We start from the raw sequence: 114441 nt of genomic DNA on the forward strand, positions 1-114441 counted from the left end.
CAGGTTTTTGTCATAAGACCAGTGTTTTAAGATGGGGAAAAACCAGAAAATTAATTATTTTCCACTGTTAAAGACCTGTCACATGACTGTAGAGGAAAACCAACCCAGAGTTGACTGAACTAGTTGGATTATTGTCAATATACTACATGCAAATTAGATTTTTTGGGGGGGAATCACAGAAATAATACGATGCATGTTTTTTTTTTTTGCTTTGATGGCTGGGATCAATAATGGCAGTTTGAATGGATTTCAGTGAGGTAACTTTTGACTTAACAGTTTGAATGTAACTATTTAGTTTCCACAGTGTATTTTTGACTTCAGACAAAATGTATGCCATATGCATGAACACTGCCCAAATTATCAGAAAATGAAGAATGAAAGTGCATAAAATGTGCCCAACAGTCCGTAAGGGTTAAACTGACTTTTTAGGACAGGCCTGTGGATCTTTGGCCCTACATGTTTCCATGTCTGTGTCCATTTCTGTTAAATATATCCATTTCTATGTTGTCTTTCAGAGAGAAGAGGCTCACTGAGGCACCTCGTCACATCTCACACGGTTCTTTTTGAATGTTTCCACATTTGATGAAAAGAGAACACTACAGAGATCCCAGTAGAAATGCAGAGCCTCTGATCCACACAAATCCTGTTTGGGGGCAAAGCTGACGGGGCAAAGAGACGTTGCACAGCAGAGAGTTAGGCATTGTTTATTCCAAAATAGAAAGCTCTAAGGCAAAACAGACAAGAGAAAAGTGAACAACGCTTCATAAAAAGCAAGACAGACGCAAGTGAGGAACCGAGAGCTCAGCGAGGGCCCACCCACAGTCACTACACCCTCAGGCTGCATTAGATTAACCATTTCAAGTCTCAACTTTACAAGAGGGATATGATCCAGATTACTGCAACTATTGACAGAAAATGGTTGTACAGTACAGTTTTAGATATACTCAAACAAGAGGCACCCCAATTTGTGAAGTAATATCAATATATTGATAAAAAGATCAAATCTTTCACTACGTGTGTGTAGTGGCAGGGGGACCACCAGAGGCTGCAGCACTTAGTCCCAGTCCTTCAGGCAGGCAATGAACAAGGAGCCCAACTTTCCACCGCTCTTTGTTTCCACCGCAGTAGCATGTACGTGTACATAAATAAAAGTTTAATGCGTGCAAAAAGTCCACTGCTTCTTGTTGATGATGGCGTTCATGTGTCTGTGGTGACTCAGACCCTTGTGATTGTGTGATTAGCATAGTGTTCTGGATTGTGCATTTAAGAAAGTACGCTACTACTGTAAAATGATTAAAAGATGTAATGTATGGTATACACAATGAGGGTAAAACTGGAGCTGTCTTTAAAAACATCTGAGCACTGCAGTCAAGTTACTGTGAAGGACAACTCTCCAGGGGTCTCATTTATAAACCAGTGCGTAGGATTCATACTCAAAGTCTATGTGCACACAGAAGCCCAAAATAACTTGCATTAAAAATATTCTAATATATAAAATAGTGCGTACGCCTTCAAGTCTGCAATTTCCTTTTATATATCCCAAATCAACATGGAATTGTCTGCAGGTGGAGCAGTCTCATATCCTCATTTCCCTCCACACAGCCACATTCAGAAATGTTGCACCTCATAAATGTTGATGGAAAGAAATGAGCCTGCTGATCAATGCATCTTTACGGTGTAACCGCAGTGATTATATGATTACGGCATCAGACTGATTGCTTCACATCTTGCCTAAATGATGGCAACAATCAGTGCTTTCCCTGGCCCTGGGATACCATCTGAAAATGAAAGTTTGATAGGTGAACACTGTTTATTTCAGTGTTAATGTTGATCTTGGTTATCATGATTAGGACTCATAATGAAGATATGGAGTGTAATCACTGTGCAAGAGCTATCACTGGCTCTTTTTCCAGACAGTCCATATGTTCAGGTGGTGAGGATGTATGCAAGCTGACTGGCAAAAGGCAGAGTGTGTGAGGCAGCCACCACGGTGCCCCCTGTGAGCTCTGTGTGTGTGTGTACAGTCGTGCTCACTGCAGCCATTTTACACACAAAAACTACATGAAAACTTGAGTCCTTTTCGCTGGTATATGAACAGTATTAGGAGATATTCAACGCTGCTGACATTCTGTTCTGCGATTTTTTAAAAAAAGTTTGATATTCACAATTCAGCAGCTGAATGCTGCTTAATAGTAAAATTTAATTAATGTGAGACAAACATCACCATACATATTATGATTCATCCCACATTTAGTTTCTTCAGTCTGGCTTCAGTTCATAACCTCACCATCTGCATCGCCAATTTCCTGTCTCCAAAATGTCCACAAGCATGGGTCACTATCCCTACAGGTGCACACGTTCTCTCATCCAGTTTGTTTTTTCAGAGGCGTACGCCTCTTTCAGGGCTCGTTTTGTGCATACGCTATAGTTATAAATGAGACCCCAGATAACTGGGAAGTTGCAGTACACCGTAAAATTATAATGATGCTTTATAGAAGCACACAAGTGTTCTGCAGTTTAGTGTCACTTTGACCCATTTCACCAACGGTCAGACTTTCTTTGTGCTTCTTAGCAAGAATTCTTGAGAAAAGAACACAGGTAAGGCCTTGTTAGTATTGTAAGTTTAAAACCAATTTAAATAGCAGTTTTCATCAGCATTCAATTCCTTTTTCTGTTTTTTAGAAAACTTCAAAGAACCCCGGAAAACAGGGTCGCTAGCTTTAATTATGAATCTGTACATAAATATTCCTTACAAAACAGGAGAACACAAAAATGAAACAAAAAACACTAATTTCGTATGTTTGTATATAAAAATAAGCATCTCTCCTTTTTTTTTTTTCTCCAATCTCTCCACTTGTGCTCTGCTCGGCCTGCAGGGGCCCGTGTGAGAGCCGTGGAGTCAGTCGCAAGAGTGCGCACATCTACTCAAAATACAAGCATGCAAAAAGTGAAGACAAACCCTTACAGATACAACTTTAAAACTGTTGGCATCCAAAATGAAAATTCAACTGGGGACGGGGAACAGAGGCCGAAAAAAAAATTAACAAATCAGTCAACATCTTTTTAACGGAGCATACAAACTTGCTTTGAGTGTTTTCAACACTTCTTTTCTTCTTCTGTTTGTTTGATTTAATCTTTTTGAGCTTAAATATACAAAAAAAAGTGCACTCGCATACATGAACTAAATCATTAAAAAACGGTTTCTGAAATGAAACTCCTGATGTACACACACGCAGCATAAACTGCCGTTCAGCAGGGTGGAGGGTTGGAAGAGTGCAGGACGGTTGTGTCCTGTAGTTTTGTGCTCTATGTAAACCTAATACGTGTGTGTGTGTGTGTGTGTGTGTGTGTGTGTGTGTGTGTGTGTGTTTGTACTGTGATTCAGTGTGTGTTGGACAACACACATTCCATCTGCAGACCTATTTACACGTCTCGTGTGTATGTGTAGATCAGAGTGTGAGGGAGTGTGTCCTCTACTGCAATGAGTCGCTGTTGTCCAGGCCCAGCCCAGCCATGTCTGCGTCATCGTCCTCATCTCCGCTGTCCCCCGATTCATCTTCACTGTGGCCTCCCAACATCACCTGCTGTACCGCCAGTGTGGCGCCGTCTGACGTCAGGCTCTGCAGACCCTCCATGTTCATGGTCACCATCGTACCTGGTGTTGAGGGGAAACAGTTACTGACTAAACATCAGAGAACTCCTTCCTGCCAGGTTAGGCCTGAGAGCTGTTCCTCAGTCACGGCTCAGGTCAAAGGCTGATGGAACCCAAACTTTGGAACAGTTAGTATTCAATTTTTCCTCAACTCCAGAAAATAAATTTGCGGTTATTTTACATTATGTGGAAGGTTATCCATGAGAGATTGCTGTAACAATTATATTATCACAACAAAAATGATTTTTACGAATTTCATGACTCACCAAAGGTGCTTTTACTTTGAAGCACCGGCTTGTCTCAGGACGGATGTGTTGATGTTTTTGCTGTAAACTTGAAACTTGTTGTAAACTAAATGTTCACGTTATAGTCATTTTATAGATCCCATGTGGAACAAGCTGCGATACATTAAGTATATTCGATATACTATCACCCACTGCTATTTTGAAATGGACGGAACTGACAGTTCACTTTAATCACATTTTGTGATTTCGTGTGACAACATGTAACAACACATGCTGAATTTTCCAGCTCTAAGCAAACAACTTTGTTCCCTCTCTGTTTCTCTTTAGATACATACATACACTCACACTGAAACGCAGGTCTTGTTTATACCACTTATTAGGATGTTGCTTCAGTGTAGCAGAAAAACAGGATATAGAGTATGTGATTATGATTTCTAGTTTAGTTTCTATTTCACTTGTATACAAACTGTACATAGAGAAGACTGCTGCGTACCATCTGGCATGGTAACTTGCTGCTGGCCGCCTCCCCCTCCAGCGATGGAGTCAGGCCAGAAGCGCTGCAGTGGCCGGTTCTGAGGTGTCTTCTTCTTGGCTTTTGGTGTCTCGGAGGAGCTAGCGTCCAACATGGGCTGCAGGATCCGCCTCCGTGCATTTATAAACCTAGAGACACAAACAATGCAGATCTGGAGTGTGCTTTTGTAGTTTCTTGCACTTTTACACCTCTAGTCCTGACAGTTTGAGATGAAAGCATCTCCCCCCAAAATTCAACAGGATGTCTGAGCCACTCTGTTATCCACTAAAGTCAGCCTTATTTTATGGGCAACATTATGAGGGTTGTTCAAAAGGTCAGGCATTTTTTTGAAACTTGTTAAAATTCAGTACACAAATTTCTTTTTCTTTTCTTTTTTTGATTATTTTTATGGGCTTTTTGCCTTTATTGATATGACAGATGGGGTGTGAAAGGGAGAGAGAGAGAGAGAATGACATACAGCAAAGGGCTGAGGCCAGAATCAAACCTGCAGCCACTACAGTGAGGATGTAGCCTCTGTACATGGAGCGCCAACTCTACCAACTGAGCTATCGGGTGCCCCGGTAGACACATTTCTGTATAGGTCCTCTTGAGATTAATATTAAAAAAATGCTGTTTTCAGGAATTTCAGATCCACAGCAAATTTCAACATGATCACTGCTCTTAAGGGTTCATCAGAAGCAAAGAGCTGTCATAGAATTTCCGGTTTCAGAGGGAAAACCCCTCTAAACATCCACTAAAGACTGGAAAATGTGTACAAGCATGATGCCATTGACCAGAGCATTGATACTCTAAGGTGTGTACCTGCTGGGTCCCCCGACAGCTGACGGAGGACCACAACAAGACTGCCAGGGTTAACTCCTGCACTCACCTCCCTGAACACCACCAGAGAGACCTTTCACCTTTCTGGGAAGAATCATCACTGTTTATCGATGTTGGAATTCAAGCCCCCCTTCATAGATAGACTACTACTCTCAAAAGAGGTGGAGACTATGTAGAGAAGTGGATTTGCAGTCCTTACATTTAGAGAATCGTTTTGATGAATGAGACATGTTGCTGCTTGTATTCATTTGGTTGTAATAAAGTTGGGAGCATTATGTTTTGAACATCCCTCGTACAGTACACCGAATCACTGTGATGTCACGCCAACAACAAATGTCACTTCTGGGTAAATAACAGGCCACTGTTTGGAATTGCAAAGATATGCAAATTTGGTAAACTTGTTTATTTCTGTTGTCATTTTACGCTGTAACTGGCTGTAACTGTAACATACAGAGATATGGAGTTAAACACAGTGGTCTGACATATCTGACATTTATGTTATGATTATTTGATGAATTGTGTTGCTCTGGTATTGTCTTTTATAAACCAAATTTACCACCACAGAAGCTCAGCACTGTCCTGCTGCGGATCAAGCCGCAGCAAAACACACGTTAGCCACCTAAAAAGAATTATATCAGTTTATGCGTACATTATATTTGAATACTGTCTCCTCTTAACCTTCCACAATAACTGATGGAGGCTGCAGTCCACCAGCAGCTCTGCTGTTCAGTGGAGTAAAATGACTGTTTTTCTCAGTGGAGTCTGGTGTTTTCGATGTAACGTGTTCAAATCCTCATTGGCAGGGGCTGTCTTATAGCAAGTTAAAAGGGTGAAAATATTATAAAAATAGCGTATATTACAGTGATATTGATTTTTTAAGTGGACATTAGGTGGCTTGAAACTAATCAATGAAGGCAGACTTTGCTCAGTGCCGCTTGACTTTATGTACATGACGTAGAGGTTTTCTACCCAGAAGACACTGTAAATAAACATTGTGATTCGGTCTATAAGATTGGGCAAACTACACAGAGATGTTTTTTTTGAGGATCTTCATGCAGAAGAAGCAGAAGCATAAATGGTTGATGGTTGACTTTAAAAGACAGCAGGTAAATTCTCATCTCTTGAGTCGTGTGGGCAGATAATCAGCTGACACATGGGCGAGAAAACAGACTGACATGACAAACGTCCATGGCTGGACATGAACGCGAATGGTGCATTTTAATAGTACTGGATTGTGTGTTTGTGGACCAGACTCACCAGTTGTTGACCTGCAGAAGTGTCAGGTTTGTCTGAGTGGCAATCTGTTTCTTTTCATCCTCTGTTGGATATGGGTGCTACAGGAGGGAACAGCAGAAGCAGTGCCTCAGTGTTTTTGCCGAGGATGGAAGGGTTACATAGGCAAAGGTCGGAAGCACACAGACTCACCCCGATGTGCTGGAAGAGCCATGAACGCATGACATTGGTGGCGTGCTTGGGTAGAACACCACGTTTGTTCTTAGTTGAGTTGTCGTCGTGATTGAAGAGGTTCAAGTCCTGGTGAAACTGCAGCTGGAGCTGAGCAGAAACAAATTCATTGAGCCAACTCACTGCTTGTTTGTCATCAGCAACACCACCATGATCTGGTCAAATTCAAAGCCTTTCCATACTATATGAAAACAATTAGCCACGTAAGGAGCCACTGACTTGCAATACACACCATTCTCACAGTCACATTGAGAGATGTACAACCTGATTGTTTTGGACGCGTATTGTCCCGGGAGACAGAGCCTGTGTTACCACTTGGCCCTGAGGAGTGACGACTGTAACAGGCTGGAACACTGTGCCTCCTGGAATTAACACACACACACACACACACACACACACACACACACACACACACACACACACACACACACACACACACACACACACAGACACACACACACACACACTATGTGAATATAACCTGCTGCGCTGTAGAGATCATGCTGCAGAGAAAGCTCTGATCAGGTTGTCCCACTGGTACATGACAACATCTCAGCAGCAGTCATGACAGTTCAGTACCTGAAGAAGGGGTTGTATGCCATGGTGACATACCTGCGACCACCTGGGTGGGGTTGACGGCTGTCACGGTAACATTCCCTTGCTGCAGGGCTGACGCTGGCACCACAATTTGACCCTGGGGACTGATGGTGCCAGAGATAGAGCTGGGGGTCTGCTGAACATAGAACAGGCAACACAGAAAGAGCAGAAGTCTGTCAATTTTCAATGTTGATGGCTCTCCATGGCTCTAATTTTAAGCTGCATTGATTTTGAGCTTTCCAAGTATAGCAGGGGGAATGAAATAGGGTGAAATGCATTAAAGGCAAAGAACCCAAAACAACACATCATTGTCTAGAATGAGACTTTTACTTCAAAGGCACCAGCAAATCCAGCTATTTGTGGTAGCAGATTCTCAAACCCAAAAGTATTTAGTGGTGATCCATCACAGTTAATTTTACTAATGAAAACAATGACGAAAAATGTTCTTCAACCTGTTTTTTCTTGACAAAGGCGAGATGCTGGCAAGTTAAAAATGGGTCTCTGATGATAAAAACTATGCCGAATTGTATGTTTTGTTTTTGTCAACAAGACAGGACTAAACTGTAAGTGGGGAGCAGAATTAGACGAGAGAACAGAATGATAAATGCCTTTATGAAACATATTATAAAATTGTTTTAAAGGTTGCAATTATTTAATAATGCCATATAACTGATACAAGATCGGAGGGTTGACAAGTTGGTAAACATTGTGAAATATTTGCCGCCAGAAGGTTTCCCTTGCCTGCAAAATACTCAGTAGAGCTCATGCACTGAGAGTGTAGCTGTGCTGTATGTAAAACAAGTGTGTGCTCGTGAATCATCCTTTAAATCTTGTCAATAACTGCTGGAGACATGCAAGTTTGTAAATGTGCAGAAATTATCTATAGTAGTAGAAAGAAAATTATATCTAAATGAAATTTTCAACATATGACACAAGCTGTCAACTTGGTTCCATTTTCTAATGTCATGTTTTAGCCTAATTCAACAGTATGCCCAAGGGATAATATTTTTTTGTGGGCCGATATGGAGACTAGCACCACTCTGATTCCCTCATCAGAAAGCCTATGGGATTTTTCCATTGGATTTTGGATTGTTGCAGAAAATACGCTCTGTGGTAAACAAATGTTTAATTCTTTCACGTTTTGTTCAGCAGGATAATCTCCAACAATGAATATCACTTTTTGGCTGGACAGCAGCATGCAAGGCCAGCCCTATAAACGCAAAACTCAACATCTGCAGCATCGGTTGCAGCTGTAAAACTGTGTTCGGCGCTGCTCAGCGTGATGACACTCTGTAGTCTCATTTAGCCATTTGATAGCATGCACCTTTTTTTGACACATAAAAGCTTCAGAGTTCACAGTGCGGTATTTACTGACATATTTCATGTCATAGAACAAAAAGTAAAAGTCTCTACAGCTTGTGTTAACCACAGACCTTATCAGAAATCTAAAAACCCATTCAAAAGCCCACTAACTTCCAGGCGAGGGGACCAGGAGTGCTAAAATGCTAACTTATTTCCAGGTTTTGGGACTCATTATTGAGGTACTCTATTAGTTTAAAGAGAAAAAACATCTTGACTAAAAATTTGTCAAAAAAATCAACTAAAATGTTGTTGTTGACTAAAACTTGATTATGTATAAAGGTCAATAGCAGCCACAGGTTTAATTCCAACCTGCGGCCCTTTGCTGTGTGTTGTACACTCTCTCTTCCACTTTCACACTAATGACTGTCCTCTCAAATAAAGGCAAAAGCCAAAACAATAATCTAACAGAAAAAAAGATTCTACTTTCAATCTATACTATAACTATTAAAACTAAAATAGAAGTAAAAATAGAATTAACAATGATGCATTCCAGTCCATACCGGAGTCTTTGTGGGTGAGAAGCCCTGGACCTGGCCTTGAACGGGGGAGTACGGGCTGCCCGGCTCTCCACTCAGCAGAGTCTCGCTGTTCATCTTGGTCTTAAGGCAAGCGATGTAGCGGCTGCAGAAGTCCTTACAAAGGTCACTCACCTTCTCCAGTTCCAGCAGGTGGATCCGCAACACCTGGATGGCTTTCACCATCTAAAGGACACAAACAGAGAGAAAAAGGTTTGTGGCAGTCTACAAAAGGAAAGCATCCTTTTAAAGCTGAATGTTTGTCTGTAATACCAATTTCCTACCAAAATTATTACGTTCACGTGGGTTTTTCAAACCCCGCTAAATATAGGTGATAGGCTTTATTTCCACTGCCAGTAAACACAATGCTCCAGCTGGCATATGGGTGTGTGTTCTTCTATTTATGTATCTCTTGCTTATTCAGTCTCTCTTTCAAACTTGGTGTAGACTAACTTGGAACAATGCTTAAGCTCAGCTTGGGATGAGACGGAGGGTAATAAGTGAAGGCATGTCATTGCATCTCGCCAGTTGAGGAGCTGAGATTACCACATTCATCGGAGTGCTGTGTTCCCATCAATGCCAATCGGAGCTGCAGGCAGTAAAAACCCGTGTCTACTGCAGTCATTTGACCCGGGTGTGAATGTTGATCGTACACATTTGCACTGCATTAAAGCCAGATGTTAGGAGGTTTTTTGTGCAGTGGGAATGAGGCTTAAGTATCTGGTGCCCACTTCTATCCCACAACAGTTCATCATTTTCACTCTTCTTAGATGTGCTGTTGCTTGCATGTGTTTCTGTATTTCACTTGTCTTTTTTCACACCTCCCTGTATAATGTATTATTGCAGGGTTTCTGCAAGGTTCACCATGTTACATTACAGACCTTTTAATAGAAATATATTTTAATTTCTTTCATGATCATACTGACCAAAGTATGTATATATAATATGATTGAACACAAATACTTCAAATTATTTGTCCTTTTACAAATTTAATGCAACCTAAATCTAAATAAGCAGTACAACAACTTGGTTTGAATCTGCACTTTCCCATAATTATCCACAATTGCCTCCTGGGGATCAATAAAGTTTTTCTCACTCTGATTAGACTATAAGCTTCCGAGCTGCTGTAGCTACCAGTAGTCAGAGTGCAGGTCTTATTATCCTGACTGACATGACTTCCTCCTGTTCTCTAAATCCACTGTCAAAACAAACAATGCCACTTTTGGTTTATAGGCATGTAACAAGGCAAGAATGATGTTTGTTCATCATCTGGGATGTGAAAACATCAAGCATCAGTCAGAGAAATATTAGTGTGCCTCCTGGTCACTGTTCAGTTACAAATGCAAGCACACCATCAAGCATCTCTCCTGATTGGCTGCTGTCAGCTGAAGAGTGGCTCACACTGGGCTGCAGCACAGGAGGTTGCACCAGCATATGCTTCCAAAGTAATTTAGCCAAATGTACAGCAGTCACCATCAGAGCAGCAAACACAAACAAGTCTTGCTGCCCTCCGTTTCCTTCGTCACTCTGTTTTTTTATTACAGTTGGTGGCATATGCATGTGTGTGTGGTTTGTAAAGGTTTATAGCCTGCCATGCTGCTATTCTGAGGTACTCAATGTGCAATGGTGCAGAAAAAACTTAAAGGTATAGATGACAAAAAGGAGCTGACTCACATTCTTTACCACTGACAATTCAAATCAATGTCTTGGGGCAGCCTTATTTAATACAAAACATTTTAATACAGATAAAGTCTTGGTGAGAAAATGAATTGATTTTTTTTTAAGACTTCAAGACCTGCAGGTGCACATTTAGGTAAGTATTATTACTTTCTTATTCATTACTCTGGATGCTCACTTGCCAACTGAAACAGATGTATAATCAGACAAAAGCTTTAACACAGACATATGACGTGGCCAGGGAGACAAAGTTTTCCAAAGTGGGCCCCTCATCTACACCCATCAGTCGGTGGGTTGGGGGTTCGTTATACTAACAAAAAAAAAAAAACAAACAGTACACAAAAATATTAAATACACTGTTTTGAAGGGACTGAACTATATTTATCAGAGTAGGGATGGCTGGGGAAAATGCTTGACCCTCCCTTCACCATAAATTACTACATTTCACAGTTTGGGGATATACTAAATGGTGTAATTTTGGCATTTTTTTTTAAAAGAAACCATGCCTTAAAAACCCAACCACTTTAAGCTAACTGTCCCTCCCCTGAGCCATATCAATTAACATTATTCACTCCCCAGTGTTTAAAAAAAATTGAAGTGCCTCACCTGTTTTGCACCACCCTATCCACTATCATGAGTAATGAACAGTTCCTAATGCCACTCTCTCCCTCGCCAAAATTTAGCGCAACTTTGGAGTGTTATTACACCTCCCTTCCTGACAACGTAGCATGGCGTGATCTGTACCAGCGTATGCTTTAGGCCTCACCTAGTTTCATATATCTGTGTCTTCACTGTAGCTTTAAAACTGAGCCTACTACAGCAGCTTTTATTTGTTAACGTTACTCTGCCTAACTCGTGTTCTCCCACTGTGCCTGTCACACTCTCAGCTGTGGAACACTGCATTTCTAAGTCAGAGGTCAAGGTCAGCTACAGCACAGTGCCCACGTTGTCTCTCAAGTCAGTTTCAGCAACTAAATGACAGTGATTCTGAGAAGGTACTGCGTTCTAATTAAAAGGTCAGAAGCAACAGCAGTGGACGGGGCTGCATCTCACCGTGCAGTCGAGGGTGAAGGTCAGTGACTAATGAGTGTGTGAGTGAGTTGGGAGGTTCCACTTTGGATTTATCTGCGAAATACCTCATATCCCTGTTTAAGTTTTGTCAAATACCTTAGAACTAAGTGTATCTATTTCAGTCATCTGCTTTTAATATTAGTCCAAAAAATTATCCTTCACTTGATATGAATAGAAGCTGAGGGGCCAAAAGTTACTGAAACTACAACAAGAAAATACCACCATTCATATCAAACTATGTTAAGAAGATTAAAAAATATATTTTACAACCTGCAAAACTTCACTGTTTACTGTGTCAAAACCTGTTTCTCTTTTTCAAATGTAGTACTGTGACTTCTTCTGTTGTTTAGGAAGCTGTTCTATTCCGTCTTTTTGAATCGCTTATGATGCCAACTACATTGAATGGGAATTTAAACCTACAATTTCGACTTTGCTCCCATTTTTCACAGAATTGAGTCGAAGACCCTATGCACAAAAAAGACGTACGTATCTCAAATTTTGGTCATAAATTAGGTAAAATCTGTGATAATGAGCACTTTTCCTGTTCCAAGATTATCCATCCACGTGACAGGTGTGGCATATCAAGGTGCTGATTAAACAGCATCATTACTACACAGGCGTGCTTTGGGATGGGCACAGCACAAGTGCACTGCGCTTCGTGCAGCTTGATCACACAACACAATGCCAGAGATGATCCAAGTTTTGAAGGAGCCTTCCATTTACATGTTGACTGCAGGAATGTCCACCAGAGCTGCTGCCTGTGAACTGAATGTTCATTTCACATGTAAGCCCTTTCCAAGGTTGTTTCTGGGAATCTGACAGTAGACACAAAACCACAGACCACATGTAACCACACCAGCTCATGGCCTGGGGTGGTGGTTGTGCGTCTGACAGCTAAACAACAGGTATGACACTAGTTTAAGGTTAAAAAACTCCAACATTACACAATATAATAATCTGTATTCAGAGTTCTAAATGAGTCCAATTGTTGTGCGTCTAAAATGATAGGTGTCCTCACTATGGAGGAGATTTAAATTCTTCTGCTTCTGCAGGAAAGGGCTCCACTAGGGGGATGAGCTGCAGGGTGGCTCAAGCATTTGCGGATCACACTGAAATGGCTCAGCTCAGTCAATCAGCCCAATAATTGATGCAATCACAACATGGTAAAATCCTGGAGGGACTGATTAAAGGTATTCCAAACTCCTGAGCTGTTTGGTTTAATGACCTTTCTTTGCATTTCTGTGACATCACACAGATTGTGACATGTTTTCATTGTCACACATAAATTATTACAGACATACAAACTACTCATAAAAACCTGACAAAGCCCTGTGAAACACCGGAGCATACTAACTCCAACAAATCTAACATTTAACGTGTATGTATTTACCTGTTCTCACAAACATTGAAATAACATTCACTATCTGCAAAAATAAATAAATAAATTTAATTAAATTTAAAAAAACAAATATCCGAATTCTGAAACCCTCTACATTTATAGGTCCTACTGAAAGAGACTCTCACTCCATCCTGTTTTTTTTTCTGATAATGTTTGTGTGCAGCCCTGTTCTGTGGACAATAAATGGGGATCAGACTTCACTCTGTATCTCTAGCGAACACGGAAATACAGCGAGTGCTGCTGGACGGAGCGGCGAGTGACAACAACCCCGCCCACATGTAAGAGTACTGTCTGTTGTGGAAATGCTAAACAGATCCAGGATCAAGGTTCATATTCATGGGTGTTACTTTTGGTTTCAAGGGTACAATACTGTAAGCCTTTGATGGAAATGCTGCTTTAGAGTGCTCTTGTACTGTGAGCATCCCAAGGCACACCTGTGTAGTAATACCGCTGTTTAGTCAGCATGCTGATATGCTACACCTGTCAGCTGGATGGATTATCTTGGAAAAAGAAACATTCAGTAAAGATAATTTTAACTAATTTGCAAACAAAATTTAAGAAAATAAGTCTTTGTGGGAATCTCGGATCTTTTACTAAAACCTGTGAAAAATGGGAGCAAAACCAAAATCTTCCTCCACCAAAATGCTTGATGGAAATCAAAAAAAAGAAAAAGAAAAAGAAAAGCAACAACTGGAAATCTGAGAATTTCTCCCCCCGACATGCAGATGTAGCTCACCAGGTTGTCAAGTTCAGGGTCCTCACTGAAGAAGGGTTTGCCCTCCTTCTCTTGATTGCGGACAAAGTTCTCAATGTCCACATCGAAGCTGGCTGAGGTGATGCAATCAGAGCTCAGCGTGGACTGCTCACACTTTTCAAACAGCAGGGCCAAGAGAGGGAACAGGGGATGCCTGTGAAAGGTGTGCCAACACACAACGGACAGAAAAAGATGCTAAAATGAACACTCACTCCCAAGATCATATCATAATTTCTCTACAGGAAAAGAACATGGATACAAAAATGAGAAAAAACTGGAACATGAAATTAAGGGTATATAAAAAAAATGCTGACAGATATAGCATGTCAAAACAAAATGAAGGTAAGCTGCTGAATTTTGCTCCATCTACTGTATATCTATTATGAACTAAGACTACAACAACAGGCCTCTACAGTCTTCACTGCAGTACAGTAATGGATTACTAATAAAACCAGCTTTTTGTGAGACCATGTGACTTGTTTGTAGACACTTTCAGTCTAGACCTGTTTGTCTAGACTGTAAATGGGTAATGTAAACAAGAACTTAAGAAAACACAAGAAAGAAAAAACACACAACTTTTCACCATTCAAAAGCCAGCAAGCAATATTAAAGTCACATGAACAAAGGGGAGGACTCCTCACAGACACCATGTGATGTTTCCTAGTGATAGTTAAGTTTCTGGCTGATTTGAAAGTCAATGAGTTAAGACGGAAAAAGAAGGTCACAGATTAAGGAATAGAAAGTTCTTGTACAGGTTCTCTCTCATTAACAAACACACGCAGAATTAGCTCTACCGATATATGGAGGCTTTGTCCGCGTCCATGGGTGTCTGTGGCTCTGTGGGTGCCGGGCTGGACGCCTCTGCCAACGTCCCCTCAATAAACTTCTGCTCGGAATCGATGTCTACTTTTACCACACCTTGCATCTGCAGAAAAAAAGGGAGCAAAGAAGTGAAGAAAGAGAAAGAATGACAAAAACATAGAAACTGACAGAAGAGGTGAAGAGCAAGGCGGAGAATGAGAGACATAAAGACATCATGTGAAGACTGAGAACAGCCAGAGGGCAAAGCTTAACACAGAGCCTTCTTCAATATGAACCTTTGGAAAGTCATGAGTACACCATCTGAAAACCACTTTCATAAGTTATGCATTTTCATACAAGACTGAATTTGTTTTTTTAAAGAGTGTGATAAGCATTTTGAAGTGTGATCACACACAAGGCAGAGTAAGATATAGATAGTGCCAGGAGTTTTTAGTTCTGTGTTATCCGCCAGTACTCTGATCCAGACGGTTAATTGGTGTTGCACATAAATACTTTTGACCTGCATCTCCTGTTGTACGATGCAATTCCATGTGTGTCTGCATTTTGCCCTCAGGTCTCTTTGCATTGCTTTGTAAGCACACTATGGCTAGACTACATCAAGACAGTGTTAGGTTTCAATTACAATGCAGACCTAACACCACTTATCTGGTGATCTGATTGCAACTGAGAATATAATCCAGAACCTGTGTGTACACGTCACTGAATTTTAATAAAAGGACACATTAAAATGTGACTGTAGCCTCTGTGACGCTCCTCTTCCATTCAATTGGAGGCCAAATCTCACCCGTTTTCACACCAAGCCTGCCTACCCTTCCAGGAGTGTAAATCCCATCCCCAACCATGTGACTGAGACCAACAATGAATGAGATTGAGCGCAAAGTAGCTAAAAATAATCACTTGCTTGGGGTGGAAAATTTCTCATTAGTCATAGATCGTTCACAGCTCTCGACACCCCCAAATTTGGCACTTAAATAATGATGTTTTGTAAGCAATTTACATAAGCACAGACACAGAAATAGTGGCCAGAAAAAGAGCTTTGTACTGCATCAGTGTCTCTCATACAGTGATTTACTTGTGGTGGCCTGCCACAGACAGACAAGCACACTGCCAACAGATTACTAAAACTGATGTAATAGCATTAACATTGCCTGTGTTCTACTGTTACATGCATAAAGTGTTTCCCTTTGTTTGGCAATCCAAGCTGACTTATCACCACTAAAAATAACTGAAGGAGCTATGAGCAATGATTGCAGAATACTGAATTGTAGTCAGAGACATTTAGGTGTTGCTATTACAAACACTGTAAATTGTCACTGTTGCAGCTGAATATCTTTGGCAAACAAGTTTTTTTTTTTTTTAAAAAAAGGTGCAATTCAGCCAGTTGGAGCAGGTTGTGTAGGCCTCGAGGTCCAAAGCAAATTTCCTCTCACCCACCTGCTGCTCTCCCTTTGGGTACTTGTCTATGGAAACCGACTGGGCTGCCATCACGTTCACTGCAGATGCTGCAAACACTGGGGCATTATAGAGAGCACGGACAGGTGGCCAACCTACACAACACATAGTTTCAGTTAGACCACCTGGAGATGCCTCAGGTGTACGCACAAAAGCTCTTAATAATGCAACCGTCACTGTATCATAATAAAAGACTATAACTAGCTTTATCATAGGGATGCACAATAGTATTGGTAGGTCATTGGTATCGGCAGCTATTAAAAAAAAATACTAGAATTGGCCATCATGCTGATTTTTGCCAATATCACAAACTTTTTTTTTGACAAACTAAAAATGTACAAATCACCAACCCTATCACTAACCCTTTTTTTTTTTTACTGACAAACTAAAAATGTACAAATCACCAACCCTATCACTAACCTTATTTATTTATTTTTTTACTGACAAACTAAAAATGTACAAAACACCAACCCAACATGTTTTTCTTATTTTGCACAATGAATAAATATTTCATACATTGAAAAGCATATTTCATGTCTCCATCTGCCGGTGGGCCACCACCATAAGAGTATGCATAATATGATGTTAATTCCACTACAGAGGAGGCTTGATGACCAATAAAATCACATGGGGAAAAAGTGGATATATTGAAATTGGTATCTGTTATCACACAAATTATTACAGTTGTTACATATCGGCATATCAGATATTGGCACAAAAAAAAAGAAAAAGAAAAAGAAAGAGCCAATATCGTGCATCCCTAATTTGAAAAGTGGGTTGGTTTGATTGAGTGAGAACAAACGAGCTCATTTTAATATTGCAAATAAGTGATGTTGAACATGAATGCTTATTAATGAAACATTAGGTTGGGTAAGCATCGATACTTATGATCAAATATGTCCTCCGAAATAACAATTAAAACTTTAGCTTTTGAGGGGCATGTAGGACAAAGGCATAAGTAACAGAAACATTACAGTATCATGTAAAAGTCACATTTGCAGTGTTCTGTGTCGACATGCACTCACGTCTGGGCAAAACATGGGAATGTAGGGGCACTTCTAGGGAGAGAAAAAAACAGGACTACGTGAACGTTGTATGAAAGGACTGCGTTTACTTATTTATTTTGATAAATCTCGAACTCATGAATCAGGATTTCTGTTCAGCCCACTCTTAAAACAAGAGGACATTGATAAACCGACACAGTGGTGTATTGTTTTAATAATAGTGAGCTTATGATAACGTTATCGTGCAACTGCCATAACACACCCACCACGATGAAGTTAGCTATTAGCCCCGTGCTAGCTGCCCACCGTTTGTGGCGGCAAGGAGAGATAAAAGTTTAAGAAAGCCTTCGGGCTAACATTAACCAACTATCCTCTAACTACAATAACGTTATAATGTTATTCGCAGACAAAGCAGCTCGGCGGTAGAAAGCCTGGTTTTTCCACAATTTTTAGCTAGTCTGGAACGTTAACGCCACATTGGCGTTAGCTCGGGGACTCAATCTAGGGTTAACCAAGAGAGCAAGCGTCCGGTCGGGTTACAGCTAACGTTACTAAGGTAGCTAACTGTTAACTTAAAAGTGTTTCTCGTGCTGGTACGGTGAGGCCAAATGTGACGCGCCATATTTAGCAAGGGGATCACTGCCAAAAAAACAAGCTAACTTGGCTAGCCAGGTACAAGAAAAGACCCCGCTGCGGATTGATACGAAACGAGTCATTTGCCCATATAACAAAACAGCTTGGAGAGCGTTAGCATTTTTGAATTATCATTTTAAATGAATATTCATTTCTTAACGGCTGTATACAGTAATTCGAATACAGTGATATTAAGAAGCATTGGCTGCACACCAGGCTAGCTCGGTTGATTCTCAAATCCTTCCCACATCAGTCAATCAATCAAGCGGGGACAGCTGCCCTCTCCTTCCCCTCCCCTCAGCGCTAACGTTACAACTGTCGGGCCTCGTTTCTAGCTCTCGCCCTTTGCATTTCCACAATCCTCCTCTGCCCCCAAAACGCCGACATATTTTTTTACCCCCCACCCCCCCTCCTCCCTTGTATACAGATTTTTTTTTTTTATTCTTCCCGGAGCTCTGCCGCTTCTGCTTCCCTTCCAAAAACACCCTCCGCTGCCCTGACTAGGTCCGCGCTCCTCGCCCCGGGGCATTTTTGCGTGCGGCCCAGATTGTTTGATTGATAGGGAACGGAAAAAGAGGGATTTTGAGTGACAGCTTACCTGAGTGCCAATCTTCGTCACACTGACAAGCGGCTGCAGCAATCGGGACCCGCAGTTGTCGCGTTGCGTCATCGCGTAAGGGCACGCAGGGGCGCTCTGCTCATGAATATTTATGAGATGGGCGGAGACATGACGTCCTGCTGCCTGTCCCTCTGTGCCCTCCTGGGTTTTTTGCTTGGCAAACGCTATTCACTGCCCCCGTTTACACAACACATTTCTATGTGTATCTCCGGCTTTACACTCCTTTATGCATATTCTCTCATCATATACACACTAATACAAAAACAGCACTGCAGATGCCGATTGTTTACTGCTAAAAGAACGCATATAGCTCGGATAATTAGGACATTATGTGCAAGCAGGCAGGCTGAGGGAGTGAAAATTGTAATAATTAAAATAGAAACAGATAAACCACATGCACACTCAGCTCTATTCAAATGACCCCCTAAGGCAGAAAAACAGCATAAAAGAAGCGTTTGATCTTTGCCTATTCCTTTTTTATGTCTATTCCTTTATATGAGACAAAACAGAATCACACCAGGCAAAAAAGACTTCATTTCTCACTTGTGTACTTTAATAATATAACATTTTAACAGCAGAATGTCATGCGGATCATACAGGTAAGGGGATGATCATCACAGAAGGGGAACACCATCACCATCATCTTGAAGCAGTAGAAAGGTTTGCAGGCAGGCCTGCTCCTCTAGTGTCTGAGGGAGGACGGCTGCGGGAGACGAAACTTGGCCATTTCTACATCCAGGTCTGCAAATGTGTAGGGATTGTAGCCGTGGTGCTGTAAGTTTTTATAAGTGCTGTTGTCAAAAGGCTCTTCAGGCTCTGGAGGTGCCACTGCTGCAGCCTCTGCAAGAGGAGGGGAAGAAACAAAAAGGCATGTGAGAGAGCTGAATCTGGTACAAAGGCATGTGTACAAATAATCCTACTGTTCATGCATTCACACTGAAATAGCACAAGGTTAGCCAAATGAGATACTGGCTCTGATCCTGTGTCTTTGTCACTGTTTTGGACTCAGGCAACAAAAGCCGTAATTAACCCTTTGCATCATGAGCAAATTGGTTTGATTCATTAAAAAAAAAAAAAAAAATACATACAGGAAGGAAGTAAAGAGCAACTTAACAAGATGTGGCCCAAATATTTGCCAAAAAAAAAAGTGAAAAAAGTTACAAAAAATTACCTGAAGATATGTTTGAAAAGACCTAAAGACAAACAAGGAAGTATATATAGATAGATGCATTTTATATATTTTATTATTATAACATCTATTAAGAGAAAAGATTTTTTTCACAACCTAAAGGATTTAGAGAGAAAAAATTCTAGCCCTCCCATTCGTCCATCCATCCCCTTCTCTCTGTGTGGGACATCTCTTACAAAGTTGGTCATTGCCTTTTTTTTCCATGTTTGAAACCAATTTGCTCAGGTTTCAACGATTCAAACAGTTTGTGAAGGTGACAGAAAACAGCACAAGAAAACTGATATTTCTCCAGGTTTCATAGGGTTAAGACTTGATCAAGGCATGTCTGATAAGCTCTCAAATGAGAACAAAAATGTGGCTTGCTTTGTAAATATTTTAAAAGATTTTTGAAGGGAGAGCACATTTACATCTTCACACGTGCTGACAAAGGTGGTTTATGGTGGGGCATTTCCTATGATGGTAGGCCACATGACCCCCTACAGTGTGGAGACACACTGGTGTGAAAAGCCTCAAGGATCATGTTTGTGAAGGGAAAGAATGTGAAAGTCAGCGTGCTTAGTGGCAGTGCAGACAGCCTGCACAAGGGGAAATAACGCTACTGGCAGAGGCACACATGAAATTTTTAAAAGGGCAAAAAGTCAAAATCAGTGTGCTGGAAACTAGGCTTTGATGCTTCTGGTTAATAAGTGCATAATGTTCTTTCATTTACATTTACATCTAAATCTGTCTGGAAACCCCGTGAGCAAGATGCGACAGCAAGGTTATTAACAACAGGAAGAAAAATCCTATACATCCACAATCACAAAGAAATACATTTAAGACATTTACATTTCATCATTAATTGACACCGTGCTAATTCCAAAAGCTTTTGGGTGAAGAACAGATTTAAGAAGTTTAAAAAAAGAAGGAAATGAAAAAGTGGTGAAACTAATGACCAAGGTGAGGGTGTTGTGTCATGGAGCAGAATTATACAGTTGGTCATGTAAAAAGTGTAAAAAAGGGTTGTAGTTCCAGCAATGTTTCAATGGTAAACTGCAAATCACTTGGATATACAGTCCTCATATCACGACTATGATCCAATGATTTCTCAAAAATATAGGCAACTGTGTCATCCTGCTTCCTGAAACCCTTCGGCTGACTCCACTCCCAGCTTATCCTCGTCCAGCTGCTGTCAGGGACACGTCTTCTCTGTAAATCAGTTTGTGCACTCTAACATTACTGTTAGCAATAACATTACCCGGCACAATGCATAGAAACAATGGCATTATTAGCTGTAACCTTAACATTAACTTAGAAAACCTGGAAGCCATATTTCATACAAACAGAGACATTATAAATGACAAGAAAAGAAAGAATATATCAAAAAGAGTCAAACATTAGAGGAATATTCTGAAGTGAATGGATTGGATTTGGCAACCGTGGAGAAGCTGAGTGAGGGGGTCTTTAAAATAAAGAGGGTGAGAAAACAGAAACATGAGCAGAATTAGTGTCTGTGTATGCAACACGCAACAGCTCCTGCATCGACAGCAATGACATAGTTGTGTGAATGGGTCAAAGACACGTGTGACTAAACATGAATAAGCAGAAGGCAAGCAAAGGAAATGGTCCAGAAAAAGGAAAATGCAGAAAGTGCAGAGAAAAAGAGATGCACCAATAAGCCCTACAAGCATGGTTTAAGTACTTCACCCCATGCAAAGAAGCAAACTGAAAACCAAGGCAGTGATGGGAGGTTAGATGTCACAGTGATGGAACAGACGCAAAACAACAGGCTGTTTCAAAGAATCTGGTGATGATATTTTAAAAGCTGTTAACAACTACTAAATGTGCGGGAGATAAAACCTGGTAAACATTTTAACAGTACACAGAATTCTCAAAGATCCACAGAGAGGAAAGGGAGAGGGAGAAATTGGAGATATAGGGTGGTGTGATGTGTACCCTCAGATGGTTCAACTGGGGCCTCCGCCTGCAGCTCCTCTCCTGCAGCTTCAGCTACCACTGGAGCAGGGTCCACCAGCTCCTCGCTGCTCTCCACAGGGGCAGAGACTTCAGCTGCGGCCTCGGCAGCCACTTCAGCGGAGAGAGCTTCAGCCTCTACAGGCTCTGCAGCCCGCTTCAGCTCTGTAGCCGGGAGAGCTTCAGCCTCTACAGGCTCTGTAGCCGCTTCAGATGGGAGAGCTTCAGCCTCTACAGGCTCTGCAGCCGCTTCAGAGGGGAGAGCTTCAGCCTCTACAGGCTCTGCAGCCGCTTCAGCGGGGAGAGCTTCAGCTTCTGCAGGCTCCACAACAGCTTCAGCTACCACTGGAGCAGTGTCCACCAGCTCCTCGGTGCTTTCCATTGGTGCAGAAACTTCAGCTGCAGTCTCAGCAGCCGCTTCAGCTTCTACAGGCTCGGCAGCAGCCTCAGTGGGAGCAGCTTCAACCTCTGGCTCTGTAGCAGCTTGTTCAGGCTCTGCAGCAGTTTCTACTGGGACAGCTTCAGCAGTGGCAGGGTCTGTGCTTTCTACAGGAGTGTCAGACTGAGCTTGTTCTGGAGTAGCAGCTTCGGTCACAGCTTCAGCTGCAGGTTCTACCTGGGCACTGGGGATGGCAGGAGGTGCAGCGTCTTCTATTACTTCTGGAGCGAGTTCCACTGCAGCTTCAGCTGAAATTTCTGGGCTGGTCACACTGGCTTTGCTGACAGCGCAGATCTCAGGAGCGGGGTCTACTAACTCCTCAGAGGTAACACTTGGTGCCTCCAAGGTGGCTGCTGCCGCTGCTGCTGGAGCAGCCATGTGTATGGCCTCAGCAGGAGAGGCAGCAGGAGAGGCAGCAAGAGCTTCAGATTCTGGCAGAACCTCCTTTTTAACTTCATTAGTGTCTTCCTTCACCTCTGATGTGACCTCCTGGACTTCTTCTTTCACAGAGGATTCTGACACTTCTTTCGAGGTCTTTGACTCATCCTCAGAGTCTGAGTCCGAGTCTGAGTCTGAGTCGCTGGACGATGAGGAGGATGATCCGTCAGCTGCCTGATCACTTGAGGAGGCTGCAGCAGGTGGAACCGCATTGTCTGTGGCAGAGGCTGCAACTGGAGGGTCTTCTAGTGCTGAGGTTTCAGCCAGGGGCTCAGCAGCTGGGGGAGCTACGTCAACTGCAGGTGGAGCTGTGTCGATGATAACCTGTGCAACACCTGGCTCAGCAGCTGGAGCCTTGGCTACCTCTGGCTTGGCTGCAGCTGCCTCGCTGGCAGCAGTGACGGCTGCTGCAGCTGCGAGTGTTTCTGCGGGGGCAGTGGGGCTGGCCACCGGCTCAGCTCCACATGGAGGCTGTGTTGAGAAAACTGCAGGCTCTGAAACTTTAACTGGGAAGATAATTGCTGTCTTGTAGGCTAGTAAAGCTGCTCTCTCATCTGGAACCTCTGCTGCTGAGGAGAACAGTAAATGGGACAAGAGTGGTTAAATAATGTCAAAGTTCCCAAAAACTTCATCTTGCACCCATTTTTGCTTTCCTGGAATTTTTCAAACAGAAAAATAGAATTCCCACAACACATTAATCATTTATCAAAACACATAAACTTACTGTTTACCTTAATAATGTACAGTATTTGTATTCACAAACAGCAACACAAATTAATTTTAACAGTGTATTATTCTGGATGGAATCAGTGACTGGAAGAGAAAATTTTATACTTTATGGCATTTCCTGCACGGTAAAAAAAAGTCTGTTGCATGTTGAGTTTTAAATCAGCAGAACTAAACCATTAACCATATAAATATATATATAGTGTCTGACGCTGCAGAAAAAAAAGAGAAAATTAAAAAACATTAATATACAGAAGCAATCAGCCAGAAAACTTTAAACCCTACATTTCAAACTTTACAAAGTGAACAGAGTAAAACAGCCTTACTCTTGCTCGCAGGCTTTGTCTTTTTGGCTGGCTTTGGGGGCTCTTCAGCCTGCGTGCAGAATGAAGCAGCTGAGCGACTCCTCAGGAGGCCCCAGCTGCCCGACTGGAGACACTGCACAAGAGGGGTGGGGTTCAGATTTATTAAGTGGAGGTGTGCCATATCATATGATTCACCATATTACAGGTACAACTAATATGATAACCAATTCATTTTCTGATAATGGCAATAATCCAATATGTTGACATAATGTCATCATACCATAAAGCACTGCAACAACAAGCAAAGCTGAGTGTATTTGTTACCAGTTTATGCTTTGAAACCTGAGCATATTGGTATGACTTCTTTCTAAAACATAGGTAGAAGGTATGAAAGAAGAAATTACATGAAAATTAAGAAAAAATAATTGACCTGAAAATTTGTAAAATGAAAAAAGGAAGAGAAAGAAAGAAAGAAACAAACAAACAAACAAACAAGAAAATAACAAAGAAAGAAAAATAAAGAAATAAAGAAACAAAAGCATAGGTAGGTATATATCAACAGTAGCTGTCATCAGTGTCATTGATCCAAATAAACACATATGGTAATGTATAAACTGATTCCCCTCCAGTCACTGTCAGTGTGCTAGACATAGTATGAGCTGAGAGCCACATCTAGAGTCTGTGCTTCATGAGTGAACAGTGTGCAGCGAAGCCTGGTTAGCTGCACCTGAAGGTTGAGCCCTTACAGTCTGGAATGCTTTTGGAAAAGGACCCAACTTTCCCTAGCTATTTAAAAATATTATCTTTAAATCAAAGTCAGCTTTGTTATCAATTCTGCCAAGTATGTTATACATACAGGAACTGAAAATATGTTCTCTTCCTGCCCACAGTGCAAAGAAGTATAAGAGAGAAAATAGAGCATGATTTTAAAAAAAAAAAAATACACAGAATTAAATTACAGAGCATTAGAAATTAAAAAATATAAGACTTGATGTATATCCCTACATATGCGATATATATATATACATTTACACGTGTGCAATGTGGTGGGTGCAAAAGGCAAGTTTTCATTGTACAAGCTTATACATTATTTACAGCACAGCAGGAGAAATGGAGTTTGTAGTACAGTAGTTTGAAATGAAATTTCAAGGAACAAAATTACGAAGTAGCATTATTCTTACATTATTTCTTACAATTTGCTGGACGTTTCTTACGAAGCTTCTCATTGCCTTTTTTGTTTCTGAAAGACATCGCACCAAATATAGAGGCTGAAATACTCGTGAAAGGCGTCTGAGTGCAGCACAAGAAAAGTGATGCGGCTCCAGGTTTCAAAGGGTTACCTTTGCTCTTATACGATTTCTGCACACTGCACAGTCCCGCAAATGATAATACACAAATATAGTGGGATACAAATTCAATAATCATTTCAAATAATGAATATACATTCGTTACATAAAGATAATTAAAAGCCTCCGGTTCTGGTCGCGCGCTCATGTGCGGTTGAAGGTTTGTTTTAGTGAAGTTAGCTCGCAGCTCACTCCGTGGTCAAGTGCGGAAGTGCTCTCTTCCAACCGGAAGGTTTGGCTTTATGAATTAAATTGGAAAGTGTTATGTTGGAAATCTGAATAAGATAGTTGTGGTTATTGGTAGTAGCTCAGAGCTTAGTCGGGTGACGCTCAGGTAAAAAAAAAAAAAAAAAAAAAACTAGCTCCCATCTGCCCTTTTTCCCCGCTGGCGGAATCCAGAGGAACCGTCCCGGGGTCAGTACGAAGGTGACACCCGCACGGAGCTAACTTTCCCCTCCACTGCCTCAGATAAACTGCACGCGGATCATTGTCTGTGTGTTTTATCCCAACAGACCACACGTCGGAGGTTTAGGAGGTAATTTAACAGTTTTTACCTTCAGGGAACCAAGTCGCCCTAACCGCAGCAAGGAGGTCGCCATTTCGTGTTTCCAGTATTATGCTCCGGCCGGAAACTGCGAGGGAGCCACAACGGTTCCAAAAAGATACTGTGAGCAAAACCGAAAATGTCTCTGTCAGTTCTATCTAACATTAATTTGATTTTCTACTTTAATTTTAGTTTTTTAATCTTGTAGCTGTTATTTTTTTAACCACCATCAGCTCTAATCATGAATATCAAATATTCATTCATATTAATTTTAAGAAATATTAATCCTATAAAAGCCATGTATTTGTCATGACGCCAACATGTTTTGGGGATGAAAAAAAATACATAGAGATATATATTCAATATTTTTTTATTACCATAGCCTGGGATATGTCAATGATTAACAGCAACATTGTCAAAGTGACAAATTCCAACATAAAAGCCAAGACTGACACCCAGAAATAATACAATGCATGTTTTTATGCTTTGACGTCTGTGGGATCAAAACTTGCAGTTTGAAAGTGTTTCAGTTATGTATTTTTTGCACTTAATTTAGTTTCCACAGTGTATTTTAGACTTATTGTAGGAGCTGAGCTGGAAATTCCAAGATTAAACCAAAATACACAATCTTGCCAAAGTGTATTCCATGTGCATGAACACAACCAAAATTATATAAAAACGGAGGAATGAAAAACGTGGACAATGCACCAAACAATCCCTAAGGGTTTTAATAAGATGTCATCGTAAACACTTAGTCAAACGATAAATAATATTTCAGGGGTCTCTGCAATAAACAATTACAAAATGCTTTTTTTTTTTTTTTTTAACAAATCTTTATTCAGAAACAACTTGTGGCCATTACATCATGTTCATTCATAAACAGAACAATTTGCAGACTAAACGTAGAACTCTTATAAAAAATAAATCAAAATAAATTAATTAACAATAAAATAAAATGAAAAAAATACATACAAAAGAGTCTGAGGTCTATTCGGAAAATAATATATGAGTGTTTTGTGAATATGTAAGGCTTGCTTGGTTTTTAAACATTTGAGTGCTTCCTTAAACGTATTCACAAAGACTAGGAAAGGTGGTCTGGCATTAATAAATACGTACCTGTGCATAAATTGTTTAGATGATAATAAAGCTACTGTACATCGAATACCTGTTTTTATCCACCATTAGAGCACCAAATTTAATATCATTTTATTCAAATTTGGGAGCTTAAGGGTCTTTTCTAAAATCCAATTTTGAAACAATTCCCAAATTACATAATTACATGCAAAAAATAAAGGTACGAAGGTTTCAGTCTCAGAGTCAAAAAACACAGCTGTCAAATCTTTTTCTTAGAAACTCATTGCACAGGTAAATATCATTTATCATCTTAAAATGACTTTCTTTTGCTTTTGGTGAAAAAGGGAGAGTGAGGTATCTGGTCTGATTCTAATTGTAATTTCTTTTGGATAATCTTTTTTTTTTTAAACAAGTTTTTATTTCTTTTTAATGCAAGTTGCAGGTATAAATCAACCAATGCTGTCAGTTTCACAACACATAAATATCAGGACAATGAAAGACAGCTTAAATAAACAATAACAACAACAAGCAGGACATAATAATAAATGAAATACATATCTGACATTCACTTAACAAATAAAATAAATAAATAAATGTATGCACCATGTGATACAGCACTACTATTATGACAAAGACATTAACAGATACAGAGAAGTAACAAAAAAATATACCTGCACCTTTTTAATGTTCTTTAACCCTAACTTGCCCCCTCCCCATTGGTCTTTGTCTAATTTCCATTCTACATGTAAAAAGTGTCTCACACGTGCATTATTGAGTTTTTTATGTAGTGTTGTTTGTGCATTTTTTCTCCTTAAAGTTCATCTAGACTAAGTGAAGGCGACTGTGGTGATAACCTAACGCCTCGTAAGGTACCATCTTAAATATATACTGTATATACACAGTATTTTACCAAACGGCATCGTAATGCGTACTATAAAGGCTTACATCCACTAGATGGCAAACTTCATCCACTTAAATTCCCGACGATGAGCACAAGAAATGTAAATCTGTAGGAGATCCACGTTAAGGGTTTACTTTACTCGAGGCTACACAGTGCAATATTAAAATACAACAGGATTGATATTAGCTACTTAAATTACAGTAGTATTTAACTGTAGGGAAAGTTTAACGTTAGTGAATTACCAATCGGGCCAACTAAGCAGAAACAGGCCTTCAGAGCTACACTTAGATTCATTTACTACAAAACAATAGTCAATCCGTCCTTTAACAGAGAACAATATGTTACTTTTACACTTTAACATATATAAACCCACACAAACACTTCTGTGAGCTACAGTTTATAAAGCATTATGTCTCATTGTACCACGACAGAGGTTTAGCTCAGTGGGTACAATTCATCTGATTTTTTTTTTTTTTTTTTTAAATAAATCCTACCCCCCCCCACCCACAGTCACCGTCTTACCTTCAGTAGTTTCAGTGGCAACTAAATCGCTCAGGCTATCTAATCAGCTAATCACAGTTTATCATGTAGGCATGTGGACATAGTGAAGACGAGTTCATTTCAAACCCGCCACCAGAGAGAGGGGAAACGGTGATTTAACCCTTTGAAACCTGAGTAAAATGCTTTGATTTCATTCAAAAACGTGGAAAGAGGGCAATGAGCTACTTAACAAGATTTTTTTCTGTAACCCTATTTTAAATACACAATTGTAATACTTACATAAATATAATTTTCTTGATATTTTCCCTTATTCGACAATCAAAACCCCAAACTCCCCCAAAACAACCCTCTAAGAAACCTCAGAAGAGCAGCTGAGGAGGGATCCCTCTTTCACAACGGACAGACGTGCAATAGATGTCGTAAATAACAATTAAATTACAATAATGACAAAAAAGAAAGGCAGAATGCAGACAACAATATGACCTGGAATATCTTTTATTCACATTCAGCTCAGCCATGGATCAACCTACATAAAAGCTTATTTCACAGCTCCAAGTTCACTGTCTGCCAAAGTGTAAATCTAATGCTTTAGCATCCACTCCCAGAAAATATCTAGCTACTGAAACAGCTTTATTCTCACATACAAAGCTAGAGGCAATGGTTTGTAACTTTTGACATAATAAGCAGACTGTCAACACAAAGATGTACAGGAAAAAGGCGACGTTAGAAAAGTTCAATTACAAAGTGCTGATGTTCACTTCTGGGAAACTTCATCAAACTTGGGCTCTGAAAAACACAAAGCAGAGATATTATCTCACTGTACATTTGATTATGCACTGACATATACATTTTCAGGCATCTTATGCTACTTCTGCTAACCTTAATGTCACACAATATTTCACTTTAACATTTTCTGGAATCTCATCAAAGTTTCTAGATAGTAAGACCTCACACAGTTGATTAACAGTAAAACACCACCAGAAGATTAAAATAAAAAATGGGTTTTCCCCTTGGGAGCATGAAGTCCTGGCAGTCTACCGTTTAGATAATATTTCTTGTGTACCAGAGGGAACTTTGGCCTGATGGCGTTTCAAGACAGTTCAGGCCATCATTGAAAACAAATCCATCTCTATATCCACAATAAATGACAGAAGCTATAAGCTATCCTAAACACAATTATCAGACAAATAAAGACATAGACCAAGCTGGCCATCAGGCTGTGAGACAGTAACAGTCCTGCTGTTGCATGTCATACTGCATGGCTAGACGCCACTTGCACAGGGCAAGTAACCTGCCAACTCAGGCTAGTATTTCTGGTTCCCCAGAGGCAACTTGCGACTGGCTTGAGTGCCGTAACAAAAGCAGTTTATTCTTTGTTTTCTTTATTTGCAATTATCAAATAACAGAAGTTCTACCCCCCCCATACAGCAGTATGGAGGCTACAACAATTTGACTTTGGACAGAAAGATTTCTGACTCACTTGCCTGACTGGGTAAATGGAACCAAACATTAAAGAGGCCCTATTATGCTCACCTTTGGGATCATATTTGTATTTTGGGGGTGTACTAGGATAGGTTTACATGCTTAAATGTTAAAAAAAAAAAAAAAAAAAACACACATCATGTGTCTCATTCTGCCCTCTGCTGCAGCACCTCTATCTGAAACCGTCTGTCTCAGCATGTCCTGCCACCCGGAACCCCAGTCTGCTCCGATTGGTCAGCTGACTCTCTCAATGCACATTCTGTTCCATTTGTTACACTGTGATATAACTAAGTTACAGAAGTAAACCATGAAACTTAAACAGCCTGTTTCAGGCAGCTTAGGAGCAGAGAGAGACTTTATTACTTAGGAGATGCTGATTATGCTGATCAAAAAACGGGTGAGGTTTCATAGTCTGCAACACACTGCTTGAGGTTTATGTTTTTCAAAACAACTTGGCACATCGGGGCCTCAGGACACTTGGATTACTTTGGACAAACAGTATGGAGACATTTTGTGGTTTTATTATTATTTTTTTTAACGTTTGAATTCTGGTCACTATTTGCATCTATTGTTTGGGAGATGAGTGCAGCTCCTTTTCCCATGTGAAACTCCAGCAGTGTGTTGTAAACTATAAAACCTCACCCAACTTTATTCAGCATGAGGGTGAGTAGGTAATGACTGAACTTTCATTTTTGAGTGAATTATCCCTTTAATGTGTGAGATGAGTCTATTTCAATGACGGTTGTCATTTGTGTCACACTGTGTGGTATGTTGGATTGTGTGATAAATGTGAGATGAATCCTAGCACAATGATGTGAATAGAAAAAAGTACGTGTGAACAGAGGCACATCCTCAGCATGTGGTTTCTATCTGTGTTACTCTCATGTTTCACAATGTAGCTACAGAATTAACAAACCATGGCCCTAGTGCTCACAAATGGCAAAAGGCAGCGCCAAGCATGTTGTTTTTTGTTTCAGAGCCCATGTTATTAAGCGTGTCAGCTGCAGCACATCTAGAGAAACAGTGGCCCGCCTTTTTTTTTAACGCAACATGCACATCTGTCAGCAGAAATAGGCCGTGAATACGGTGTTATGATGATTATATTGACTCCATACCATATTTTACTGCAGTTTAAAAGTCTCTCTCTGTCACAGAGATGAGGAAATACAAAGACGGCTGTTTTACTCCAACTTCCCTGCTTCCCTTAAAAACAAAATCCCTCAGACAGCGTCTCTGTGGACAGAATCCTATCAGTTGCTAATACAAGTCATTTTATTTTGAAACATTCACAGGACCATGTTGTCGGCAATGCAGAAGCTTGTATAACTTCATAAATGAGTGGAATTTGTGCTTATAAATGTGGAAATACAGTACTAATATCTGCGGACCGTGACATAGCAGCGACGTTTCAACAACGTTGCATGTGTGAACACCACAGGCATGAAACACGCAGCAGTTCACTGAGGCTGACGCATCGTGTCTCCTCACACATGCTGTGTGAAACGGGCCTTTTACTGTAAGATGTTTTGTTGGACTGCTAGATTTGAGGTTTGTTACTGTAACTAAGGGTAACTGTTTTGTTACTCCACCTAAAAGTGACTTGAATTGCTGTTGGGTTGCTAAATGTAGATTGCACTACATTCCTTTTACTTGAGTAGAACAAGTTCTTGCATTAATTTTATTTTGGAGAGACTTTATATCAGACTGTAAAAAAGACTATCAGTTACGACTTGGCTATTTTTTGTTGGGGAATAATGCCCTGCAGTATATACTCTGTCATGATTGAGAAAAATGATAAAATATTGAACATTTTACAATGTTATTTTTGGTAAATTTGTTGTTATATTTATCGAGCAATAAAAAAATAAGTTAGATCAATTTTTAAAAATTGATAGATTAATCAATAAAAAAAATAATCGTTAGGTGCGGCCCTATACTGCACACAACAATCCGAGTACTGCTGTTAACAGCATAGCTAAAAGTTGGTAGAGTTGGCCAACTGTCGATGAACTTGACTCACCTGTGAATTTGAACTCTGGGAAAGATGTGAGATCTCCACCACCATAGAGTCTCTGAAGCTTTGCTACCTCCTCGGCCAAAGCTTTTTCGTACTCTGAACCTGCATCAACTAGCCCCCCAGAGGCCCTGCAGGTGGAAGACAAAGATAATTGACATGCATCAGCAAAGCCTCATTTCATTTTCTCCCACACGGAATGCATTTTAAGGGCATGAAAATTTCCGATGAATCATCAGTACTGGGGATGATACAAAATATTTTTGCGCGGTTACATACACATGTGGACAAAATTGTTGGTACCCTTCGGTTAATGAAAGAAAAATTCACAACGGTCACAGAAATAACTTGAATCTGGCAAAAGTAATAATAAATAAAAATTCTATGAAATTTAACCAATGAATGTCAGACATTCCTTTTCAACCATGCTGCTTGGAGATGGTCTTATAGCCTTTACCTTTAACATGTTTGTCTATAATTTTCTTTCTAATCTCCTGAGACAACTCTTTCCTTTGCTTCCTCTGGTCCATGTTGAGTGTGGTACACACCATGTAACCAAACAGCACAGTGACTACCTGTAGCCCTATATATAGGCCCACTGACTGATTACAAGATTGTGGACACGTGTGATGCTAATTAGTGGACACACCTTGGATTAACGTGTCCCTTTGGTCACATTATTTTCAGTCTTTTCTAGGGGTACCATCATTTTTGTCCAGGCCTGTTTCATGAGTTTATTTTTTTAAATAATTCTGTTGAAGCATGGTTGAAAAGCAATGTCTGACATTCATTGGTCAAATTTCATTTTATTTATTATTACTTTTGCCAGATTCAATATATTTCTGTGACCATTGTGAGTTTTTCTTTCATTAACCGAAGGGTACTAACAATTTTGTCCACGTGTGTATGTTGGTGTAAAAGGTTAATTCTGCTACTCCTCGTTTTACTGCACAAGACATATTGCCCACTGCTTACCTTCAAATCTCCACTGGTTACCTAGCCTTGGTCGCTTGACACTGAGCACAAGCTGGGTTGTGTTGAAGCTAGCTAGCAGTGCTGCTTATCAGCAATTACCACTAATAACAGCCATCTTAACGCAGCAGCACTGGTGTGGAAACACTCTACTCACTATACTGTTGGCTCTGTTAGCATGACTACTGGTGCTAGCATAGCTAACAATAGAGTGGTGAAGGGATGATGTATTTTTGTAGGCCAAGGAAGTAAGCATCGCACGTGTTCCCTCAAAAACCTTATGGGATTTTTAAAATGGGATTTTCGGTTATCACCAAAAATAAGCTCTCTGACAAACGAGTTTATGAGACTTGCACATTTTGTTAAGCATGATAATCTTCACAGATGAACACCACTTGTGTGGTTTGAAGCGTAAATGACACGCCAGAAGCAAAAAGCTATTGTTAGGCTATACACCAACTACAACGTGTTCGCGCCACTTAAACATCACTACTACAAACACTGTAAAAAACACAATCAAAAAATATCACAGATAAATCTACAAGTTTGAGTGCAACTGTGTAAAGCTGTAAAGGCAGACAAGTGGGTTTACTGAGTTTCTATGTCCGGTGTGATGACGTTTAATGTCCCCGACAAACACTGTAGTCCCATTTAGTCGCTTGTTAGCAACTGCCTTTTTTAAGACGAGTAAAACCTCAAAAAGTTCAAAAATCCGATTTAAGCGGACTGTTGCAGAAAGCAATGTTTAAATATCTTTAGCCTGTAACTTCACTACTCTATAGCAAAGGAGTTCTGCAGCTCAAAACAAAACTGCTTTCTCACAAGGGTAACCTGGGAAGAGACCAGGGTGTGGCCACCATGTTTCCACTGCAACGTCATCCTGCCACCAGGAAGGCATTACACCAGTGGTCATCATGAATGAGCAGCACAGCTAGCTAATTTAGCTCCCTTCCAACAGGACTGGTGCACAGTGACGAGCAGACAAGGCTAACCTTAGCTTAACAGTGGACACTGTAGGGTGGGCAGTGGGCACTATGTTTCCACATGTAGATGCAGCTACCAGGCTGTCTGACAGCAAGGTCAGCTGAAAATAAAGATATTTTCTTTATTTTCAGCCACACAGTCAGACCTAAGGGCTATTTAGAGTCACCAATCAACCTGACCTGCATGTCTTGGAATGTGGGAGGAAGCCAGAGACCCCAGAAAGAACCCACGCAGGCACAGGGAGAACATGCAAACTCCACACAGAAGGGTCCCCGCCCATGGAACGAACCCCGTTCCAACCCGGTATTGAACCAGGGACCCCGTTGCTGTGAGGCACCAGTGCTAATTATTTTTAATAATCATTAATTATTTCTGATAGCATTACTTTAACAATTGGTGACCCTTACGTGAGACCTAACCACAAGGGTTGCCCCGTGTTAAAGCAAAAATCCCTACACTGGCTGGCTAGCAACAGCACAAGACTGAGAGCTGAAAGTTGACTTGGGGAAGCAACTGAAGTTCCCAAAAACTGTTGCCACAACACCCCTAAGGCCAGGCATGATTCTGTTTTCAGAAGCCTCCAAGTAAGTCACACTCTTGGAACTCATCATTCCCTGGGAGGACCGCATTACTGAGGCAAACAAGAGAAAGAGGGAAAAGTATGCTCAGCTGGTTGAAGATTGCCAAAGCAACAGTTGGCAAGCAATGTGTGAGGTCATTGAAGTGGGATGCAAAGGGTTCGCAGGTCAGTCCCTCTGCAGGGCCGACAACATACTGGGCATCACAAGGGCCAGTATCTGAAAGGTCATCAAGTTGACCACAGAGGCAGAAGAAGCTGCTTTATGGTGACTGGCTCAGGATAGGAGAGCATTGGTGGGATGGGGCTACCTGGACACAAGTTGGGGCTTGATCAACAGTGGGTGAGTGACCTTGGCAAGGGTGTGTGATCATTGAGACCCAAAAACACCCAATGACCCCAGATTACAAACACTGATCATGCACCTAGGTGCATCAAAAGATGATGCATGTTACAAATTTCTGTAGTATGTAGTATATCTCAGCAGTTTCCACTGGTTTGATACAATTAGTTGAACCGAAAATCTGACAGTTGTAACCCATTCCTTTAATCAGTTCAAATACAGAACATACAAGATTAACAACTTTCGTCTGAATCACCTGTGTGGGACAAACATTAACTGAACTTCAATTGCACATTTTAGAAACCATTTAGTTGCTGTCTAGCGGAACCCCTGCTTGTCCTAAACCTGAACTGAACCTGTTTTAAACCCAGTTAAGCCAATGGCAGAGTCAGAGCCCTGAGAAGCTGAAACCTGTTTTTTTGGGGTGGTGAGACTTACTTGCTTTTTGTGGAGTACTCGCGTATGGAGTCCAAGAAGAGCTTCTGAATTGGGTCCATTTGAGCTGAGAGTCACAGGGAGAAAAAAATTGAATGAATTTCTCCTCAGAAAAGTATTCATAAACCAGGATCATGCTTTGGGATATCATCTGTCCATTTGGCTTGGCTTAAACAAATAAAAAACAACCAATCCAGTTTTAACCATAACCCTCATGCACATAACACCACCTGGGAGTAGTGGACAGAGTAGCCATCTACAGAGGTCAGATAGGAAAGAATGTGTGAAAGGTCAGCTCAGTAGACAGGTTAAAAGGTTGCTGTGATAGGTCATGCTAGGCGATAAATAGACCTGCTGCAAAGTATAGGTTGCCGACAGTCTATTCAAACATACATTTAACAGTGTCCAAAGAACCAATTGAAAATTTTTAACTCTGACTCCACACACAGCAACCAGGGTGCAATCTCACCAAGTGCTTTTACCATGACAGAAAGTTTCCATTTACACATTATCCATTAACAAAACAGGACCACACATGTAGGGACTGATTACATATTACTTTTGCCATATGAACCACTAATAAGTGTGAGAAGTGTAAGGGACGGAGGAGGAAAAAAGAGGTTTGGCATAAGGAAAAAAAAGGTGACAGCTGCAACCTACTCCTTCACCAGTGGAAACAGTACCTTTAACATTATCTTTGAACAGCTCTATAAAACCACAACACAAAACTGGGAGATGATAAGTGCTGAGAGTTATATTTCTACCATGTTGGGACATCTTAGGAAAGAAAACTGGGGAAAAACCAAGGCTCTTAAAGCAAAGAAAAAAATGTTATTTTGATTAGAAAAAAAGCAGTGAATAAAAAGGTGGGAAGAACAGAACAATGACTAATGCAGGAAGGTGGAAAAAATCTAAAAAAAGAAATGAGTGCACTAAACAAGACAGCCTTTAGTACGTGGAAAACAACAACTTTGGGGGAAATAAATTAATAAAAAAAGGTGTTCAGAAATCAACCATGCCAAAACAAATGCTGTGCAGTTAAGACGTGCATCATATGCAAGATGGCTGGAGCAGCATACACACATTAGACAATGAGTTGAACTAGAGCTACATGAAAGACAATGACCCAGCAGGGGCAGGGCTGTAACATGGCTTGGTGGATGTGTCATGAAGAAGGGAAGGTATTGTTTGAGGGGCTAAAATCAGTCAAGTAACATAACTGACTATTAGGAACAACCTGTGCAAATGTGTAACAAAAAAGTGTGTTTGTGATGTCAGGTATCTTTACAGTTTATCCTTACACTTATCACAAACGAATACTGTATATTCATAAATAGTGATAAAAATGACTGCTGGTAGACTGCAGGGTCCACAGAGGAAAAGAGAAGGATTGTGGGGGAGGGGGAGGTTGTAGTGTGTACCCTCATAAGGTTCAACTGGCTCAGCTGGGGCGTCCGCCTGCAGCACCTCTCCTGCAGCTTCAGCTACGACTGGAGCAGGGTCCACCAGCTCCTCGGTACTCTCTATAGGGGCAGAAACTTCAGCTGCTGCTTCAGCAGGGGCAGCTTCAGCAGCTTCGACAGGGGCAGCTTCAGCAGCTGCAGGCTCTGGGGCATCCTCAACCAAGGGCTCTGCAGCAGCTTCTACAGGGGCAGCTTCCGCAGCTGCAGGCTCTGGAGCAGCTTCAGCCAAGGGCTCTGCAGCAACTTCTACAGGGGCTTCAGCAGGAGTGACTTCAGGGGCAGCTTCCACAGCTGGTGCAGCTTCTGCAGCAGGGGCTGCTTCCACAGGAACTTCAGGAGCAGGGGCATCAGGGGCTGCCTCCATGGGAACTTCAGCAGCAGGGGCTTCAGGGGCTGCTTCGGCAAGGGGTTCTGCTGGAGCAGCTTCAGTGGCTGGTACCACTTCAATAGCAGGGGCTTCAGCTGCAGCCTCTGGTGCTGCAGCAGTTTCAACAGGAGCTTCAGCTGCCGAAGCAGTAGCTTCAGCTATAGAAGCTGCAGCTTCAACAACAACTTCAGCTACTGGTACAGCTTCGGCAACCACTTCAGCCACAGCTTCAACCACTGGTGCAGCGTCAGCAACTACTTCAGCCACAGCTTCAACCACCGGTGCAGCGTCAGCAACTACTTCAGCAACAGCCTCAACGACAGATTCTGCAACAGCCTCAACAACAGGTGCAGCTTCTACGACGGCTTCAGCAGCGGCCTCAACAACAGGTGCAGCATCTGCAACATCTTCAACCACAGGTGTGGCTTCAATTGTCGGGGTAGGTTCCGTGACTGCTTCAACAGCTGGAGGTGCTTCAACCGCTGGGGCGGCAGCTTCTACCACAGGGGTGGCTGCCACAGCCTCTGGTGCAGCAGCAGTGGGTGTGGTCTCTGCAGCTGATTTGGCTGCAGCTTCTGCTGCTGCAGAGGCTGCTGCTGTAGAAACTCCTTTCTTGGGGAACTCATATGTCTTGTGCTGGACAAGTTTTTCTATATCGAAGTATGTTTTAGCCTGGTCTTTGTCTAGGACAAAGGAGGAGGGCAAGCAGACAAGATGCATTATTTCTTTAACATATTATGTATGATTGAATGTCCACTGTAAACCCACATTTTACACAGAAAATCCAAACTTATACTGGAAGATTGGGTTTTTTTGTACAGGAAAATAAAGAAATGTAAAAAGAAAGTTTTCACAAGCCTGTGGGTTAGCTCAAGGGATACAGCAAATGTATTATAGAAAAGCTTCAAGACCACTCAACAGAGCAGGGTGACAACTGTGGTCTGGACCATAACAGCTTCAGAGATGAATGTTGTATACTATAATCAAAAGGACCTACATGTATTTACATTGGTCAGCTGATGGGACAGTTAGTAAATGAAGCAATTTTCAAAACCTGTGGAAGGAGAGCCAGCAGTGCAAATGGTGAGACCTTGGTGCATCTCAGTTTCTTAAGATATGACAGAGACTGGATTCTATAGTTTAGGTTAGATAGCAAGAAAAGCGAAGTGATCTTGTAGTAACTACACTGTTAAAAGGACTGTTGGTCAATTCCACAGTATACTGTATTTTGCATGTGTATTATTTGCTCCCTTACACCAGTACCAATGAAATATAATCTTTTAGACAACTGAGAAAGTATATAATGTGTTTATTTAATTATTTAAAATAGAGATTGACCTGAAAGAACGATTTTGTTCATTAGTAATCCAACAGCAATTTTCTCCATCTCATACTACAAGGCAAGCAAAACCACAGACACAAATCTGCCACACAGGCCAAATCCTGGCAAAAGCTGCTGGTTCTAGCAGCAACAGGTTAAATAGGCTTTGACACAACTGTTCTTTGACCTTGCAGCCATGATCAAGCAGCTGCTGCATGTTATGTGTTTTTACCATGACATAAGTCATGAGGGTTGGAATCTGACCCCTGACCTTTCCTGTAACATTCTCTCCAGCAGTGCACCAAACAATATAACAACAAACACAAAAACTAAAACCCAAATTTACACTGGAAAATGTTGATTTCTGTTCCATGGTTTTCTGAATAATATAAGCAACTACCACTTGTTTGGCAACAGGTGCCGCTTTGTGAAGTAAACTTTATCTGGGTCTGACCTTGAAAACTGTTGTGAAATGCAGCCATACAGTCAGATGACAGGAGAGGAAGAACACATCACTGATTTCAAGTGTTGGATTTCTTAGGTCACAAAAGTGATAGGTATTTCCAGTTATTTCCATATGTCAGTACCTGCATTATATTATTATCATCAAGTACTTGAATACCTAACGCTAGTATGGGGTCAGAAGTAAAGCCCGGGTGAAAATGCAGGTAAAGTACCCTACCTTTCTGCACTGCATAGACTGTAAAACTGTAGAGATTAAATCAAATCAAATTTAACATTACATAGCTTTGACGGTCAGTATATTTTAACTTAATTCCAAACATCACACACTCAGCAATATGTGTAGTACATCTGTGTGTTCAGACTGGACTGAGTTATGACTCTGAGAAGAAAGCTGCAAGTTCTGATGCAAACAGAGTCAATCAGCTTCAGAAGCTTAAGCCGAGTTTAAGAAAGTATTAGATTGAGTGATATCAGGCAGGTAGAAAGATACATCAGACCTAAAGTGAAATGAAAACAACAGCAACAAATGTAGACCAGGTAGGATGTAAGCCTGCTTTATGTCTGTATAGCTGTGTTTCCAATCAAAGGCTTTCAGTATAGCACATTTAAAACTAAAAGTGCCACCTATAAACATGTATCTAGACCCTAGATCTGTGGAGCCTTCCCACTGCAGGCAGTACTCTGATATGAAGCTGGAGTTTTGTCCCTTGCTGTATTCCTTGTTTACCGGTGATACAGAGTGAAGTCTGCACCTCATTTATTGTCCAAAGAAACGGGGCTGCACGCTGACATCTTCAGAACAAAAAAGAGCAGGCTGCAGTTGCAGTCTTATCTATTGGATATTTATAAATAGTGGATTTGTGCATTGACTCCCTGACAGGCAAAAGAAGGGATTTAGTGAACACAGGAACATTTTCTCAGTCTACAGCTGCTGCAAGAGGCTGCAAACAGCATTTCATTTTATAGTTACTAATGAATGAAAAACTTGTGACAGTATAAACAGTGGTTAAAGCTCAGCCCTGAGCACAGAGCGGTGATTCTCTACTGACCAATCAACAGACTGCAGCGTTTCTAGCTCCACCTTTTAGTGCCACATATATGTGCTAGGTACCCCAGGGAATGGGGTGATCAAAATGGGAACAGTTCCAAAAAGGTACTAAAGGTACCATCAACAATTTTTCTTTATACATCTTTTTGTCTTTGGCTTATACATACTGTACACAGTTTTGGGGATGCACGATAATATCGGTGTGTGCGATTGTTGGCTTTAAAATGAAATATTGGAATCATTCAACATGCTGATTTCTGCTAACATCTCAAACTGATTTTTTTATTTTTGACAATGAGAACTTGTTCAGAACATCAACCCTAGACGGAAATATTTTTCTTATTTTGCACAATGAATGAATATTGCATCCATCCAAAATCACTGTATTTTTGTGCTACAGTACTAATTAACAGTAAGATTTGATAATCCTTTATTAGTCCCAAAGAGGGGAAATTTGCAGAAATGCAGATATTCCAAGTCTGTAAGGGTTTGGAAGAGTTCTGTTATGGTAAATAACTCACTTAACTACAGGTTTCACCTACACTGAAGCCTGTCTTCCTTGATGAGATCGATTATATTCAAGAGCTGATAAATGCTCAGCCACATGTTTTGACAGTCACTGGGACTCTCTGAAACCTACCTGAGTTATTCTTTTTCGACGACTTCTTAGAACCCCCGGATTTTGTGCTAAGGGCCACAGCTGCAGGTGCTCTACTCAGAGTACTCCAGCTCTCAGCCTGAAAACACTGACAACACATGCACACACAAAACATTACATTAAGCCATTTACTTACCTTAAAAGGGAGCAGCAACTGAGCTTTGAAAAAAATACACAAGTCTAAAGACTGATACAGTTACAGTTTATTTGGTGGTAATTGTATTAAATATTCACAGGAGCTAGGGCTTGGTGATATGGAAAAAAGTCTTATCACGATAATGTTTTTTATATCAGTCGATATATATCACAATATACATCAAATACACCAGGGGACTGTTGCTGTCTTACAGAGCAAACAACTATTTAAGCAAAGCTGCACCGGACGTCGAAATGCAACTGTGTAATAAGTCAAACTCAATTCCTGTTTCAAAACAAGCTAATTTTCAGCTACAAAGATGCTAAACCAGCTGAATGCTAAATTTACCTTATAAAGTCCTCTCACACAGGTGATTTTTTTAAACATTTGGAGCCTCCAGTAGAATTTAAAAACAAGTTCTCAGGCTTTGAACAGTGTCTGACTGCACAGCATGAGTTTGTTTTGACTGCCCCACTGGTATCAGAGGGGTTTAGGAGGTTAAAAAAAGCCTTAAATCCAGTCTTAACACAAAAGAAACTCTTTCAAGTAACATATCCTATACCCAGTGGGGGGAAAAGTACTGAGATCTTTTACTAAAGGTAAAAATAGCAATACCACAGTATAGAAATACTCTGATAAAAGTAAGAGTCCTGAATTCAAATTTTTATCTTTTGTACTTGAAGTTAAGTAAACACCAAAATATACTTAAAGTGTCACAGTGCTTCTCATGCAGGATTGGTCAGTTTTAAAAATAATAATTAAAATATAATTGGATTATATTTATTTATGCATTAATGTGTTCATCACAAATGTTGCAGCTGGTGAAGGTGGAGACAGTTTGATTGCTGGGTGGCAGTGGTGTAATGTAACAAAATAAAGATCATTACAGTGAAAGTGATTTATTACAGTGCTCAAGTATTTTGTAGGACTAACTGTACTTCTCTTGAGTCTTTATATTTCTGTCAACTTTCATTTTTCCTCCATTACATTTCCTAAGTAAAATGTATACTTTTACTCCAAAACATTTCCCCTTAGCATCTTAGTTACAACACTACAAAATAGGAAAGGAAGGGAGGAAGAAAGAAGGGAGGAAAGAATAGCGAGAAATAAAGGAATGGGAGGGAAGGAAAAACTGGATTTTCTTCTTTAAATCCTTTGAGTTGGGGAAAAAAACGCTTTTTGTGCAATGTATGCTCCACTTTTAAGATGGTGAAAGTTATGAAGAAATAAACTTCGCAACTCTCAAAATTTTGACTGCTTGCTTTTTTATTCCGAGTATTTACTTGTACTTTTACTTTCAAGACTTAGTAACATATTATAATACTATTATTTTTGCTATAAGTACAGTACAGTACATTCTTTTAAGACTTTCACTCAGTAATTCTTCTGGTAACATATCTGTACTTCCACCACTGCTGAGTGGCTTCATTTGTATCAATACACCATCATTTATGAGTTGATTCATTTTATTTTGAATTAATAATCCCAATCTATGAAGTAACTAAGCTATCAAATAAATGTAGTGGAGTGAAAGTACACTATTTGCCTCCACAATGGAGTGGAGTAGAAGTATAATGTAGAATAACATAGAAATAATCAAAAACAAATGATCAATGACCAAAATCTAACAAACTGATCTTACTTTAAATGATTTTGGAAAACAATTGCCTTGAAAAAGTAAAGCAAATATTACTATAAGTCTCAATTAATGTTTACTATTTCTGAGCAGTAAGTGTAAACTTCTTCCTACTCCTTTTCGGGCATGTCAGTGCTTGTAAATGGACTTTATGGAATATGTTTTTTTCCACTTTATTCTGCCTATCTGTTGGCACTGACTTAACTTTTTAATGTTTATTTTGTTTTCACATGTCATAAATACATTTTCATTCATAAGTATTAAGTTTACTTGATATTTAGCTGTATTTACTTATTTTGTGAAGTTGTTGCAACTTATAAATGACAAGTGGAGTGAGCTTATTCTCTTTTGAGTGTTAGCAACTTCAGTAAATCAAATTAATCTGACTTCACTTAATCATGACAACAATGATTTTGCCAATGATGAAGTTAGCAAATCTGCCACTTTTGTTTTATTAATGTTTTTAATAAAAATACAAACAAAACTGACTAGTTTGCAAAATACAAATATAAAGCACAGTGTACTTGGTAAACTGAAGTTGCTAAAACTTAGAAACAGATTTAATTAAACTTGTCATTTTTTAATCACAACTTCACAAACGTAAGTACATATAACTACATTTGAGTAAACTTAATTAGATATAACAAACAAAACATTCAGTGTAATAGTTGTGTTTACTTACATTTTTCAAGGCAATCAGTTTACAAGATTTTTTATTTTTTATTTTTTACATGTTTACAGTGTAAAGTACAAATACCTATACAAAAACTGTAAAGTACAAAAAAGTACAAAAACTGTACTTATGTACAATAATTGAGTAAATGTACTTAGTTACATTCCACCACTGCCAATACGGTTTAAATGCAAGGACAGTTTTCAGTGAATGGTATACTGGTGAGTGCTCTCTAACCTTGTCCTGCCCAGTTTCACATGTCAACTCTCATTGCTCGCAAAAAGTCAAATTCCTGAGCGAGGATGTTCAGCTGCTACCAGGCCTGACCGTGTGTCTGCCTGCGGCACCGAGCCGTATTTTGAGCTAACCGACAGTCAGATACAACTGCCTCCAGTTTGTGCTTCAAGTTTTAGAATTCACAAGTTCATTAGTTAGTGTTTTCATACTGCAGGAACACGAGTTTAAAGCCCTTAGGCATGTAGCGGTGTACAGGTTATCTTTGGGAATTGTCGCTCTGGCTAAGCTTAATGTAACCACGAAGACGACACAGACAAACTAATAAGAAACTCAGTCCAAAATTAATAATTTACTGACCGACTTATTTCAATAGTAACACAAAAATAGGCCATACATTGATGCTATTAACGCTAAACATGTATTACCTTGAGACAGCCCAGTCGTCCTATCCTCAGCAAGGAAGCCGCCATCTTTCCGTACAGCCTGCCTGTGCTAACGAAAAACATCACAACCAAACATCAAGACAATAAGAACGACATCAAAATATCTGCAACATGAAGTTAATTACACTGCATTAGCGTCGTGCAAGCAAACACAACTGCTATTAAAACAACAGCAAAGCTATAACAAACTTCTCAATTTTGTCTAAACGAAACAAAAAGCAGCATGTAGTAAACGTAACTGTCATTGAGCAAAGGTTGGTGTTGGCTGTTACCTTTTGATAACTGGTAGTGTAGGTTATGAGATTCTCGTGTGGCGGTCAGAGCTCCTGCAGCAGCTCACAGCAGCGTGGACATGCAGTTCTCTATCACCTTTTATGTAAGGCATGGACGTGACAGTGAACGCCCCCTTCCTGACAAAAGCCCTGCAAGTGTTGTCCCTTAGAAATGTGTTTATTTTTTACAGTTAGTGATTATTTTGCATGTGGTTACTAATGGGCATATCTGTGTGAATATGTGGAAGCTGCACTGTAAAGATATGAGGGCTCTGCAATTGTGTGACCAACTTTTCGTTATAAATTTGGTTTATTTCAGTGGTTTTAGCGTTATGCGTGGCAGCTACAGTAAAACAAACTTACTCTACTCAGGTACTTTTTCTGTCAATATCATATGGAGAGCTGAATGTGTATATTTTGTGTGGTACAGCCTTTGTTCGGCAGCAGCACGCACAGCAGCAGCTCTTGTGTACATTCTGTACTTTTTCCAGGGGGCGTGTGTTGTGAGGCTGGTGACGTAATATGTGCGCGACAAAATACAGCTCTCCGCGTGGGCTACCGTTGCATGATACACAGACGCCAGCCATGGCCGCTGTGGGCTCCTGTGGAGAGTGGTTTATTTCCACCTGCGGTAAGAAGCTCGTTGCCATCCACAGCAAACAGGACAGGTAGGAGCCACGGTGCCATTATGTATTCGCTGTTATTTGTCTGTGGGTAAAATTAGCTCTTCTGGCTAGCCCTGTTAGTTAGTCGCCAGACAGCATCGGGAAAAATGTCTAGGTTTATTTACAGGATTTTTGTAAATTATACTTGAAAACGTGTGTGGATGTACTATAGTATTTTCGTCTTCTCTCTCTTTTTTTACGAAGGGAAGATAGTCCCAATTAAACGGCCAGTCCCTTTTACTCGCCCAGTGTAGTTACATATTTGGACAAATAAAGGCCTGTCTCTATTAGATGCCTGCTCATTCATCTTTATAGAAGTTCTTTAGATGTATACAACTGGGATGTTGGCTATCTGCCGTGGCTAACTTTAGTAAGCTGCTTAGATCACACATCCAGAATGTATTAATGTTTAAACTTTTGTCAATATGAACATGCTACACACAATGTTAGCTTAGTAAGATTCTCGACGATTCAATCCATCAGTTCATTTTTGCTTACTGAAGCTGTGAGCACCAAAGAAGATGGTATTATTGGCACAGTAAACAAGAAAGATGTGAAAAAAGAAATAAGTAGATGTAGAGGAATATATGAAAATTACTTTTCAAAAACTATTTACAGAATGACTTTATTTTTTAAACATTTTTTTCCTAGGTTTTTTTGCTTTGCATGTTTTTTGTTTTAACTTTTTTTTGACATTTCAAGTAATTTTGTTGTACTTTTTCACAGATTTCTTGCTAAACTTTGTGTCATTTCTTCTTTTGTTGCTCATTACCTTCTTCTCATTGCCCAGGTCTAGTTGTCAATTGTTTTTAGATATTCTGTGCTACAGACACATTATAGTCAGTACTGAAAAGAATTGGAGGTTCACATCTTTTTTCTCTACCAAAAAGCTTTCAGATTTCTATTGAGGCGAAATGGTGAAATTTTAATTTTTATCGTGTGTATAAAAGATTAGTTAAATAACTTGTTCTCACAGTGTTAAAAAAATTTAAAAAATCACCTTTCAGGATTTTTGGGGCTCCATAGATTTCCTTATGAGTTGGGCTGCAATTTTTTTCGTCAACTGATTTATCATTTAGTCCATAAAATCTCAAAAGACAACAACAAATCATCACAATTTTCCTGAGCTCATGATGATGTCTTCAGATTTCTGTTTGTCTCTTTGTTCCCTGACAGCAGTTCAAAACCCAAAGATAATCAGTTAACCTTGATAAAACCAAGAAATACAGAAAATCCTCCTGTTTGAGAAAAGGAATCAGAGAATACTTGACAGTTGTTCTCAATAAGTGGTGACTTCAAAATATCAAAATGCTTACTGATCAGTTTTGTGTGTTGAGTAATCAGTCCATTGAAATGCTTCAGCTGTACCTCTGAGAGAAAAGAAATTCATAGCATGCTGAATTACCTAATCACCATGACAGGACCATAACACCAAAACTGTGAGACTGTTTCTAACTTTTGACTTTTTTAAAAGAAGTTAAATACAGTCAGCTCTGTGATATGTCATTTACCACAGAGCTGTGTCAGAATGGTAAAAACTACTCATTTTCAAATGGTTCCCAGAGGAGGAGCTAATTTATAGCCTTACTTCTCAAAGGTGGGAAGGAAACTGTTTAAACGGTATAAAATCTATTTCAAATTATCACAAATTGCCCGAAATGAACACACTTATTGTTATTTACAGTACTGAGGGGGAATACAGCCCAGTCTGGTAGCACTGAGTACATGTGAAAACATAATTTCAGATTGAATTGGTGCATGAAAAAGCCTCACAGTCAGAGTAATTATAACAGTAACTGTAGTTGGTTATGTGACACTTATGGTGGGTGAAGTGAAGATTATATGTCTCAAGTCAAACCAGGAACTTAAATCTACAGCAGCAGGGGCCTTAGGTGGAAGAAATGATTCATTCTCATGTTACCGATGCTGCAGGAAAACTAAACAGAGCTCAAACTGGACGAATGGTGCAAAATAAAATCTCATAAGGAAACCGGAACTCCCCAAAATTGAAAACATAAACTCTTTTGCGTTTCATTGCAGAGAACCATTTGTGTTTGACTGCAGCAGTGCTGAGAAGAAGCCAAAGAATCCAAAGGAAGAAAACAACAGGTAAGAACAGGCACAAGGCTCCTGAATGGAAAGTTAGTGGTGAGGTGTGTTTTGCAACCTTATGGATTTTGATGGGGCTACCTCTGATGAATGAAGTCATTGTTATAGCCAAGGCAGCACAAAAGCTCATTTTTTCTATCTTCAGCTGTCAATTTGTCCAATAAACACATGCTGAAAGACTGTGACATTGCACTCTGGGAACAGTTGAGTCAGTTAAAAGAGAGCTTCAGAAGAACATTGCACTTACAATGTGACTTTCATTATTTTTTTATTGCTGCCTTTTGTGTTCAGGTCAATGTTCAGTTTGTTCAATAAAAGAATGTTGGAAATGATTTCCTGTAATTCTTTAATTCAACAAGCAATTATTTTTATTTTATCAGTACACTGGAAGCAGCAGAAACCTGAGTACACTATAATATCTGTTCAGTTATGTCAGTACTAACAATGTTATCACATATTTTTCATGCAGCCTAACATTTATTTTGTATCATTTATGTCATCTTACAACATGAATTTAAATTTTTAACTGTAGCTTATGTCCTCTGTCATTAGTGATGGCGGTGGCTCAGAGGAAACAGGAAGCGACAAAGTCCTCGCCTTCACCGTGTCTTCATCTGGAACGCTGGTGGCGCTGACTGATGACTCCAAGAGACTGGTCCTGTTTCGCTGTGAGCCTTCCTGGCAGTGTGTCAGCATCAGGTATAAGTCAAGCTCTGAGCTCCACACACAATAGCACCATGATGCAAGCTGTGCACTGGCAGATGTGCTAATAGAAGCTGTGTGTGTGTGTGTGTGTGTGTGTGTGTGTGTGTGTGTGTGTGTGTGAGACACAGGTGGGTGGTGAGGAGGTGCACTGCCCTGATGTTCAGCCAGGCAGAGGAGGAGCTGATAGCGACTGACAAATCAGGAGATGTGTACTCTTTCTCAGTGGTGGAGCCTCAGAGAGAGGGCGAGCTAAAGATGGGTCACCTGTCCATGCTGCTAGCTTTGGTAAGGAATACCAGACCACATTATCACATCTGTAGTCTGAGAACTGATGACAACTGTCACGGCAAGTGCGCCACTTCAACATGTTCTCATCCCTAATCACCACAATGCCATTTTTATCCACGTCTACTCCTGACATTTTAGGTATCCTATTGCATCAGCTGTTTTTGCTCCAGAATTGTGCTACCTTGATATAAACAAATGCACATGGTTGGATGACGCAGCAGTGGTTTTGTATACACAAAATGAGCACATGACTACCAGTGCGGACCATCAACAAACGCACATGCTAGTATGGATGGTTAGGATTAGGCAACAAAGTAACAGATGGTTTAGGTTTAGGCATAAGAAGCACATGGGAAGATGTAGAAACAAACATCACTTTCAGATGGGCAGCGAATACCGGACTCCTGCATCAAAGTCAATAGTTTGTAGGTGCTGTCCGGTTGTTTTCTCAAGTGACGCCGCTCATGCACGTATCATGTGGACATGCCTGGTGCTGTCCAGCCATTCGCAGGTGTAAACGTATAATAACACCGCAATCAGTTCTGTCTCACTGTGTTCTCAGCTGGCGCTGTCATTAAATCATTTGGCACAAACCTCCACTTGCAGTCAGGTATGAACTGCATTAGAATTTGGGGCAGAGGTCAGTGTGGCCTCACAAAACATGTTTTTTGGCCATAACTCAAGAATTCATGCAGTAATTATGACAGAGTTTCACATGAATGTCTAATAGGATATGACATGACGAAGATGTGATGACAGTTTTATCCAAAAGGTCAAAGGTCAACTTCACTGTGACATCATAACATTTCCTGGCCATTATTCATCATCATATTAGGAACAGAAGGGGAGACATTTGGTCAGATACTGAATTGGTGACACTAATCTGTAAACTGCGGTTGTGTAGATCTTCTATGCATTAACGTCATGCACATTACGATGGCAGAAGAAACAGCGCTCGTTTTATTTCGGGCTGGGATTCCTTAGAGCAGACGATCCACTGATGGCTAACAAGCTGTCACTGTACCGAGGATGACATCGGGAAGTGCAGAGTCAGTGAAAATTGGCTATTTAACCAAGATTTGGCAGCATGGCTGAAAGAAAATGGATACAAGGTTTGATGTATTTAGAAGTAATAAGGACATTTTTCAAACTCTGCATGATGAGAATCAAGTGAGTGCAATCCCGAAAGCAAATGGCCTCATTGTGGGCACTTATTAGTGCACCACTGTCTCAGAATAGGGTGGCATGGAGGTGCAGTGGTTAGAAAAGTCGCATCACAGCAAGAGGGCCCCATGTTTGGAACCTCGAGTGGGGTTGCCTTCTGTGTGGAGTTTGCATATTCTGTTCATGTCGGCGTGGGTTTTTTCGGGGTCTCCAGTTTCTTCCCACAGTCCAAAGACATGCAGGTTAATTGGTGACTCTAAACTGCCTGTAGGTGTGAATGTGAGTGTGAATGGTCGTCTGTCTCCGTGTGTTGGCCCTGTGATAGTCTGTCTAGGGTGTAGCTGCCTCTTGCCCAAACACAGCTGGGATAGGCTGCCCCACCACGACCGCTAACAAGATATGCGGTTATGACTAATGAATGACTGATGGCCCCCATCTGCTGTCTTTCAGAGCATGTCCACCGACGACAAGTACATCATCACAGCCGACCGTGATGAGAAGATCAGAGTGAGCCACCTCAGGTCTCCGTACAACATCCAGTCCTTCTGCCTGGGACATCAACAGTGAGTCTCTGAGCCTAAAGGGGAGCAACGAGTGTATGTTAACACTAAAGTGAGGAACAGTGTGTGTGCTCATTGAAGTTTCCAACTTTGATTTGATCAGTTCTGTTCCTGTTTTTCTGCCCTGCTGTCTCACAGGTTTGTTAGTGCCCTGCTCGTCCCCCCAGGTCACCCACACTGGCTCCTGTCTGGATCGGGGGTGTGTGCGCATTTCCCAAAGTTACATTACACACATATGCACAGTCCAACAGCTACTGTAGGCTCTCTGAATCAGACACATCTCCATGTGATTAGACATACAGCTGTGTTGTTAACATGTTTTTCTCTGGGCTTTGACCCTTTTTTTCCACCAAATCTTTTCAGAAAACAACATTTGTATAACACACAAACAAGAGTTGGTAGGAGTGGAAATCATACTCATCACCAAATTCTTCAAATCAGATTAATAAACCAAGGCCATGAAAACAGTCAGCTTTTTTAAATGAAACTTTGCATAAATCTCAAACCAGGAGAAAGAAACGGTTTTGCTTGTAGCCAATCACCACACAACATTGTACGACTGCATGCAGTGTGTGATTTGCCCACTGCCGCAGCAGCTACACCCCGTGCAGTCTGTGGAGAGCTGAAGTCAAGTGTGGAGCATTTGTTGGCAATATTTCTTGGAGTTGGCAGTTCAGCGTTTTCCAGATGCTAACAAATGTTCAAAAGTACACTAAACTTCATGCTAATGCAAATGAAGTAAATATAAAAGGTCTAATGAGGTACTCCAATTAACCTAACCTGCATGTCTGTGGTCTGTGGAGGAAGCTGCAGAACCCAGAGAAAACCCACGCTGACACAAGGAGAACATGCAGACTCCACACAGAAGGGCCCCCCATTCCCCCATGTTCTCACAGCATGATATCAGAGCTTCGGTGTAAAGTGTAGTGTGTTTGTGTATGTCAGGACGGGACCATGAAGCTGTGGGAGTACGAATCTGGCACCAAGCTGCAGAGCTGGGACCTCAAAGATCTCGAAGAGACACCTAGCTCCGAGGGTGACAAACAGAAGGTAACCATGGTAACCACAGCATGTTTTACCCAATAACTTTAGTGTGTCTTTATGACTTTGGTGGTTTTGTGACTGTTCATCTGGAGCTATCATGATGGTAACACTGGGCTTGCCATAAACAGATCCAAACATGCTCCCCTGATGAGGAATCCAACTGACTGAGATGACTCCCTGACTTTTCCTCCGTCCTCTCCATGAGCTTGATATTTGCAGTTTTGAGTAAAATAGCTTAATCTATTGGATGGATTCCCGTGAAATTTGATGTACAGTCTCACAGAGCAGCAAGCCTGTCTGTAGGCTCTTAGTTTTGTTATCATGGAACTCCTTTTTAAGCTCAGTATACACTGAGAAACAGATGAAATATGACCATTGTGAAAGAAACGTTGTGATATCTTTGGTCATGGCTCTAAAATGGTGGTTCTACATCAAAGTGAGAGAGGTTCAAGGATGGACATTGTCACTGTCCTGTGATCAAAGACAGCCTGGGATCAAATTCTGACAGTGTGAGAAATTTTGGATGACCATCTGACTGTGACTGCTGTTATAACCTACAACTACTAACCAACCAATAGAAATGCGGCATGAAATGACGCACTGACCAGCACGACACTGATGCTAATGTTAAATGCTCATCAATGCTAAATGCTAGTAGATGTTAATACTTCATTTGAGCTCTTGTTGCAAAATTGGCGCGCCAAGTTTGCCTCAAAGTTTTGCCAAGAGCAGCAGAGGATGATGAGGGATCCCTCTTCCAGGACAGACAGACGTGCAATAGATGTCGTAAAAAACAAATGACCATATAGTTTCCTTCACAGTAGCATATGTTTGTACAGGATGTAGACCAGGCATGTCAAACTGGTCCACAGGGGGGCCGGTGTGGCTGCAGGTTTTTGTGCCAACCAACCAAGAGCACACAGTTTGACCAATCAACTGTCTGAAGACGGAGATCAGTTGATTAAATGAGTCAAGTCTGGTGTGCCACACCGGCCCCCTTGTGGACCAGTTTGACATGCCTGATGTAGACCATCAAAGATATTAACTAGCAGGACCTCACATCAGTGATCTGTCTTGTAGAGGTGATCAGTTGTTGTCGGGGTGGCTGTATACAGTCCTCTGGTCCAGAGGAGATCAATAGATGTCTCCTGTCTCTCTCTGACATTCTTTAGCAGTTCATTCATGGCACCATCAGCTGTGCTCCGTTTGAGCCTCTCAGTGGCTTGTAAATTGCCCCCCCTCCCCATCATTACAGCAGCGAACAGGGACATTGGATCCAAGCAAAATTACACTCAGGGTTTTTCAACTGTAATAAAATGTCCACAAAACAATAACTAGAATATTTGAAAATGTCATTCTTGAAGTCTGAAAGGTTAATATTCTTTCTTTATCTTATTATTTCTTGCCCTTATGTCCCACCTGGATCCAGTGCTAACCTGGATCCAGTGCTAACATGCAGGCCTGTGTGAGAGTGTGTCTAAAAGAAGGAAAAGTATTGATGTGCAAGTGCAGACAATGATGCTGATGGTGATGCTATCGGATGTAGTTTTTTTTTAATGTGTCATTTCATTTAAGATTTCAGACCACAAGCTTTGGTCTTTTCACATGACATTTTTTTTGGCAGCTTGGGAAACTGCTGCTTCTCATCACTGCCGTATGGCATTTATCACACTGATTTACTGTTGTTACAAACTCATTAAACACGTTTACTATGTGTAGCTATACTTATTGTTTTGCTTCCCTTAAGTTACAATCTTGAGGATCTCTCTTTCGTTCTCTATGGCAGCACCTTTGGCGTGAAGCGGGATTTGCAGTGTGCTTATTGGCAAACAATCTAGAGCTGTGTTCAGCCCCAAAGAAACGTAGCAAAACCTTTACTTAAACAGAAATGGTGGTGCATTGGACACCCTGCTGCATTTCACAGGAAAACTGCCATTTAATATTACCTGCCGGGTTCATTCAGTTTAATTGAAAGCGTCTTTATTGGCGTAGGAAAACTTATGTCTGCATTGCCAAAGCAAGTGTGAAATAAAAAATAAAACAGTCGTCGTTCAAAAAGCAAAGATCTACCGGAATTTGGTTTTCATACATGTTGCTGCTGATTGGGTACACCACTGACACGCACGGCAAACGGGAGAGTACCTAAGAGCCTGTTGCACATCGTTGCACACCATTTTGAGGAAGTATGTTTTTCATTCCAGAAACTGTAGCAAAAGTGATAAAAGGTTTTGAGATTGAACATGACCCAGACTGACAGAGGTGCACCGCTCGATCCCCAGCCTGTGGGCTGAGCTGATGTGTGTAAGTTTAGTAGAAAAAATGACTCGTTTTCCTAAAGTTGGTCCTCTTTGAAGCCCTGGGTTACAGAGATGATGTAAAGGGGTCCTTCACATTGTGAGCAGGGCACCTCTGCTACAGAGAGCTTGTTATCGGTGAGTTTCCTCGACATAAATGAAGCTTCTAGTCAGTCAGTCAGTCAGTCAGTCAGTCGATGTTGGTGCTTTTACTCATTAATTTTTCAATAATTTTGTAAAAAGAACAAAAAGAGACCCACTGACTCAGCCACTCTCTCTGTGTTTTTTTATTTCTCAGAACCCAACTGTGTGCAGAATCAGCAGCTCTCCTGATGCTCACCATGTAGCAGTGCAGTGTGAGAGGTGAGAGTGTATTTTCAGTGTTTTCAGAGTTATTTGTGATGCTGCCTCAGTCATTCCTGCTTCCTGCATATTGCCTGTCCACATGATGAGCTCTGTATGATTAGAGGGACAGCATGAGACTGCGTACTGCAGCACCATGCACATGCAGGTGTGCACGTGTGACCTGATTCAGGTGCATGAGATGCAAATAAATCATTCCTCAGAAAAACATCCTTCTATAGCCAGGGGACTGTATATTAGTCAATATTATTTGGTGTTGCATAAACATTCAACATAAACAAAGTTTTTAAAAGATTTCTTATATTTTTTGAAGGATTGTTACTTAAGATCATTTTCCGTATCTGTAAGTCAGTCAATTGTTTTAATATAGTTTAGTCTCTAAAATCCAAATATTTCACAGTCCAAAATGACAAAAAAGACTTTTATCAGATCAACAATCCACAACACAAAGAGAGAGAATTTACAGTGAAACAGAAAAGAAGCAAATCCTCACATCGGAAACAGAGAATGTTTGGCCAGTTTTTCATCAAAAATCACAAACGTGTAGAACTGCCAGGCCAGAAAAACCCGATCATTGAAACGTTAAGATATTTTTGCAAGATGCTTTCATGTTAAAACGAGAAAGGTCTCATTATAACATCCTCAAAATGTGAAAACATCTCGTATTAACAAACTTTCCTTGATATAACAATAAACTTATTCATTTTCTTATAGTGTAAAACTTTCCATGTTGCAGAGATTAAAAATTATATTGTTTTATCAAGAAGAGTTTCTTTTTTATAGCATGAAACATATGAAAGTATCTTGTAAAAATGTAATAACATCCTGTACTAAAAAACTTTTCTTGTCATAACAAGATGTTTTCACATTATAACAAGAAACTATATTTGATATAACAATATACTCATTTATTGTGTTATAGTGCTGATTTTTCCATGTTACAGAGATTTAAAAAAATCTATATTGTTATCTCCAGAAGTTTCCTGTTTTAACAAGAGAACATCTTATTATAGCATGCAAGTATCTGAAAAATGGGAAAACATTTGTTGTAACAAGAAAATATCTGATAATCTATTAAGACTATATTATTATTTGATAGTAATCAGTTTTTTTCTGGGTTGGCTGTTGTGCATTTCTGTAATAAATGACTAAAGAGTAAATTAACTGCTGATCGGATGGGATATGTACTGAGTGGGACAGTGTCTCAACTCCTCACTGCTCTCTGCTGGACAAATGTGGAACACCGACACAAACAGGATATTTGTACAGGATTTGCGGCCCTGTTTCAGGCACTGACACACACTTTGTGTTTGTCCCTTTTCAATACAGAACCACACACAGGTTTATGGAAATGTCTACATGTAACTGCTGCAGCTGATTTATGAGCGCAGTGCAGACGGACCGCTGCAACCGCTGTCTGAAAGTTTTTATCACTCTCTCTCTCTCACACACACACACACACACAAACACAAACACAGAGGATCTAAAGCACTCTGCAAACACTGAGTGACAGACAAACACAGACAGAAAGGGAGAAAAATGATTTATTTACAAAATAAGGGTGACTTTAGTGAAGCTCTCAGTTCAGCAGCACAACACAGTTATTTAACATGTATCTTTACCTGTCTGTTACCTGCAGGTCCATCCTGCTGTTTGAATGCTTTTATTGAAGCAGCTTGTCATTATTACTAAGTGGGATATGATATTCTCGCTCTGCAGAAATAAGGTATTATCTGTTTAAAGGAGTATTACCCAAAATCTCAGACTGATTTTCAAAAACATCAAGTTATTTAATGCATTTAATGTCCTCACATTCCTTCAGCATTTCCCGAGGCTACTTCTCATAACCTATATTCCAAGTTTAGCAGCAGAAAAGACTTTCTTCAGCACCCCACTGCTCTGCAGACATGCACACATGTCTGGCACTAACCTCTGACAGGCGTGGTAAATATAGCCCACAACTCCTCTTATTATGTGTGACATGTGTTGTTTGTATTGGCAGAGGGGATTTACTGAGTCTATAATTCATTAGTGACAAGCTGACTGATCAGGGGCTGCAGCATAAAGTCAGTTTAACAGAGTCAGTCTCTCTATGTCTGCAGTCTCGCCGAGAGAGAACAGCTACAACCAAGGTGGTTATCAGCTGTCTCTGTTAACTCTTTCTGCATCACAGAAGGCATTTTTTGACTCTTAAAAATGATTATTGTGTAAAAACAATAACATTAGAAACTATCACTGTTGCCTCACTTAAGGTTAGAGAGGAATGCAGGCAGAAAATTACTTATTGTGTGAATTTATGAGTTATTGTAGCCTATTTCTTTTATCACTCTTTTATATTTAACGTGACAGCTGCTCATTCTGCAGCTATGAAACTTAAAACTTGATGCAGCAGACAACATTATAATCAAGAACTATATTTGGCTCTCACTCTGTCCCGTAATGAAGGAGACATATAAAATCACTTTAGTTTTTGGACAAATGAAAGTGAAATGAATTTGAATCTGAAGGAATTATTGCACATTTCATATGCAAGTAATTCCATCCTTATTAAAAATATAGTGTCGTGTTACTGTTAAATTCTGCATGTAATTTTATAGAAGCTTCTTGTAAAGTAACTGTGGACGAGAAGACCACAGACACATAAAGTAGTTCACTGAGAGCAACAACAGTGTGAATCAAGCAAACAATATTCTTGCTCAGATTTTCTGCATCACTGTAAAGAAAGAAATGTGACGCGATGCATACAGTCAGAGTAACTGCACAGCTTCGTTTGGTTGCACTTGTGTAGCATTACGTCTCATAAAGTTGGATAAATTATAGTTATAACACTTCCTCTCTGCTGAGAATCTGTATCTTTCATTTGCTGACACTGATTATAGAGTGACGCTGCTCAAAGAAGCTGCAAAAGATGCTTTTCGGCTGATTTCAAGCAGAAACTCAGAACATAACCTGCTCAAGGCCAGGTTAAGTTTCCCACACAAGTTACCATGGCGATCTAGCCAGGTTAAAAGAGAGAGAGCTCAGATTTTCTGCATCACTGATGAATTTTAGGTTTGTGTAAAGAAAGAAACATGACGTGATGCATACAGTCAGAGCTACTGTAACTGCAAAATTTTGTTTGGTCCCACTTGTGTAATGTTATGGCTCAACAAGTTGAATAAAGTGTATGTTAATAACCTCTTTCTCTGGGCTGAAAATGTGTATCTCTCATATTCTGATAGACACTGATTACGGAGTGATTCTATTTGAAGAAGCTGTGAAAGGCACCATCAGCTGAAAAATTATAAATTCATCATACGCTGGCAAAATTAAATTGACTAGCACAAGGTACAAGGTAAATTTATTAGTCATTACACTTTGTCCTTGATCCTGCTACATCTTTGGAGTTGAAGGTGGAATAAGTAAGTAGTAAATAAAGGAGTCAGATACATTTTGTGAAGTAAATCGTAAAGGCTTATATAATCATGAAAACCATCTAAACTAAACTTGTTGCAGTATTTGAGAGAATGTTCCTGTGAACATCAGAACTGTAGAGCCATGTGATGACAGAGTGACAGGAAACAAAGAAGGAGTGAGTGAACATGTTCTCAGCTCCTGTTCAGTCTCACACACACACACACACACACACACACACACACACACACACAGACACACTGGAAGCTGCTTTTAACTTTGACATGACAGTAGTCCCTCGGCTGGCTAGAAGTTATTTTTGCTTCCGATCTTTAAATGTATTTTTGGGCCTCTAGAGGCACAAGGTCACAGTGCAGCTGTAAGTAAATACTGTACGTGTAGGGGACATAAGAAGTAGGTCAGAGGCAAAGAGGACACGTAGTGACATCACTTCCTTCAGTGTAGTCACAGATGGTCTCCGGATGGATAACCACAGTAATCAATTTGCTGTCTCCTGTGTGTCCTTAGAGTGTCCACACTTCAGTTCTTCACTCTGGACCAGGAGAGTGAGCAGAAACTCGCGCCACACAGCAGGCTCTCCCTGCCCCACTGTCCTCTGGACATGACCTTTGACTCTGAGGGCCGGCTCTGGGTGCTGATGGACTCCAGTGATGCACCGCTTCAGGTTTACACACACAGAGGAGACAGCTGGGAGGTACAGTCACATACATTCATACTGGGCCCGCCAAACACTTTGACTTTTTTTATTTCTGTGACTCTGGCCTGTCCCACATGGGACTGCAACACACCATCACAACACAAAGCATGTGTCGTCTTCAGGTTTTACAGATATCAACACAAAAAACAAAAATTAAAAACATTGAGGTTTATCTTGATAAAGAGCTTATTTTCTCATTTCCCATGCTTTCGTCACCTAACGAGCAAATCTAAATGTGTCATGTGTAAATGACCGTCTACATTTTTTTGCATCATCCATATTTACTAAATTAGAAAACAAACAAAATGAGACCTTGTTTACTATATCAGCTAAAGAACACATGACAAACAATTGATTTTTTAAATTTTGATTAAATGCTGAATGTTTTAGTGAATCACAATTAATTGCATTTTCTAATCACATTTTCAATTCCATTATTTTTCATTTTAAAACAGTTTTGAAGTCTGTACTGACAAGATAGGTCTATTCTTATTAGATTGTCTTCATTAGGGATCAGATGACCGAAAAAACTGCATGCGACTAGCATAAGTGGGTCGGTAAGTCAGAAAAGGGGAGACTCATGGGTACCCACAGAACGCATTTTCTTTGGACTTTGGAGCTTTCTTTAGCCCCCTTGCTGAGAAGCAACCATGACATGGTACCACTGCACTCCTCAGGTTCTCTAGTTTCAGGTATCATCACTGTAGCCGTAAAACTCATTTGCATACAGATGGTAGATTTTAGGGTTTTTCTGTTTGTGTCACATACGAAAACAGATTCACAAAAGGAGATCTGTTGACAGATGATCAGAATCTGCATATGAGCTGCATTTACCCACAGTTCAGTCAGTGTGATTTGCACTGCTGCACACAGCATAATGAGACATAGTAGCTGTCTTACAGCTCTTTGACAAACATTGAAGGCGTTGAACACAGGATGGAGCTATGTGACCACTTCCCTGTGATTCCTCTCTGATGCCGTGTTGTGTGTCAGGCTGCACATTACATAACAAGATCAACGGCTCTGCATGTTACTTTTTAAATGTATGAATAGATTTTGATTGATAATGGGAGAACAAATTGAGACATAACTTAAAAACCAAGACCTCTCTGGACTTTCTCCGTTGCGTCTAACAGTGACTGACTTTTATTTAAAGGACTTTGGACAAATTGACGTGATGATATTTTCCCGTGCCTCGACTCTCTTCAGCTCTACTACAGTGCAACAGTCTGCACCACTAGCTAACTTTAGCTTAACAATGGAGTCCCCTAGCATCAACAAATGATGGGCACCCAGCATAGTCCACACATGCCATGTTTTCATCCCCCCCCCCCCAATACATTTTGCAGTGGCAGCCAAGAAAAGGACCTTCAGTTTGGTTCAGTGTGAATAAAGGTTGAATTCATTAAGGAACTCTGAGCAGAGATTATGAGGTGGTTTACAGCAGGACACAGTGCATTTGTGGTTGCCATGGTATCTATAGTTTTTTTTTGCAGCATGAAGGAATCTCCTGTTTTAAAGAGAGCTTAGCAGAGGAGCTGCTCCTGTGCTCATCTGATGAGGTCATTGTGCAGAGATAAAGGTGTATTGACTCTCCATTTGATGCTGTGGCCAACTTGCACATGTGTGCGTGCATACATGCGTGCGTGCTGTGTGTGATGCCCTGTATGACGTGTATGACCTGTGTGATCTCCTGCTCCATCCAGTGTGATGCTGAGAGCCCTGAACTGATCAGAGTGACTGAAGCCTTCAGGCCACACTGGGAGACACTTGAGGGTGAGTCATCACACACGCACACGCACACCACCACCACCATGCTTCCACATGGTCTTTTGGCCTCTTGTCATGTCCTGCGTCCTCTCTATCATCCTCGCCCCCTTCACGCCCTCTAAACAAACACGACCTGCAGTATCACATGACATGACATGCCACCTCCCACAAATATGTCATGCAGGGCTTTCGTTCAGTGTTGCCTCTGAGGATTTAAGCAGTGCAGTGTGTCTGCTGATTGACAGATCAGTCAGTCCGTGCATTTACATGATTTTAGAAAAAAGTGGAATTAATGGTTTAGTCTGACTAAAACTGGACTTTTAAAATCCATGTAAACATGTTAATGCAACTGAAATCATAGTAATGAATAATTTGTTTATACATATATTCATAAGGGGTATTGAACCAAAGCATCAAACAAACAAAAAGTTTTACAAATGTCCAGTGTTTTCTCAGCTTTGCCATCTTTCAGTGCGTGTACTGTTTGGATATAATCTCTTTTTATTTTGAATTCTTGTTCATTTGGTTTCTTTTCAGTCCTTTTACATTTATGAATTAAATATTTTCCATACAAAATAAACAGATTGAGGTTTATGTGCCCTCCTCTTCTGGTTTTCATGTTCATGTGATTGCATAGATAACACGTGCTGAGTTACTCTCGACAACTATCTCCTGCTGTTCTCTTGCCCAACAGCCTCCGCGAGGAGCCACAACCGCTTCGAGCATCTGTACAAGGTGAGCTTTGACAACGTGACGGTGTACCTGCAGAAGAAGCAGCAGCGGCTGGAGGAGCAGCAGCTGAAGAGGGGGAGGGGACAGCAAGCAAACGGCAACAAGAAGGCCAAGAAGACAACATCAGAGAGCAGAAGCCACTCATCCTCCTGAACCAACTCCCGGAGAGAGAGCTGGTATTTCCTTTCTGTTTGATGCTTTGAATGATGAATCTGAGTTGAGTGTGTGTTGGGATGAAGCCTGTGTCAAGTGTGTGTTTTAACACATGGCCTGTGAACATGGATATTTATGTTTGGCTCTAATTTCTTGCTGATTTTTACAATAAATGTTACAGCTAACCTGAAGGCGTTGCCTCTGTTTGTGCCAAAATCACTGAATGAAACATGCTGTTTGTCAGTATGCTCCCTCTCCTCACACTCCTACTGCTCCGCACCATGTACCTGCTACTTCCTGTGCATCACAGCACAGCTTTAACATATTCTGTCTCGTGCACACAACTGATGCAGCATGCCTGGATCTGAGGGACCTCTGTGACATGTGTCAGAACCGCAGTTACTGAGCACAGTCGTCTGTGAGAGGCAGCACATGCTGAAGCAGCTGCTTTGGAGGAAGGAAGACAAACCATCTGTTTGTTCCAATACCTACAAAAACATACTGTTTAGTATGCTAGAAAAAGATTTAGAGTGTGTTCCAAATCACAAACTTTTTCTCTTTACTTTCAGTAGTACTACAGCTGCCCTCACATAGTATGTACTGTTGCATGCAGGATGCACACGATCTAGGCTACTCTCTCATACCACTGCACCCTGAACTTTGACCCTCTTGCTCATATATCTGTTAACGTGGAGGGAAAACAGAATTGGCTGAGCTCGCCAGAGACAGCGGTCAGTCCTGAGAGCTCTGCTGTTGTTACTCTGCATTTTATGTAGTTTGAACTTTGAAGTAATAGCTGCATACATTTTAGATTCTTACATTTTATATTCCTGAAAGTAAAATTAGCCTACATTCGCATTTCTCTTCTCTACTAATGGGTCTGTTTTTTTTTGCTGTTGGTAATATTTCTTTTTATTTTGTTCACATAAACAGTTAACCCTTAGGCCCATCTTTAATGTTACACACAGTTGTATCACTCTGCACACAAAATGTGCTTTTTGAAATCAAATTTAAAAAAACCTAGCATCAGCCCTAATCATAAATATCAAATATTCATTCATTTCCAGAATTTTAAGCCTTTAAATGCCAGGTTTTGTCATGATGCCACTATGATTATTAGGTGAAAAAAAATTCAATATGCTACTTTTGTTTTAATGAGAACAGTCTGGAATGTGTCAGTAATTAGCAGCTACATTGATTGTGACAGGTCACCCAGTGGAAATAGCATGTATTTTATCCATATGCCAAAAATGGCAAAAATGACACCATCAGGTGGAAAATATTCTAAATGATAAATTCCAAGACAAAAGCCCAGAATGACAACCAGAAATAATACAAGTGATGTTTTTGTGCTTTGATGGCTGTGGGATCAAAAATGTCAGTTTGAATGGGATTCAATGGAGCTTTTATTTTTTACTTTAACAGTCTGAATGTAACAATTTAGTTTCCACAGTGTATTTTAGACTTATTTTAGGAGCTGAGCTGGAAATTCACATATTTAACAAAAATACACAATCTTGCCAAAATTTATGCCATATGCATGAACAAAGCCAGAATTATCAACAAATGAAGAATGAAAAGTGCATGAAATGCAGCAAACAGTCCGATTACTTTTCAACTACTTATCAGTCACTTGAATGCACCGTCATCTGTCACTGCAGCTTCTGTCAGCTGTCAGAGCTGTCATTCTGTTTGGGGCTCAGTTGCTGTGACACATCTCCTGCTGTACAGAGGATGGAAACTAGAAAAGCATGTTGGTGTGCATACTGTGATATGTGACAGGATGTAGTTAGAACATCCTAGTATTTTTGGCATACTGCATTTGACAGACTGTGTATTGGGACATACTAAATATTTAGTATTTAGTATTGGAACACACAGTTAGAATGTTCCAATATATAGTATGTGAAATGCAGTATGCCGAAAATACCAAGATATTCTATGGCATCTGTTTGGCTTACAGTCTCTCTCTTTACACACAAACTGACGAGCACTGTGGAAGCACTGGGTGCACATTTTATCATTTATTATGATCAGATCATGTATATCATCTCATATATCCTTTATATCATTCTTATTTATTGTATTTAGTGTGTTTTCTTGTCAGATTTGCTTGCAGCTCGCAGAAAAAAATAGAAAAGATGCCAAAGGAAGCAGGCAGCATTACCTGGAAAATCAGCTGTTCCGCATCCAGTGTGAACCTATCAGTTCATTCTTGAATCCAAAAAGAGGTTCGTGCCAAATTTGAGGAAACTCCCTAAAAATGTTCTTGAGATATTGTGTTCATGAGAACAAGACAAATGCAAGGTTACAGAGACTCTCAATCTTTGACCACGTGATTTGAATCAGTTTATCGTTGAGCCCAAATAGACATTTGAGCTCAACTTGAAGAAATTCCTTCATGGTGTTGTTGAGATATTGCTTTCATGAGAATGGGATGGACAGTCAAACCTAAAACATGCTCCAGCCCAGCCATCACCAGTGCTGAGGCATAAAAAACTGTGGCACCACAACAAAGCCGCCATGAGAGGTGCCACTCACCAAAACTCACAGCCAGAAGGGCTTTAACCAGAGAGACAACAAAGAGAGTAAAGATAACCGTGAAGGTGGAGTGGACACTGACTATCTGTTTACGTGACCACATTAAGCTGTATACTCGGAGCCGGGCTTTATGGGACGCAGAACAGGATGCATAAACATTACTTGTTATTACAGCACGTTTATTATCATACAGTATAGAGAGGTTTGGATCCCTTAAACCATTAGTGCTATAGAGAAGAAATAAAGTCAGTATTTTGTTCAACTACAATCAGTAGAGACACTTAACAGTCCAGACAGCAGTTTTTTATTCAACTCATCCTTTTATTTTTTTGTAGGAAAGAACAAAGTTCACTAAAAATCTGTACAATCTGTTAAAAAAAACAACACATCTCAAATAAAAAACAATGCAAGATATGTATCTAAATATTGCTCACTGAAGCAGTCTGTGCTGTACAAATGTCCTGAAAAGAAGCTCTGGATTGTCCATGTGGTCCTTGAGCCCATCAGGAGCTTGTGATGCGTCTCAGAGCTGCTGTCTCATGTCCACTCTGTCACACTTCTGAGAGTGACTGGAAATTCACCTGATCTTCCCACATCACACATCCTGCTGCTCCTCTGTGCAGCCACAACCAGACGGGAGGAGATGAGCGCCCACAGCGGACCCATGTGTCTGACAACTCCAGTGTATGGTATGTCACACTGCACTCTGGTGCTCTACACTCACTGCTGCTGAAACACACACAAACACACACACACACACACACACACACACACACACACCACATTCATGAAGAACAGCTGTGTTGGTCTGAGGTACAAACCTCCCCAAACACTGACAGTGACGTCTGTTCTTTCTTACCTCTGCAAACACCTTTTACTTCTTCTTCCCTCCCATAGTCAAGTTCTCACTTTTCTTTTTCTGCACCTGAAGGGAACACAACTTGTTAACAGTCACAATCTTCACCGAGGACAAAGCACATGCATCAACACACACACACACACACACACACACACACACACACACACACACACACACACACACACACACACACACACACACACACACACACACACACACAGGCACATTTGTGAAACATTTGAGTGACGACTACAGTCATGTACACAATGATTGCCTCATGAAAATGATATTCATGCATTTCCATATAACATGTAGGCTACACACATTTTAATACAGGCATGTTAGTGAATAAGGACACTATGACTAAATATTTTAGACACTGGAAGACCTTTTGACGTGTTTCAGTCGCTTGACTTGACTTTTTCTGAGCCTCTATATTACACTGTCGAGTTTTTAGCCTGTATGTTTGGCTGCAGTAATAAAATGCACTTTGATGACTTAAACTTCTGCATATTTCTGTATCATGATGTGGTTGAATACTATTTCTGGTCCATATGATTCAAGTAAGATTTCAATACAGTCAAGTTTGTTTTGTATTTTTAGTGGGCATTTGAAAAAAAAAGAGCGCCATGTCTGTAGCACTATTAATTGCCGGTAATTAACCCTATGAAGTTCAGTGAAGTCTGCACCCTGAGTGGACTCTCTGGAAGTCTGCACATTGTCTGCTTGAGGCCTCCTGCAGACTGGATGAATTGTAGATTTTGAAGCCCTGAGCACTAACAGACCCGTGAATGTGCCCGCAAAGTCTGCAAGTGCAGTGAAGTGCAGAGATTTGGATTGAGCCAATAATTTTGCAGCAACACTTGCAGCTGCAGTAGATCAGCCCAGTAGTTTCCAACCTAGGGCTCCGGCCCCTCCAAAGGGTCACAAAATAAAATTAATATAAAAAAATTTGGAGGGCAAATCTGTTTAGGTGGGACTGCAAATAACTCAGAAACAAGAGCAGGGCCTCAAGGTGCAGACTCCAGTTATTTTTACAATCCATTACATTCTTGAAGCTTGTCTTAAAAAGGAAATGCAAAAGAAAAATAGCACTGCCTTGGTCTGTACAAAGGACTGGACTTTTAAAACATCACAAAGTGACACCCTCCCAAGAAGGGACACACACTTCATGTCCACTCTTTTAGAATCTGAATTTTACCTCTTCTACCTACATCATTTCAACAGGAAAGGTTTTTAGACAAGTGAGCGTCCTATGTATTTTCTGCTCAGTGTGAGGTGACTGTCGGCTGGAGCATTAATGAAACTCTCTTGCTTTAGTCATCAGAACAACAGATGAGTTTGTGTGTGTGTGTGTGTGTGTGTATGGCAGAGGAGCATTGTTGCTGCACATTCTGTTCATTCAGAGAGCAAACAGGCAATCAGCCCCACTTAGCATCAAATGTGTGCCAGAGCCTCTGCGTAAGTTTGTGTCCCACACTCTGAGCACTTGGCACTGTGTCAGGCTCTCCATGCAGCACAAATAAAGCTCCACATCAACTCATGCTATCACACTTCGACTGCACAACAATCAACTTCTACTGATGACACCTCACACTTACAGCTCTGTCAGTCTGACCTCCAGCATCACTGTCATCGCTGTCCTGCATACTCACCTTCATCACCGTCTCAAACATGGGGATGAGCACGAACTTGATAAAGCCGATCTGAGCCGTCGGCTTGGTGACCTTTTCTCTGTCCATAAACGGAGCCACAGGAAGCCCTTCAGCCTTCTCCCTGTCGCTCTGCGAGGCATGCACACACATACACATTTGCACACACACACGCAAACGTGCACACACATGCACACACACACACACACACACACACACACACACACACACACAAGATCACCATCTCCATACTTTCCAACAGAACGAGGGACAAATGTCTTTGCCCATTCATGACACAACACTTGTCTCATACAGCTTCACAGGGGAGGTCATACCTTAAAGATAAAACAAAAATGTTTCCTCTAATTATTTGTTAATTTCGGTGACTGGGTGTAATGGGTGACATCATAGTGGAAAAAGTTTCTTTTTGTACACTAACATTAAATCATCAGAGCACGCAGCACCCAACATTGTCTCATCCTGTAATATCCTGACGACATTTGGTAAAGTGGCCTTCACTCACTGTTGTTGTTTTAGTGTGTTGTTTTGTTGGTGTTCTGTATTTGGTCTTGATATAAACAAATGCTGGAATTTGACTGTCGCCACTGGTAAAAATGGCCCTTCATAAAACAACTGTGAACCCAAAAGTCATTTTACTGTATTGTGAGTTTTGGTCTTATAACTATTTTTGAAGCTTTCAGCTTTGAAAAATGGGCACAATAGGCAGAAACGCTGCGACCTTATGGCTGTGTTTGCATCAAATTGGCTCCACTCGAAAAGATCTCCCCTCTGTGGTGGACTCACCTGCATGAAGTACTCCTCCAGCAGGCAGTCCACCCAGGGCTCAGCCACCTCCATGGGCCGCACCTCGTTGGAGATGTCACAGCACTTGATGAGCACCATCTTCAGCTGCACAGAGCACAGGCTTGCAGTCAATACACAATTATTATCAATATTGTTACTATTATATGACCATGCAAAGCCAGTGAACATTAAATGTCATGACTTTTAATGTGTTATCGTGATGAAAACAGAGTGAAAATACATTTTCATAGTAGTAGCTAGCTAGTAGTAGTAGTAGCTACTGCCATATTATAAAGTTACATAAACTACTGTAGAATAAAATACTGTTAAAATGTTAAATAAAGTAAAGTATACAGTTAAATAAAGTACTGTATATTAAATAAATCAAAGCACAACCCATGGTGATTTTATTTTGAAGAACCAAAATGAGTTTCCTGTCAGTCTGTCTATCATCAGATGGACTCTGCTTGGTTCATTTCCAACAGGTCACATGAAATCAAACTGAACTACAAGGCCACAGTTTTTGGTGCGGATCGACTGAGCCAGGCTGCAGGTATTGAGAGGTACCCTGAGACTTGTTCCAAAATAAAAGTGTTCTTACACAGGTGACGTGCTCCTCGTCCGTGTAGTCGAAATTGTCGACTTTCTGCTTAAAGGAGTCAAGGATCTCACCGTGTCGGGCCATGTCTGTCGCCAGGATCAGTGTGATGGTTCCCTGGAAAACAGCACAGAGTCAAACCACTCATCAATAAACACACACACACCAGGGTTCCCACACATTTTCACCAACAAACATTTTCAAAACTTTATCATGTCACACACGCACTCACACACTCACACACACAGATCTCCTACCTGTCGTATCTGTTTGAAGGCCTCCGGGTCAAAGTTGGAGAAGATGTTGCAGTCGGGCTGAGAGAAGATCTGGAAGGCCACAGCACAGTGGTGGTTCTCCAGAGGGGAGATGTCGTTGTAGCGGACTGCCAGCTCTGTTCTGGCGTTGATCTGGTACCTGAAAGACAGAGAGAGAGAGGAGGACAGAGAGGGAGAGATGGCACAGAGGGAGGAAGCATTGAGAAGGTGGAGAGAAAGAGGCAGGGGCAGACAAAATAGAAGGAGACAAGTGAGGAAACAGAGAGAATGCACAGGGAAGTGAAAAATAGCAAAAACACTCAAGAAGGAATGGAGACAGAAGGAGACAGGGAAGGAGGATGGGGATAAAAATTAAGAGAACCCCAGGATGGACGGAGAAAAGGATGGACAGAATGAGATGGTAAAAAAAAAACATGAAGAGAAGGAAAAGGAGGAGTCAGCAGGAAGTTACTAATTATGCAAACCAGACAGATGGAAACAAGGAAAAAACTTACAATGTATAGCAGGAATTGTGTTTGTGTGATTTTCTTACGTGTTGTTGAACCCCGGGTGATCGAGATCATGACACACAGCAGCTGTCATGAGAATCAAAACGTCAACCTGAGTGAACTTCTCCTAAAAAGTTTACACACACAGACACACAGACACACACAGACACACACATTTTTATCAATTAATGCATCAATGATGTCTTTTCCTCAAAGATCACGTCATAATGTGCATTGATGTGTGTGTGATCCCATCTTCCACCTTCAAACTGCCACATGCAACATCTTCTCCGACTGTGACCCGGAGGCCTTCAAACAGATACGACAGGTAGGACATCTGTGTGTGTGAATGTGTGTGCGTGTGTGTGTGAATGTGTGTGTGTGTGTGTGTGTGTGTGTGTGTGTGTGAGAGAGAGAGAGAGAGAGACCTCGTTAGCACATTACTGGTGCAGATCACACTCTGTCATTAGGCCTGTGGTAATGAAACCTCCAGTGAAAAGTTGCCTCTAACACCACAGGGAGACTCCCTGAGGAGAGAAAGCTCCTCTTTTCCTTTTTTCTCTCTTTTGTCAGACATGTGTCTCCCCTTCATCACCCCCTACTCCCCCTTCTCCTCCTCCTTTCATTCTTCTCCTCTGAGCTTTCGTGATCCCTCACTTATTTTCACACCACAGTTTGTTGCCTCCACCTGTCCTGTGACAGCTAAAGCATGGAGACATGTCTTGATTTTGCTTGCATTCAAATATGATTTGATGGTGAACACAGGACAAAGACAACAGAAACAAAATTTCATGAATTAAAAAGTCCACCCTAACTTATTAAATTTAGAGATGGCTGTGAAAACTGTATCAAAGACCAGCTTCAGTGTCATTGCAAACAGCTATACTGAGTTAGTGTTTCATTGCTATTTAAAGGAGCTGTGTCAGACATTCGGAGCATGTTCATGAGTCTGAGCTGCGATTGTCTGCACACGGCTCTCAACATGGAGGTGGCTGAGCCATGGCTAGCAGCTAATGACGCCTCACAGCTGTGTCACACCAAGCCGTCATTGGCCCTCTTTGCTGCGGTGTGTCCAGCACCGTTGGGCTTTTTTGACATTTTTCAACATATTATAGTATGATGTTTTCGTTCATTTTTTCGACATGCTATATTATTATGTTTTTGGATGTTTTTTCAACATTCTATGCTATGACATGTCTCAACATGCTATACTATGTGGTTTTCAGCTGTTTTTTGGACATGTCATATTTTCACATTTTTCACCATAGTAGGGTGTTTTCTATCGTTTTTGTTTGACATGCTATATTATGATGTGTCTCGAAGTGCTATTTTATGTGGTTTTCAGCTGTTTTTCGGACGTCATATTTTGACATTTTTTGCCATATTATGATGGTTTGTGGTGTAGGTAAACGCTTTGTTTTTTCAGCATTCAAGTGTTGTTATTGTGCTAACTAGCATCATGATGAATGCAGACGACTGCTGTCTGCTGGTATGGATATCATGCAGGCGCACAACCAAGTGCAGGTCAGAATCTAATCTCAACAGCTGCAAAGGACTCAGCCTACATGGGGCACACACTCAGGTGTACCAGAGATCGCCTTGTTTGTAGTTACTATTATTCCCTGATTTTACCAGGTTAAAACCTCACAGCAGCAAGTCTCAAAGAACAGATTACCTGCAGGCTGCAGAGGCAGATCATGCTGTACATCATCTGGGTGACACAGAAACAGTGGCGGAAGTTGTGGAAGGGGTTGTTCTTGTAGTTGTCATGGATACAAAGCTGGGGAGAGAGAGATAGAGAGAGAGATAAATCTGTGAGCATCCATGTATTTAGAGATATTGTTCTGGTCTGGAAAAAGCCTGTTCTGTGTGGGTTGGTTTTATTTGAATGTGCAGATGGAGCTGGGTCCAGGTCTCACCAGCCATCTCTTGAGTGTGATGGGGTTGATGTTGAAGTCTTTGACTAAACCCAGATCATGGTACATATGCTCCAGACAGCTCAGCATCTGGAGGAGCAAAAGAACCGATCAGTGATCTGCCTCCATACACTGAGACACAGAAAGATGATGAAATAATTCTTTAAAACTTTGATCATGTGACTGATGAAATGAATAATTTTGCAGTGTTATTCTTTTGATTATGGATAGACCACTTTATCATGTAGTGAGCAGAGTGATATGCACTACACATCAAAAGATGGATACAAGCTAAAGGAATATGATTATGGACTTTTACTGCCTTTCTTAAGAAACCAGTTACAAAACTATGAGCTAGAAACAACATATGACATATATAACAAATACGTTGCTGCCTATGAATCACTCATTGAAGGGAAATAAATTATGGAATATTAAAATTAAATATTTAATCTCAAACAGCAGTATTTTTGTGAATTGGATTATTTTATTTTACTTATGATTTAATTTTTGATTAGTATTATCACCTTGTTTTGTTGTAAATATTTAAGAAAACTAATTAAAAAAATAATGTATCTAAAAAAAAAATTTGTCCTCTGAACCATACACAAACCCTGTTTTAGTTTCATCATGTGAATTGATGTAAATGTCAGTTAAAAAGAGCTGCTGCAACACACTCTCTTAGGTTGATGACATAATAGACCTCCAAATCAGGATTAGGTTTGGGATAAGTGAAGAATATCAAGTGGGCTTTGACTACCAAACAACTGGTTTGAGATAATTATGGCTAAATGCTCACACCCACTTGTCCTAATTCAAACCTATGACTCAAAATTATCCAGCACAGAATCCCGGTCAACAATCAGAAATTGCAAATCCATCTTTTCACTTATTATTTTAGCAAATCTCTTTCCCCTTTCTTTATACATTGTTTTTCCGAGCAGACACTTCTCCTTGTCAAACACAGGTGCAACAAATATTATTGATATATGTCTATGTTTCATTAAGTTGTTTCACCTCCAAAGCACTTTATTGTGTAAGTTGAGGTACTGTCAGGGAGTAAAGACACATGGATGTGAATGAAGCCATCATTACTAACACACAGATCCCATTAACTGTAGCCATATTTCACTCTGGAGTTTGTATTTGCACCTTTAATATCATGTTCTGTCCAGCAGTGATTACAGGTGCAAAGACACAACTAAAATTAGTCATCAACATAATGAGCCTGTATTCAGACTACAGGTGAGATACAAATCACAATTTTACATTTATGCTACTTGCATCCGTTGATGCTTCACTTGTCAATGTATCCGTAAATAATCCAGATTAATAATAAATGGTTTTATAATGTGTAGATATACTATAACAGCCTCAAAGTTTTACCTAAACGATGTTTCATTGTCTTACATTTCTGAACTATTTCATGTTCACACTACGTTATTACAAATCAAGCAAGAGGTGTAAACATGAGGTAAGATTAACTGGCATGATTTGGTAGTTTTGGTGATGTCATCAGCACTCCACAGAGCCGCTCTTTTGAGTGACAGCAGGTCAAGCAGCTATGAGTCTGCTGTGTCTGTGCGATCCAGTACCCGTACTACCCAACTATTCAGTACGGCAAATACAGATTTAGTAACAATACACACTATGTCAAACACAGTATGCTAAATATACCAGGATGCTCTACTATATCTGGTTGGATCCTGACCAACAATCCTCTGCAGCAGCACATACATGACAGCAACTGAGCTGCAAAAGGTGCACGTACAATCTGAAAATGGTATGCAGTGTTTTGCTGCATTTTTCAGGTTGAATGACATGTTTCCCCAAAATGGTGCAAAACGATTTGTGTCAGAAATGTACTCAATCAGCGGAGACGTGTATAGAAACCAGATTCTTGTAGAGCTTTACTTATTGTACACAGAATTTTTGTTTTTATTTCTTACTTGCTTTGGCAGAGTACATGTATGTTATCCAATGCTCTCTGAACTGGATGAAAACTCGGCATATAAGAAAAAAAAACGCCTGCATAACACACAGAAATGGCGAAAAACTGTTTAGCGGTCTGTTAACACGTTTCCAACAAGTATTTTCTAACATTTATGATGTATTTCCAGAGAAATTACTAAATGACTAACTAAAAATTGCATATCTTACTCATTGATAATTTCCTAATCAGTTGATGGTTTAGAAATAAGGAACAGCAGTTAAGCTGTGTCTGATGAAAATGAATCAGAGGAGTAATCAGTGCAGGAGTCTTACCTCATTTGGCTCCCACTGCCAAGCATCGAATGTGGGCAATCTAAGAGCTTCTACTGTCTCCTTAGACAGATGGTACTACACACAGACACACACAGGGCAGCAGGACAGACAGATAGGGAGACATGGACAGGAGAAGAGAGAGGAAAATTGTGGGTGAGACAGGTTTCAGTGAGCTGCTCAGTCTTACTTGCTGGCCTCCCACAGCTAGATGTTTTTTCAGGGTGTCTGAAAAAACAGTACATGCTTTCGCATGTACTGCAGCCAACAGAACTCGCAGTTAACCCTGTCCGCCTCCCTCTGGCTCAGGGGCACACCTCTACACACCACTGCACACCCCTGCTGTGATGTTCATGCATGTAAAGTCATCCGCAGTACTTTCCTTTATCTGTCTAAACTCTTGTTGTTTCCCACCACAGAGAGTAACAGTTTAAATGTTTCACTTCTGTTCTTGTTCATTTATAAAATGTGCCACAGATATCACTAGCAGCCACACACACCAGCTGTCAACAGGTGAGTGTTTCTAAATGTGAAAACTGATCTAATCTCTGAGGGCAGAGATGAGCTGACCTATTGTACTGCAGACTTCTGGGAGAGGACATGGACTAAGTCAGTCACATCCACATTAGACATACTGGTGGACCTGGTTTAATGTAGTTCCTGGAGGCACAGCGGTGGTGCGGTGTTTCTCAGTACACCCGCCATCAGCAGAGTCACCTGACTAACACAAACACACAGTCAACAGTGAACAGTGTCGCACACAGTTTCTAGGAAAATCTACCTTTGGGTAGGAGGGCACATCTCTGCGAGGAGTCAGCTTCTTGGTGTCGTCCACAAAGTTACTGAAAAAACAAACAAACACACACACAGCTTTAAAGCTACAAAGAAACAACAAGATAAGTAATACTTTAATCAATATCAAATATATGATTTTCAGTAATATACAACGACCCTCAGTCAGTAAATTAGCCTAAAACTCCAAAATAAAACATCACTTCACTGGTCTTACTTTCTCAATAACTTCTACTACTACCACCACCACCAATACTACTACTAAGACTACTTCTACTATGACCACCACCACTACTACTACCACCACCACCACCACTACTACTACTACTTCTACTACTACCACCACCGCCGCCACCACCACCACTACTACTACAACTATTACTACTACTACTACCACCACCACCACTACTACTACAACTACTACAACTACCACAACACCACCATTGCTACTACTACTACAACCACCACCACTACTACTATTACTACTACTACTACTACTACTACCACCACCATTACTACTACTCCTGATACTACTACAACCACCATCCTTTCCAACTACTAATAGTACTACTACAACTACTATGGCCACAACCACTACTTCTGCCACCAGTACCATTACTACTACCACTACCACCACTAATTACACCACCACCACTACTACTACTACTAGGCCTGCTACTATTACTATTTCTGCAAGTACTACTTGTACTTCTACTACCACTACCACTGCTACTACTACTACCCCCACTACCACTGCTACTACTACTACCCCCACTACCACTACTACTATTATTACTACTACCACCACTACTACTACTACTACCACCACCACTACAGCTACAACTACTACTACTACCACCACCATTACTACTACTACTACTACTACTATCACCACTAATAACACCACCACTACTACTACTACTAATACTGCAACTACTACTACTACTACTATTCCTGCAAGTACTACTAGTACTTCTACTACCACTACCACTGCTACTACTACTACTACTACTACTACTACTACTAGGCCTACTACTACTACCACCACCAATACTACTACTATTACTACATCCACCACCACCACCACTACAACTACAACTACCACCACCACCACCATAACTACTACTAATATTACTACTACTACCACCACCACCACTACTACTACTACAACTACTACTACTACTGCTACTACTACTACCACCACCACCACTAATAACATTATCACCACCTCTACTGCTAATACTGCAGCTACTACTACCAGTATTACTATTACTGCAAGTACTACTAGCACTACTAGCACTACTACTAACACTACTACTACTACTACTACTACTACTAGGCCTACTACTACTGCTACCCCCACCACCACTTCCACTACTACTACTACTAGTGCCACCACCACTGATATCATTAGAGAGCACAATGTTTGTTTTCATAGTTATGCAGATGACACACAGTTTTAGATCTCTGCTGAACCAAATGATGCTGCAGCTATAAACTCCATCACTACCTGTCTGCTGGCAATAAATAAGTGGATGAGCAATAATTTCTTAAAGTTAAACAAGGACAAAACTGAGATCCTACTAGTCGGCCCTAAAACAAAAAGAGAAATGCCTTTGAATAATCTGGGAAACTTGACTACCTGGATTTGATCTGAGGTCACAAGTCTTGGTGTTATCCTCAATTCAGATTTGAGCTTTCGGTCCCACATTAACAAGGTGACAAAAACATCTTTCTTCCACTTTAGAAACATAGTTAAAGTACGGCCATTTATAAATCAAAAAGATGCAGAAAAATTGATTCATGCCTTTGTTTCAAGCCAACTCGATTACTGTAACACACTTTTTACTGGGTTACCGAAAAAATCCACTGAGAGACTTCAGCTGATCCAAAACTCTGCAGCTCGGCTGTTAACCAGAACCAAGAGGAGAGAGCACATTAGTCCAGTTTTAGCTGCTCTGCCCTGGCTTCCTGTAACATTTAGAATTGATTTTAAGGTCCTTCTCCTAACATACAAAGCCCTTAATGGGCAAGGACCAAGTTACATTGCTTATTCTCTTGTTCCTTACTTACCTTCACGAACACTGTGATCATCTGCAGCTAGTTTATTTGAGGTTCCCAAAAACAGCCAAAATAAAATTGGGGATGCAGCATTCGTCAGTTATGCCCCGAAGCTGTCTATTTTGCTTTGCTCTTGCATACTGCTGCACATCTTCAGATGGTGTGTGTGGTGTGTTTTCCTTGATTTTATGCTTTTCATATACTCTATTTTTATGCTTATTTTATTAATAATGTCATTGGGTTATATTTTATTTATTTTATTTTCCATGTTATGTTATGCATTCTGTGCATTCAGTTTTAATTTTTATCCTTATTTCATCTTACTTTTACAAGTATTATCGAGTGGATTTTATCCATATGAAGATGCATTCTATGTATTCTATTCTGATTTTATTTTATTTTTATATGCAGGTTTTATTATGTCTTTTTGTCCTTTATGTGTTTTGATGTGAAGCACTTGGTGCATTTAATTTCTTTCTTGTAAAGCACATAGGGCTGCATTTCTTGTATGAAAGGTGCTATACAAATAACAGCATTCTGCTATCCAACAGAAGCAAGAGCTGATTCCACCATGAGTGACAGTTAATCACCAATCTAAACCCTTTGTTTAATGAAATCACCAGAGGCTTTCACTGATGTGAGCAGTGAGCAGAGAATTGCTTGTGTTGTGGCTGTCACCTGTTGTTTCTGGATGCCATCTCTTCACGGAGCTTCTTGATGTCGTTGCGACATTTTTCAATCTCCACCACCTTCATCCCCTCCACTGCAAACACACAGAGTCATTTATTAAGCCTTTAAACCCTTATATATATATATATATATATACACACACACACACACACACACTTCATGTTACATGACACCTCACAGTTGCTACCTATTTGGTTATATGTTTGAATATGGCAGAAGCTCATCAACCAAAGTTAGATTTCTAAAGTTTCAAGGTGACCATAAAAGACTTTTCTGTAGTTAACTCTGAGGGGAATCAGGTCATTTTCTTGTCACATTTATTACTATATATATGTGTGTGTGTGTATATATATGTAGATAACAATGTGATGATGTATAAAGGGTATATGTATGTATAAACATATAGATGTTTCTATATGAGATATGTAGTACATATTATATATGTATGTGTTTGTGTGTGTGTCTACATGATTTTTAAATAAATGTGAAAAATTTAATTATAATATTCATGAAGATAGTTTTCTGTAATTTTCTTTTCATTTTTTTTAATCAGGTCATTTTCTTGTCACATTTATTACTAATGTCTTGCCTTTTTGCCTATGTTTACAAAAGAAATCAAACCAATATTGCTTATACAGCTTGTAAAAGGTTTCTTAATTCAGCACAAGAAAACTGATGTTGATCCTGGTTTCAAAGGGTTATAACCACATGAGTCATATTAAAGATGAAAAGATAAGATATTAATATATTTAAAACCATTATCCTCCTGATTCCCCTCAGAGTTAACTACAGAAAAGTCTTTTATGGTCACCTTGAAACTTTAGAAATCTAACTTTGGTTGATGAGCTTCTGCCATATTCAAACATATAACCAAATAGGTAGCAACTGTGAGGTGTCATGTAACATGAAAGGCTGGATCCTCAGGAAATGTGGAGGTGGAGATGGTACACACAGTCTCCTAAAATGTATTTTTGAGCAGTCAGTCTTACACAGTATGTGTATGAATGTCCCCTGTGATGATGGCCATGTTGAGGCCTAAAGTCTGAAACCTGTCAGAGCAGAGAAGATTACAGCAGCTAATCAAAGCTGAGATCAAACTAGAAATACTGCCATCCGGTTGTAAGCCTCTGCTCATCAGTCAAGTGTCTCTAACAGTTTACATCTATGTCTATGAAAACATGGATGCCTCACACAGACTTTCCCCCCGATAGCACAGATCTGTCTCTCAATCAGCAACATTTCAACATTACTTTGAACATTAGTGTCACCAATTCAGTATCTGACCAAATGTCTCCTTCTCTGTTCCTGAGATATGATGCTGGGTAATGGCCAGAAAAGTGTTTTTGAAGAACATTGTGATGTCACAGTGAAGTTGACCTTTTGGATATAAAATACCAAAATCTGATTGGTGCATCCTTAAGTCCAATTGGATATTTATTCTAAATTTGAAGAAATTATCTCAAGGCATTATTGAGATATTGCGTTTATTAGAATGGGACAGACACATGTCTGCATGGATAGACAACCTGAAAACATAATGCCCCCCAGCCACGGCTATCAGAGCCATAACAAAAGCATTTTGTCATACAATGTGATGACATGCCAGATACTGATAATGCTGTCAATCACTTGCTGTGTTGCACTTTGAGGGCTTGAAATGACAAACAGCCCAAAACCTACATTATTCTGGTCTGGAGCTCTGCAGACTGGATGTTTGCCCCAGTAGATATATCACGGCTGCTTTATGCTGAATGAAGATAATTTCAGTGAGTTGAGAGACTGAGGAAAGTAGGAGGTTGGGGAGTGTCTGCGAGCTGCTGGTGTAGGAGGTGGATACTGAGAGAGGGGAACAGAGCCTGGAGCTGTACACTGCAGAATCAGCAGCGGCCACTCAGTGCGGCTGCAGCAGCCTGTATAAGAACAGCTGTCTGTCGTCTGACTGCAGTCACAAGTCACCATACATAAGTCTCTGACTGTGTGTGCTCCTCCGTCTGCCTCCTTCATCAATCGACCTCCTCCTACTCAAACAGAAAAGGTTGCCCCTGACTACACTCCTGCTCCCATTAGAATAGGTGACCATGGCGACCAAAGTCATGAGAGGATGGAGAAATCTGTGTGGGCGCCACACGGTTGCCATAGCTACCAGGTATCCTGGCAAATGGCATGCTTGCGTGAAGTGGCTGTGTGTCACATCTGCAACTACTAAAGTACAACCAGTCAGGAAGAAGGTACTGACAGAAATCATTTTTAAGACTGCACACAATTTTCATACAAGTTCAGCAATTGTCCTGTGTCTGCCCTGCAGGGAAGCTGTCATGTCAAAATTCTGGAAGATCCTGGTTTAGATCAAAAGTGAGAATTTGAATGAAATTGGTTAAGACCCCATGAAGAAGAATTTGGTGTAAACTGAATTTGCTGTTAATATATCTTCTCATACAATAACATATTTGCCAATTGTTTAAATTAAATGCTGCAGTGTGCTGTGGTTAAGGTGTAGATTGCATTGGTAATGTTTAACACTGTGACTGATCATTTAGTCCTCCTTTCCGCACAGACAGAAGTACAGTTCAAGCAACAAGTGGATGAAGACAACAACCTCAATGTTGCATGACAGTGATGCTTGCGGACCTCAGATGATGTTAAAGCACACCCTCGAGTGTAATACTGCTTAAATGAACACCATTTTCAGGATTTTTGAAGCCAGAAGTAAAAATCTAATGTTAGGCTATAAACAAAGTACACTACTGTCACATGACCGTCACCGACACAGACCACAGACCTTTTTTTCTTCTAACCAAAAACCAATTCAAAAAACCCCCTGACTTTGAGACGAGGGAACCGCAAGTGCCGAAATGCTGACTCATTTCTGTGTTTTAGGTATTATTAACCCTCAATGGCATGGTGTTGCCCTCAGGCAACAAACTACATTTTTGGACCTCACACTGCCACTTTAATTGTTTTTTAAATTTTAACATAGTAGCATATCACCAGACATGTATGTGTCCAATAAAATGAGGGGCTGAAGTGGGTTTGACCTTCTGTCTTCTGTCTTTAGGAGGCAGAGCCGCATGGGGCACAATGTCACCAAATTAAAAGATTATTATTACTTTTTAACATGTTTAAGTCTTCAATAACCTTAAATAAAAAAATATGTGCATATGCATCAGCATGTAAAGAAGCATTTTTGATTATTTTAGGGGTGGCACGGTGGCATCGTGGTTCGCACTGTTGCCTCACAGCAAGAGGGTAATGTTAAATAATTATTTATGATAATTTTAAATATAGTTTTTCCTTAAACATTCTTTTTTTCTTTTTTTAAAAAATTCCTTAATCTACTAATTTCTTGGAAATTCAGTTTCTTGGAATTTTTGGAACATTTCTTACCAAGTTCCTCATTGCTATTTTCCCATGTTTCTGAAAGAAATTAAACCAATATGCTCAAGGTTCAAAGGTTGAAATACTTGTGTATGTGTATATGTATGTACATGGATATGTGTGTGTATGTTTACATGTATGTAAGTCTGTGTGTGTAAAGATGTAAGTGTATGTATATATGATAGAGATGAGGTTAACAAATTAAATAACTGAGTAGCTGAGAAGGGGTAGGAAATAACAAGGTTATAATTCTACTCCTTTTCAATTATTTATGATGCAATTTCTTGTTGCTTATTTGAATCTGTTTATTGAGGGGTTTGTTTTTGCATAGATTATAATCCATTTTTGTTACTGTCAATTTGTTTGTTTGGTTTTTTTTATCTTTTTCTGTTTGTTTCTTTGTTTAACACATTCCAACTATATATTTTTTAAAAAGGCATCTGTAAGCATCACAAGAAAAGTGATGTTGCTACAGGTTTCAATGTGTTAAATCAAAAATGTGTGTGCAAAGCTATTGTGCTCAGTGGTACCAAAGAGTAAAAGCATGAGAAGAATGATTGTGTTGTGTTAAAGGTAGACAGAAAAGCATTTTTGAGTGCAGTGCAGTGCAAACACCGTTAAAGACACATCTGAGACTCTGGCTGCTCATTTCTATCTGATTTGTGTTGAATGTGAAAAACACTGACTTGATGTATAACTCACATATTCAACATGACCTTTATCTTTAATCACAGCCTTACCAGGATGTAATGATTGCAAAAGATCACTGATTAAATGTTCCTGTGGGTTATTACTATGGCAGCTAGCCTGCTGAGAACACAGAGACCTACATTATATAAAAAACATGATGGCAGGACAGAGCAGCGGGCCAAGCTATCACTACCTTTATTGATCCAGTTTTATAGCTGGCTTTTATCTTGAGTGAACTGACATATCACTGACTGCCAAGATGCCATCAGACAAGCAGCTGCAAACTCTTTCAAGTGCGGCAAACAAGCTTCCTCCTCACAGGTGATGAAAGTGATATTGGTCATGTGAAGAGGACAGCGCACAGCTGTATGACCTCAGGTTCAGTGTTGTGTAAGGGTGAAGACGACACATTCCTTCCTGCTCTAAACAGGTTAAAAAGTGGTCAATGTTCAGCAGATGCTCATGAGAGTGCAAGGTTAGCAGCCTCTGGAGGTGGGTTAGCAGACCACATTACCTGAGCAGCTTCCACTTATCTAATCACAGCCTCATAAAGTGTGGAGGAACACAGGTTCAGACAGCATGCTCTGAAGGCATGCACTTATCTTGAGACCCATCAGTCTGAGCACTACTGTACAGCGTTTAGGTAATACTCTTCTCTCTGGAGTTCTGATTCAAAGCTTGCTAAAGTAAACACCATGACATCAAGATGCAGAACTTAACACCAACAAAATGCTGCTGTTGACAGTGGAATCTATAGAATCTCCTGTTGGAAGCAACAACAGTCTCAAGTTCACAGGTCTGTAATTTGATCTCTTTAACTTCCCTCAACATGCCTGTGTGTAGCCTCACTAGCAAAAATGGATCAATGAATTACAGTCAGGCAAGACCATAGACTGTACATAAAGATGAACGACATGACAATGCCCTAAAAGTGTGGCTTTTCAATCTGGATCACTCCCTGGTGACTGACTGCAGTATAGGTCATAAGCCCCTCCATGTTAGTGAATGGGACATAGGCTGAACTAAAAACTTGAAATACACGCCAAATAAATTTTTCCCAAAGATTATTTCTGTCACTGAAGGTGGTTCTCCTCACCCTGATTTTTGTGTTTTTCATGATAAGTTTGGTTGTAATGAGTTATTAAATTACCAAAGGAGGCTTTTCCACCATGATTGACAGCTTTGACAGCCAATCCCTGCGCTCGCATTCAATATAGCTGCTTGCGATTGGTTGGACGGGTGTTTTGGCGGGAACTCCCCCACCATCGCTACTGCGCAGTCTCTGGTTCTCAGTGACATCACCCTTGCAAGATGGCAACGCCTGCATCCGGGATATTTTCTGTCACAGTGAGAGGACGTGGAGACACGTCGTCTATTTTTCTTTACAGTCTATGGACCAGACTGAAACATCTCAACCACCAGGTCTTGTGGAGACATTACTGGTCTTCTAACAACTCTAAAAGCAGCAGCTCCGTTTCTTTGGCATCTGGCTGCAGATTCAGCGGGGGTCTGCAAGCGCATGTGCAATAGGTATCTCTGCAGGAGCATGTACAAGAGTTCGCAGTTGACAGGAAATCACATGTTCTAAGCAGCAGAAGATGGTGGTAGAAGAAAATAGAGACAAGAGAGAAGAAAAAAGAGAGTGGTAACTGAGTAAATTTTGAGAGTACTTAAAGTAAGTTTTTGGAGTTCTGTGGAGTGTTTTGGGTTTTTTTGTTGCTGGAATTATCATTTGGTGAAAATCAGGCAAATGTAGCTGCCATTTGCAAGTTAGCATCCAACATGAAGAAGAGGAACAGAAAGAAGTGAGCTGATGGGTGTAAAAACGGAGGAGAAGGCTGTGCTTTATTGAGTGCGACGAGGTCACTGAGTGGTTTAACACACAACTAGATGACTGGACTATTTCATTTAAAGACTTCATTACAGTACTTGTGTAAATGCACTTACTCATGCCATTACTTGTTTGAATCCTATTGTCATTTGATAAAGTGTTTCATTGGTTTAAAGTGTGTCTTATTCTTTCTCTATATAAATATATGAATTCAGGGTTTTCAATTTCGGCATAGCCTATTCAATTTTTTTATAGGAAAAAAGTTTATAATTTAATTTGATTTCCAGTTAAGTGCTGAGACCTCTCCTGTGAATGTGTTTGCACGGATCTTACTGCACGTGTGCTAATGGAGTCCTGTGGGTCTGCAACTAGGTGGTCTTGGTTTCCTTTGCTTTAGGTTTAACTACCTCCACGACTAACGCCATTCCCATCAGCCCAAACTCTACTTCATCTTTAGAGCTTATTCACAAATGCTAAATGCTATTATGGTACCACACTGAACTAAGACATTGACGACACAGCTGCCAGCATGTAGATTCTTCACTAATACACAACAGTAACATCATTTGATGAGCGTAATCAAATTGCTGCTTTTCTAAACAGATGAGAGTAAGATAAAGCACTGGTTCATCACTTCAGCCAGACAGTTTATGAATTAAATCAGATTCATTCAAGTTTTTGAAATAACTTGACTGGAAATTAAGAAATTAACAAATGCTTTTTTTAAAACCTTGAATTTTCAAAAGCCTTTGGGTAAGAAGTAGATGTTTAAGGCTGGGTGCAACACTGAGATGAGATATTATGAAAGCTCCTCCTTGGCTTAAACTGTGTTACTTTTTGTGGGGAAGGTGTTTCCTGTTAGTTAGCAGATCAGCTGATGACAGAGGTATGTACATATGACTGGGTGGTGGGAACAGACTTACACTCTACTCTTTTCTCCAACATGCTGAGACGATTGGTGACCTCGGTCTTCAGCTCGTTGATCTTGAACGCCCTGCGGACAGGTGGGCGCAGGTGGCAGAGAGACAGAGGAGGAGGAATGAGTTAACAAAGATAAAGGATCTGCATCTGACATCTGTCTCTGTGCCAATGATAAATCTTAACGTTTGTTTACACTTTGCTGCTCTAACTTGTATTTAGAGCATAGCTGCAAACCAAACCGACTGTGACATGCCACAGAAGTGCAGTGGTTTGAAGATAAATTCACTTAACCTTTTCAGCAGGAAATCAGCAGCTTCCATTATTAACTGATTGTTTCAGGTAATCTATGAAATAAATAGATAAACTGCCCCGTGGTTGTATGCCTCTGTGCACCAGTCAGCTGTCTCTTACAGTTTACATCATGTCTGTGAAAACATGGATGCTTCACACACATCTTCCCCTGACAGCACAGAAGATCTCTACAGTCAGCAAGTTTACAGACCAGTGTCACAGATTCAGTATCTGACCAAAGTTCCCCCTTCTGTTCCTTAGATATAATGCTGAGTAATGGCCAGAAAAGTGTTTTTGCAGAACATCATGATGGCACAGTCAAGTTGACCTTTGACCTTTTGGATACAACATACCATCATTTCATCTTTGTATCCTAATAGACATTTGTGTGAAAGTTTGTCACAATAAGCACATTAATTTTTGAGTTATGGCCAAAAACATCTTTTTTGAGTCACATTGACCTTGGCCTTTAGTCAGTTTATTAATAAGTCCAAGTAGACAAGTGTCAAATTTGAAGAAATTCCCTCTGTTATCTGGACATATTGCATTCATGAGAATGAGACAGATGCAAGGTCACAATGACCTTGACCTTTGACAATCAAAATCTAATTAATTCATTATTGAGTCCAAGTGAATATTTGTGTCAAATTTGAAAAATTTCCCTCAGTGTGTTCATGAGATAGCTTGTTTACAATAATGAGACACAAAAAGAAAGTCACAGTATGACCACCTAAATCTAATCAGTTCAATGATTTGTCCAAGTGGACATTTTTGGCAAATCTGAAGAAATTCCCTCTAAACATTTTTGAGATATAGCATTTACAAGAATGAGATAGATGCTATGTCACATTGACCTTGACCTTTGATCTACAAACACCAGAATCTAATAAATTAAGCGTTGAGTCAAAGGGGCCGTTTGTGCTAAATTCGACAAATTTCCCTGAAGGTGTTCTTGAGATATTACGTTCACAAGAATTAAACAGATTAGGTCACACTAATCTTGACCTTTGACCACCCAAATCTAATCAGATTGTTGAGTCCAAGGGGATGTTTGTGCCAAATTTGAAAATTCTCTCAAGGCATTTTTTTAAAATATCATGCTCACGAGAATGGGACAGACAGCCCAAATACATAATGCCTCTGGTTTCAGCTATCAACAGTGCAAAGGTATAGAAATGAAAGTCATTTTTAGGTTCCAGGATTTAGAATCTGTGTCCCAAACTGAATTCTTTTTTAAAAATATTTTTTTTATTGTTGTTCAGATAAGATAAGAAATTAAAAATCACAATTAATTAGTTGATTAATCAATAACAGATATAATTATTGCAGCCCTACACTCAGTTGTCATTATCTAGCAGTGCCCTCACTGCAGCTGTATCTACCGAGAAATCTATCTATCTATCTATCAGACCGTATTACACAACTTCTTATCCTGTGTGCCTATTAATGCTCCAACACTGCACCAACGGTCTAATGTCCTGCTGCAGCAGTGGACTCCTGTCCAATCTGCTCCTGTGGACCAGTGAGACTATCAGCACCAGTGTCACCCAGTAGACCTCCCTGTACAGGACACATGATTCCAGAAAAAAAACCAAAAAAAAACAAACATGATATGATAGCTGAGGAGTCGGTGCAGTGAAATCACATCTGGAGTCAGTGGGGAGGATTAGTGAGAGGTGCAAAGACAAAGCCCAGAGGCAGATAGGAATGAACTCATTAAGAGAGACAGCAGCTCCACAACATTCAACAGTCACATTCACAGGTTGGAGCTGCCAAGTGAAATAACTCATAAGAGGATTGCTGCAGAGCTCCCGCCTCTTGGGATTATAAAATACATTGGTGCATTGTCACCTCTGATAATTTATTCATACTTTGTTGCTTTCTTAGTACTACCAGTCTTAATCTGTCTTAATCTTTTTTCTCATAAATTTAATCTTGTTATATTACAACTTTATTCTTGTTTCTTCTCATAATATTACTATTTTTCTCTCGAAATTTATGAATTTGTTCTCAGAATATTATGACTTCATTCTCCAAATCAGATGATTTTTTTTTTCGTTAACATGGCCACAGTCCTCCATCTTACATTATCATTAAGTTACAAAACAAGCTTGTTTTTGTCAGTCTGTCTCAAGGTTCTTTCCTGACACCAAACATGGACAGCACTCTAGAAACAGCTCAAAAGAATTAGCAACCTGATGAAAAGAGGAGATAATGTAATAGAGAGTAATAGAAAGCCACAAAATGATTTTGATTCATGAATTAAAAAACAAACAAACAGAAAATATCCACATTGCAGTAGCTGCTGCAGTAGAACAAGTTAACAGTGAAGAACACAGTGAGCCGGCTTCTTACCTTGAAAACTGCTCTGCTACTTGCGTCAGTACATTCTGAAAGAGTTCCTCTTTATCTGAGGAGAGAGCAAGCGTGGAGCCGTGTTAATATACACACACCCACACACACATGCACATTTACACTGTAAACAGACTGTAGGACTGCTGAGACACACACATACACACACACATGAATACAGAGGAGTCTAAGGTAAACATTTGAATCCACTGGGGCAGAATATTCCAATAAAAACACAACAGCTACCAGAAGTACTGTGCATCACCAGTTTAACATACTTACTCACACTCATGCACACATGCGGACACACACACACACACACAGACATAAATCCATGCTGAGGTTATGAAGTCAATCAGAGGACATCTGATGGCCAAAGCAACAGATGGCAGAGGCAGAGGAGTGAGCGCAGAGAAGATAAATAAAATGTGCCCCCTCCCTCTAATCTCACCATGAGCAGCAGAGTATGTGCTGAAGCGGCTGACAGCTTGATGTCTTAACAAGCCACTTCTGATTCCTCTTCCCACACACTGAGAACAGGCTACATTCACAAACAAAGCCCTGCCATAGGCTCAAAGCTCCATCGTAGTGGGCAAAGTTCAACACTATGGGCCAATAAACTAACAGCTATAAGAAATTGTAAAAAAAAAAAAAAAAAAAGATATTGTCGGTCTGTAGTAGTTTGTACATTGTGTCTCTCACATTCCATGTTTCATGGGGGGTCAGAGGTCACTGCAGGCTGTTGTTAAAAAATTCCTCTCTGTGATTAATTAAGCCGCTTCAGCTGGAGTGACTAAACGGACTGGATCGTCACTCTCACACAATAACATCCTGAATTATTTCTCTACACAAACATGTTTGAAATAGTCCCAAAGTTAATATGTTTTAATGAGGATTACTGGTTTAACCTTTTGAAACCCGAGCAAATTGGCCTGATTCCTTTCAAGAACAAAGGAAGAAAGGAATGAGTAACTTTACAGGAAATTACACAAAATATTGGCAAGGAATTAGTTAAAATTACAAGAAAATTACCTACAAATTTGAACACAGAAAAAGAAAAGTAAAACACAAAAAAGCAAACAAGGAAATGACATGAAAAGAATTTTAAAACATCAATGGTTTTTCTATGACATGATTTTAAATATATAATCATAATAATTACAAATGGCATTGTACGGAATTTCTTTCCTAGTTTTTTTTTTTTTTTTTCCGGCCATTTTTAGTTACATAGGGAGCGGGCCCTTGTCTGTGGAGATAGACATGTTGCACTGCCATATTTCTACAGTTTTTACGATTTTTCGTCGGTTACCTGAGTTAGCAGCCCCTCCATGATGAGCACCGTCAGCGTCAACAACATTGATTTCTCTTTAACATGGTTTGTTCAGTGTTTTTGACCGATGGGTCTTTTGAATTGTAGAGGAAGAGACCTCTATGGGTAACCTCAGCTCCTGATTAAAACTACCTGAACATCTGGATCTTAAGTTATCAGAGAAAAAAAGGTGAGCACACATTAGCAGGTGCTAGGCTAATGGCCCATCGGCAATGTGCCAAACAGCAAGTTGGACAGGAAGAGACCTCTGCAGGTTCTGCTCCCGATAAAAACTTCCTGTACAATAAACACTGAATGAATCCTGAGCAGAACTTTACGCTTGGCACGTTTCAACTGCTTGCAATCTGCAATCCTTACCAAAAGATGCCACTAAATGCTAGATACTGCTCCTTTAAGAGAACATTTCACAAGAGGTTGAGTTCACAAATTGTTTGTCTAATGGAGGAAACACAAGTTTTATATTGTAGAAATATTGAATAAATGCATGTATATCATATAATCAAATTCTGATAATTCTGTGTTAAAGTAATTATAATCACTTGATTGTAGAATTTATGAATCATCAGTTTTAATTTATTTCTTTATTTTGATTGATAAAATGAATTTATATTTTGTTTTTTATTACAAATTTTAACACATTTCCCTAGTTGTACTCACATACTTTTACTTAATTGACATTTTCATTATTTTTACAATATGGTTTTAGTACTTTTGCAACAGTAAATGATCTGAATACTTCCTCCACCGCTGAAACATCATTTACAGCATCATAAATGCCTTGTCGGTGCTGGGTTTTTGGTTTTCCTGTAACACCGTTACTGACACTCTGTAAAATCTACTGTTTACAATGTTTAGCCAAAGTTTACTCAACAGTGCGTCTATCTCACCACTGCAGCAGCTCCTCTACTTCTTACAGCCTTTTTTGGTGGCATCCCATTTTTTAGGCATGTTTCAGAGTCTTTGCACACAGCACTTTGCACAGCTGCCCATATATATACTGTTAAGGGGATGTTACCTGTGCTAATAGGTGTGTCAGAGCACATTTGCATAGTTAAGAATGTTTGGTGCATCTATCGATAGTTGATATCTCTTATTTTTTCTCTTGACAAAAAAATATGAGACATATTAGAGATTGTTGCAGTATGAGGCCCACTGAATACATTTACATCCGGACAATAAAACAAGTCTTTTGGAGAAAGTGGCAGCAGGACAAAATTATTATGATCTAGTTTATCTAGTGTTCTCTCCTGTGAAGCAGCAGTGCAATGAGAGGACAGAGTGTTGTGACAATGCTCAATTTGTGTCTGAATTTTAACAGGAGTTAAATGTTCAGAGGTTGAAACTGGAGGCAGTCGCCTGTTTCTGTGTATAGGACTTTGTGTGGAGATTGTCAAAAGAAGAATGCATCACTGTATGTGATGGCTTCTCTTTTCTGCTCTCACCGCCATCTGTTCTCTATCTGAAGTCTTTGTTCTGCTCTGGGTACAGTTTGACCTGGCCTTGCTGCGGGGTCATGCTGCACAGATCACTGTGCACTCTGTACAGCAATGCTACTGTTCTGTTACAACATTAATACCAAATAGAGCTGACGAACATGCTGCTCCATTTCCTGTTATTAACCTGGCAGAAATGGAGCCTAATATATCATATGTTTACTAGGGCTGGACCCAAATATTTGACTATTAGTTTATTAGTAGCTTTTCAGTTTTCATTTTGGTATTCAGAGAAAAAAAATTTTCAGAGGATGAATGCCATTTCGGTGTTTGTGATCCTGCTGCTGGGCCTGTCACACACACAGTGACAGGAAGGATCATTTTACCCAACAGTTATTAACTTCTTCGGTCTTTTACATGTGTGAAATGAAACCCGTCTCTGTCAGTCAGTAATGTGTGTCACGTGAAGAGGGCTGTTGTGAGATGAGTGAGGAACAACGCAGGAGTTAATTAGTATGTTTACATGATGTTAGAAAAAGTCACTATTTTGCTAATCTGACTAAAACCAAAAAGGTATCCGTGTTGTCACCGTTCAACATGCAACCTGTTGCCACTTGCTAACTTATTTGGTTTGTGACATAAAAGGTCACCAGAAAAAGGTCCAATAGCAACTAGCTGAAAGGTGGAGCTGGACATATCTCTGTCTATAAATGGATTCTCCCCTGCTGCTTGTATACTGGGACAAGGATGGTAGTCCATATAAACGGCCTAATCGAGTATGACCCTAGCTAGCCTCAACTTAAATTTGTGTGCACGTACTCTGTGAAGTCTACAGCAGAGTTTTAGGGGGTATCTTAGGAATCTGAGCCCAGCACTGTCGCTGATGTGATGTTAAGTCTCTATAAAACCAGTTATATGGCTTTGAACTACTGAAGTGAAGTTGTTATGAGATCAGAAGCTTTTTATAGATCTTTTCCCATGTGTTTGTGTGTGTGTGTGTGCGTGCATGCGTGCGTGCGTGCGTGCGTGCGTGCGTGCGTGCGTGGGCCACAAAAGGAAAAGGCGTTTAAGACGAGTTCAAATGGATTTTGGTTAATACTCCCTGTTAATACCTGGTGGTTGCAGATTTAGGAGAGCGCAGGTTTCTGGGGTTTCTTCAGAGCAGATCAGAGTACTTAATTAAAGGTCTACTATGCAGGAAGTGTAAGTGTTTATAAAAAAGAGAAAAATCAATCCCAGCTTTGTCACCTGATGTTTTGCCTTGCTATGTTTGCTTTTTTTTCTGTGTCTGTGGATTTCCTATTTTCCTCTTGAATGCGTGTTGCTTACAGCCAGGCACCAGGAGTCAGATGCATAAACAATGTGTATGCATGAAAAACATGCATATGGCTTTCCCACACATTAGCTGGTGTGCAGTGAGAATATGCACACCTCACAGTCTTCATGTTTTAGGGCTTCCCCACTTTTTTTCATACTCAGTGTACTGTGCTTCAGGGGAGGTTTTGGCCTTCACATTTTGCTACGGAGTGAGCACTCTTTGGTATTCGTAGTAGCACACAGGCAGGCAGCGACACAGATGAGAGATAAGGAGAGATCTTCTGCTTAGAGGTGGTGAATTTACAGCTCACAGCAACTTATTACGACACAGTGTCTGGCTTTTTTTTTGTTTCTATTGTCCGCAAAAAATGTTTTCAATTTGCTATTAGCACTGTTAGCTTGTTAACTAAATGACGTGAATGCCGCAAATGTAATCATGTCGTCTACATATCGCAATGAAACCCGTTTGAACTTTCAAACTTTTTATAGAAAAAAGTAGAATCATCAAATATTGAACTGCCAAATCTGATTCGACTGGCATAATTCTGAGTCAGGTACAGGGCTACCAGGCATACACATGATTTTAACTGAGATCACTGTGGGTGATATGATAAGGAAAGAATATTAATTGAAAGATGCATAACATTGTTTTTAGCATTGTTTTGGGCAGCACAAGTATCAATATGCAACTGAGTGTTCAAGGGTGTTTCTAAACCCATTTATGGCAAACTGTGGGTTTGGAAATAAGGCTAGTGCACATGCACCCTGCACCACAATGATCAAGATTTAGAAAACAGAATCAGGGAGTGCGCACGGCTTTATAATTCTGACAAAAAAGAATGTGTATGCCTATTTCTGCCTTTGTGCATACACACAGTTTTAGATGTGAATCTACACAGAGTTTCATGCATCTGGCTGCTGGTCACTACCTTTTTATAAAGCCCAATCTCACCTGTGTGCTGTGGCCAGGAATGTCCCAAACACAGCAAAATCAGAAAGTCCAGGCAGAGAGCAGAATGTGTGCAGATACACACTGAGTGGCTCATTGTGAGGACTGGGAGGGATTACTGCTGTGTGAGTCGGTACATTGTTTTTGAGGAAAATCCTGCATAATATGCCTTTAATGGCTCTATCTGAGTGAATTTGTGTGTGTGTGTATTCCCTGGAACTCACCAGCGAGCTGTCCTCCAGTCACAGGCACCACTCTGTACGGCGACCTTCAACACAACAAGACACACAGGCAGGTTAGTGCAGAGCAGAGGAGGTATGAAGCTGAAAGAAATTCTCCATCCTTCCTCTGAGCTGACACGCTGTACTCTTCCTCCCGCTAACTAATTCAAGTGGTAAGGCAGACACACACACACACACACACCCTGTTTACAAAGAAAGATTAACAACACTCAGATGATGTTTGTCAAATAAAAGCTTTCAGATTTTACCCTAAGATAAGATAGCAACCATGAACACAAGCGTACACGCACTCACACACACGTACACACACACACACACACACACACACACACACACAAACACAGTGTCCTCCCTTATCATCGTGTGTCTGTGGATGTGTGTGAATTCGCATAAGGTTGTGAGTGGAGTGTATTGAGTGTTTTGTCTAACAAGTCCAGGGCAATTGCCATCATTTAGGTTGAAGGGTCATTCCATTTCCTCGCTCCACTGACAGCTCTCGGAGTGCATGTTGGAAGAAACATGGGAGAGACTGCTGCTCAGTCCACCTTTTTGTTCTGGGAAAAATGGAAAATTTAGACAGCACTGGACAAGCCTCTGAAGGTCATTGTGAATTACCAAACAGCAGCTTTGGAAAATTCCATTGTACAAATGAAACTGGATGTGTCATCTCTGGATAAGACGGGGTTAATAAATAAAGATGCTGTTACTGCTTCACAGTTTATAGATTTAATGGACAATAATGCAGCAGTTTTCAACCTCACATCTTCTCACTCTGATGTAAACATCGATATAAATACAGACTGAAAATGACAATTGCTGTTGTCTTCTCCTATGATAAATATGATCATGTCATGTGATGTTAATTTAGGTCACTCCCAGAGATGATTCATGATCTCTGGGGCCTTCATAAAGATTTCCTTTTTAAAATGTTTCCCTCACCATCAACACTTTATACTTGAAAATAAAAGCAGTAGTGTGGTACAGTGTGTTTAGGTGCAGGCATCACATCGTCTTGAACCTGTCCAGTGGTTCAAGACATAAACAACTACATGCAAGTTGCTAATGTGAGAAATGTGAATATCAGCATTTCAGCCACCTGCTGCAACAACCGTTCCCCATCTAACAGGTGAGCTGAGCAGCCTAAGTCTTCCAAAAAAGAAAAAATGAAACTGACAACATCAGGACATGTTTACTAGCACTGTCAGTGTTAACACCTTAATCACGATGTGATTAAGGTCCATAATTAACACATTCATTATTTTTAATCACGTTAATTGCTGACTGACATTCTCATCTATAAGAGGCTTCACCTGGCTAAGTTTTAAAGTTAGAGTGATGATAAAGGTATCATATGACACTAGAAGACCTGACGAACTCAGTGATATCAACCACTGTCAACCAACCATAGCTTCTAGGTAAGGAGGTAAAATAACGCTCCAAAGTTGGGCTAAATTTTGGCAATGGCAAAACAACATAGCCATTTCTCAGAGGTGCCTTGACCTCTGACCTCAAGATATCTGAATGAAAATGGGTTCTGTGGGTACCCATGAGTCTCCCCTTTACTGATATGCCCACTTTATGCTCGTCTCATGCAGGTTTTTTTTGCTGTCATTTGATTCCCAATCAAGACAATGATTTAAGGATTTCTTTATCATATCAATATGCAAGAAATTGCAATTAATTGTGATTAACTATAGAAATTTTCAAAGGCCCCACCGTCACCCTTACAGAACATTTGTGAGGGCGCCACTCAACCTAACTTACATAACTTTACGATAAGTATGTAACGTGACGTCATTCTCGGTGCGCTAATTTGTTAGATATGAAAAACAATCTAGGAGGAGATGCTGTTATGTTGCTGTACACCAATTTATGTTACTGCATGTGTTTATGTACAGTTTTGTCTGATAGATACATCTCTTGCCAGGACAAATGGTGGCTTCTAATAAATACAAAAACATGGAAATATGTAAAATGAAAAAAATGAACACACAACTGCACGGCAACTCACAAAAAAGCTCTTCAGTAATACTGTTGAGTGTTACAGTAAGCAACATCCACATTCATTGCCAAGTGGATGTTATCTACCATGTGTAATCAGAAATAAACTAATCATAATACTTAGTACTGCCTGCCACTGCCCAATCATTTCAAGGGCTGAGGGCTCAACTGCAAAAACCTGATTTTTAGAAAACGTTTGATTCATTTTTTACTGTCAGTTTCATTTGTGTAACTGCAACAAAGAGAGTAATTTGTTGTCTAATTTTAGCGGTGACATTATTGTTTCCTGTAGTGTTTAACAGCCAATCAAAGTGCACGATGCACAAAGAAAACTTGATTAAGGTTTATAGGTTTTTAACAAAAAAACGTTAAGATTTTTTCGAATGGGATGCCCATCAGCTCACTAGTAGAGCGGGGGCCCCTTGTACAAAGGCTGAGATTTTGACACAGGGGCCGTGGGTTCAACTCCAACCTGTGGCTCTTTGCTACATGTTTACCCCTCGCTTCCTCCCATTCACACTTAACCTACCTTTTCAATGAAGGCAAAAAGTCCAAAAAATAATCTTTAAAAAGAGAGAAAACAAGGACAAGCGGTTACAGAAAATGACTGACTGACTGACTAATTTTACTAAATATTGGTGATGTAATCTCAACAACAGATTACTAAATAATCTATTTTTTGCTCCAGTTTTGCTTCTGTCATTCACATTACTAACTTACTTTTGCATAACATAAACATGAGTCAGGCCTGTCTACTTCATAGTGCTGTTTAGCATCATAGCTAGGCTAATGTTAGCACTTAGCACCTGGAACATTTGGAGAGCTATCAGCAATCACAGGCAGAGTAGGTGTGGGTTTTCCTGCAAGGCATACTGGGTAGGCGCACCCTGCGAATCAGTCTCGTCTCGCCTTAATGGCATTTGTAGACATGCATCATTATCCCCAGCAGGATGTGCACTCTGTGATTCCAGTGAACACAGAGAAACATGCAAGATACAAAAAGCAAAGTCACCATTTCTGCTTCTGGTTCTCTGTTCTATCTTGTTTCTCACACTCAGTATGTTTCCATGCACAGTTTAAGAGTAGCTACAGTTATAGCTCAACTAGGCCATTTCATTGGACGACTGTCCTTGTCCCAGGATAAAAGCAGTGGGGGAGAATCCATTTATTGATGTAAATATGTCCGACTCCACCACGACAGCTGGAGCTATGTCCTCTTTCAGCTAGTTGCTATAAACCTTAGTATTTATACAGTCTATAATATAGACCCAATCACACTCATGACTGTTTATTTACGATAACTTAGAGGTAGAAAACCCTGCGTCACGTACATATAAAAAACCAGCAGTGAGTTAAATCTGTCTCTGTTGATTAGTTTTAAGCCACCTAAATAAGCAACATCAATATCAGTTCAAGCTTAGCATACGCTGTATTTACAATATTTTCAGCGCTTTGCATTGCTGTCAGACAGCCCTTACTGGTGGGGATTTGAAGATGTTCAAAACTCCACTGAGAAAAACAACCATTTTATTCCACTGAACAGCAGAGCTGCTGCTCTACCGCCGCCTCCATCAGCTGTTGTAGAAGCTAAAGAGGAGACAATATTCAAATATAACAAACACTTACACTGATATTGATTTTTTTAGGTGGCTAAGATATGTTTTGCTGCAGCCTGTCCACAGCAAGAATATATTCAAAATGAATATAAAAAACTACCTTTTCAAGTTGTATGCACCTCACCAGGGCCAAAACACAAGTCTCTTCTCAGTGCTTACATTTTTTCAAATGCCACGTTTTGCAGCACCCCATCCTCCCTCATCACTGAGTCCAGATAAAGTCAGACTGAGGTGTTTACATGACAGAATAGCTCGACTTCCATTCGAATTATCTGGGTGCCTTAGCCAGATTTCAAGAAATTCAATATGGTCCTATTCAGTCAAACTAGCATGTTTACAAGTATTTTAAAATTCCAGTTTTAGTTGGTTGTTGTTGGAGTTTACCCAACAACAACCAACATCAACATATGCACCCAACATCAGTGTGGACTACCCGGACATCTTGGATTCTCTAGGCGGTGCCCTGGAAAGGGTGCCGACTGGGTACTCCATGGCTCTTCTCAAGGGACTTCAAAACTCATGTGGGCAATGACGGAGAAACCTGGAGGGGTGTGATTGGGAGGAACAGCCTGTCTGATCTGAACCCAAGTGGTGTCTTGTTATTGGACTTCTGTGCCAGTCATGGATTGTTCATAACGAACACCATGTTTGAGCATAGGAATGTGCATACGTAAGTGTACTTGGTACAAGAGCTCCCTAGGCCAAAGATCTATGATCGATTTTGTAGTCATATCTTGCAGCCGTCTTGGAACGAACAAACTTCACCTGCATCCTGGGGGAGGTTGAGGACATGGAATCCGAGTGGTCCTTGTTCAAAACCTCCTTTGTAGAGGCGGCTGCTCGAAGCTGCGGTCAGAAGGTCGTTGGTGCCTGTTGTGGCGGCCACCAAAGGACCCGCTGGTGGACACCAGCGATGAAGGAGGCCGTCAGGCTGAAGAAGGAGGCCTTTCGGGCTTTGTTGGCCCGGGGGTCTCCGGAAACAGCAGACAGGTAATGTTTGGCCAGAAGGTCTGCAGCAGAGGCAGCCGCCAAAGCAAAAACTCAGGCGTGGGAGAGTTCGGTGAGGCCATGGAGAAGGACTTTTGGTCAGCCACAAGGAAGTTCTGGCAAACCGTGAGCAGCTCCTGAAGGGGAAGCAGGGCTTGTCTCAGGCTGTCCACAGCAGGGGAGGAGAACTGCTGACCCTAACTGGGGATATTGTTGAATGGTGGAAGGAACACTTTGAGGAACTCCTGAACCCTGCCTTCATGTCCTCTGTGGAGGAGGCAGAGTCTAAAGGCTTGGGGCACCTTCATCCATATCCCTGACAGAGGTTGCTGGGGTAGTCAAAAAGCTTGTTAGTGGCAAGGCGCCTGGAAGTGGATGAGATTCGCCCTCAGATGCTGAAGGCTCTGGACATTGTAGGGCTATCTTGGCTGACTAGCCTGTTCAGTGTTGCGTGGAGGTCTGGTACGGTGCCTGCAGAGTGGTAGACCGGGTTGGTGGTTCCCATTTTCTAAAAAGGGGACCAGAAGGTGTGCTCAAATTATCAGGGTATCACACTACTTAGCCTCCCAGGGAAAGTCTACTCCAGGGTGCTGGAAAGGGGGCTCGAACCGATTGTGATTCAGGAGGAACAATGCGGTTTCTGTCCGGGCTGTGGAATAGTGGATCTGCTCTTTACCCTAGTGAGGCTGCTGGAGGGGTCGTTTGCTCATCCAGTCTACATGTGCTTTGTGAAACTTGGAGATGGCCTACAACCGTGTCTCTTGGGGAGTCCTGTGGGGGTATTGCGGGAGTACGGGGTGCCAGTTCGCTTCTGCGAGCCATCTGGTCCCTGTATAACCAAAGTGAGAGCTGCGTCCGCATACTCGGTGTAAAGTCAAACACATTCCTCGTTTGTGTTGGCCTCCACCAGGGTTGTCCCTTGTCTCCGATCTTGTTTATGATTGATTTTCATGGACAGGATCTCAAGGCCCAGCGGGGGGGAGGAAAGGAGTCCGGTTTGGGTATCTCAGAATTGCATCTCTGCTTTTTGCAGATGACGTGGTTCTGTTGGCTTCATCACACCCGCACCTCCAGCATGCACTGGGGAGGTTTGCAGCCGAGTGTGCAGCGGTCGGGATGAGAGTCAGCACCTCCAAATCTGAGGCCATGGTTCCGAAAATGGTGGACTGTTGAAAATGGTGGACTATTTCCTCTGGGTGGGGAGTGAGTTGCTACCCCAAGTGAAGGAGTTCAAGTATGTGGGCGTCTTGTTCATGAGTGAGGATAGAACGGAGCATGAGATGGACAGGCGGTTTGGTTCAGTTTCCACAGTGACGCGGGAGTTGCATCGGACTGTTGTGGTGAAGAAGTAGCTGAGCCGGAAGGCGAAGCTCTCGATTCACTAGTCCATCTATGTTCCAACCCTCACCTATGGTCATGAGCTCTGGGTAGTGACCGAAAGAATGACATCGCAGATACAAGCGGCCGAAATGAGCTTCCTCCGGAGGGTGGCTGGGCTCAGCCTTAGAGATAGGGTGAGGAGCTCAGACATCCAGGAGGAGCTCGGAGTAGAGCCGCTGCTCTTTCGTGTCGAAAGGGGCCAGTTGAGGTGGTTTCGGCAACTGATAAGGATGCCTCCTGTGCGCCTCCCGCTAGTGGCGTTCCGGGCACATCCTACTGGTAGGAGGCCCCAGGGCAGACCCAGAACACGCTGGACAGATTACATATTTAGTCTGGCCTGAGAATGCCTTGGGGTTCCCCAGGAGGAACTGGAAAGCATTGCTGGGGAGAGGGACGTCTGGAGTGCTCCGCTTAGCCTGTTGCCCCCGTGACCCAGCTTCAGATAATCAGATGGAAAATGATTGATGGATGGATTGTTTTAGTCAGACAAACACAGTAATTCGACTTTTTCTAACATCATATAGACGTACTGACTGCTGTCAGTGGTATCAGACACAGGAGACACTAGGGCTGGGCGATTAATCAGATTTTAATTTCGATTTTTTGGCTTCCTTTAATTTTCAAAACAAGATAATTGAGATAAAAAGATTATGTGCAGCATGATGAGTCTTACAATGTTGCTCCCATTTTGTCTTTTATTTTGTAAATCAAGAACACTCTTTCGTCTTGCTCCAAGTCCAAACAGAAGTTTCAGCACGGGTTGAAAACAGAGAGCCACAGCGTACTGCCTCTCTGGTTGTTTTGAAACTTCACTGTCTCATTGTGGTTCCAGACAGTGTGCGCAGCACGAGTGAGAGCACGAGCGACAACGAGCACAAGTGGGGAGAGCAAACGTGTTTGTGCCGGTGATGGTGACAGTGAGGCTGCAGTGAGAGGAGCAGAGAGTATGACATGAAACATGGATGTGTCATGTGTCAACAGTTGAGGCTGTCTGTCAGAGAATAATGCTACACCTCTGAAAGATCCGAGACACGTTCCCATGTCTAGCTTGCCAGCTGCTGATTAAAATGACAGAAGTTAGCCCCGAAGTTAGCGAGCCAAGGTAGCTTCCCACTGGAAACTGACCAGACTTCCTTAAGGTGGACTGTTAAGGTGTGCCCACTTTTCTTATTGTAGTGACACTCCCAGCTGCTTCTAAACAGATAATGGAGAAATGTCTGTCTAGTGAGTCTCTCCTGAGTTGGTCAAACAATCATTGATACCAATTCAATTTTTTTTTTGTGTGTGTTTGATACAGTTACTGTTATGTATTGTTAAATTATATTAGTTGGGTTAGGTTTTATTATTATGTGATTGTGAACAAACTACAGTAATGTGCAAGATGTGTTACAGTCATGGGTGCACCACAAAGCTTTCATTGTTTTTCAGTTCACCTGTATTTAAAGTTAAAGCATATCCAGTGTTAAAAATAAACACCAGAGTTGATGTTCAATGACTGCATGATGTTCTGGAGGGCAGTAAGTAATCATGTTAAATAATCGTGATTTTAATATCAATCAAAATAATCGTGATTATTATTTTTGCCATAATTGAGCAGCCCTTGGGGACACTAGAACAAGTAAATACACTCATCCCTACAATGTAAAACACAAGCAGGAAATAAGAATGAGCAGGTCTATGCGGGAAAAACTGGTTACAGTAACATGAGCCAAACCTTTCTGATAATAAAGTTTGATTATCTCTAATTTCAAGAAAAACATCTGTACAAGCAGCAGTTAAACAGTGGAATAAACTGCACTGTAAGACTGACAGTAAGTCATCAGAAGGAAGCACAATACACAGAAGCTGACCTTGAGCACAGGAGGACTACTGGGAGAGAAGGCCCAATCAAGTGTTGGTAATATTGGAGGTTTAATGAAAAGCTAAGTGCAGAAGCAACAGTTTAATCAGAATAAACTTATCCTGTGGCCAAACACTGCATCCACCATGACTCACAATGTCCAGGAAACTAGCAAATGTTATTTCATCAAAAATAGTCATCAATGGTACACAATGTTCTTAGATGACAAAAAGGCAGAAAATAAAACAGGAGCAGTTTTTATTGTGATGAAGCGTTTTGACTGGGAGCAGTTATTCTGATCACTGCTGAATTACATTCACAGCTGTGCGGCTTCTAATGAAAAGCTACACGTTTGACGTTTCATGGCTGCGCACTGAAGCAATATGTTAACAGACTGGGAGGAAGGAGCAGGGGACACTGGGATTTACAGTCAATCAGCCAATGTGTCTTTCAATCAAACAGCCAGCTGGCTTACTGAGCAAATGTTCTGTCAAACAATCAATTAATCAATAAAGACATCAGAAGCATGCAGGTTTTCCAATACCTCTCTGTGTTGTGTGGCATGGTGGGGTCGATGGACACAATGGCTCCGGAGGAATCCAGCAGAGACAGATTAGTGTTCCTGCAATGAGGACAAAAACGTGTTAAAATTTTACTGTAAGTCACTTGTCTGTTTGGTGTGTCTGGGCCTTGACCCTCAACCTCAGGAGGCCTAACAGTCACTACATAAAACATTAACTGGATTTATTAATGTAAAAATGAAATAACATTTCTAAAGCTATAATATCATATCATATCATATCATATCATATGGTATTTCCCGATGTTTCTATTTCAGTTTACAAATATACCCCTTCACCCCTGCTTCAAACTGAGAGATGATACAGACTACACAGCATGATAAATCATTACTAAACAGGGGTCATGGCTGCCTGCACTGTACAACAGCAGAGCAGTATCCGGTGTTAGGATTCAGGCACTGCTACTGTGTGAAAACAGGATGAAAGCAGCACTGTAAACAGGTCCCACTGTGATACTGACTGTGATACTGTGTTCAGCACCTCTGTGGTGTCATATGGTGTTAAATGTCAAATCAAACAAGAAGAGTCCTTCTATGGGAGCTAGTTATCACTGTGCTGTTTGCAAACTGCTAAAGCTGACAGAATTAACACAGTTGGTGTGTGTGTGTGTGTGTGTGTGTGTGTGTGTGTTACCTTGGCACACCCAGGGCTGTGCAGAAGAGCTCCTTAATGTCACACGGGCTGCAGAACCTACTGAACACCACCTGAGGGACACACACGCACGTACACAAACACACACACACCAGCTGTGTTAATTCTGTCAGTTGTCAGGGAATGATTTATAATTAACGAACCAAAAGCTGACATGCATCAGACAAAATTAACATATTGAATCCACATATGAACCTGTTCACAACATGATAGAAAACTTTGAAAAACAGGGAAAAATATCACATGCGTAATTATTAATGTATATGAGATGTTAAGAAAATAATATTTTGCTCCAGTCAGTTCAGGTTTATTACTGTTATTAACCTGGTTCATATTAGGACATTAACAAGAGACAACAGCTTGGAATCCTCATGTGTTCTTTTCCACGTCACTTGATGTTAATCTGTTTGAGTTGTCACACTCTGAAACCTAACCCTGTCAGACTGAGTTATCAAGACAGTTCCCTCCCTTGTTCACACATTCACTTGCTAGTTTATTCTGAGCAGCAAATTTTGATTCTCATCTAGTGTTGAACTACAGAGTGTTAGCCTAAAGCGTGACTCTTCAACAGCAGGTCCACAACCCCCTAAAGGGTCCTCAGAGTTACTGTATGGGATCCGCCAAATTGTTATTTGGCAATTTAAGTTTTCATTTAATTAACAAATTAAAAAATTAAATACGATACATCTGAAAATACACATAAACATGAATCCAACCTAATCTTAGCAACATTGACTTGTACCAAAAAAAGGAAAGAAAATAATTAATTTTCAGTACAAACTGTTAACCAAAAATCCTTGTGCAATCATGTAAGCTATCTGACCTTTATTCGCTGTGTGGCACCTGTCCATAATATCAGGGCAAACTGCTGGCATATTAGCCAATAAGCTGTATTATTTCTTCAAGTGTACAGACATTCTTGTGAGCCACAGTGGATTGTTTAGTGACTTTTCTAACATACAGTCCACCTCAGAAACAAACACAATACATAAAAAATATAATTATTATTGCCAATAATTATTATTTTAAATAGCTTAGTATTTTATGTACCATAAAAGGGTATATTTATGGCACTTAGGGTCACCTTACATATTATTTTAGACCCACTTTTATATGCAACTCAGTGTTATACAGTATATTTGTAGAGGTTCCCTGGTCTCCTTGGTCTAAAAATGGGTGAGGACCCATGCCATAAAGAACTATAAATGCCGTGGACACTATGTTTTTGTTGTCATTGTGATTTCGGAGGCATAATATAATGCATATATTATACTTGGATGCAGTAACAGACATTAAAAATAGTGCACTAAGAGTATTATAATACGTAATAATATAATGCATATTTTATTATATATTATAGCCTCCTTGGATACAGTGACAGACATTAAAAATAGTGCACTAACAGTTTTGTTTTCTGGTGTGAGAGCATGGCCTAGTCTTGTTTATCATATGTGTGAAATATGTAAAGTTGGACTTTTGTCATCACTTCTTTTCATCTTTTCACTGCAGATCACACAGCACAAAACTTTTGTTCAATACAACAAAATTTACTTTTGAGTAAAGGAAGACAAACGAAGGGAAGAAACAAAAGTGAAAGTGCCGGATGAAGAGAGGGAGGAAAGCCAGCATCAAGGCGAAGCTGACCCGCCTTGGACAGAGAGCTGTTCCTCTACCAAGCATTTTTCTGGCTAATGTCCAGTCGCGAGAGAATTAAGTGGATGAGATAAAAATTGAGGTTCACTCAGCACATCAGAGACTACTCTTCACACATTAGGGCTGGGCGATTAATCGTATTTTAATTTTGATTACGATTTTGGCTTCCCTCGATTTTCAAGAGAGATAAAAGATTATGTGCAGCATGGTGAGTCTTACAATGCTGCTCCCATTTTGTCTTTTATTTTGTAAATCAAGCGCACCCATACTTCGTGCTCCAAAATCCAAACAGAGGTTTCAGCATGGGTTGAAAACAGAGAGCCACAGCGCACTGCCTCTCTACCTGTTGAAACTTTGTCGTCTCATTTTGGATCCAGCATGTACAGTGAGAAAGAGAGCATGAGCGACAAGGAGCAAAAGCGGGGAGAGCAGACGTGTGTGCCAGTGATGATGACAGTGAGGCTGCAGTGAGAGGAGCAGAGAATATGACACGGCTGTGTGATGTGTTAACAGTTGAGGCTGTTTGTCAATGAATAAATGCTACACCTCTGAAAGACCTGAGACACGTTCCCATGTCTTGCTCACCAGCTGCTGATTAAAGTGATAGAAGTTAGCCCCGAAGTTAGCAAGCTAAGTTAGCGTCCCACTGAAAACAGACCAGGCTCCCTTAAGGTGGACTGTTAAGGTGAACCAGCTTTTCTCATTGTAGTGACACCATGGATGTATTATAGGGGACACTAGAATGCTCACAGAGACATGGTTAACCCCTAACATCCAGCATCAAGCTGTTGCACTGGATGGGCAGATTTTTTTGGGAGCCATAAGGACACAAGACTTATGCAAATTCACTGAATGCACTCCAGGAATTGAATGATGCCATCAGAAAAATTGTTTAGAAAATGAGAAATAAATCTACCTTCTATTCTCAATCAGCTACTTTCTCCTCCTTCTGTAGATGTTAACAGCATGGCAAGGTGTCTCTTCTGGTTTCTTCCATTTTGGTTTCTTCCTTTTTTTTCTCGTTACAGGGGTTCTTTTTCGGGAGTTTTTCCATGGGTGATGTGAGGGTCTAAGGGCAGAGGGATGTCGTACACTGTAAAGCCCTCTGAGGCAAACCATGTTTTGTGATAATGGGCTCTATAAATAAAACTGACTTGACTTGAATTGACCTGACTGTCCTCCTGCAGCAGGATATCATAGTTCTCCCTCCTCCTCTAACAATTGAAAGTGGAGCAACCAACCACTGGGGAGAAACTCTGAACGTGCAGGCTTCCCACGCTCCAGGCTCTTCTTCTGATTAAAGAATGTGCACATTGCAGCACAGCGGCAGTAAATATTTGGTGTGTTTCGTCCCTCCCTCAGCTTCATATACAAGGTCAAGCAATGTCGTTGAACATGACAAGTGATATGTGTCACTTTGCGATATACAATGAGCGATGACCTATATAGATAAAGAAGGTATTTGCATGTGATGTGTGGCATCATAGAGCACAAACAGCCGAGGCACAGCCAGAGATGACAGGGGAGGCCGGGCAGTGGTGGCGGAGGCAGGAGGTGGGGGCTACTTTAATGAGCGTTGTCAGGAGGGTGAAAGAAGAGATGATTGTGGAGGAGGAGAGAGGTCAAAGAGCACTTGAGTGGTCTGGCAGTGGCAGACCGTCACAGGTGGAGGAGACAGGGACTGGTGGGGGTCAGCAGACAGAGAGCATTACTTCACAAGCAACACACATACAGCTGCTTTTTATTTCTGCTCTGGAACACACTGCAAGGGCTGACTTTTCCTACTCTTCGAATTACTGAATTTAATATTGCACAAATATCCTCCAACACAATTTGAAAATGTATGGTTATGAAAGCCACAATAATTGTGAAACTCTGTCTCCTGTAACTTTGACTAAGACTGACGAATAAAAAACAAATACTGCTCCTATCAGATATCAGCATGTGTCCTCTGTTGACCATAAACCCTTGTCTTTGGCTACTTTTCTGGTTACAGTTCTCATCCTGAGTTAGTGCATTTTGTTTTTATTTCACTTGACTGCAAATAATTGATCTATTTAGGTTTTAACTGTACTCACATTGCTCATTAAATCTGCCCAATCCTGCTGTATATACTCAGGTACTTCCTTGTACTGAGTCAATACACGCATTTGAATTGTCATTATTTTCTGTCCACTTCAGCAGAAGAGGCCATGGAGTCGAAAAAATAGAAAAATATAGCAAAATATAGCAAAAATGTTGCAAGGATTTGAGGAGCTACAGGCTGCTGCATCTACATGTTACATTCATAAACAAGCTAACTGAGCCACTAGTGTCATACATATCAGCTGCAGAAATTAATGTACTACCTAAATGAGCATTGCAAAAAATAAGCTAGGCTAATGTAACTTGCTGTTGGTTTAATTTCCAGTAAATATCACAATATAAAATATGTGCTTTCTGATATAAAAAGTAATGTAACAAACCTGGGAAGGTTTTAGGTGTTAACATCTCCAGTCTGATCTCGAGCGCAAAGCTGATAGCTACATGGTTTGTTTGCATGAAGTAAAAGAGGAGCGAACAGAGAGCATAGTGGACAGAGAGTTGCGGTGTTACGTGATGCTACTTGATAGTTAGACACTTTCTGTTGGGCAAAGGTGTCATTATGTTCCACTCAGGACTGGACTGGTAAGTCATCGTGGATGCCTGGTAAAGTTTAATAAACTGGTCCAGTCCATCTCAGCATAAAAAAGGTTGAGAACCACTGGTTAAAAACAACAACACTGAGTGACACAAAAGCTGCTGAAAAAGCAGGAACAGGTTGGTTCATGGTCCATCATCAGATTGCACCTTACCACTGCATTTGCACTACCTCAGTACTCTTGCACTACCTCAGCATTCTATTTATTCTATTTTTATATATTTATGTCTATTTCTATTTTCTATTATTCTTCTTATTTTTCTATGTATGTCTCTGTATGTCTTACGTGCCAAGCTGCTGTGACAACTAAATTTCCCTCCGGGGATCAATAAAGTCGTCTAAGTCTAAGTCTAAGTCTAAGTCTAAGTCTAAGTTGAAAAGTTAGGTGGCTAAAACTGCCCAGGTTCAGTGGCTCAAGTGTTCCTGGGAAACGCCACCATGTGTCAGTGAAAAACAACCATGTTCAGAGGCTCACATCTCTGGAAAAGGCTGCTATGTGCTGCTAAGAACACCGCAAAGTGAAAAACAACCAGTATTGTTTTTTGTTAGTCTTGAGCAGTGGTCTACAGGTTTGCAGACATCTCGCGGTAGTGTCGCGCCATCCATCATCCCGATGGCAATTAAGCTCATATGCTACATCACTTTAACAACTTTCAGGGCATCTAAATGATGTTATAGAAAGTCTAATTATTGTGTTAGTCCATGTCAACATGTTAGTCCGACTGAAATCACACTAAATCAAATTTCTCAAAATTGGACTAACACACCCAGATGATGTGACTGGAAGTCCAGCTATTCTGTCATGTCAACACCTCAGCTGGACTTTAACTGGACTTGGCGTTCTGCACGTGCTCCTAGTCGCTGCACCTGGTTAGAAATAGGGACTGTTCATAACCTGTGAGGGGGGAAGGGATGCTGCAAAACATGTCAGGCATTTAAAAAAAAATGAAAGCACTGAGGAGGGACTTTTTAATTTTTTATTTAATTTTGGCTTAGGTGAGGGACATACATCTTGAAAAGGTAGTATATTACATTTATTTTAAATAAAAAAGTCACACCCCAGTCACCACTCTTCCCTGATAAATAAAGTTCACTCCCACAACACCGGCACAGAAGCTAAGTGATGTCCTGCTATGGACAGGCCCACAGCAAAACATACTTCAGCCACTTAAAAAAATCAATATCAGTGTAGGTGTTCATTATATTTGAATACTGTCTCCTCTTTACCTTCCACAGCAGGTGATGGAGGCAGCGGTAGAGCAGCAGCTCCGCCATTCAGTGGAGTAAATTTTTCTCAGTGGAATCTGATGTTTTTGATATAATGGCTTCAAATCCCCGTTGGTAAGGGTTGTCTGACAGTAATGTAAAGTGCTGAAAATATTCTAAATGTAGTGAACACTAAAACTTTTTTGTAGGTAGCTTAAAACTAATCAATGAAGGCAGAGTTAACTCAGCGCTGTTTTGTAATATGTGTGTGATGCAGCAGTTTTACCCTGAAGTTATTGTAAATAAACAGTTATGACTGTGACTGAGTCTATATTATAGACTGTATAAATAATATAGGTTTATGGCAACTAGCTGAAGAGGGCAAATCTCCACCTGCTGTGGTGGAATAGGACATACTTTCGTCAAAAAATGGTTCTCCTCTGCTGCTTGTATATTGGGACAAGAAAAGGTGTCACATTAAATGACCTAATTGAACTATAGCTGTAGCGCCACTAAACGGTGCATGGAAATTTACTTGTTCATATGCTACGTATGAAATTGTATAAATTTAATGTATCTTTTATTTGAAAAAACAAACCATGTGAACATCGTCTTCTGGTGACTGGGCTGAAATAACATCATGACAAGCAAAAAGTCAGCTGAATGTAAATGAGTGTGCAGCAGTAACGTGTCCAGTGGGATATGATAACAGCAACTCTAGCACTCTAGCTGATGAAAGAGCTGAACGTGTTTCCTTTGGTCATACAGCAGCACTTTGAGTTTCCGATTTTGCTCTAAATTAACATATTTGATGAGTTCAATAATTCTCAGGATGTGTCAAAGCAAAGCAGTAATGTTAATTTTCTCTCCACAGTATTTACTGCTGCTACACAAATTCAGCTTGTTGTTTTAAGATACCGAAACCAATTTCAATAACAAACCCCACTTTATCACAATTGGTCCCCTGCTGCTAAATGCACCCTGGATGATGATCTCAAATATCAACTAGCCGCCTCTACTGTCATGCAAATGAAAAAGATGCCATATTTTAACCTGATCACGCAAAGAGAACATGCAAACCAGAATCTGATTAAACGTATAAGGACGTGAGACAACAAAAGGAAAACAAACACTGAAAACAATGACTTCAGGGACAAAGACAGAGCTCATGATGTAGTAATAACATGCTTTGTAATGCAAGTTGCTGTTCATCCAGGGAGTGTATGAAAAGAAGTGCTGAATATGCAACAGATATGTTATTTACAACAAAGAAAATGCATTTCAATTAAAGCTGGAAAACACAAGACCATCCACTGACTGTACTGATTTCCTTACCAATACTTCATCCTTTCATAGTCAAATCAATGCATATAACCTACAATCTGTCTCCCTGACCTGAGACTAATCCCACATTAAAGCCAAATCTAAATCTAAATGGTTGTGTCTGTTGCACTGCTTGTACTTTTCCAGCCAAGCAACAGAACAACCAGCTGAGTATTATACAGATTTTTTTATACAGCTGAATACAGAAAATTTGGCTGCTGGTGAGGTATCACATGCAACCACACAGCTGCAGGACACACACACCATTCAAAAGAAAAAAAAGACGGCCTGAGACATTGTCTCTATTTATCTATGGCTGATAACACTGAACACCGCTGTCCATAACAAGTTACATCCAAAATTTCATCTCTATTTAATCTTTCTTCTATTTAATTTCTTTCTTCTCTGAGTTCTCAAGACAAAATGAGTTTAGGGGCCGATTACAAGGAAATGCGTCGCTAGAAAAGCTTTGCAGGCAAACCATTGCTTCCCTACGGGAGAGCGCACCTGTCAGGCACTCCTTTCTTGCTGCTGCAGTACACGTTTCTGGCAGTTTTTGGGGGCGCATGAAAGTTTAAATATTTTTAACTTTTCCACTCATGACGCAGAGTCACACCACTTGTCAATGTCACTTCTGGCCACAAGCTCTCCCAGCCATTTTTTATATGTGCTTCCAAGGTGTTTTTGAAGCGGTCATACCTGGTGTAATGTGTCTCAGTGTGATTTGCCCCAGATTCTTGTTTTTATGGCTGATGAGTAAAGCAAATCTACTTGCATATTTTATCAGCATTTATCTGGTGGCTGATACCAACTTCCGACCCTTCTCCTGATGCAAAAATCTTTGAAACTAGTGCGACATAGCAAAGAAAACAGAGAGAAAGGACTGTGGCACAGAAAGCATACAACTACCAGAATGCACTGCGCCACACCAGACCAATAAACGCCTCTGTTGGTACGTGACATAATTCAAATTGATCTGTCTGACAATGTGGTAACTGTTGCTGGTAACAAATGATTTCATATACCAGTAAGCTAAAACATTTCTCTGAAAACATTTGTTCAACCTTGGTTTATATTTGATCAGAGCTGCTTAGTTTTACTGTCTGATCTCTGTTTTTTCAGCCTTTGTTTTCACTGTGCAGAAAGCAGTATGGCGCCCACTTCCTGTTCACAAACTCTTGCTACTACAAATAAACAGCACACTAAAATATGTTTCTGAAATATTTTTGGTGAGAAAAAAACAGTACAGTAACAGAAGCTTAATTTACATTTGATCGGCACTGCCTAGCTTAAGTGTTTGGTCAGAGTTTTTCTGAGTTTGATAGATAGATCTAGATAGATAGATAGATAGATAGATAGAGAGAGAGAGAGAGAGAGAGAGAGAGAGGGTTCAATCCACATCTACATTCTTTGTGTATTCTTTCTTTCTTTGTGTGCTGGTGGTATGTGTGGCGCAGGCAATATAAAAATGTGCAAGTACAGCCTGGCTGCTGCCTAATTCCGGCACACCCAGCTAGCAATATTTGGTTCTAAAAACATTCTGAGAATGGTACAATGCAACCATGAAATGTTTTAGTAATGTTTCCAGCGGCAAGTTATGTTTTAGTACAGAGAATGTTCTTAGGGTAACTTTGTCTACAAACGTCAAAAAGAGTTGTTTTTTTTTTTGTTAATGTTACATTACATTTTCATTAAAAAAATGCCCTATAATCTCAGTACTCAATAACATGTTCTGAATTAAGCTTTTAGAATGTTTTTCCTTTGTTCTCATGTAACATTGTGGGGATGCATTCTATGCTTTGTCAACTCTCAAAATCACCAAAACATCCTCAGAATGTTGCCATTAAAATGTTGCATCTTAGTCAGCATTCAACCACACATGAACATTATTTGAAATGATAAACATCCTTAAAATGTAGTTTAAAATGCTTTTTTTAAACATTATTGTTGTTTTATCATTATTTTTTGGGCTGTTTTTTTAACTGTGTGTGTGTGTGTGTGTGTGTGTGTGTGTGTGTGTGTGTGTGTCCCTTTTCTTTTAATCATTCTGTGCCCCTCTCTAAATTTAGACATTTTTGCAGGTCCATAAACGCAGCGCAAGTGAAACTCATCATGCATTATTTTTTATCCCTCAACAGCAGTTTGAGTCACAGTGTGGACAAGTGATCAGTTGATCCGTTCAGAGCTAATCAGACTGATGGATGACAGGAGAAGCAGAGTGCAGAGAGAGTGAATGCAAACTTTCAGACACAGCACAATGAACAGTTTAGTTTCACCCTCACTGCGCCTGGTGTTCCACTGCTCCATCTGTGACAACAGTATGCACTGCTCTCCGAGACTGTGGTGCAGTGAATACCTGCACTGTCCTTATATTCCAAAAGCACTCCTAACGGTCCAACGGTCCAATTCCAAAAATAGAAAATCTACTCATAGTGACAGATGTTTTAATTGTGGCTGGCTGCCACGAATAAATGGACGTGTGGGAAACCCTGAGACAAAGCGTGTCATCTGGTGGGGTTTCAGTGGGAGGGGAGCAGAGAAAACTGGTTAGATGGAGGGAAGTTTACCATGGCTCATCTACATGTACTACCCAGATTGTTGGGATACAGAACTGGTTAAAAATCAGCAAAGTATCCCTGAGGCTGTATTAACCCTTTAAACAAGAGCAAAGCCACTCACCCTGTTGCATTTTGAAAATGTGTAAATGAGGAAGCAACATGGTTTTAGTAAAGCACACACACACACACACACACACACACACACACACACACACACACACTCTGTGAACTCATAAAAAAGACACATCGCAATAAATGCAAAGTGCCGGTGAGGCATAAACCTCATTATATGGCCTTTTATGAGCTGCCATTCCTCCTCCATTGGTTTGTCAATGTAAACAGAGCTGTGGCTGCATTCTCTGACTCAACACTCCAGGCTGGAGGTGGACTTCAGCAGTGCAGATTTTCTCTATTAACAATAATGGGATAATTCAACTGAAATTTACACCGCATTTAACTGTTACAATTACAATTACTACTCAGCAGTCCATGAAGTACATTTAAGATAAACATATGTCTGTGCGTGTGCGCGTGTACTTTACAATATTGGATTTTTGTGCCGACTCGAGCATTTTGCTTTTTCTCACTTAAACAGAGGAAGTAATGATGTTTCCTACATGAGGGCAATGATTCATGTTTTTAATTTGCCTGTGGAAGGCACGGTTCAGGTCACAATAAATCTGGATGTTCTGGTGGGATTTTGGTTCTTGTGGTTGAGGCTGACAGTGATTTAGGTTTTCCAACTAAAATGAGCAACTCTGTGACCCTGTGCAAACAGCTTAGGAAAATGGATGGATGGCTAAATGAAAGGATGAATGACAGCAGCTGACTGGCCTCCAATGTTGAGAACTTGGAAAAGGGAGAGAATTGAAGTTTCACTTTAAATTCTCTTCCTTTTTGGTCTCTATCTAACATGCAACATGTGTCAGTGTTTCCCAGACTTGCAGTATCCGCAGGACTACACTACAGTGACAGAGAGGTCATCAGTAGCTTACACAGATTCAATTTGCATACATTTGGTTTAATTGAAGCTGACATGCAGAAACATTTCTGTTTTCCCTTTAATATTTGCAGGATTTTTTAATAAGCGTCACCATCTCACACCAAAGAATCGCTGTCAGGTGGATAAGCTGGCAACCTGAAAGCTGCGCTCTGTGATTCTCATGCAGTTTGTTGGCTGAAAAAATTGCATGGCTGAGTGTTTTTAGAGGTTAGAGTTACTCTTTAACCTCACAGCTCTGCAGTCTTCAGTGAAACAAACCTGTCTGAATGTTCTGCCTGACTGTGAATAATAACCACTTCACCCACAGCAATCTGTTTCTCCTTGCATCTAACACACACACGCACGCGCACGCGCACACACACACAAACACACAGAGAAGACAACGGTGAATTTGCAGTGAATAGTGATGATTCATACACATCATCATAACTATGATGTCTCTACTTATGCACACTATTTTTAGCCAGTAAAGTGCTCCATATCATTACATTCACTGCAATAAACAGACATGACATTTAGACTAAAGGCCATACCAGTGTTTGTGTATACTTTTCTGTAAATTATTCACAGCACACAACAATCATGATGCTCCCTGTGATGATCACCTCATTGAGCATCACATGTCAGTATTCCAGGGGATTTGTATTAATGCTACAGTAATGCTTTTGTGAGAGTTTTATGAACCAAGGACACACTTCTCTTTTAGTTAGTTGAGCCCAGGCTGCCAAGAAATGATCAAACTACTGATAACAAAATAAACCCTCACCACATCTGATTTCTATAAAATCCATATATGGACTTGCAGGGCGTCCGCTACGTGCACACTGAATTTATAGCAGTTTACCGTTTTTAATGACATTTGTTTAATTCCCTACATCACTGTAACATTTACATTTTAAATGTAATATTAATGTAGGGACTGTTTTATACATATGATAGGCCTACTTGCTCTTTTTTCTTATTCTTCTTTTTTAACCTCCTCTGGAGTCTGAAGACTTACTATGGAACACTGCAATGGACAATATTAAAGCAAGTAGCCTGTCAGTCTGTTAACAGCTAGGAATGCACAATAATATCTGCACACCTTTGATAGATGCTGACTTTAAAATGAAATCTCGGAATGGGCCTGCATGCTGATTTTTGTCCATATCACACACCGACTTTTCTTTTTTTCTTACAACGTGAACATGAACAAAACATCAACCCCAAGATAAAGCATTTTTCTTATTTTGCACAATGAATAAATATTACATAAACTATAAATCATTGTATTTCATATCTCTATCTGCTGGTGGGCCATCACCATAAGTTTATGCATTATATTGATGTTAATTCTACTACAGAGGACACTTGGTGATGACTTAAATTGGGCAGGAAAAAAGTGGATAAATTGATATGGCCTACTGGCCAAATGGCATGTCTGGCAAAAAAAATCGAATATGGTGCACACCTATTAATAACCTAATCATTGACAGAAACAATGAATAACTACAGAAAATACATAATTGAACCAGTACACTGAAATAATATTAATAATAATAATAATTTATATTGTTATTCCTATTATAGGCCTATTATTATTAAACAATTATTGACCGCTTTGTGTAGCAGTTTTTTTTACGGCTTTAAGAAAACTTTTATTTCAAAATACCCACGTTCTTAAGATACGCTTTTAATACCTCAGAATGACACTTTTCATGTTTGTGTTTTTGTCAAAAGTTCTCTCAGTCAACTACAAATTTCTATTTTGTTCTTTCTTTCCTTTTCTCTGTGTTTGGCATGTAGCCTAGCATATCTATCGTACCTTCTGAATCCTGCCGTCGACGTCCAGGTAAATGACCCGGTAGGAGGACGAAGCGGAGCCCATGGTCCCCTCTCCTCTGCCCGCTGTCGGTGACTCGATGTGCGGTTCCTGCTCCGGGCTCCGTGTCGCCGCTCCGGTCCTGCTCCCACGGCCGTTAAACACAACCAGGCTGGGAAAGTGGAGTCAGCGGTCCGAAAACATCCTACCTGCCTGTCGTCTGTCAGTCCGTCTGTGAAACACACCGACACTGACTCCGTTCCTCTGGAACTCTTTCTCGCGCTCTGTAACCTCGGTATGTCCCGCATCTCATAAAGCCTGGCCACGCGCGTCTCCGCCTCCCTCATTCACTACAGACCTCCTGGGTCTGCGCGCGCTCACCTATAGGCACGCTCTCTCTCAATTCTATAATGAAAGGGTCACACGCGCGCACACACGTGTTACAGAGTTGTACAGGTAAATTAAACGAATACTACCTTTGATTTTGCGCGCATTACCTGGGGGAGAGCAGCTGTAACATCTCCATTTCCACCAACCAGACACAAGCTTGACTGTTGTGACTCAGCGCCCACGTGCTGCACATCTTGTGTGTCAGTGTATCTTTTTTTTTTTTTTTTTTTTTTTAAAGGTGGTTTAATATATGTAAGTCATATTCTAAATTCATGAAAGTCAACAGTCATATGAAACATCCCTCTGTCTGGTTGCCTGAAACAGAAGATTAACACCAGCACAATTTTGTGCAATTTAAAAATAAAACCATATTAAGAAAATTATTAATAATCCCATAAGTTACAGTTTAACCTTTGGTAAAGGGGTGCCCACATTTTTTCATTTTTCATTTGCCCACATTCTCTTTTCCTTGTTATTTTGATAAAAATATATCTGGATTTGGAGATAATTTGTTGTTTCTGTTTATGTATGTGTTCCACCCTTAGAGGAAAGTCTCCAACACACACACACACACACACACACACACACACACACACACACACACACACACACACACACACACACACACACACAGTGGAGGTGAGTGAAATACTTGAAAGCCATACCTGATTAAGAGTATCTAAACAGAAAATAACTTTGATAGAAGCAAACCTAAACTGTGAGGATATTGCTTACATAAAAGTATCAGATAATTACTGTATTTAAGTATCAAAAGTAATTTTATGATATTAAATGTTACTGAGTATTGAAAATAAAGGTACAAATAAATTCTGGTAATAAAAAAAAACAAGCAGTCAGAATTTTAAGGATTATTTAGTAAGGAGCAACCTGAAGGCTACAAGTCATGATAAATTACATCTTGCAATAAAGTTGTTAAAAATATTAAAACTGTTTCTGAAGCTTTGACCTCTTGGTATATTTTAGCCCATTTTTATTCTGAATTCATCAAATACTGCCGCTTTGACAGTGTTCAGGGCGTACAATCATTGACACCAAAAGCCACATTTTAGGTCTATGAGAAGCCACTGAATGTCATTAGCTGAAAACGCAGCCACTGGAGAACCACTGGCAATGTTATAATACAGCGCTGGACTGCACCCGCCATGGCAGCCTGATAGGAGGATGGGCGACGTAACTTCAGAATGCGTGCATGTGTGTTTGTTGATGTCCCGGCATTGTTGCCATTTGCTTTTGTTACCTTAATATAACCACGTGCAGCATCATTTCACCATGTGTTGACATCACAGTAGCGACATCCCAGAACAAGGGCAGCAGACACAGAAGGATAACTGGAGCATAATATGTAGACACAGAAGTCCACTGATAACCCTAACCCTGTGTCTACAGTAAAATACTTGTACAATATATAGAAATGAGTCAAAGTATACATTCTATTTAGGAAATGTGGTGGAGTAAAAGTAAAAGCTGACAGGCATATAAAAACTCAGGTCAAGTTCAGATACTGCCAAACAAATATGTAATTATTGTAACATAGAATTATTATTTCATTACATAACACCACACACACAAATGCACGCAGGCAGACACATACACACACATGCGCCCACACACATGCACACACACACAAGCAAACACCCACGTAGATATAAATTATATATATATATATATATACCTTATATGTATACATACAGTTGCAAGAAAAAGTATGTGTGTGAACCCTTTGGGATTACTTGGATTTCTGCATAAACTGGTCATAAAATGTGTGCTGATCTTCATCTAAGTCACAACAATAGACAAACACAGTCTGCTTAAACTAATCAAGCACAAAAAAGTATATTTTTTTCATGTTTTTATTGAGCACAACATGTAAACATTCACAGTGCAGGGTGGAAAAAAGTATGTGAACCCCTAGACTAATGACTTCTCCAAGAGCTAATTGGAGCCAGGAGTCAGCCAACCTAGAGTCCAGTCAATGTGATGAGATTGGAGGTGTTGGTTACAGCTGCCCTGCCCTATAAAAAAAACACACAATTTTTGAGTTAGCTGTTCTTAAGAAGCATTGCCTGATGTGAACCATGCCTCGAAATGGTTACAAAAGTATCTCTAAAAGCCTTGATGTTCATGTGTCCACGGTAAGACAGACTGTCTACGAATGGAGAAAGGTCAGCACTGTTGCTACTCTCCCTAGGTGTGGTCATCCTGTAAAGAGACCGCAAGAGCACAGCACAGAATGCTCAATGAGTTGAAGAGGAATCCTGGAGTGTCAGCTAAAGACTTACAGAAATCTCTGGCACATGCTTACATTTTTGTTGACAAATCTACAATAAGTAAAACATTAAACAAGAATGGAGTTCATGGGAGGACACCACAGGGAAAGCCACTGCTGTCCAAAAAAAAACCATTGCTGTACGTTTGAAGTTTGCAAAAGAGCATGAAACCAAATGATGAAACCAAAATTGAGTTGTTTGGAAGGAACACACAACGTTATGTGTGAAGAAAAAACAGGCACAGCACACCAACATCAAAACCTCATTCAAACTGTGAAATATAGTGGAGGGGGCGTCATTGTTTGGGGCTGGGCCTCTGGGCCTGGACGGATTGCTGTCATCGACGGAAAAATGAATTCCCAATTATATCAACCCATTTTGCAAGAAAACTTAAGACCATCTGTACGCCAACTGAAGCTCAACAGAGGATTGGTGATGCAACAGGACAACGACCCACAGCATAGAAGTAAATCAACAACAGAATGGCTTCAACAGAAGAAAATATGCCTTCTGGAGTGGCCCAGTCAGAGTCCTGACCTCAACCTGATTGAGATGCTGTGGCATGACCTCAAGAAAGCGATTCACACCGGACATCCCAAGAATATTGCTGAACTGAAACAATTTTGTAAAGAGCAATGGTCCAAATCCCTCCTGACCGTTGTGCAGGTCTGATCTGCAACTACAGGAAACGTTTGGTTGAGGTTATTGCTGCCAAAGGAGGGTCAACCAGTTATTAAATCCAAAGGTTCACATACTTTTTCCACCCTGCACTGTGCATGTTTACATTATATAATAATAATAATATATATATAAATATATTTTTTTGTGCTTGATTCGTTTAAGCAGACTGTGTTTGTCTATTGTTGTGACTTAGATGAAGATCAGAACACATTTTATGACCAATTTATGCAGAAATCCAAATAATCCCAAAAGGTTCACATACTTTTCTCACTTACTTTCTTGCAACTGTATGTTATTTATATAGGCCTATTGTAGATCAGTGGGAAAAGGTAAAAGAAAAGTGCTAGTGTGGAACAGTGGAACAGTGGGGGTGTCTCTAATTTAATTTCATAGGCATTTAAAGGGCATTACTGGATGATCCATCCATCAAGGCCATGAGAAAAGAGGCAAAACGGGGGCAAACGCAGGCTATGCTGTTAAATCCAGTGAGTCACTACAACACCCAGCAGACAAAAAATGCTTCTGCAATAAGCCCCATTAAATCCTGCGGCTGAATGGAAGTTGAAACTCACACTTTTTGAGATAAGGACAGTATGACTGCCTGGTAGAAGAGCAG

The 114441-nt window shown here is 40.5% G+C and overlaps 5 protein-coding genes across 14 annotated transcripts; 1 reads left to right on the forward strand and 4 right to left on the reverse strand.

The window, feature by feature from the left end:
* Positions 1-688: 688 nt before the first annotated feature.
* Positions 689-18676, reverse strand: pknox1.1 (pbx/knotted 1 homeobox 1.1). 6 transcript variants are annotated; one of them, XM_042495339.1, is made up of 11 exons: positions 18597-18676; positions 16344-16456; positions 14882-15012; positions 14070-14241; positions 9172-9372; positions 7292-7445; positions 6977-7074; positions 6674-6802; positions 6506-6582; positions 4391-4557; positions 689-3655 (listed from the first exon to the last, which is right to left on the reverse strand). In XM_042495339.1, the coding sequence occupies exons 2-11, from the start codon at positions 16392-16394 to the stop codon at positions 3474-3476; spliced, it is 1362 nt and encodes a 453-aa protein (XP_042351273.1). In that variant the 5' UTR covers positions 16395-16456; positions 18597-18676; the 3' UTR covers positions 689-3473. The 6 variants fall into 6 exon arrangements, with proteins under 6 accessions (XP_042351273.1, XP_042351277.1, XP_042351274.1 ...); XM_042495343.1 differs by lacking the exon at positions 18597-18676 and adding an exon at positions 17387-18179 and having other exon boundaries at positions 7325-7442; XM_042495340.1 differs by lacking the exon at positions 18597-18676 and adding an exon at positions 17387-18179 and having other exon boundaries at positions 7292-7442.
* A 472-nt stretch (positions 18677-19148) lies between these two features.
* ndufv3 (NADH:ubiquinone oxidoreductase subunit V3) lies at positions 19149-25653 on the reverse strand. The gene is made up of 4 exons (XM_042494654.1): positions 25568-25653; positions 23689-23800; positions 21742-23205; positions 19149-19457 (listed from the first exon to the last, which is right to left on the reverse strand). Exons 1-4 carry the CDS (start codon positions 25610-25612, stop codon positions 19300-19302), a joined length of 1779 nt encoding a protein of 592 aa, XP_042350588.1. The 5' UTR covers positions 25613-25653; the 3' UTR covers positions 19149-19299.
* Positions 25654-28512: 2859 nt separating this feature from the next.
* On the reverse strand, positions 28513-43673 carry si:ch211-140m22.7 (uncharacterized protein LOC570370 homolog). 2 transcript variants are annotated; one of them, XM_042494417.1, is made up of 7 exons: positions 43560-43673; positions 43270-43331; positions 40145-40250; positions 36262-37353; positions 34844-34907; positions 31536-31660; positions 28513-28819 (listed from the first exon to the last, which is right to left on the reverse strand). In XM_042494417.1, the coding sequence occupies exons 2-7, from the start codon at positions 43312-43314 to the stop codon at positions 28788-28790; spliced, it is 1464 nt and encodes a 487-aa protein (XP_042350351.1). In that variant the 5' UTR covers positions 43315-43331; positions 43560-43673; the 3' UTR covers positions 28513-28787. The 2 variants fall into 2 exon arrangements, with proteins under 2 accessions (XP_042350351.1, XP_042350350.1); XM_042494416.1 differs by having other exon boundaries at positions 43270-43336; positions 43560-43671.
* Positions 43674-44104: 431 nt separating this feature from the next.
* wdr4 (WD repeat domain 4) lies at positions 44105-59708 on the forward strand. 4 transcript variants are annotated; one of them, XM_042494904.1, is made up of 11 exons: positions 44105-44227; positions 46265-46333; positions 46886-47032; positions 47161-47323; positions 48941-49053; positions 49189-49249; positions 49996-50109; positions 52687-52751; positions 56673-56859; positions 58569-58638; positions 59327-59708. In XM_042494904.1, exons 1-11 carry the CDS (start codon positions 44145-44147, stop codon positions 59515-59517), a joined length of 1263 nt encoding a protein of 420 aa, XP_042350838.1. In that variant the 5' UTR covers positions 44105-44144; the 3' UTR covers positions 59518-59708. The 4 variants fall into 4 exon arrangements, with proteins under 4 accessions (XP_042350838.1, XP_042350840.1, XP_042350839.1 ...); XM_042494906.1 differs by having other exon boundaries at positions 49996-50100; XM_042494905.1 differs by having other exon boundaries at positions 47167-47323.
* Positions 59709-64494: 4786 nt separating this feature from the next.
* Positions 64495-110756, reverse strand: pde9aa (phosphodiesterase 9aa). Its single transcript, XM_042494655.1, has 16 exons — positions 110470-110756; positions 98225-98295; positions 97555-97632; positions 89169-89212; positions 83919-83973; positions 81275-81345; positions 74444-74528; positions 71694-71754; positions 70916-70990; positions 68654-68740; positions 68410-68514; positions 66779-66861; positions 66229-66385; positions 65975-66088; positions 65374-65478; positions 64495-64701 (listed from the first exon to the last, which is right to left on the reverse strand). The coding sequence occupies exons 1-16, from the start codon at positions 110530-110532 to the stop codon at positions 64495-64497; spliced, it is 1461 nt and encodes a 486-aa protein (XP_042350589.1). The 5' UTR covers positions 110533-110756.
* Between the last annotated feature and the right edge of the window lie 3685 nt (positions 110757-114441).

The sequence above is a fragment of the Plectropomus leopardus genome, chromosome 10, assembly GCF_008729295.1.
Source record: "Plectropomus leopardus isolate mb chromosome 10, YSFRI_Pleo_2.0, whole genome shotgun sequence".
NCBI classification, from domain to species: domain Eukaryota; kingdom Metazoa; phylum Chordata; class Actinopteri; order Perciformes; family Serranidae; genus Plectropomus; species Plectropomus leopardus.

Coding starts and splice junctions, on each gene's coding strand:
- pknox1.1 (XM_042495339.1), bottom strand. CDS start 16,394: ATGGCAGCCCAGTCGGTTTCCATAGACAAGTACCCAAAGGGAGAGCAG. Junction 14,242..14,881: donor GACAAAGCCTCCATATATCG/GTAGAGCTAATT, acceptor CACCTTTCACAG/GCATCCCCTGTTCCCTCTCT. Junction 7,446..9,171: donor TCTCACCCACAAAGACTCCG/GTATGGACTGGA, acceptor TTCTATGTTCAG/CAGACCCCCAGCTCTATCTC.
- ndufv3 (XM_042494654.1), bottom strand. CDS start 25,612: ATGGCGACCTCCTTGCTGCGGTTAGGGCGACTTGGTTCCCTGAAG. Junction 23,801..25,567: donor GGCGACTTGGTTCCCTGAAG/GTAAAAACTGTT, acceptor CCTCTTGTGCAG/TGTCTCCAGTCGGGCAGCTG. Junction 19,458..21,741: donor CCCAGTTGAACCATCTGAGG/GTACACATCACA, acceptor CTCCTCTTGCAG/AGGCTGCAGCAGTGGCACCT.
- si:ch211-140m22.7 (XM_042494417.1), bottom strand. CDS start 43,314: ATGGCGGCTTCCTTGCTGAGGATAGGACGACTGGGCTGTCTCAAG. Junction 34,908..36,261: donor GCCAGTTGAACCTTATGAGG/GTACACACTACA, acceptor TGTGACTCTCAG/CTCAAATGGACCCAATTCAG. Junction 28,820..31,535: donor CCCAGAGTTCAAATTCACAG/GTGAGTCAAGTT, acceptor TGTGTTTTTCAG/AGCCCAAGTTTGATGAAGTT.
- wdr4 (XM_042494904.1), top strand. CDS start 44,145: ATGGCCGCTGTGGGCTCCTGTGGAGAGTGGTTTATTTCCACCTGCGGT. Junction 52,752..56,672: donor GTAGCAGTGCAGTGTGAGAG/GTGAGAGTGTAT, acceptor GTGTGTCCTTAG/AGTGTCCACACTTCAGTTCT. Junction 56,860..58,568: donor ACAGAGGAGACAGCTGGGAG/GTACAGTCACAT, acceptor TGCTCCATCCAG/TGTGATGCTGAGAGCCCTGA.
- pde9aa (XM_042494655.1), bottom strand. CDS start 110,532: ATGGGCTCCGCTTCGTCCTCCTACCGGGTCATTTACCTGGACGTCGAC. Junction 81,346..83,918: donor GTAGCAGAGCAGTTTTCAAG/GTAAGAAGCCGG, acceptor ACCTGTCCGCAG/GGCGTTCAAGATCAACGAGC. Junction 66,089..66,228: donor CCTTCAAACAGATACGACAG/GTAGGAGATCTG, acceptor GCTGTTTTCCAG/GGAACCATCACACTGATCCT.